Here is a 122,174-nt window from a genome sequence, read left to right as displayed (position 1 = left end):
AATTAAACTTTATCACCTCTAGGTCAAGTAACCTAGAGTTTGGGCGAGACACAATTTGGATTTACTTAAACACTCCCCCTTGTGTCGCCCAAACGTGGTGCTCCTCTCGTTGCCTCATTGAAAACCTTGCCAAGTAACAAAAACCCAGTGGGACAAAAATAACCTCGGTCGAAGGGGAAAAAGAGCACAATACACCCTTCACGTTTTGAGACCATACATGTAGACACCCCCCCTGATGTCTACTTCTCCCCCTAATGACTACGGTCATTGGAGTTCAGATAACTTCAGCAAACGATGCTGCCAACATGTTTCTCAAAAGTGGAATTTAGGCAATGATTTAGTGAGCAAGTCTGCCATACTGTCCTCAGATTGAACCTAGTTCACTTTGATCTTAAAGAGAGTTTGTTGTTACCGATTATACTTGTTGTTGTCGCTTTTGATGTAACCTTACTTCATTCATTCAAAACAAGCAGCATTATCCTAAATGATCGTAGGCTCATCTGTGGTAGACATCAAACCACAATAGTTCGAACATGCGTAATCATGGATCCAATCCATAAACATTCAAGAACCATTTCGTGAAGAGCAATAATCTCTACATGGTTCGAAGATATAGCGACTAGGGTTTATTTCTGTAGACCTCTAAGATATCACGGTCTTCACCCATAGTGAACACTTAACCAGTTTGGGAATGACATTTGTATGGGTCAGAGAGATACCCAATATCAGCAAAACCTTCCAAAACACATGTTGTGGATGGGGATAGAGGACGTAGGTTAGTGTTGGCGGCGATCCTGGTGTGTGATGGGTCTGAATCCATCATCTCTCTGTAGGGATAGAAAAAGATCATATCAATCGTACATCTCAAGTACTGAAAGATATCTTTTACACCAATCCAATGGCTTCGCGTTGGTGCAAAGCTATATCTAGCTAACAAATTCATTGCAAATGAGATGTCCGGTCTTGTGCATTTAGTTAAGTACAATAATGCGCCTATTGTACTTAAGTAAGACACTCTTGCCTCTAGCACATCTTCGTCATCATCCTTCAGACGAAGAGGATCATTTTCAGGATCAAGACTACGAACGATCATGGGTGCTTGCAGTTTTGACCTTGTCAAAATGCCTAAGCATCTATCAACACGATGCTCAAGTTCCAAACCGAGACATAATCGTGTTCTCCCAAAATCCTTCATCTCAAACTCAGATTTCAAGTGTTCAGCAGTTTTCCTTAACTCTTTAAGGGCTTCCAATGAAGATCATGTCCAACATGAACCGCGATAGAATCCGAAACTTGTTATGGAAACGCTTGGGCATGTCCCTTCCCAATCAAGTAATCACTTTAGTGAGCGTTTCAAACATATTGCAAACGCGCTCCGTGGTCTAGAGCCACTTGATTTGGGTAAATTAAGTTCACCATGAACCTTAATGTATATTCCGTATCTAGATCCCCATAGAGATACGTAGTGACCACATTTGTAAGCTGCATGATCAGTTATTCGGAAACTACCAAAATGACAGGGTAGTGGAGTGCAATGACATCCATTACGAGAGAATATGTCTCATCGTAGTCGATTCCAGGGCTTTTTATGAGAAGCCTTGCCCCATAAGGCGAGATTACCATATCTTTTTCTCACTACGCTTTCTAATAAAGACTCATTAGTCAACAGGTTTTATGTTAGGACGTGTTGGCATCATTGGCTTAAAAAACCCTCATCTTCGTTAGAGAATCCAACTTAATGGATCGCATCTTTCCATTTATACCAAATTTCTCTACGTTGGCATTCATTCATCAACGGAGCATGGTTCGATATCATCGAACTCAACAAACTCTTGCGTAACGAAATGCGCGACTACATCATCAATTATGATGGAGTTTATATCCCACGTCTCATGTACACTAGTGTGATTTTCATAGAACTCTATATTCTCAGGAATAGGTTCTGACTTTGAGGCGTCCCCTAACAATAACCATAATCCGGAAGATTCTCATGAGACGGATTTTGACTCTTGATGATCAAAGAATTGGAATGTGCCAAAGTATCCTTCGAACCCACGGGTCTCCCACACATCCTAGCTAGAGCCATAGCCTATAACACCAGAGTGTCACTCTCTTTAGCGTTGGCACCATGCCTACCTCCGTGTAGGGTGGCACTACGTCCTCTCGTAGGGACTTCCAACCTTGCAGGCATGTTTGCAGCATATTTGTGTGATCTCGTCACTTTAACGGGGATCGAGATGAGACATAGTGGGGACAGACCACTGTTGAGTCACAAATTACTTACGCAATTGTTCCCCATAATTATGAAAATTGATTTGTCTTCCATGCTATTTTACCTTTTTTAATCCATTTCCTTTTATTTGTAGGAAACCTTGCATTGAGAATAAAATGACTATTTGAGGCTTGAAATGTGGAGATTTGAAGCTAGGGGAAGAAGACATGAAGATTGGAAGAAAATTGCAAATCGACTTTTCCGGCGATTTATCCGGCAAACTTTTCCGGCGAGCTGCCACTCATGGAGGGTCTTTTCTCCAGCAAAGGAGGACCATGGTGGTGAGAATCTCCCATCACTTGAAATTCAAATATCCCCCTACACCTTGTCATTTTATCACCTTGCCAATTTGGGACCATTTGGGGGACAATGGTGTAAGAGCATCTCTTGCACACTTGGGGACCAAAGATGACACACCTAGCTGATCAAAAAGAGGCCAAAGACCAATTATTCAGAATTCTTAACCCCATTCAATCATCTTCATCCTATCCAAGATCCATTTTTCTCTCTAGAGAAGACACCACCATTTCCACCACTAAAACCACCATCTCCACCTCTAAAACCTCCATTTCCACCACTACAACCTTCATTTCCTCCACCATTCAACACCACAACTCATCTTAGAGATCCCAAATTTCACTATTCTTACCAATATCAAGAGCTTGGAGCAAGGAGAAGGAGGTGACTACCACCACATCATGTTCTTGGAGACCCATCTCCACCACCTCTTCCGGCATCATCAATAGTCACCCTTTACTCTCTATCTCTTTATGTATTTGATGTTTAATAGAATGTTGAAGCTTGTGTATCTAGCTATGTGTGAGTAGTGAACTAGTTGGGGCTAGGGTTGAAAGCCCTAGCCAAACTTGCTTGGATTGATGCTTTTGTGTATAAATTGATGAAAATTCATGTTGTCATTCTCACATGCTAAGTCAATAGTTGAATGCATTACTTAGACCTAATCAATTTGAGTTATGTGTTTGCCATGACATTAAGTTTTTCCTAGAGATTGATTACCTCTAGGCAAAAGGGAGCATGAAAGCACACCATGTGTGCATGTGAGGGTAGTGAGCTAAAATCACCTAGAGATAGGATTGGTTTGCTTGCTTGGTTACCTAAACTCTAAGCTTTATGCATTTAGGGGCAAATGATTGAGACCTATCCGGTAATTGAATTTGTCTCTAGGTAGTTAGCTCTAGACTTATCCGGTTAGAGTTAATAAAATGAAAGGGGTTTAAGCCTTAGTAGTCCTATCCGGATGCTAAGAGGGTAGTTGGACAATTAGCTTTGCATCATTCATATTCAATTGCTTTAATGCTTGCAAGGGAGGCAAAAGGTGAAACCCGATGCCCTAACTCCCATTCATTTGATAACAACTTGTTTTGTTTAGGTTAGTTTATATTACTTGCTTTCATTGTTTCAATTTGAATAGAAACCAATCTAAAAAATCAAAAATCAAATCTCTACACACCATCTTGCACATACTCACCATGAACTTTGGTTCACTTGTGAGCCTTTGTTTGTGATTGTACATTTGCATATTTTTCTAGTTTTTCCTTAAGTTTTCCCTAGCTAGGAAATGATTTACCAATCTTCGTGGGTTCGACATCCTTACTTAATCCCCTATTCTATAACTTGTACCTCTTGCACTTGAGGGTGGCTTTAATGCTAACAACCACGACAATTTCTGTCATTCCTGCTGAACATCCGTGTTCTTATCTCCCCCTAACGACTGGAAGACTGTCTCATCAAAGTGACAACCCACAAATCTAGCGGTAAGGAGATCGCCTTGCAAGGGTATGAAGTGGCGGACGATTGTTGGAGTCTTCAATCCAACGTAGTTGCCCATTCGTCTGTAAAGACCCATCACAGAGCGCTGTGGAGGTGCAATTGGCACACTCAAATATGCGTAAGTACAATTCTTGTACCCGGTCACTAACTGTAACGCAGAGGTAGATTGAGTGGCGGTGGGTCGTACACGAATTAACATAGCTGCATGCGATATTGCATCACCCCAAGTGGATATAAGGAGGTTGGTGCGTATTACCAATAACTTGACTACCATCGTAGTCATTTCCGCGAGACCATATGGGTGTGTACATGAGAATATGATGTCCAACATCAATCCCAATGCAATAACCATCGAAAGTCTTCGATGTAAACTCACTAGCATAGTCAAATCCAATTGACTGAATAGGATGATTCGGGGAGTAAGCTCATTGTCATATGATATGTGCTAGGAGTTTAGCATAAGCACCATTATAAGTGGACAATAGCACAACACGTGATCAGCGTGTTTGCGTGTCAACCAACATCATGAGATATTTAAACTTCCGCAAGTTGGTTGAACTAGTCCACAAAATCCCCACGGATTCTATGTAAGAACATAATGAGTATTTTCATATCCTTTGCATAGGACGGTCTCAGTCCTAATCTCCCTAAGGAACGGGCTTTGTAAAATGAGTGAGAGTCTTTGACGCGCTAAAAGCAAGCGCATAATTTAACCCTGAAAATATCGTTAGTAGTATAAGCAAATAGGGATCGTTCTATTCTGGGGATTGAGGGTACATCTGTCATTGTCAAACAATTAAACAATTAAAATTAAAACAAAGTATAATATTCACAAATATATTCACAACTATAAACATTATTTACGAAAAAAGGGGGGATTTTGTTTTTGGATTTTCGAAAATAAAACTAAGTTAACAAAATAATTAAAAAGCAAAAACATAAAAATACGAATGGAATGAGAGAACAAAGATCAAAATCGAAACATATGATTAAAATTGATTCAAACCCTAATATTGTTCATCTAAGTCATGAGAAAGGAGTTGATCATGTGAAACGTTAAAAGCAAACAATTTCCCATATTTTACTTTTCAATGCTAATTAACCTAAGCGAAAGCACCTAGATCAATCCTATCAAACATGCATTCAAGCACTAGAAAACTAGTTAATCATAACATGTTTAATGCATTACACATAGAGAAAGGCTAACAACTCAAGTGTACAACTTAGTATGGAAAAGTCCACCTAATTACAATCCTTGTTAATTAAATTCGATCTTTGTACAAAACCTTTACTACTTTGATTCAAGTTTACACAAAACGAAAAGTCGATTTCATGTTCTTAAACCTAGCAACAATTATGCAAAAACCCTCTAAGTGTCGACCCAAATAAGATTAATACACAAAAGATATCTATAACGCAAATTTAATTAAGCAAACCCACATAAGCAACTCTCAAAGAACAATGATATGAATCTGAAAATATCAATTAATCATAAAAATTCCAGAAATAATACTTTGTTCATACATATATGTCAACTAGAACAAAACCAACGAAATCAAAGCAAAGGTTACAAAGGAGAATCGGATTACACTGTGAGATGGAGATGAGATGAACGAATTGAGGATGTAGTCTCTTGAATCTCGAAAGCAAGCTTCAAGGATGATGATGGAGGATGATGCTCATGGCAATTCTTCTTCTCCCTTGGCCTTGCTTGAACTCGTGGCTTGCTCTAGAGGGTGGAAAGGAAAATGGAAAGGAAATGGAGAGACAAGGAGATGGAATGGATGAAAGAATGTGTTAGAATGAGAGGAGAAGGTGATTATATAGGGAAGAAAAGGAAGAGTGAAATGATGAGTGGAAGAAAAATAATGAAAGTGGATCTAAGTTCACTTGTAAAATATGGAAAAGATAGAGAAATGATGAAATGAAAGCAAAGCATGAAGGTGCAGCAACATGGAAGTGATGATGATCTATTAAAGAGATTGTAGAAGAAAAATATATCCAAGGAAAAAGAGAAAAGCATCTAGCTTTCTTCATGTGGGTAGGAAACATGAACATGTGAATATTGAGCTGTTTTTAGGTCAGTTTCTGCCCCTTTATTCCTTCAATTATTTCTCCAACAAGACTTCATATTGGGCCTCCGATTTCTTCATATCAAATGTTCCTCTATGAGCGTAGATCATCCTGATCAATTTTCAGAGCTTCAATCCATGTGGTTGGGCCAGAAATTCTACTGGACTCCTCACAGGTCTAGTTTTCCAGTTTTGCTTCTGCAGAAAATTGGACTAATTGTTTGAAGGTTTTCCACTTCTATCTGGATCTTGCACTCTTCATATGAAATGTTCATTTGGGTGTCTAGAATGGATCTGGAAGGTTTCAGCTCATTTGAAGTTCATTTGGTCTGGCGGTCGCTCCTTCTTCTTTGCTTGGCTTGGTTTCTCCTAGCCGGAGTAGGAATATGTGCAAAATTGATCTTTTAGTACATTTCCATTTTTCTGCATCATTTCCGGGTAATTATGGACCTAACGCTCATTTCACCTTCATCTACTCCAATGTACCTAAAAATAGAAATTGAATTAAAAATCGATTCAGTTAAGGAATTAACTAAGTAAAATGTGAGGAATTAACTATTAAAATATCACATTAAAATGCTCCTATCAGTCTTTAGAAGCAACCAATGAGAATTTTGGTTAGGCCTGAGTGTCTGAAAAACTATTTTGAAGCAGGTTGGTGATTACAACATCACCTGGGGCGCCATCACCATGATGGATGCCATCCATGGCATCATGGATAGGGACTACGCCAGCCCTAGGATGGTGGTGGACGGAGGCGGTGCCCTAGGCAGCAGAGTCGGTCACACTTAGCCCAATGATCAGACACTCCACATCGAGAACATACATCTTTTTGCTCAAAATCCATTGATTGAGGCGCTTTGAAAGAGTCATTTAGATGGTTCTTAGTGTTGGTGGCGCCACCAATATGGTCAAAGGCGTTGCCTCCCTCTCTCTTTCCACGTTGACCTCTTCGGTTCCGTGTTCGCCTATTTTGGCAGTTACCTTCCCTAGTAAAGCCATTATATAGACCAGAATGTCCAAATGTATCTCTAAGATTAGGGTTTTGCTCTTGGCGCCCTCTCTTTAGGGTGTGACTATAATTGGATTCCGGAATATGCTATGTTCCCACAGATCTCAAATTATAGTTCTTTAAAAGGATGTTGTCATGCTTTTCAACGACATTCATAGCTCCAATGAGCTCATGAAACCTTGTGATCTGTCTTGCAATAACATCGATTCGATAGGTCTTAGCAACCATCAATGCAGAGATGGGGAAGGTAGAGAGAGTCTTCTCAATCAACATCGCATTTGTGATCTCTTTACCACAAAATTCCATTAAGGATTTAATGCGAAGTGCTTCCGAGTTGTAGTCAAGAACTGACTTGAAATCACAGAAGCGGAGGCTATGCCATCTTACTTCTAGGTCAGGAAGCAGGGAGTCACAGACGTTGCCAAATCTTTTTTCGAGTGAGACCCACAGCCTTCTGGGGTCTTCTTCATTCATACACTCGTACTGGAGTGAATCATCCATATGACGAGTCATTAGGATGATGGCTTTCGCCTTATTTGCCTCTAAGACTGCTCTATTTGCTTCCAAAGCTTGAACTTGCTCAACAGTTAGCACGTCCTGGCTAGGCTCGAGAATTGTCTCTAGGATTCCATCGGCCTTGAGATGCTGGCGGACATCACGAAACCACCTGTGATATCCAGAGCCAGTTGTTCCTAATGGAACAAAGTCCAATTTGTTCAGATTACTCATCCTGAAAGAGAATAATAAAAAGGGTTAGTTTCGGAGCGTAAAAGGCTACCACAAAAACATATAAAATTCCTTAGCGTAATCGCTTCCAGGAAATTAGGAATTTCTAAGCGTAATCGCTTCCAAGAAATTAAATTCCAAGAGGTATTGGATTAGATCGAAACAATGACGTAAGTGGTCGATCATAAATTCTCTACAAACTCTAAGTTTGGAGATCTCGACAAGCTCTAAACTTGGAGTGAGTACGAACCCCCACAGTTCGGCTTAATTTGGTCTCCCTTATGATGAAGAAATGGAGGTTGTAAGCCCCCGATAAAAACAAGAGAAATTGAATTTAAAAACTCTAAAAAAAAACGGGAACTTTTAGAAAAAAAAAAAACCTCGAAATGGTTCGCTGGAAAATTTGGCCAGAAAGTGGCCTGAAGTCGCAGGAAAAAGGTTGACCGATGGTTGACCAGTCTGCTGACGTGGCAGTCTGGTGCTGACTGGATGCCTGCGTGGACGTTGAAGTGGCAGGCTGCTTCTCGGTTCTGGGCCTGCTTCTTTGCTTCTGGGCCGAGGTTGGTCGTGGGTCTGACTGCGGGCTGCTGCACGTGGGTCCGGCTCCTTGCTTCTGGGCTCGGAACAGAATGGGGGCTTGAAATAGGAAGGGTTGCCGGCGGTTTAGGGTGCAGGTGCTTCAGGCAGGCGGTTTGGGTATTTTTAGGCCAGTTCCAGTGATGATTTTTCCGGATCCCGGATTCTGGGGACGAGGTGAAGGTTCTAACAAAAGGTGGCAGTGAAGGGTGGACGGGAAGATGGTGAACCAGGTAGGAGATCTTCATATTCTTCTTGGGAGGCTGGTTTGGTCACTTCCGGCGGCCGGTTTAGGTTGATTCCGGCAGGTTCTGGGCTCCTGGAGGTGAGAGCTTCAAGGTGGGCGGCGAAGGTTTCTGGGATTTGAAGGCTATGAATTTAGGGTTTCAGGATTAGGGCTTCTTGCTGATAACGTATTTTAGAGAATCAGAAATTGAGATAAAATCGCTGTGTATTCTCATTGATAATAGAAGCCTCTTTATATAGAGTATTACAATGTATAAAGTCTAAATCATACAAGGAAATAATCTCTAGATTCTTCTAATTAAACCTTATTACCACTAGGTCAAGTAACCTAGAGTTTGGGCCAGACACAATTTGAATTTACTTAAACAAGTTTATAGTTTTTTTTTCTTTTTTTCACCTAGACTATGAACCTTTTTTTTTTTTTTTTGAGAAGAAGACTATGAACTGTTTTATCTATACTATTATTAAGAGAACCCACTTTGGCTAACAAAGTGGGTGTGAATTTACATAAATATCCTTAGATTATAGATTAATTTTAAATACTTTTTAATATATGAGAGGTGTTATGGTAAATAGCAAAATCTTACAGTTGTAACTTCCTTCTTTTTTTTATCCCAAAAAGTAAAAATAAGAATAAAACTGTTTAACACATCGATGCATGTGTCAATAAAGACTAGTATTTAATATAAAAACTCTCTCTACAAAGGTGGAGAGCTAAGCTAAGTTTTGGCGGCTCATTTTGAACGGCGGGATCAGATTTCCCAATCTCTCCTAGAGGAAGAGGTTGACGGTGGAGGAGTCCTTCATCGTCGCAACTGAGAATTGTTAGGAACGAGGTTCCTCATGTTTGTTTTGTTCTTCTTTATTTACTGGCGGCTTTTGGTCTTTTCGTGGTAATAATGGACCAGATCAAGTAGTGCTCGTGGTCGGCGATCGGCATGGAAGGGCGCTAGAGTCGAATGAAGGGGAGAATGTTGGATAGGTTTAGGTGATTCTTACTCGATCAGGGTCGGATCGAATTGCCAATGTTTAAGAGGTGGGCTGGGACGGTCGCGGTCTCGGTTCTTTTCTGTCGGTGTGGATTGGTGTGTGGATTTTAGCGGCTGGGACAGAGGTCTGGCTGATGGCAGTGGTTGGTCCGAGGATGGGATGCCTAGAGCACATGGGTCTGGGCCTCAAGGTGTGCTAGGGTTTGGGAGGTAGGATTGGCTTAGTTTGTTAGGGCCCGATTTTGGTTCATATGTAGTGGTTGAAGTGGCTGAATAGGGTGACATTTTGATAAATTAATGCACCCATTTCAAAGACATAGAACTTTTTATGTAATAGTTTTTTTCTCTGCCCCGCGTGGGTATGTTATTATGTATGGTTTTGCTGATCAATTAAAGACTTGTCTTCTATTTTTAAAATTTATATTTAATATTATAAATTACTAATTAATAAGAGCTTATGCAATAGGTTAAAATTTGCCAAAGAACATAAGTAAGTTGAAAAATTAGAGTTTTAAGATAATACAATGACTAAAATGATGGTATGTAATACACGAGGCATCAAATTTTTTTTTTTCTTTAAATAAACAAAGGTTGAGTAGAACTGTAGAAGTTGCCCATAAATTTATTAAAATGAGCACTAAACTCCTGGCTTCTTTGGAGTTAGGAGGATTTTCGGGTTGGGTGTTTTTTAAAGAAAAAAAAAAATATATATATATATATATAGGAATTTTCTCTGGTGCGGACGTCCGTACCGAATTTTCGGTACGGATTTCTTGTTTTCGACCACTTTCCGGCCACATTTTTACATCTTAACCGTTCAGTTTTTAGGTCCTAGTGTATAGATCACCTATACAAAATTTCAGCCAATTTGGTGATCGTAAAGGCATCCAAAACTACATTTTACACGAACGGACCGAATCTATCGAACCGGAACCGTTCGTATTTATAATGGTAAATTGCAGTTTTTGATGCCTTAACGATCACCAAATTGGCTGAAATTTTGCAGAGGTGATCTATACACTAGGACCTAAAAACTGAACGGTTAAGATGTAAAAATGTGGCCGGAAAGTGGTCGAAAACAGGAAATCCGTACCGTCCGCTCGGTACGGACGTCCGCACCTGAGACGGACTATATATATATATATATATATATATATATATATATATATATATATATATATAGGACGTGTCTTTTTTGTACATGTTTGCATTGCGAAAAACCTATTGCCTAGTGTTTGCCCCAATATAACTGCAAATGGTACTAGATATACTGTTGAAAATAGATGAGTTCATAGAGGACTCAAGTACACAGAGACACTAAAATTTGGCATGGTACTTGGCACAACAAAGTATGCAACATATAGTTTTTGAAAAAAAAAAGAGGTATATATGGTTTATGCAAAATATAATCTCCAAAATAACACATCAATATGACAAAGATCATAAAGACAGAATGTAGCTTATAAGTTTTGGAAATTTAATATTGCAGTTGTAAAGTATAGATTCTTTTGCAGACAATAATTACATATCCTAATGTCTTAGAAAACATGTCTTTATCATTTAAATTTTAAAACGTAATTGATCACCACTAAAGAATTTTGTGCAAAGCATTGTCGGCGTGTATTGACAATAATTAAAGACAGCATTTTGTCCTAAAGTTGATTTACAGACGTTATGAAAATGAACTTGGTGATCATCAAGCCATGTTGGTCTTTTAACTAACAATGGTGTCTTCTTAGCTCACTTGAAACTTTGTATGAACTAATTTAAAGGGTTAATTTTGTCCTTGTTCTATTGATTTTTACACCTTAAATCATTTTTAGTTATGCAAAACCTTTAATGATTTTTATTCTTGTCGGACTTCAACAATTCATTACATATGTCTAGAAACTCACTAATTTAATCAATTTTATTTAAATAAACGCTGAATACATTTTTGTGTAACCCCTTAATTTGAAAAATGTCTCTCAGCCTCTCACTGTAGCTATGGGGGTTTGACTCTTAGCAAACCCTAGCCGTCATGGCTTGGGTCTCCATCAATGGTGTACAACACCAACACCAAGCAGACAATTTCTCTCCGCCTGTCATTGTCTTCTCGCAGCAATCCAGCGCTGACTTTGTTCAATGAGTTTTAAACCAGAGTTCACCTTTGCAGAGAATATATACTCGGGTAACCCTTCATCGCTTTTCATCGGAATGAATTTAGAGCAGAAGGCAGTTTCACCATCGCCTTCCTTTAGGGTTGGTTATTAAAGGAGGATTCGAGTCAAATCCAATCGCGCTGAGGGAGCCTAGAAGCCCTTGAAAATTAGCATGCAATGCTTGATTTGCAAGTTTGGGTTGTGCTCAATTCTAGCTGAAAGTTGACAACGGCGATGTAGATTGGATTTTCCAGTGCCCAAAGTAGGGCGACAAAAGTCTCTGCACTCCGATCTACAGGTGTGGCAACGACGTTGGATTCGGTGTTTAGATCAATGAACACCGGCGATGCAAATGTTGGGGTGACAGAGAGCTACTTCGCATGCCGATATGCAGGTGTGGTAGCAAGAGGCATCATGCACCAATATGCAGGTGTGGCAATAGAGTTAAGTTGATAAGCAAACATACAAGTCTTGCTATTGTGATTTGCGGATAGAACAATGTTGTTGAGTTTGTCAATGAAATTGGACAGCGTTTGTAACGTCCCAAACCTAAATTCACCGGTTTACTAGTCATTTGGACGGTAAACGACCTTTACTTTCACTTTTACTTTCGGTTTAGTACTTTTAGTGGCCCTAAAAGTTGACTTTTTGTTCGGGTCAAAATTTGAGGAAATATTCTTCATGAAAATTGTAGGGGACGTTAAACCGAGCCTGTGCATATGTGGTGCGTAAAAATTGGACTTAGTATGTGAGAGTTATGGCCAAAAATGTAGAATTTACTATTCATGGTAAGTTATATATATATATGGAAATTACTGTTGGTAGATTTCTATTTTCGGAAATCTACCTAGCCGGGTAACTCTCCCTTCTCTCTCTCCCCGACCCTTCCTCCCTCTCGGCCCGATCTCTTCCCCCTCCGATCTCTTCCTCCTCCGGTCGACCCAGGACGTAATCCGGCCACCCCTAAGCTCGGTTTCTTCCCCTTGTCACGTCTGTGGAGGTATTTTACGGAGATTTGGCCGGAGAAGCTCGTTTTGGAGCGGGGAAAGCCACTGTAGCAGTTAGCCATTATTGCCGATTTCCGGCAATTCCGGCCACCTCCGGTCACCATCTTGCAGTCGAAGCTTGGGTTTTCCACGGAGATCATTTTGCCCCTAGCCTCGAACCACGATTTGAAGTGTAGAGGCCGAATCGAAAATCTAGGGTTCTTGATTTTCTGGGTTAATTTCGCCGGTTGAATTCGACTATTTCCAGGTATAATTTGGGATTGTTGTAGTTGAGAAGTTTAATCAGTGTGTTGAGTAGTTGCTGTATATGAAATTTGATAGCCGGTGGTGGAGGTTGGTACCGGCGCGTGGGTGCCACGCACCGCCACTGTAGGTGGCGCGTGAGATTGTGTTTTGGCCGGAATTTGACTTCTGTTGTTGATTTAATTAGTCGATTATACTTTTAGTTCTATAATTGCAGTTTTGGGATAAAATTGGAGAAGAGTGATTATGGATTTTGATGTTTATTCAAGGGTGGAAATTGATGATTGAATTACGAGGAATCCGTCCATCGGATTTCCTCGGTTCGGCCTTTGAGCCCATATATAAAGGGGATAATATTAGTGAAGAAGATTGGGAGATTTTGGGCAAATAAAGATGATGTTAGGGTTTGGTTTTAATTATCGTAATTTAGTTTTCCATCCAGTAATTAAGGTTTACGAACGTTATATTGTATAGGACGTGAACAGGATTCCCTCGAGGGGGGGGTTCGGATCGACAGCAGTCTTAGCCGTACACTGTGAGTGGACCTTTGCTTTTAAAGTGATGCATGCATTTATTTATTAAAGCATGTTCTATTTTATTAACATATTATTTTCCGAGCATATAAAGTTGATTGCGATTTATCTCATGGATTTTCTTTTAAATAATGATTCTCATGAGTAATTATGATTTATACCGGTTGTGAGTTTTGGTTATTAAGTTGTTATGCCCGGATTCGAATTTATAATTGATGTTGATTTTCGACGAATTGTTTTCGATGTGATTTCCGGATTTATACTATTTATATTATATTTATATTCGTCGATTTGAGACTTTATTTGCAAATTGAGTTGTGTTGGAATAAATCTCCATGTTTATTTACCGATTTTCGATTTTGGCATTGGGAATGCCTCATTCACAACCTATTTATTCCTTTAGCATGTGGGACACGCTGTTAATTTATACGACTTTACGAGAATTTCCGGGTACGGTTGGGAATCGTACCCGTGTTTTCTTTATTCGTGGGATATGGGGAAGCCTTAAGGATTTATGGGATTTTATTAGTTTTTACCCACCATACCTGGGTCGTTATATATATTATATTGCTAGCTAGCCTATTAGTACTCCTCCCTACTTACTATGTGTTTGTGGGCGAGTAAGAACAGAGTATGGGATGCTCCAGAGTGTGGGACACTCCGACCCGAGCCTGGGAGGCTCCATTCTTTCGTATGGTGAAACTTCTTCCCCATATTTTATCTTTATTTGACTAGCGGGGCTAGTCCGATTTTCACTGTAGCCAGCGGGGCTGGTATTATTTTCTTGAGAAATGAGATTTCGATTTTACGATATAGTTTTCGAATGTGGTGACTAGCGAGGCTAGTCAATTTATCGTTTTGGATTCTTGGATTTAAAGCTAAATGTATTTTTCTAATTGCTGCATGCATCGGTTATTAAAGAGATTAAATGTGGGAAAGTATGAAATCCTTTTTCCTTTAAATTGTTTATTTTTGTCCACTCACGCTAACGTTTTTCGTCTACTTTCCCCTGGGCCTTTCGGTTTCTAATGCCCAGTTTGCAGGCGAGTTAGTGGAGGTCGGGCGTACACGACCTTTGAGGCATAGTTGTCACTACTTTCGCAGTGTAGGATCGCTTGATCCTTTACTCTTCTTTTATATCCCTGTGTATAGTAGTATTGCTCTGATTGTTGGTTTGCTTGAAGTGTTTTTTGTGTTTTACAGGTTTTTGGGTAGTCCATTTTAGAGGTGACTCTGCCGAATTTTTGGTAGAGTTATCCCTAAGGTGGGCCCCACAGGGCCACCTCGGATTTCAGGGTGTAATTCGGGGCGGGTCCTGTCAGCGTTGGTGGTGGAGTGCTCACTTTAGATGGGTACGCATATTAATTCGAGTGTCGAGGAACATACTAGGTGGTTCGGTGAGTTTATTGGACCTAGCCCAAGTGTGGACCAGGCTTAAGGATTTTGGTTCTCTAGAGTTTAGTATTTGGGATTTCAGATGATTGATCCAAGGGTGGTTCTAGTTGGACCTCTAACTTTTTTTTATTATTAATAGACTTTGTCAAATCATATGAAAATACAAATCAGGACAAAGAGAGAAAAATAGAAAAGAAAAGAAAAAAAAAACAAATACTCTTCTTACCTCCCCAATATAACATTCAATTAATTATTTTTTTCCGGAATTTCCTTATATTGCCTATTTAGTTTTATAATTTATCAAAAATAAATAAATAAAAATAATAATTATCATTTAATATAAAAGTAAATTCAAAACAATCTGGTATAAAATTTCCTTAAACTAAATCCATTCAATATTATGATATAGTTATTACTCGATCTTCTAACCCAAAACCCTTGAAATCCTTCTTTTAACAAATTCAAAGGGATTCCAGCAACATATCAAGATCGAGAACCAACTCTCTGATTAATTTTAGTGGAGGAGGGACCTGATATAAAATTTCCTTAAACTAAACCCATTCAATATTATGATATAGTTATTACTCGATCTTCCAACCCAAAAACCCTTGAAATCATTCTTTTAACAAATTCAAAGGGATTCCAGCAATATATCAAGATCGAAAACCAACTCTCTGATTAATTTTGGTGGAGGAGAGACCTACTCATAAGAGAGCAATATCATATGATTTTAATTCATTCTTTTTCTTGTGGTTGAAGATACAGATAAAAAGTAGAGTAACAGATTGTTGTATTTCATGTTCAAATGTGTTTTGGTAAAGATAAGGATGTTTACTTAGCTTTTTAAGTATTCTAAAAAATAAATAGAGGTTTACTAAGTATGAGATGTTCAAATAACAAATTTGGAGATTTAACTAGAATCACCCTAACCCTTGATCCAATAAACTATGCTTATGTTTGATATCGGTGGTGGTACTTACAAGTGTTCTGGAATAGCATTGACTAATTCAAGCTATTTTTACTGACATGTTAAATCATATTATAGATGATGAATACTTGACCAAAGAGTTAATATTAAAAAAAAAAATACATAAGCACATATAACGAAATTAAGAGGGTAAAAACATAAATGATTTAAGAATTAATTAGGATATTAAAATCAAAAACTATAATTTAGTTTATAATCAGGGCAGAACCATGTGAACTGAATTAGAACATGTATTGGTGTCAAATCAAGAAATTTGTTATCAATTGGGGACATGAAACTTTAATCAGGGTTATCCCCTTTGGCTTTGTGATTTGACATGGAAGGTTTAACTTCTCAAGGCACTCTAATTGCAACTTTTGACTTGCAAATTTATAGTGGATTTGATGTCTGGATGGACTCAAGGGGCCCAAGGAATCTTAAAACAATACACCTTCATTAGAGCAGTTGAAACAAGTTAATAACCCTAGATTAAAGTTAACTATAACAAGAGCAATTATGTGATAAGATATAATCCACTAAAACAACCTGCACGAAAAGGCAAGAGCCATCATGGCATCACCTCACCCCCTTAATTGTACTGATCCCAATTCTTACTCTTAGTTAATTAGTGATGAAACGTAAAATATATAAAAAATTATCAAAAATGTTTTCTATTATATGTAATTCAATAAGCAATACAGTATACAATAATGATCTGCCATGAGGAGCTATCAGAAAAAGTCATTATATAGAACATATTACACTAATACACCTCTCACATGAGCATACTACACACGATATATCCCTAGCACATCAATCTTTTTTTCAATTAAGCTCGAGACAAGAGAATATAGACATTCAAAGAGAAATAAATTGAAACAATGAAGCATCTAGTTTCATCGTTGATCTTCCCCACTCAAAAAAGAAAAAAACAGCCCGATCATCCTTTCGCAAAAAATGGATGCAGGCCTAAAACTAAAACTAAATTTGAGAATTGAGACAAAGTCTATATGGTCCAGATATAGGCGAGAAGGTGTGTTGCTGTCACTTCCTGAAGGGAGAGGCTGATGATAGATCTCTCTCGCAAGAGTCAGAGATAACATAATTTTCTATAAAACATAGAAGTTAAACCTAGTGTCCTAGTTAATCAAAGCATTTCTAAAGATGCGGGCCAAGATCATTAAATTTCTTTGCTCGAGTTTGCAAAGGTCAACCCTGCACTTATGTTCTTATACCAGCGGTTATAATTCACTTAATATTGTATTGATGTGTTTAACGACTTTTGGCAAACTATAGGCATATCCGTTAGTTATGTTCTCTTCTCGTGTAAGATTACTTGTTTTGTTTTTGAAAGGGATTACTTGTTTTGTTGAATCAAGTCTTTTTGATCCCTAGTCGGTACAAAATTGAAATAGATATGCAACTCATTACATCAATTCCAAACTTTTGTATAGAATTAATGAAGACGGTGAATTATTGCATTAAGTTAAAACATATTCGATCTTTCCAATTCTGATAAGAATGGTGAAACATAAACTCCTAACTAATTAATCTATTTATTTTAATTTAGGCCAAAGTTAAAGTTAACTGCTAGTTCTTTTTATCAACACGCTTTGAGTTTTATGATTGAGTTGCGATATTCAATTTAATTTTATACAGTAAACTGTTCCCTAATAGTATTAGCGTATTATGGTTTGAAGTCTATATACAATAAATCAATAAAAATGCATAATTCGTGATCTAGGTTTTCTGGTCAAGCTCAGTAGGCTGTTCGAGGTTTAAGCGGCATCATACATTCATACATGCATGTTCTTTCTTCTCCATCTTTTTACGTGTGATGAAAAATGTTCCCAAAAGTGAAGGTGTCGTCTTAATTGACTGGTGGTATGAAAGTTGGACGCCATTGATGGAGAAAGGAGTAGCTACCTAGCCAGCGCTCAATTCCTCCACGACAAGAAATATTCTCTTCAGATATATACACCTATAATTTTATGGAGACAAAACTGAAAGGCTGGGCAAAGGACCTAATCATTTGGGGCAAGGATGAAGGAAAAGAAATGGGGTTTCCATGACTTTACTTTCACTATCATTCTGTGATCATGCTATCTTGAAAAGGAAGCTTTCTTATTGGTCGATGGAGACTATCGTGAAAAGGACACTGCCTTTTAATAGGATAAAGAAAACCATAAATACACACACACAGAGTAGTAGTTTCCAAACCAATATCTAGTTCAATATATATGATACATCAGTACACACAAACACACAATGTAAGATTGTAAAATACTGACATTGATTGGCCAATAAGTCTTGTGGTCCTTAGGGCTACGACTTATAAACATTGATCATATCCTTTACCACAAACTTGTGTTTCACACTTGTGCACAAATATGAGCATATGAACAAATATAAATAAGTGTGACTATTGTCTTTATATACATAGTAGTGTGATTAATTATACTAATTACTTCACATGGATTGAATTGAATAGATTATTGTGGTAGCTAGTTAGATAGGCTTGGTCCAGAATCCAATCATTTACTTCAATTACAGTTAATTTTGACTATATACCATAATTCTAATCAAATCCGCCCAAATTAAGCCACTTCAATATCTAGTTCATCCAATTACAGCTCGTTTTAGATTGGTTTTATGATCAGTTGGACTTTTTTTAGCTCAACTTGAAAACTTGCAGACAATAAAAAATGTACCTTCGTCCGCTGTCCTATTTAAATATAATGCTTCCTCTTTTCAATATTGTTAATCCTGAAGTAGCTAGGCGTATTGTTAATTATGAAGTAGACGTAGTAGATGATGAATTCAAGCATCAAAGCCATAAAACATGTTAAAACCGAACCTTGTTTGTAAAAGGAGGCTTTGTTATTATATAACCCTAATCAACATGGGCGGATCCAAGTAGAAGCCTGGGCGGGCTGGAGCCCGTCCGAGATTTTTAGGCTTAACAAAAAAAATTAGATGTATACTTTAATTGATGTGGGTTTAAATGTTTAATCGACGTGGGTAAGTGGGTTTAATTGATTTCAAAACTTATCAAGGTCGATCAATGGGTCTTTTTTCTGCTGTGCAATTGTTGTGGGTTTAATTGATTTCAATACTTATCATTTTATCAATTGTTGTGCTATCTCAATATCTCGGCCAGGAGCTTGGCCTCATTCGAATGTCGAGTAATCAATTCAAGTTTATAGAGTTAACTTTGCAGATTGGGCTTGGGTTTATTTGCTAACTATTTCGTCATATCCATGGCTTTATATTCAGAACAAACTTTTGGGTTGAAAAAAAAAAACTATATATATGATGTATATTTTTTGTTTAACGAAGCCACCCGAACTCTCAAATTATCGAAGTTGAACTCCTCTCTGGCTCTTCCATTCTCTCCGTCCATCACAAATTCTTATTCTTCTTCTTCGCAAAAATGCCTAAATTACGGACTAAATTCAATCTTTGAACACTTGAACTCTCAAGTTCTTATCTCCCCACTCTTGCATTCGCACATCTGTGCATTATTGTACTAAAAAAAAAAATTTGGGCTTCGCCCAAAGAGACACATAAATATGTAGCCCTCCCTATTTTCAAATCCTAGATCCGCCACTGCTAATCAATAAGAAATTTATCTTGATTTCTGTAATTTGGTGAAATTACCCTAAGTACGCCTGTTAAACCTTCGAAAAGAAGAACTTTGTCCTAAAAGATAAGGGTGAGTATTAGGATGGACCAAAAAAAAGGGATTCACACGGATTGTTAATTACAAAACATGGTATTACTAATATTAAATTAATGGTGTATATGTTGACAAAGCTGTTTTGTTTAGTTAAAGAAATATATTCATCACAAGTCAGAATAAGCCGTTACATATCATTTCACTGTCATTTAAGGACATAGACATATAAGAAGTTAGTGGTAGTACCCACAAGTGGTACGTACATATAGTCATACTAATTATACATTCAAATACGTAGAGCTAGCGGATATCCTCCTTCGATACTATTCCAGAGACGCTGGAGAGACAATGGGTGCACATCAGTGCTTAGGTTCATAAATACAAGGAATTTATTGTAAAAGACAAGCTAAAACATATTAAAGGCTTATGGCAAAAACCCTAGCCCAAAAATAGGCAGCCCAAGAGCATCCAAAGAGTGGTCCACCACCAGAGCCCATCAAGCCCGCCTGGTCTCAGCCCATCCACCCCAAACTACATATCGTACACACAAGCCCAGCGGCTCCCCCCGACCCGCTTTGCTCCGCCTGACTTGCTCAGCTCCTCCCGACCCGTGCCGCCTTGATCTACGCTTCTGCGACCACCTGCCATTTCAAGCCAAACCCACCGCAACACACGCCGACCTGAAGCACGCAGGACCACCATCGAAGCAGAACCCTTACCGTCGGCCTTGCACAGCACAACCACGTCACCGGTCAAGATGCAATCGAAAAACCCAAGCCTAGGCTTTCTGCAACTACAGCGAGCGCCACCATCCAAGGAAACCCTCGAACCATATTGGATCAAATACCTGTCCGGCAGCAGAAACCCCAAGACGTTTGCGAGGCCGGAGGCCAGCACCCGTTGGGCGCCGCCGGACGAGGTCGAATTCTCACGGACGAAAACCGGATTTTATGTTTTTAGGGTTTCTCTCGAGGAAGAGAGAGAGTTTTTTTGTTGACAAAGCTATTGAATAGGAAAGCAACGTATATAATATGAAAGCATCAAACTACGTTGACAAAACTTTTGTATAGGGGGCCATGCGTCCTAGCTAATTATCTCTAATATTATAACTTGGCAAAAAAACAATTAATTCTGTATTATCATGACTAGCATTCTTGTCTCTATTAGTTGAAGTGTCTCATAGAATAAATTATTAGAGTAAATGATAGGATCACCGTCGGACTCCAAAAGATCGGTGAATGGAAGAGACCCCCGTATCAATACGAATTGAAATTATCTGCAATGTTCATTCCAATCTAAAATCTGGAAGCACCTTTTGATTCCACCTCCCCCAGTTTGACATGTAAAATGTGAAGAGAAAAACTTGCACTATTTTGAATGAATGAAACATTTTTCACATTAATTTTTACGATTTCTTTCTTAATTAATTATTCAATGACAGCCGTATAAAATAAAGAAGCCTTTTTGGCATTCTATATAACGAGTCAGAGTCTGTGCCTCGGTCAACTACAATATTATTTGAGAGAGAGAGAGGAAGGACACGGAGTAGACCAGGTACTGAGGTGGACGGTGTGGGAGGCATATATCGACGGTGGTGACGTCGGCACACGGGGACTTACCGACTTAGGTAGTACGTGCAATAGCAACAGTCCCACCACCGCTCCATATCAGCCGCCGGGAAAAAGATGTTGAGAGAGAATGAGATCGAAGATCGTGTGAAGGGTCATGGACTCATGGGGATAGATCGTGTCGGAAGTATGAAAGGGTAGGTGACGTAACTATACGAGGACTTGGACCTTTAAGCAAGTAGGGTTCACTGGGTGTGATGGTAACCCCAGCTTTCGAGCTTAGCCTCATCTCCCTCATCTGGACTCATATCATCCATGACCATGCCAGTTACACGCTCGCATCCCACTGCCACCTGTCAAGAATCAGGCCAACTGTCCGTGACCCATGGTAGGGTTTAACCTTATCAAACCAAGTATCCTGCTCACATATAGTTATATAAACACACACACATACTGCAGTACTGTACAGAACATCAACTTGATGTAATTATTTGTGTGACAAGTCATATCCCATAATATATTATTTACAATTATTATGAGTGCGGGAGACGAGAGTTTGTCATCACATAAGCGTTATTACAAAGTAGTTTGATAACTTAATTCTAACTTGTTGAGAAGTCTCTGTGCCATATCGATATTCTTTTGGTATTAAAGATAGAATTGAATTACAGTTACAATTAGAAAGTAGACTACGAGCTAATCTTTTTTATTGTAAATCGAGGAAGTGTATCAAAGAGTTGTATGAAAAATTGAAAATCGATATTGCGTGGCATTAGAAGTTCGATGTGTTCTTTAATTCATCCCATAAACCGCAATCGGATTATTGTATGAATTATACAGTACCACTTTTCATCTTTAATCTTTGCTAAAGTTTACAGGAATGACATGTGTTCCTAACTTTAAGTTTTATTTGTTGATCGAGAAGGAGATCTGTTTGAGTATCAGTCATCTATTCCTTTAATAGTGAGGGTAAGTCCTTTACGAGTACAAATAGCGCCCTCACCAGTACATGGAAATTCGTTACTACTTTTAACATATTAGTGCAATTCATTAACACTTTGGCTCAATCTAAGTTTATAAGTAATTTGAGTACAACCTACAACTCTATACAAGTATTTATAATTCAAACCTCTAGTGCGTTTAATTCAACCTTTGTTACCTGTCGTACTTTTTCTCGGGTCAATCTTCACCGCCTTCACTTAAAATTGATGAGGAAAAAAAAATCGTCTTTTCACCACTACGATCATGACTCCTTTCTCCTATGCTTAATTAGTGCTTACAACTATTACCAACTCTGCCATCATCATGTATGACTTAATGAGTTATGAGTAGTGTTCTTAAGTTTAAATGTTTAATCATCTGAAGTATACCGTTTTTGGCCATTGTTTTGTACTCTGAAAATGGAAGAAAATCTTACCGAGGGCCGGCAAGTAAATCAGGAGGGTCCTATCATAAAATGATTATGATCTCCCACCCAATATAACTTTTAATTAATGTTGGGTTTGGTTGATGTGATGAGCTAATTAAGAAGCTCCACCATGTGCTTGAATATCACTAATCAAAGCTTTTCTTCTCCTCTACATTGGGACTAGATGGACCAGCTGATTTAACTTTGCTTAATTGGCTCTAGGCCTCTAGCCTCTAACTGATAAGGATGGTGTCGATGGGATTGGGACAACTCCAAAGTTTGAATTATTATTATCGAATTAAACATTGTTAAATCATCACTTAATTCCTCACTTGGGCACGAACATGCATGTGCAATAAAGATTACACTAAATAAATCTAATCCAAACTGCTAGCTAACTGATTGCGTGAGATGATTAGCTAAACGCCTAAGCTAAATGACTAAATGTACTTTAAATTTATCTGATTTGTATAGAATGAACAACGAAAGAATATTAACATTAGTGCTTGTAGTTTACCTATATATATATATATGTGTGTGTGTGTGTGATATGGTATGTATATGATGAAAAATAATTTGTTAGTGAATCGAGAGCTTTTAATCAATGCTCTAAAAAATCTTTTAGGCGGCCGTCTAGACATTAGAAGGTGGTCAGCAGTCTCGACTAGTTTAAGCTACGCCTAAACATACTGAGTTTTAAAAAAATGTTCAACATATATTTTCCTTGATCAAATACTTAAAAACTAACTTTTGATTTATTAATACTCATATATACTTAACTTTTTTCCCATGTTTTTAATAAACTATTACTAAATATAGTTTTTTGTCTTAATTAGACACTCATATAAATTAAAATAAAAAATATCCACCTAAGTGCCCGCCAAAACAATTAAACGCTAGGCCACTCTCAACTGTCCACCTAATGACTTTGAGAACATTGCTTCTAATTAACTATGAGGTTAGAGCTTTTTAAAGAGTGTGGTCAATTCTATTAGGGTTTTCTCCTAGGATTGCTCTGTCATCCCTAAATGGCTACTTTTAGAGAAAATATGTACGAATCTGTCATTGTTTCTGTTGATCACTTGTTAAGTCTTCGTCAATCGTCATTCCTTCAATTTTGTTCTCAGTCTCTCAAGTATTCTACGACCTATTGGGCAAGCATATACATCTCTCGATCTTCAACTTACCGCTAAAGCAATTAGACGATAGGCCCCTCTCTACCGTCCATCTAATGACTTTGAGAACATTGCTTCTAATTAACTATGAGGTTAGACCTTTTTAAAGAGTGTGGTCAATTCTATTAGGGTTTTCTCCTAGGATTGCTATGTCATCATTTTGCCTAAATGGCTACTTTTAGAGAAAATATGTACGAATCTGTTTGTTTCTATTGATCACTGTTTGTTTCTATTGATCACTTGTTAAGTTTTCATCAATCGTCATTCCTTCAATTTCGTTCTCAGTCTCTCAAGTACTCTACGACCTATTGGGCAAGTATATACATCTCTCGATCTTCAACTTAAATTGTGTCGCTTTATAGCCGTGTTAGTCACCACATTTCAACCTTGTCGACTCATCCTCTTAGTGGTTTTTGATTGATGCAAGCGAAACCGAAAGGTATAGGGGTGACATTTCTTCATTACACTACAGTACTTTTGTTGAGGATGATTAATTTGGGAATAGGCTCCCTTGCGTTTCAGTATCGTTAGAGTTGTGTTGCTTGTTTGGTAACTCTTTGGTTCATACCACTAATATTAGTTATATTTACTAATTAATATCTATTTTGTGTGATACTTGTTCTCGTTTAACCCTACGGTCCCTGCGTACAATTATGACCGGGTAAGTATACTTCCACCTTGATCTATTTCACAAATAAGAAAACGGTATACCGTAAACCCGTGATAGGGTTTCCATATCATTAGATAGACCATTATAGGTTTAATAGAGTGCGTTACTTAGATGACGTATTATAAGTTGTATTTTTTATTATTTTTAAATAATGGTAATTCCCCTTATAATAGCGCATGCCAAGAAAACCATTACATACCCACCCGCTAACACATAATAATGGCCAGAATAAGGTTTCGTGGAGGAGTCACAGTGGCACATAGGATAGACAAATTATATTTGAACTTATCGCTCACTTAAAAGTGAGCCTATAAGCTATGAAAAAAAAAAAACCCGCTAACACATAATAATGGCCAGAATAAGGTTTCGTGGAGGAGCCACAGTGGCACATAGGATAGACAAATTATATTTGAACTTATCGCTCACTTAAAAGTGAGTCTATAAGCTATGAAAAAAAAAACCATAGGGAATAAACAAGCCAAACTACACTCGTTAGGTTCCTAATACACGGAAATTTATGGTAATTAGACAAAAAGCTAAAAACATAGGTTTGGGCCAAGAGCCTAAATCCTAACCCAAATTTAGAAGCTAATGGACTAAGGTAGAACCTCAGCCCAACAACTAAGCTCAACAAGGCAGTCACCCAGGAGATCTCCAAGCCCAGCAGCCCGATTCGGGCCCAGTCTGCCATCCTTTCCATCACCCTCATCGTACGTCGTCTTCCGGCAGAGATCTTCCTACCTGGGTTCCCCGACCCCACGGCCCAACGCCATCGATCGAACCCATGGCAGCGCCGTCAGTGCAAGATCCAAACTACCACGATCTGCACCACCCATCGTCCAAGCCACGCCGTTGCGACCTGCATCACAACAGACCAAACCATCCCCAATCCCAGCCTTGCAAACCACACCACCATCGATCAAGATCCATTATGCCGCTGATAGGAGCATTTTAATGCGACGTTTTAACTGCATTTCCCTACATTTCTTACGTTATTTCCTTATTAAAATCCTGTTTAGGAAAGTTTCCATTCTTTGATTGGGAAAGTTCCTATTTGTAGAAAGTTTATATTTTTGTAGTTTCTATTTATCATTTTTAGTAAGTTGCCATTTTTCATTTTAGTAAAGTTTCTATTTTTCTTATTAGTTTCTATTTTTAGGACCTCCAAGCAAGTGGAAAATCTTGAGGAGGAAAATCAAAGTTGCAACCAAGTGGAAAATCTTGAGGAGGAAAATCAAAGTTGCAACCAAGTGGAAAATCTTGAGGAGGAAAATCAAAGTTGCAACTAAGTGGAAAATCTTGAGGAGGAAAATCAAAGTTGCAAGCAAGTGGAAAATCTTGATGAGGAAAATCAAAGTTGCAACCAAGTGGAAAATCTTGAGGAGGAAAATCAAAGTTGCAACCAAGTGGAAAATCTTGAGGAGGAAAATCAATTCAAGTTGAACAAGTGATAAACAAGTGGGAAGATATTTTTTACAAATTTGTCTAACATATCTAGCCCTTCATTTATGTTCATCTCCACCCTCCATTCATCATTTTTTGGGCTATAAATACACTTCTCCTCTCACTCTCATAACACCAATTCCTTCATCCATCTCATCTTCTTTGTCCCTCCATTTCCTTTCCATTTTTCCACCAATTCCTTCATCCATCTCATCTTCTTTGTCCCTCCATTTCCTTTCCATTTTTCCACAAATTCCTTCATCCATTCCATCTTCTTTGTCTCTCCATTTCCTTTCCATTTTTCCACAAATTCCTTCATCCATTCCATCTTCTTTGTCTCTCCATTTCCTTTCCATTTTTCTAAACAACATTCCTTCATCCATTTCATCTCCTTGTCTCACCATTTCCTCTCCATTTTCCTTAGTCACACATTCCTTCATCCATTCCATCTTCTTTGTCTCTCCATTTCCTTTCCATTTTCCCAAACATTCCTTCATCCATTCCATCTTCTTTGTCTCTCCATTTCCTTTCCATTTTCCCAAACATTCCTTCATCCATTCCATCTTCTTTGTCTCTCAATTTCCTTTCCATTTTCCCAAACATTCCTTCATCCATCTCATCTTCTTTGTCTCTCCATTTCCTTTCCATTTTCCTTCTCCATTCTCTAGTTGCAAAGTTCTGCATTTTCAAGCAAGGAGAGGAAGAAGAAGAAGGAGCCGTGAAGATCATATCCTCCATCATCCACCTTGAAGGCTTGCTTCCAAGATTCAAGATCCAACCATCTATCTCTCCATCTCCATCTCCACTCACGGTGTAATTCGTTCCTTTTCCTTGTAACCTTTTTGGTTTCCTTGTTTGATTTCGTATGAACTTGTTTCTTGTTAACCTAACGTTTAGGGCAAAGTTTAAGCCCAATTTCTATGTTTAAATAAAGTTTTCGAATTCTATAATTGTGATTCTAAGTTGCTTATGTGAGTTTGTTCGATTAAATTTGCTTTACAGAAAACTTTTATATGTTTATCTTATTTGGGTCGACACTTATAGGATTTGCATGTAATTGGTGCTAGGTTTAGGAACATGAAATCGACTTTTCGTTTTGTGTAACTTGAATCAAAAGTAGTAAAGGTTCTGGACAAGAATCGAATTTAATTGAAGAGGATTGCAATTAGGTGAACTTATTCATACTAAGTTGTACACTTGAGTTGATAGCCTTTCTCTATGTGTAATGCGTTAAACATGACATGATTGACTAGCTTTCTAGGGTTTGATTGCATGTTTGATAGGATTAATCTAGGTGCTTTCGCTTAGGTTAATTATCGTTGAAAAGTAAAATATGGGAAATCATTTGCTTTCGAATGTTTCACATGATCAACTCCTCTCTCATGACTTGGAAGAACAATTATAGGGTTTGAATCGAATTTGATTACATGGAATTGATTTTGATCTTTGTTCCTTGCGTTCCACCCTTGTATATATGTTTTTACATTTTCTTTATTTTAATTTTAATTTTAAGAATCCTAATCCCCCCCCCTTATTTGTGTTTACTTGTATATATTTATTCTTTATTTTATTTTTGTAAATAATACTTTTCTTTATTTGTTTCACAATTACAAGTGTACCCTCAATCCCCGGATAGAACGATCCCTATTTGCTTATACTACTAACGATATTTCAGGGTTAAATTGCGCGCTTCCCAAAAGCGACATCAATTTTTGGCGCCGTTGCCGGGGATTGAAAAATCACTTGCTAAATTGTATCATTTATTGTATATATTTGTTGTATATAAATTGTTTGAAACTTAGTTTAAATTAACTAGGATGTTATTTATATTATTGAACATGAATTTTAATTGTAGGTTGTAAATTGAGAGGAATAGGTGAAGTCTCTTTTGTTAATATTGGCCTAAACCCCTTATTGGTACCTAGTTCAGGTCCCTTAAGGTTGAGGGCGGCCTTTATTAACACTTGTTGAACTGTCTTCACACTTATGAACTTTTTCATCTTAGTAAGATAGCCTATGTGGAATGGTGTCTAGGAATGGGACAACGTTCATGACGGGTTTTTGAATCCAGAAGTGCTTGCAAATGGGCCTAAACCACTATGTGGGAGTAGCTCATGCCAAAATGGATTTTTCCTCTCGTGTTCGCCCTCCCCCACCTGGCCATTTCAGTAAGGTTGCCCAAACGATTTGAAAGGGAGTTTGTGTCTAGGCGACTATACTTGGGCCGCACGTCCACTTGATTTACCGCTTGGAATTTGATTCGATATCAATAATGTTTATAACAAAAGAAATACTTGTGAATACTCTATACGTGTAAATTATTTTGTTGTTTCACACTTTAAACTTGTAAAAATACTTTTCACGTTTTATACTCACTTGAGTACTTAACTTGTGTCTTATGTACAATATACTTGTTAATACTTGTAGTTTGTAATTAATAGTTATACTTGTTTTTATTTTGTATTTATTTGTTAATTATAGTTACTAACTTTATTTAATGTAGGTACCGTCTGGCTGCAAGACGTAAAATACAAGCGCTACTTGGGAGGCAACCCAATTCAGAATATAATCAGATTTGCTTTCTCTTTCCCTATTTCTTTTTATTTTTTAATTTTTCTCTTTAGTTTTTATTTTAGGATTTGTTTTCGTAAATGTCTTCTATCTATGCTTACTTATTTCATTGCATGCTTTTAATTGATTACATTGAGGATAATGCAATATTTAAGTGTGGGGGAAGAGATTTATATTTTTGACTTTCATTTTGAGTCCTATATATTAAAAAAAAAAACTGCATTTATTCAGTCTTTTTAAATTCAGCTATTAAAAAAAAAAATTAAAAAAATTAAAAAAATTAAATATATATATATATATATATATAATTAAAAAAAAAAAAATTTACACTATACTAAGCCATGTCTGCATCTCCTTAGGACTTTGCTTCAAGGACAACAGAACCATACCAAGGACATTGCAGAGCTCAAGAAGCAAATGGGACAAGTAGTGAACTTCATGACCAAGTTTCATGAAACTGGTAGGCTTCCGAGCAACACAGTTCCAAACCCAAAGGGAGGCTTTGAAGGTTCCACCAACTGAGGACAAGAGGAAACCACGTCTAAGCTGAGAAGACGTTAAAACCAAGCGCTACTTGGGAGGCAACCCATGCAAATCAGATTTGCTTTCTTATCTTTTATTTTTTCGTTTTTGCTTGTTTGTTTTAGTAGTTATTTTCGTAAATTTCATCCCTATATGCTTAAGTGTCTCATTGCATGCTAATAATTGATTACATTGAGGACAATGCAATATTTAAGTGTGGGGGAAGGGATTTACACTTTTATCTTGAGTCATATATATTGAAAAAAATACAAAAAAATTCAAAAAATGTCAAAAATTTTAAAAAAAATTTGTTACTTTTGTTTTTGTTTTTGAGTCTTAGGATGCCCTTTCAACTGTCTAGGATGATTCTATATCTCTGAAATCATGATTAAAAGAGGATCACAAAATTGAGATGATTTTTAAACATGGTATTCTTTGGTTAATTGAGATATATGAAAAATGTGTGCCTTGTAGTGGATATGGATTTCGAAACTTTGGTACAGAAAATGAGCATGTTAGGATGAGTTTTGATTCATAAAAGTCCATGTGAGATATTTGAGCCATGTCCCTTTTTCTTGGAGTGATAAATGAAAAACATATTCTTAATTTCTTGGCGATGTTTTGATGATCTCATTATTCTTTCATCTTGATTGATTGCTTGCCATAGATTAAGTTTAATGGACTAGAGAATGCTAGAATTCACTCTTGTGCTTGTTGAAACGTTATATCAATACATGGCCCTGATTCTGGAAAGGATAAAGGCAACCTAGGAATTATCACCATTGCTAAATAAGCATGTGTCCCTATTTGTGCCCGTCGTGGGACTCCCTTACATAAACCCCTTTGAGCTTACATTAAGCATTTTCTTTCATCACCCTTAAATCCTTAACCCAGAACCTTAGTATAGCTACACTCTTACCCTTTGTTCTAAAAACTTAGCGGAGCTATATTTTGGGACTTTACTTGAGGATTTGGTATTGAGAAAGAAGATTGAGAAGAGGTGAAAGTTCAAGTGTGGGGGTAGACTTGTCCATGAAAAAAAAAAATTATGTGAAAGCCGTGAAAAAGAAATGGAAAAGAAAAAAAAAATGTGTACGGCTAGAAAATTAAAAGAAAGAAAAGAAAAAAATGTATATGGATTTTAGTCCTCCATACTTGGTGAGTTTGGAGTTTGTTTTGAATTGAAGACCCACTATTGGAAAATTTGGTCTTTGTCCAATTCACTAGTTCGAGGGAAGTTTAGAGTGAAGATTGGGCCTAACATGAAGACATTTGGCCCTTTCATAAAACCTCTATGGGATGTGACGTTTTGATATATCTTGGTGGATTTCTAGAAGTCTCTACATCTACATGAGCTCTGCTAGGTTTTTAGGACACTTTGTGAAATTCCTTACCTTTCGTTTCTTAAAACCTTGAGCCTTGGCCCCATTACAACCCTTAATAAGACCTTCTTGATCCTTAAGATGGGACAACCTTTGATTTGTGGAGATGAGTTACAAGAGTTGAACCTATGGCTTGGGTCCATCCGTGCAAGTAGTTGATATCCTTCATGAGATCTTTTCAAAAAAATTATATTCACAAAGTGCTTTTCGTTTCTTATATATGTGAGCTATTTGATTGCCTCAAAATATTTTCTCTCACATATAATTGAGTGATTATAAGCTTTTAAGCATGGTCTTGAATTCTGAGAGAAGAAAGAGTGGATATACCTTGTGAGGATATGAATCATACTTGTTCGAAGCATGCTTAACAGAAACCATCACCATTATTACAACCAAGTCCTACTTGTGTATGTGTGGATTATATGTTTTAATTAACTCTTGAATATCTACATATTGATTCTTGGGTGAGTGCTAATCTTGATGTTGTGAAAGTAGGAGATTTCTGAGAAAAAAAGTTGAAGGGCAATAGAGTCATTGTTTTTGTAGAGTCTTTAATTTTCGTTGAGTCTTAGTGTGTGTCTTAGTGTGATTTTGCTAAGGGACTAGCAAAAGCTAAGTGTGGGGGAATTTGATAGGAGCATTTTAATGCGACGTTTTAACTGCATTTCCCTACATTTCTTACGTTATTTCCTTATTAAAATCCTGTTTAGGAAAGTTTCCATTCTTTGATTGGGAAAGTTCCTATTTGTAGAAAGTTTATATTTTTGTAGTTTCTATTTATCATTTTTAGTAAGTTGCCATTTTTCATTTTAGTAAAGTTTCTATTTTTCTTATTAGTTTCTATTTTTAGGACCTCCAAGCAAGTGGAAAATCTTGAGGAGGAAAATCAAAGTTGCAACCAAGTGGAAAATCTTGAGGAGGAAAATCAAAGTTGCAACCAAGTGGAAAATCTTGAGGAGGAAAATCAAAGTTGCAACTAAGTGGAAAATCTTGAGGAGGAAAATCAAAGTTGCAACCAAGTGGAAAATCTTGAGGAGGAAAATCATAGTTGCAAGCAAGTGGAAAATCTTGAGGAGGAAAATCAAAGTTGCAACCAAGTGGAAAATCTTGAGGAGGAAAATCAATTCAAGTTGAACAAGTGATAAACAAGTGGGAAGATATTTTTTACAAATTTGTCTAACATATCTAGCCCTTCATTTATGTTCATCTCCACCCTCCATTCATCATTTTTTGGGCTATAAATACACTTCTCCTCTCACTCTCATAACACCAATTCCTTCATCCATCTCATCTTCTTTGTCCCTCCATTTCCTTTCCATTTTTCCACCAATTCCTTCATCCATCTCATCTTCTTTGTCCCTCCATTTCCTTTCCATTTTTCCACAAATTCATTCATCCATTCCATCTTCTTTGTCTCTCCATTTCCTTTCCATTTTTCCACAAATTCCTTCATCCATTCCATCTTCTTTGTCTCTCCATTTCCTTTCCATTTTTCTAAACAACATTCCTTCATCCATTTCATCTCCTTGTCTCACCATTTCCTCTCCATTTTCCTTAGTCACACATTCCTTCATCCATTCCATCTTCTTTGTCTCTCCATTTCCTTTCCATTTTCCCAAACATTCCTTCATCCATTCCATCTTCTTTGTCTCTCCATTTCCTTTCCATTTTCCCAAACATTCCTTCATCCATTCCATCTTCTTTGTCTCTCAATTTCCTTTCCATTTTCCCAAACATTCCTTCATCCATCTCATCTTCTTTGTCTCTCCATTTCCTTTCCATTTTCCTTCTCCATTCTCTAGTTGCAAAGTTCTGCATTTTCAAGCAAGGAGAGGAAGAAGAAGAAGGAGCCGTGAAGATCATATCCTCCATCATCCACCTTGAAGGCTTGCTTCCAAGATTCAAGATCCAACCATCTAGCTCTCCATCTCCATCTCCACTCACGGTGTAATTCGTTCCTTTTCCTTGTAACCTTTTTGGTTTCCTTGTTTGATTTCGTATGAACTTGTTTCTTGTTAACCTAACGTTTAGGGCAAAGTTTAAGCCCAATTTCTATGTTTAAATAAAGTTTTCGAATTCTATAATTGTGATTCTAAGTTGCTTATGTGAGTTTGTTCGATTAAATTTGCTTTACAGAAAACTTTTATATGTTTATCTTATTTGGGTCGACACTTATAGGATTTGCATGTAATTGGTGCTAGGTTTAGGAACATGAAATCGACTTTTCGTTTTGTGTAACTTGAATCAAAAGTAGTAAAGGTTCTGGACAAGAATCGAATTTAATTGAAGAGGATTGCAATTAGGTGAACTTATTCATACTAAGTTGTACACTTGAGTTGATAGCCTTTCTCTATGTGTAATGCGTTAAACATGACATGATTGACTAGCTTTCTAGGGTTTGATTGCATGTTTGATAGGATTAATCTAGGTGCTTTCGCTTAGGTTAATTATCGTTGAAAAGTAAAATATGGGAAATCATTTGCTTTCGAATGTTTCACATGATCAACTCCTCTCTCATGACTTGGAAGAACAATTATAGGGTTTGAATCGAATTTGATTACATGGAATTGATTTTGATCTTTGTTCCTTGCGTTCCACCCTTGTATATATGTTTTTACATTTTCTTTATTTTAATTTTAATTTTAAGAATCCTAATCCCCCCCCCCCTTATTTGTGTTTACTTGTATATATTTATTCTTTATTTTATTTTTGTAAATAATACTTTTCTTTATTTGTTTCACAATTACAAGTGTACCCTCAATCCCCGGATAGAACGATCCCTATTTGCTTATACTACTAACGATATTTTAGGGTTAAATTGCGCGCTTCCCAAAATCGACATCAGCCGCCGATCCAAGAAACTCATCAGCAGGGATAGAATACCGGCCCAGACAGCATGACCATCATCGTCTCCACCATCCCAGCCAAAACAACTGACAAAACCAGGGGGAATTCCCCCGAGGGTGTCCTATGGGTAGTAGTTCTCCCGTCCGGCAGCAAATCCCATGACAGCCAGAGGCCAGACCCAACGTCCGGGCGGCGTCGGACGAGTAGAAATTTGCAACCTGAAAGTTTTTAGAGTTTAGGTGAGAGAGTGAGGCTCGAAATTCGACGTTGTATTACAAGCTGTATTATCATAATGATGGTGGAGGAAAAGATAAGAAGACGTCTTGCATTACATTAACAAGTTGGGGTCTCAGATTTTCAATTAACCAGTCCATTAATCAATCATCTAAACTGAATTATTGACTAATCATGTATTTGCTATAATAGTCTACTGTATAAATTTACATAGTTAATATCAATTATCGACCATTTTCCCAAGCTAACAATATCAATTAATCAATTATTATTGATATAATATATGATTTTAATTTGTTTTCAAATCCTAACAAAAGTTCATTGATATTTCACGTGTGATCCTTGCATGATCTTCATGGGCTATTAATATATCTTTCTCCCAAGCTCCATGCTTGTTTTTCAATATATTAAGCCGGCCAATCGTATACTTCTAATTAAGGCTATAATCTTAATTAATTAATTAATCAAACATAAACGAGTTGTGATAAAAATCACAACTAGTACTTGAACTATACCTCAATCTTATGGATGGTATCTAAACTTTATTTTTTGTCACCACCAGTTCCTGAACTATTTGGATTCTTTTGTAGTGGTACCTAGAGCCACATTCGGTCACTATTTCGACTAAAAATTGCACATGAGGCGATCATAGTGATGATCTTTGGTGATTTTAAGGGCTGTGATCATAGTTATGATCTTTTTGGTAATATACTTGTCTTAAATTATTTATTTATTTATTTTTTGGATTTGACTTTTTTGACAGGAATAGTAACCTAAGGTGGCTTTAGGTATCATTTAAAATGAAATCAAAAATTTTAGGTACTGGTTGTGATCAAAATTGAAGTTCAGGTATCATCGATAAAATAGAAGATAAGTTCATGTACCATTTATAATATTTTTTTTTTCTTGACAAGTGTGACAAAGTGTGTTTGAATAGAATAATCGCAACGACAAAAGATGGCAGGGCAAAAAAGTGTACAGAAATTGGTCGTATTTGGGTGTGTCGTGCTGGCTGCGTATTTATTTTTCCTTTTTTATTTTCAATAACTTGAAATCCTCATACGTGTATTGTCGGTCGTGGAAAAACCCTCCAATCATTGAGGGCACAAGGTTTAATAGAGTGCGTTACTCAGATGGGAATTGGTGCGTGAAGTTTTCATTAAGTCAAGATTATGAAAGAGAGCTTGATTTGATAAGATATTCATGCTAATAATTAAGTGGGGGCAATTCCTTCTTTACAATTTACCTAATTAATAGTTAATGACTTGGAAGGGAGTGCTTGTGTTTTTCATACTTAATTAATTTCATGAATACATTAATTATGAAATCATGAATATAGATCTTTGGAGGGAGTATTCAGAAATGGTTGTTTTGCATGAAGAACAACACCATCAATCCGTTGAGTTATTTCTTTGAATTTTGTCTTGGCAAAAACTCTTCCTAATGTATGTTTCTGATCTTAATTACTTTAAGATATTTCTTATATTATACGTGGCATTTTATTATACACATATAGGCGACATAAATTTTTTATACTATTGACAGGCCAGAGAATCACCTTTTACCTTACAAATTACTTTCATCTAAATCATTAATATATATCAACTTGGACGTGTATGTTAGAGATGAAGGACAGCAATAATTAGTACAAACAGAAAAGGACAATAGGGAATTATCAATTCTTAGAAAGTACTTGGGAAAACAAACTCTCAATAAGTCGGAGAAAGAATAAATAAATAAAAACAAACTATATATAGGCTAAATATACCTCAAGTAAAATGATCACCAACCCTTAATAGAGCTTAAGTAATTAAGCTTGCTAATAATGCATGGAATTCCAACTGGGTAGGGAAATACCTAGTCGAACAAAAAAAAACTGGGTAGGGAAATATAAAAGAAGAATGAGGAGGAGAAAAAGGGAAAAAGGGAAATTGTCTGTTCTTTCGTTTTTTTCCTTTCTGTTTTTTTCTTTATGTTTTTGCTGTGTACTTTTGTGATGGAATCTTACGTTTTTATTTTTATGTTTATTCTGTAGAAAATTGGATAGGTATACGAAGCGTACGGTCAAGATCGTTCTGTGTTCTGACTCTTATAAGTTGTATATGTAATAATTTTCTTTCTTTCTTACATTCTTCTTCTGGATCAAGTTCTTATGCATGAGTCAAATATACGAATGGATCGATTATGGAACCCACACTCGATGATTTGCTACTGTCGGCTGTCTTTTTTATTAAATAATTATTAATTTGCGTCATATTTTTTCATGGTACTCAGATGCATTGCACTGTATATAGAAGCTGGAAAAGCATGGATGAGACCTTATTTTATGGGGATCGACTATGTGTGAGTTCTAATTTCCAATTGAATGAAATCTTGAGTTAATACGTAACTCTGAAAATGGCATTTGCGAAAGAAAATTTTCAAAAAATAAAGAAAATATGTGTAATAATTTTAAAAATATAATTCTTATGTAAGATATATATAACGAACATCTGCTAATGAGTCGAAGAGATGATGTGCATATGCAAATTCGTCATTTGCAGCTAAGATTCGAATATGGTCCCGGTTCTCCAAATAACTGTCAATGGTAGAGTGATCGGCTGTTAATTGACTGGTTGTAGGTTCAAATTCTATTTTGACAAAGACCTAGCGACATATTTAGTGATTCTGATCCATTACTTTAGAAACAAAATATTTCATCAGTTTCCTTTGTAGTAGTCTAACTTGTAATCAAAATAATTGACTTTGTAATCTCCTTTGTATTTCCACAAAAGTCTACAAAATATTTTGATTCAAATAAATGGTTCTTAACCTTACCAAATACATATAGCAACACGGTGGGTGAGACTAACTAAGTGCACTATTATGAATCTATAATTCTAGTCACAACTTGCACATGCTCAATTTAAGCTAAAGGTCTCCTAGTTGTGCAAGCAACACTAAAATTGAAAGACAAAACTTTTTGGTTTATGAGGTTTTAAAACACAAGCAGCATCTTTTTCCTCAAGCCTCCAAGCCCCCCATTATTAGTTATATATTTATGAATCCTAATTATACCTAAAAATAATAACTGTATTTCCCATACAAAAGTTAACGTACAGAGCTAGCTGTTCTCATTTATACATTATTTCCCTTTTCCTTTATGTTTAATTTCTAGACTTAGAGATATCTTAAAACCCAATCCAGTCCCAATGCAAAAGCAGCGGCACCAGATTTGCGTAAAACCCACTTGATTGCTTCAACTTCCTCATCTCTCTCTGTGACTTGAACTCTAAGTATGATTTATCCCACTTTTTTCTTTAAATCATCAGAAATTACTCTTAATTTTTCCACTCTAGCTCTCCCTTAGTCTCTCCCACCAAAATAGAGAGAGAGACAGAGAGAGAGAGAGAGAGAGAGAGAGAGAGAGAGAGAGAGAGAGAGAGTCATATAGAGACGATAGAGACGACAGACATATATTCCCAGCTAGCTGCTAGCGGCTACTTTATAAAGAAAACCAAACGAAAACACATATCATTGTCCTTACAAGCTTAGCTTAGCTAGCCAAATATGGGACGCCATTCGTGTTGTTTGAAGCAAAAGTTAAGGAAAGGTCTCTGGTCACCGGAAGAAGACGAGAAGCTCTTCAATTACATCACTAGATTTGGCGTCGGTTGCTGGAGCTCTGTCCCCAAGCTTGCAGGTACTTAAATTCACTACCCCTATACTTCAACAACTTAATTTGCATTACTATGCATTTATCTGAATTCGGTGCATGAAACTTTCATCAAATGCTTGATGTTTTTTTTTAAATTTCAAACAGGGTTGCAAAGATGTGGTAAGAGTTGCAGGTTGAGATGGATAAACTACTTGAGGCCTGATTTAAAGAGAGGAATGTTCTCTCAGCAAGAAGAGGACCTCATTATTAGTCTCCATGAAGTTCTTGGGAACAGGTAAATAGTTAAAAACTATGAATTGGGATATGAACAACAGAAATGGCGGGGGAGGAGTCATTAATTGTGTGTTTTGGTTGTGAATTTCTTACCAGGTGGGCTCAAATTGCAGCACAATTGCCAGGAAGAACAGATAATGAGATAAAGAACTTCTGGAATTCGTGTTTGAAGAAGAAGCTAATGAAGCAAGGGATTGACCCGACCACTCACAAGCCACTAACAGATGAAGAACTACTCAAAGACGATAAGACGAATATAGTCAAGTGCTCAGAATTGAATAACGAGTCTTCATCCTTGCCACTAGTGCCAGCTCATGAGCATCACCACGAACTTCCCATGGCTAATTCATCACAAGGTCCAACATTTCTCGTCAACGATTCGAGTTATTTTGATGGTACTAGTACCGGAATAAGTACTACACAAACTTCCAGAGCTGCAGCTGCCTTCGACTCTCTATCCTATTTCGAGTTCCAAACTAGTATCGATCCATCCGGGTACAATTCTGACCTCGTTACTAGTACTCAATATCATCCGCCTACTACAAATTCCATTAGACCCTCTTTCAATTATGAAGCAATTATCGGATACAATTCTATGCCAAGTTTGGCGAATTCGGACCATGGAAGCATGTCCGGCACAGACTTCTCCTTTAGTTCAAGCAATAGCTCAACTGCCGGTTTCCATATGAACCACAACAACAATGTAGTGGAAAATAATGCAGGTACTTTTTCTTGGGATATAAACACAGAGAACAAATTAGAGTCCTTGTTTCATCAATTTGATGGCCCGAAATCAGAGGAACTAGTCATGATGAAGCCCAATTCATCATCATGGGAAGAAGGGCAGCTTCATCATCAACATCAGAATTCAGTAGATTTCAGTAGCTATCCGTTAACGTCGCTATCAGAAGATCTAACAGGTGCAAACTTTGATGTCTTCCAGCATATTTGAAATTTGTAAAAAGAAAAAGAATTCCATTTTTAATTTCTCTCTCTCTCTCTCTCTCTCTCTTTTTTCCTGGTTTCTCTTTGTTTTATTCTTTTTCAAACAAATACACATAGAGAAAGAGAGATGTTGATAGTAACAGGGGGAATCCTACTGATGAAAAAGGTTTGATTTTTTTCTTTTTTCTTTTACTGTATTTGGGAGCATATTGATCCATTCTGTGTAATTTGTTTTCAGAGAAAATTTGAGTAATAATAATATGATGATGATGATGATGGTGAGTGAAATTAGAAATGTTGCTGTGGTCCTAATTAATTGATAATTATCTTTTCCGTTTTCTTGTAGTTTAACTAATGATGATTATAATATGAGGGAGAGTGTTTTCATGTCTGTCATTTTCCTTCTGCTCATTCCAAAAGTGCTTTTCAATTAGAGCGGCCAAAAATTATCCTGAACCCACCAAACAGTGCTAATTAAGTCCAATTCGTATTATTAATCCCCATTATTGATGACCCTAAATGTCTGTATGAAGAAATATTATACACTGAACGTGCAGATATTTACATACACACAGATATATACAAACTGCATATATATGGAAATGGAAATGTGAATGTGTATGATTAGTGATATGAATAGGTGTGGGTCTGCAGTAGGGTTGCTCAGAAATAAGATTGTGATATTTCATGAAACGCTGGCAGAGTTTTAAGAAGATTAGCCGGGCCTAGCTAGCTAGCGATTGAGCTATACTAATAATATTGTTCTGTCAGAGATGCTGATTTTCTTTGCAAATATGTGAGGGCTCCAGAGAGGCCCTTCATGCATTCAGTCGCTTCCTTCCAAAAGGCCAATATTGGCTGGCTTCTCTCTTTTCTCTTCGATATCTCTTCTCTGCATTATTGGAGAGAGAGGGAGAGAGAGAGAGAGAGAGAGAGAGAGAGAGAGAGAGTTATATGATTTATGGTAAGTGAATAAATGGTTCAAGATGCATTTATGTTTTAAACAGCAAGGTGTGTTATTGTGACGTCAGAACTCCTGCATGGATAGGAGCCCATGCAAAAGGGTAGCTTGCTAATTCTAACTTAGAATGAGGAGTGAAATAGTTAGGCTTTTGAATGAGGTCCAGTTTTTCCCAAATTCTGTTATTTGTGTTGAGACCTCCTTAATGAAAAGGAAAGAGGATGCTTTAACTCTGAAATTCCATCAGTCCATTACAACTACTTATCCAATATAGTTCTAGTATGTAGAGTGGACTTGTGTAATACGGTTTCCAGGATATAATTTAAGCCGCACAACTCGAACAATTTAAATTATATATGCTATGTACGTATAGGAAGGAGGTTCGTAAAAAATGTCATTTTCAGTCACCATGAAAACATGATTCAATAATTGTAGCTGTCAGATTTGGTTCGTCGAGGAATGATATTTGTTAAAAGATATTGTTGTTCTAATAATAATCTTTAAATTAAATGACGAAGGGTATAGGTCCGCAATTATTTCTCATGCGATCGAGATGGTCAGGACTAAGACCATTAATCTGGGTTCATATATATACGCACAACGCTTTTCCACTGCGGACGTCAGCAATTTTTCTTAGGTATGGATTTTAGGTTTTGACCCACTTTTCGATCATATTTTCATATCTTAACCGTTCAGTTTTTAGATCCTAATGTATCGATCACCTTTGCAAAATTTCAGCCAAATTGGTGATCGTTAAGGCATCCAAAACTGCAATTTACAACAATGTACACGAACGGTTCCAGTTCTGCAGATTCGGTTCGTTTGTGTAAATTGCAGTTTTTGATGCCTTAACGATCACCAATTTGGCTGAAATTTTGCAGAGGTGATCTATACATTAGGACCTAAAAACTGAACGGTTAAGATGTGAAAATATGATTAAAAAGTGAGTCAAAACTGGAAATCCGTACATTTTTTCTTAGGTGCGGATATCCGCACCTGAGCAAAGTTATATATATATATATACACACACACACACACACACACACACATGAACAATTCTTAGGTTCACCCTATTATCGATTAACTCACTTTTACTTAATAAATTTATAATCCAACGGTCCATATTTTAAATTAGCATTTAAAGATCTTCACTGTAAAAAAATCAATCGAATCGGAAATCGTTTAATTATCTAATTGAATCAAATAAATGGATGGTTCTAACAACACTTATTGCTATTATGATGAACCATCTATCTATTTCATATAAATGAATAATTAAATGGTCTTCAATTTGATTGATTTTTTACAGAACTAATCTTTATATTGCATTATACAACTTGAATGGTTGAGTTAGAAAATTACAAAGTTATTATGCGTTAATCATAAGAGATGGTGAATATGCTGATTCACTTCTTTGGGTTAACCTGAGAATTGTTGTATATTAAGTGGAATATTGTTAAAACAACATTTTTGTTTTTGACTGAAAGCTGAGTGATTTGAGTGAAAGAGAATATCACCATCTCTAATTCAATTCCCTCTCTAACACTCAATTGAATTAATCAAAGAAAGAAAAAGAGAGCAGCAGAAGAGGAGGACCAAATCGGAATCTCCCTGACCAAGGAATAATGTAACAAAAATGAAATTGAGGAAAACCCAAGAGTTCACAACATTACATACGAGTGTTTTATGAAAATTAAACTACATTCTCAGGTCATTTTTCACTATACAAGTAGTAAGATCCTGTTACTTTGTGAACTAAGAACCTCGTACAAATTAATTAACCACACATCGATCTACTTGATCGATCATTGTACCAACACAAAGTCTATCTTTATAGTGCAACAGTTCGATAATGATATGTGTGACGAGCAAGTAAGATGGGTAACATGTGGATGCGATAGGCATTGATGACCAATAAATTATAAACAGGATTGAACAAGTAGTCTCTTTTATTTTGCATGTGTTATCAAAGTCTCGAAATTAAACCACAATGCACGCTATGGTAGCTGCCTCAATTTTTCAAACAGTGCAAGAATGAATTCACTCGCTGTGGTGACGCTTATTAATAACTCCAAATCAATCAAACGTCCATCAGTACTTCTCAACGGTTTAGTTTCTTTAAATTTCTCTTTCGTTTTCGTTTCTGGTTAGAATTAACACCTTGTTGATGAGTGGCTCTGAGCTCGCTGCTTACTTAGTCCTTACTCCTCTTGATGTCTAGCTAAGAGGTTGCTGGCATATGCAGACGACAAAGAGTCTGAGATCACACCGCGAGTGAATTGTTATCAAGGGTTCTGTAGTTCGATACAAGTCATGGATGTAGATGGACGTAATCTTACATTACGTAGAAGCGAAACGTACGTACAGAGTTGATGAGCTCAATCAAATACTAAACCGACATTACTGTAGAGGCGAGTCAAAAGAAATTTGAAATGAAAACACGAACCAAAATAAAGATGGTCTCCCACGCTAGCTGCTTTCTTTTCCTCACGAACTAAAAAGATGGAAAGGGTAAAAATGAAAGATGTGGAAGTACTGATTATGCAGTGTAGCTTTCTTTGGTCAAACAAGGGTGTGGGGAGTTGGGTATGCTTTAGCTAATGAACTACTCTTTTCTGAATTGGGACAAATCAAAAATTCAAACTGCACCGACTTCCATGATGAATCTTTTCTTCAAGTCATTGAGTCAATTCCGCATGCAACATGTTACATGCATTTAGGTTTAGGCTACGGGCCGGGTTTAGAGCTGGATTTAGAATTTTTTCGATCTAGGCGCAAAACCAAGATTAAAAAGCGCATTCCTACACAATACATATAGGTGCAGTGCACATCTTCTTATTTTTCCCCAATGTCCATTGTGGAACCTCTTTTAGCATATATACGAAACTCTTGTCTCGATCAGCTTCCATGCGTAACCTTGTAGTTAACTTATGATGTGAAGTTCTTCCGATTCACGACTTGCCAAAAATCTGACCGGAGGATACAATTGCCTACGTACACTAACTCCTGGTAGCCCCGGGTAGGTTTGATTTCTACAAAAGCAAAAACAAAAGCAGGACTAACAGAATTGATCCCTGACAGTATGCACTCTCCATCTCTTTTCTGCTTCTCCACTTGATTGGTCTGTTTTGGCAAAAATTAATGATGCCAGCCTAATTAGTTATTTAATTTTTGATGACCAATCTATGTATATAGGACATTCACTGTTGAAAGCTCAAATTAATGTTTGCACATGGTGGAGGCCGTGGAGCTCATTACAAGTTGATGCTTAAAATCATTTTGCAAATTAGAACTAATTTGCATATTGGCTTTAGTAATATAATGACTTTAAGCATGTAAGAACTATAACAAACTTAAAAGAACATCAAGTGCCCGGGTTTGCTTATCTTTAAAGTTTCATCATAGCTTCTCATCAAAGGTAACTGGGTAAGTAATTAAGCTACAGTCTTATGAGTTATGACCATTAAGGGAGAGTGGTTTCATGTCTCTGTTGGTTGCCTTTTTCATGGTTTGAATTAAGGAGCAACTGAGGACATGCCTAATGAGTGCCTGCTCTTGCATAAAGATGGGTCAGACCAGCTGTCCCTCTCAAATTGGAATTTGGTTCATGGCTTAGTTTAGACTTTACAGAAGGTTGGTGCAAGAGTACACTGGAACTGCAATTTAATTAGAACCTCCAGAGGACCCCTAGTAACTTCTCTGCTATCCATTGGTCCCGAAAAGTGGTATTCAACGGACTCCGTTACCATTTGTTTAAGACTAGTGATTCTACTTCGAAGTTTAGTGTCACTGATGAACAAGTTACATTTCTTGTTATGAACTTATGCAAGACTGTGAACTCGTATTTTGATCTGATACTGATTGACATGTATAATAGACATGGAGAATTATAAAGGGATAATGACCACTTACCCATAGAATACCAAATACAACCCCAGACACTCCACAAACTTATTTTCAACCTCACTCACACAAAAGTTTTCTCTTTTTCTTCCCAACTATTCCTTTCATTTATATGTTTATCTCAGGAATACCCCTCTCTCTTTCTAATTCTTGCTTTTACTATTATTTTTCCTATTATTTTACTTTTGATGAAACATGGTGGGCCCATCTTGAATTTATTGATCTAAATTATAATTGCAGCTAAGCTTCATCCTCTGAATTTGAAGGTAGACAGTTAAAAATACTATTCATAATTTCGATCGTAAATAGACTTGAGTTCAATGTTATCTGCAAAAATACTAGCAAAGAACTGAGAAAAGAAAGAGAAAAGTTGAGAAAATTGAAAGGCTTCAGAGAAAGTCTTAAAAGAGAAATTCCGATTACTGGGATATCATTTTTAGACTTCAAACAAGAATCTATAAAATAGAAGAAGATATTGAAAATCTCTTATATATACTCAAAGAGGAACAAAAACCTCTTAATTATATGAGCATTGGTTAGATTCGCACATCACTGGTATAAGAGCTTGTAAAATAGCTCAAAAGGGGAATCCCCAATGGTGACAATGTCTGATTTAATAATAGAGAGACTGAATTCTCTATTAAAATCATCTGATGAAAAATATCAGAACCTGCAGAAAGAAATATCTAGATATCAAGATCATCAGAAAAAATACCGGTTATAATCCACCAATTAGAAAAATTGGAAAACAAACTGGATTATATCAAGGAACTTCCAAAAACGGAAGAAGAAAAGCTAACAAGTGTTAGTAGAAAAATCAATGAACAACAAAAAACACTGGATTCTATGAAAACTATACTGAAGGACAAGAAAGTGCCTACAGTAAAAACAAAGAAAGCTAATGGATTCAAACCATTAGAAAGACCGGAAAAGAATCCTGTTCCAAACATGATTTTTTTGGATCCTTCAACTAGTTCTACTAGTATTCGGTATGAAAATCCGAAAGAAATTTGAGATGTCAAAATGATGAGCATCTTCGGGAAAAAGAAAGGAGAACAACTCCTCAATGCTGAAGAATTCGAATTCAACGAAATTGAACAGGAGGTAAAAAACTCCTCAATTCCAAAATTAGATTTCAAGCAAATCTATAAAAGGGGAAAGTTTGATGTGTTGGATAGCCACCACTTCAAATTATTGGAATTTACAACCCCCTCAACAACAGGAGAAACAGATCTCTTGCTGATCACTCCTGAAGAAGTTGCCCGAGCAAGAACAAAAAATTATCAATTTATGCATATTGGAGCAGTCCAAGTAGGCATAAAACTCTTGGCTCGAGAAGGAATAAACTGTTCAGTTCTATGTGTCTTGCAAGACAATAGACTAACAGATTTTCAAGCTAGTCTATTGGGAACCCTTGAAGCATCTTTATGCAATCAAGTGGCATATTTTAATTGTTTCCCAAATTTCTCAACCAGCTTGAAAGATGCAGCTCACTGTCTAAGACTGAGAGTCAAGACAGATGGCATATCCATGAAAAAAGATATGCAAGAATTGGCTATAGTATACAGAATATACTATAAACTGATGAGTACCACAGTAGAGCCAAAGACAAGGATATCAAACATCCCTGGTCTTACTATTGGATTCCTCACCAGTCAGAAGAACCATTCACAACAGATTCATAAGGTTACTTGGAATGAAGTAACTTTTCCTATTGAATGGAAACTCTCAGGTCCGAAGCTACCAGCAGAAAGTGCAAAAGCTAAAATCTATGAAAGTAGAAAGACTAGAGAAATCAGTCTAAATTTTGACAATCACAGAAAAAGTGATGTTTGTCCTGAGATTATCAGGATAAACAAAAATCTTCTCAGAAGAAGCTACAGCACTAGAGGAGCTAGTGTTAGTGATACAAAAACCTCTGAAGAACCATCAGAGCCTATCACTGAAGAAGAATTAGAAGCTAATCTAAACAAACCAGTAAATATGCTTAGAGCACAAAAGCTCTATGATCTCTATGAAGAAGCAGATCTCTGTGAAAATCCGGAGCCATTAGAAAAACTAATCGAAGAAATGAAAAATTTCAATCCAGGAAAGGAAAGAAAACTCCTTCCCTACCAAGATATTGAAATAGAAGAAGGAGAAAGTTCCAAAACTTTCATCATTAGAGAAAAGGGAAAACTAAAACTCCCTGTTCAAAGAGTTCCTCGGGGAAAAATGGAGAAAGAAATTCTCAAAGATTTGTCCCAGAGGACAAGATACCCAGAGTACCAATTTCCAATTATGGTATCTGGTTAGATCTAGACAAAGCTCTAGACAAGAGAAAAACTCTTGACCAATGGGTAGACAGCCTGATAATGGCCTCTGCTCTTACCCTTGGAAAATTTGAAGCTCCTGATCTTCAGATGTACTTTGAAACTACTCTCACTGGAGTAGCAAAAAAGTATTATTTCTCTTTCAAAGAGACAGCCAGAGGAAAAGAGTGGCTGGAAGAGATCAAAACTTCGAAATCTCCGTATGATTTTGCAGTACCCCTGTACGATCAGTTCTGTGGAGATCTCTCAAACTTGAGTGAAAAGGCTAACGAAACGGCCAAATCAAATATCTATGCTCTCAAAATCTGTGACATGAGATATTTTGAAGAATACTTGAATGAATTTCAAGAATATTACTGTACAATTGAAGAACTAGAGAATACTGATCTAGTTAACCTGTTGCACATGAAACTCCCTGAACCATGGAGAACAGCTGTGCGAGAAAGCATAGCAAAAAAACCAATTGAACGATTTTCAGTTGGAGGAATTTGCTACAGAATCAGGCAATTACTGAAAGAACAATGCAAAGCCAATCTTAGAGCTAAGATGGCCAAGAAACAACTCAAAGGACTTGAAAATTTCTGTTATGGAATACTGGATATGCCAACCAACTGGGGATGTCATGAATCCAAGTTCCACAGAAAGAAGAACGAAAAATATTACTCTAAAAAATTTAGAAAGAGTAATAAGAAAAGACATTGGAAATTCAAGAAAAGTTCCAATTACAAGAAACAACAGGATGAAGATCCTAAAAAAAATTCTTCAAGAAAAAGAAGAATACTCATCAGCATAAACAACCAAGCAAGAAAGCTTGTAGATGTTGGTTATGCAAAGCTGAAGGGCACTATGCCAATGAATGCCCAGAAAAGGGTAAAAGATCTACGAAAGCTCTCTTTGAAGAATATGAGCTAATAGTAGAAACAACAAACATGAAAGGCTACGAAATAGCCTATTCTGATGAAGAAGATGACAGGTCAGTATACTCTGCCTGGTCTGAAGAAGAATCATCTGAGTCTGAATCAGATTTTGAAGTAGAATACTTCGAATCAAGACAGATGAATGTTCTGAGAATCAAAAACTGGGAAGAAAATAAGACAGAAGCATTAAGGTCTTCTTATCAGGTGAACCCTGGTACATTCGTTTGTGACTACTGTCTATGTCATGAAAAGGATGGTCTCCCTATGTTTTTTGAGGAGTCAAAAAAGACTTATCACAAAGAATGCTTCATAGCTGAAGCAAGAAGAAAAACCAAGAATGGCCTTGTCAGCCAATTGGTTGAACAAGAATATGAAGAATATTTCTCTGAGCAAAAAGAGAAAGAAGTAGAAACTTTGTTCCAAGGAATCATGGAACCATCTTCCTCAAACTTAAAGGAAGAAAAATTCGATGAAGAAAAAATCGATGAAACTATTGAACTGGTTGAACCACAAGAAATTGTTCCAGAAGAATGTAAACCGTTCATTCCAAAGGAACAAGCTCAGGAAAATGAGCTTCAACAATCGAAAGTCGTCTCTACTAGTAGATACAGCAACTACATAGAGATTGGACTCAAATTCCCTGATCACAAAAAATATCATCTACATGCCTTTTTAGATAATGGATCGGGATTTGCTGTTGCAAAAAGATTTGCAATTCCAGAAGAACTCTGGAAAGAAGATAAGAAAAGGACAACTACTGGTGTTACATTCGATGGAAGCCATCTCACTATGAATAAAGTGGCCAAAAATGTTCACATCACCATTGGTGGAGGAACATTTATCATCCATAATGTTTGGCAATCTGAAGTCCAAAGATCAGATTTCTTGTTGGGAAATGATTTTATTCTCCATCATAGATTTATCCAGGATAAAGAGGCGATAGGCTTCAGAAAATGAGAAAGGGTGTACTGGGCAGACAAGCTTACCCAGGCCAAAAGTGTAGTAGGTCCAAACTTTACTACCCAATATCAGAGATCGCAACAGAATAGTGGTGATCTTACCCCCTACAAACCCAAATTTGAACCCATACTCCAAATTAAACAACAAGAAGAATTACTTGTTGAAGAATCTTCTGAAGAAGAAGAAGAAGAAACTAGTGAAGAAGAAGAAGCTAGTTTCATCCATGAGCATAACCTCGAGCACTTCTAGAATAAGCTTGAGTCTCATAAACTTCCTACTCTTGAGAAAATCAAGAAACTACTCGAGCAGAACATCGATGTAGACCCTCAGAAGTTTTGGGAAAAAGACCCAGTGGTCTGTAAATTAAGATTACATGACATGAATGCTATCTGTCATGTCAAAGCTATTCCTCAGTACAAAGAGGAAGATCAAAAGGAATTCAGAAAAGATATTGAAGATCTCCTGAACAAGAGATTAATTCAACCTTCCACTAGCCCTCATCATGCTCCAGCATTGTATGTGAGAAATCATGCAGAAAATCTCAGAGGAAAAGCTAGAATGGTAATTGACTATAGAGATGTCAACAAGAAGACTGTCAAAGGCGGTTATCAAATTGCTCAAGTAAGAGTGTTGATCAACCAGCTCAGAAGAGCTAAAGTCTTTTCAAAATTCGATGCAAAGTCGGGTTTTTGGCAAGTCAAGATGCATCCTGAGAGTATCCCTCTCACTGCATTTGGAACACCACAAGGCCATTACGAATGGTTAGTAATGCCTTTTGGTCTAAAGCAAGCTCCCTCAATCTTCCAAAGAAAGATGGACAACAACTTCAAACATGTTGCGGAGTTCTGCGTCGTCTACATAGATGACGTCCTGGTCTTCTCCAAAAAGAGAGAAGAACACATGAAACACCTCCATGAGGTTGTAAAGTTGATAGTTCAGCATGGAATTATCCTAGGTGAAAAGAAAATCTTCTTTATCCTCGATGAAGTTGATTTCCTAGGAATAAACATTAAGAAGGGGGTAATAAAACTCCAACCTCACATCCTTGAGAAGATCTGGAAATTCCCAGATAGAATTCCTGATGCCAAGAGTCTAGAGAGATTCTTAAGAGTCTTAAATTATGGGATATATTTCATTCCCAAAATCTCAGGATTAACATCAATGTTATCTCCTAAAACCAGTTCCAAAAGAAAATGGAACTTCACTGCAGATGATGAGAAAATTGTGAAGCAGATAAAAAATCTCTGCAAAAATCTCCCTCCTCTTCAACAACCAGAAGAAAATGATGAGATTATCCTCCAAATAGATGCGAGTGATAATTATTGGTCTGGTGTGGTTCTGGCGAAAGCGCCTGGAACTAACATTGAAAAGATCTGTAAATTTTGTAGTGGCAAGTTCAGCCCTGCAGAACTAAATTATCCCACAGGGGAAAATGAAATTTTGGCTGTCAAGAAAACAATTTTAAATTCTCCAGCTTTTCTTGGAAAACCCTTTACTGTCCTCACTGATTGTGCCAGAGTAAAGAATTTTAAAAATTTTAAACTTGATAAAGCTGCTGATAGAGGAAGATTAGCTAACTGGCAATTGTTTCTTAACCAATATGATGATATTGTTGAATTAATTGCAGGAAACAAGAACTATCTTCCGAACGCCTTAACCAGAGAACTGGCAATGTTCAGCCAAAGAGATGACGACGAAGGTCGCAATCCTAGAAGCAGAAGAACTGGGAAAGAACATGAAACTAATGAGGATCCTAAAGAAAAAAAATCCTCAAAAGGTTCATGCTAAGCCCGAAAGGCTTGGCCTCAACTGATCAATCCCAGGGTAAAGGATTGGCTAGCCCGTCTCAAACGGCAGACGGTAAAGGCTCATCAAGACCGTTGACGGCTGCTGCTTTGCCAAAAAGCAGACCAACTCCAACTGGAGTTATAAATGTTTTAATTATGAATTAAGAACCTTTGATGCTCCTGTGTTCAGAACTGGCAGGAGACTAGCTTATCACCAGAAGGCAATCCTGGATAACCTTTTATTTTCCTTTCAAGAAAGAAGCAGTGGTCTGATGTTCCCAGCTCTCTGTGCACTAGCTGAAGAACTCTATGAAAATGCTAGACCACAGTTTGAAGTACTACAGCAGAGTGCTGTCCGAAAAGAAAAAATCCACTTCCTAGACGATCCAGAAAGTGCTAGAGTCCCTATCATAGCACTCAAAGAATCAGACTGGCATGAATTCCATAGTCTGATCGGAAGTCATAATTCAGAAGATCGTGTTCCTCCAACTCTCTTCATTATTGCAGGACCATACGTTGGAAGATACTTGGTCAATGTTCAGCGTGAACATCCTCAAGAACACAAGCTCTAGCTTGTTGAAAATGGTTTTGTCCATAATCTGTGGACTAAAACAAATGATGATCTTAAAGGTTTGTCTCCTATTATTGTCAATACAGTCAAAAACATTAGAAAAAATGACTGCGTGCTTCCTCTGAAGTTCAGATCCACTCCTCCAGAATGGATCCAGAAGGCAAACGGTGAGGTTGAGTATATTTCTCCATATCATTATGTGAGAATTATTCAAAGGAAATATCTTCAGCCTGCCTGTGTTGGTTACAATGGCTAGTCAAACTCAAGCATCCCATGGATGAAAGCCATGGCTCTGGAATATATCAAAACGATCATCTCTGAAGATATCAACAATACCTTCCTGGCAGCAGGAGAAAAAAACTATCATCACTGCTTACGATCATCCTGACGTAGTCAGCAGTGACATGTTCCTATCTCTCACAAGAAAGGAGATAGACTCGACACTGGCATGCTTACAGTGGATTGAAAGGCTTGAAACAGATAACCACTATAAGATGTATGTTGATACAGATGTCAAAGATAATGCAACAACTGCTCGTATGGCCCAGGCAGACAACGACTTGTTTGTCCTTGGTCACAATTCAGAAACAGACGAGAACATGTGAAGCAGCAGGTGTAGGAAGCACCGAAAGTACTTTTGGAATTTTCTCAAAAGTTTCTTTTGCTTTTCAAAAAGACAAGTGAAAAACATTTCACCTAAAGGAATCTGCTTTTCCCCGTCCGACCTCCACCAGCAGGAGCACTCAGGAAAGCAGGAAATTACGGAGTCGTCCTGTACATTTTGTTATTTTGAATTGTAATTTGAATTCCGCTCTCTATATAAAGAGCTTTAGCTTCTTTAGGAAGGCATTCAAAAATTGCCATATCAGTTCTAGATTCGAAAATTGCTATATCAGTTCGAGATTCGAAAATTGAGATAGAATCAGATTCTCTCAAACAAAGAAAGCCATAGTAGCAGTGTGCTCTTCCTTCCTGTATAGTGAGAAGTAGTGAACTTTCAGTTCAAGTAAGTATTGTAATCATTCTCATGGATAGCTAAACAGCTTCTTAGTTGTTTACCCGAGAATGAGGCTCTGAAATCTTAGCTTGTAATTATGTTTATATGAATAATTTCAGTGTGTTTACCCCACTTCATCAGGTTTTTTTTTTCTTCGCAAGTTAGTTTCTGTTATCTTAATTATGTTCGGCCAGTACCATATACTATCTTTAGGTTCAGATTTCCTGGTTGTTAGGAAAATTTGCCTAAGCTTAGGATAGAAACAAGCAGCAGTGATTCCGACTGTTAAAGTAACCGTTAGGTGAAAAACTTGGGCATGTTGAAGGTTAGTTTTGTTTTTCTCAGAAGTTGAAACAGGGATTTCTAAGAAAAAGTGAATTTTGGACCCAAAAGTCAGCATATGATACACTAGGCACTACTTTAGAAAGGACTACCCTTATGAGTCTTTTTCCCTAAGAGTTGTGTAAATGGGCAAAATACAAGGATGATGGATTGATTGGGCAAAATACCATGAGTTTTTGGGCAAACGGGCACAACCCCAATTATAAATTGGAGACAGAGTGACAAACAATCTATCTTGCTCTGTTTCACTTTCATGAACAATACATTATGGCTTAGAAAGCAACCCAATTGACAAAACAAAACCAACAAGACTTACTGTAGCAGGTGCTGGTAGTAGTAGACAAGATATTGTTGGTGAACTAAAAAGCCCAAAACAAAAGTGTGTGCTCATAGTATACACAGTTGATTCTTAAAGAATTAAAGGAAAAAAATTAGGATTGTGACTGAAAAACTGGTCATAATCAAGGTAATATATAGGGGATTGGAGTTCCTGGTCATAGTTTTAAGCTGTTCATTTAGAGCTGCTCAGCTGCAAAAAAATCACCACTGAATGCTCGTTGAAGATTTACATCTATGTTTCCAGGTTCTTTAGAGTTTAGGACCACATTTCTCATGAAGCAGATTCAGGTTTGAATCTTGAAAGCTCTCAAAGAGTGAGTTCTCTCGAGGGAAGCATCAGCCTATGTAGCTAGGGCTGCATTAGGAGGAGAAACAAAAATTTCAAAATCATTACAAAGAATTTGGTATGTAAAAGAGGTGAACATAACAGATCATGATTTTGACCGACTTAATAAGACACTGGACGATTAATTCTAATGTAATCAGTCACATTACCCCTACTTGCAATGCAGACACGGCAGAGGTTATAATCTTCTCTTCTGCAGAAACGAATGTCAATGATTGATAAGATTTGGACAATGTTTTCGTTACTAGGATATTATGTTACTATGATTTAAGTAGGTTCCTCACAAAATGGACTTGAACCTAGATCCAGTTATTGGATTGCAACCACAGCCATCAGAGCAAGCACCGGTATGAAGCATCATACCACTTATGGCTTCAGAGTAGTTCCTTTTAAAACAAGCAACAGTAGGATTAACCAGGTCATCTGCAATGAAGGAGCGTTCATGGAAAGAAGGGCTACTTGTATAATCATTATCACGAGTTGCATAACCACTGGTACTAGCTCTGTTGGTCTCCATGTTGTCATCACTAGTGCCAAGACTCGATCCAACAGAATCCATCATCACTCGAGTACTCCTTTTGGAGCTTGATTTGCGATAAACTTCGTTATCGTTCATCAGTACATCAATCCTGAAGGATTTCAGATGCTGCCTCATTGCATCTCGCAGATCATCGTCGTCAACAAGAGTAACTACATCACCATCTTCATCGATATACACTAGAGTAATGTCTGAACCAGGTGGGAGATAACAAGTACTGCAGATTTTCTCCCTCAATCCACCCATGTCAAAACTCAGTTGTCCGTTCTCATCAATAGGAGCTTTCAAATACCTCTCTCTGTCCCCAACTTTAACCTTTAGCACGATCAAGACATATTAGGAACAATATTCAAAAGTAACAAAAATAACAGAGAAAAACAGAGAAAATCATTGTATCATTGCAGTTAAACCCCAATGAAAGATCAGATCTTTTACCTTTGAGGTTCCAAAATATCGAACCTTGATAACCATGCTGGACGCCATGGCGCCCCAAACAGACAATGGAGAAGGTGGAGAAATATCATGAGAGATATAAAGATTCCAAGCCTTTGATCTCTTGACTATTCTACCAAATCAATTTTCAATATTGCTATTCACACATGGCGGCAAAAATTAATTTTTTAGCGTAAGGGTCGGTTTGAAGATATTGTGATAAAAGACTTGGACACCAATGGCGTCAACGTTTTACTCCTTTTGTATAGGTTATATGCCCTGCCGTACCAAAAAGCAAGAGTTCATTTTTCTTAACCAGAGCAACTTCCTAGTTGGAAGGGTACCTTTCAGCTTTCACTAGTCAAAACAAGAAATTAGGGATCCTAATCCGCATGATGAAATTGAATACCGTGAGGAAAGGAAAGCACCATTTCGATTCTACTAACTTGTTCTGTTCTCAACTTTATGACTTGGGCAGCTACACCAGGTCCCTTCCCAGAATGATCGACAGTAAAAATTTGAGAGGTTAAATTTCATTACAATGTTTTTCTTTTTTTACCCTAAATCATACCAAAATTTGACTAGTTCAAACAAGAAATTAGTGATTTGGAGAAATAGAAGAACACTTACTGGGATTTATTGAGAACAATCTACAAAATTTGATGCTTTACTAAAAGAACAGCGTTCCTTCAAATTATGTGCAACAGATTGCAGATACATGTCTAAACATACACTCATCTAGTTGAAGACAACAGCTGAAACAGGTCTTCGAAGATCAATCTATATATTACATACAACAATTTCTTACATCAGAGCCAATCTTTTCGGCTTTGCTTTGTCCACAAGGAATCAATTTGTTTCTATCTATGTTACAAATACATGATCAACTCACATGGCTAAAACTCCGGCATTATGGCATGAAAGTTTGCCTGTGGGGATGAGCTCCAGGCTGATAAAGACTGAGATGGTGTATGGCTTTGGAAAACAACTCCTTCAAATCTGGATTTTGTGCCACAGCAGAACGAGCTCCCCCTCGAGAGTACTCAACACCTGTGCTTGTTCGAGAGCTTTGCTATTGCCTACGTGCAATGCGAGGTAACATAATAGTTCTAGGCAGTGCAAGTGAGCAAGTTCGTTGGTCCGATCAGTAGCCTTCAACAATCTCATCAGAGAAGGAACCCCATTGAACTCAATTATCGTCTTGGAATGCTCTACTCGGTTGAAGTTCTCCAAGCACACAAACTTTCCCAATGCAATGGCAGCCTCAGTTGCCACATCCACATTCACATTACCCAGCCGCGCAACCAAAGGACCAACTATCCGGGTTTCCCTGGCGGCAAAAGTTCTTGCGAGTGACCCAATTGCCTTGATTGCCGGTATTTGCAGATCCGGGTTGCCCTCTTCTTGAATAACCCTCATAAGCTGATCGACAACTGCCTTTGCAGCCGGAGAGTTGGGCTTAAAAGCCGATCGTCTAAGCTCTGGATTTGACTCTGCCACTGCAGCTATTTCCATCACAGTCATCAAGCAATTAAGCTGCAATTCCCCAACCTCCTTGTGAACAATCTTGGCCAAACAAATCAACCCTTTAGTCTCTGTAACTTTTCGACTATTCAACAAACAAGCTCTACACAACTTCCACAATGCCTCAGCACAACCAACCTTGAGGTTGAGCTTGACCTCAGGGCTCTCAACCTCTCTCTCCCTATCTTTCCTATAATGCCCGCCTCTACTACTCCCATCAGAATGATAATGATTCGAACTAAAGGACCCCAACCTAGTACTCGAATTCGCCCCCTTTCCTACCAACTCCTTATTAATCACAAGCGAATGAATGCTGGGCTTACCCGGCTGCGGTTTCGGCTCATCCAGAACCGTATCCATAGCCAACAGAGACACCAACGGCCTAGTCACATTTTCTCTGGCAAAGTCCACCTGCGCAATAGGGTCAAGCTCCGCCATTTCCGCCACCAATCTCACCACCGCCGCCTGAACCCTCATCGGCGAATCCCCCAAAACCGAAACTATCATCGGAATCCCATTCAACTCGATCACAGTCCGAACCCTCTCCTGGTCCGTAGCGATATGAAACAGAGCATTCGCCGCAGCAATCTGTGCCTCCGCCGAAGACCCCTCCTTCAGAAGCTTGAGCAGCGGCGTCACTCCTCCCTCGTCAACAATTATCTTCTTGTTCCGGTCGTTGTCCCTCGCCAGCGAGACGAGCGAACTCGCCGCCTCCACTCGGTCCCGGAGCTGACCCATCTGAATGGTCGCGATGTAGGACCACACCCAGCTCAGAATCGGGTCGTTGCTCGCGATGGGCGGCAGGGAGAGGTTCGCGCCGTCCGACTCGAACACCGACAGGAGCCACTTCATGTCGCCGATCGACGACTCGAGGAGGCTCGACACCTTGCGGAAGTCGGCCGCGGTGGTGATGGAGAAGACCTGCCGGAGGACGCCGCTGTGCTTGCACTTGCGGACCAGGGTGAGCGCGCGGTCCAGGTTCTTGGCCACGTCGGCCGCGATGCGTCGGACGGGGCGCTCGTAGAGGGAGGGGGAGGCGGCGGCGATGCGGACGGCGGATCGGAGCATCTGGGAGAGGCGGTCGACTTGGTGGGCCAGGTCGGCGCACTCGAGCTTGGACGACTCGGCCTCGTGGGCCGACTTGAGCACCCGATCCGCGAGGAGGATGGGGAGGCACAGCTCCTCTTGGAGGGTCTTTTCGTCATCCATTTTAGAGAGAGAGAGAGAGAGAGAGAGAGAAGACGACCCGACAGGAGAAGCCCAGAGAAATCCAGAAGAAACTGTAGTGGTGCAGCAGTGTCAGTGTGTGCGCCGGCGAGGAGGGGAGAGAATAAAGGAGACCACGCCCCGCCACGAATATGTGGTTGGGGAGGTTTTCTAGTTTTAGGGTTTTGGGGATGACGTGGAAGGATCAGGAATTAGAAATTAGGCGGAAGATGGTAAAAAGATTAAATGATTGAATGATTGATGATGAAATGAACGGACTTTTGGAATGGAAACAAAAAATGGGGCAAAAACTTTAGGAATCAAAAGAATGAATTCTAATTCTATGTTATTCTTTCACCTTCGTATACGCGGTTATGATCTGTTGTCATCTTAATGAGTTGTTCGTTTATTATTTGATATCGCTAAACGCCTCAAACAGGCGAGAAGACTGTTTGAGATGATGTTATAGACTGCATTACTATCTTCCAACACCCATGTTATTGGTGACATGCATTAATGATGGGTTCACTTAGTTGGGTCACAAAGTTTTGCAAGGATAATTTTATTTAATTTGATTATGAAGCTCGAAAAGTAAATAAATGATGAAAATTATTTTTATTTTCCAAAATTTCAGACCAAAGTGTTTTACCGTGAAGCCAAGAAGAAGTTCCTAACTTAGACATTACAACAGTGAGGCACTATTTACTTATTTAGATTAAGTATGCAAAGAGATGCATTATATTTCGGAGTTATATTCTCCGATAATCATGGATGAAGTTTGATGTTCAAATTTTTCATAGTAAGAACTTTTTTGTGTTGTAACGAAATTACATAATAATCCTCATATCCCCATATAATGCACTATTTCGTTATCTCATCTCTTTCCAGCTGCTTCCCATGCTCTGGCGATCACTCAGAGCAGAGAGGAGGAGCAACACAGACCAATTTGCGAGGGTTTGTAAATTTCTTTTCCTTTTCCTTTTGCTCTGTTTCTCATTAGCTTTATCTATCTCCATGAACTATGAAGTGCTACTTTACTTACAACTGGGAGCTTAGAAGGGTTTATATATGGAAGATCTCATATACTATGCATGATATGTGTGCGTTGGAATCAAGGTGTTTCAAGTAGACTCTTGATTGACTTTCATTCATCTGATTCGGATGAAATTGATTTGGTAAAGTTAGCATAACAGTTGAATAATTAAAGAGGTTTTGTTAAATATATGGATCTGTTTTATATATGCCTTGTTAGCTTTTCTGTACACTAGCATTACGATTAATAGTTATTACGTAATAGTAAGTAACCTCTATCATGATATCTCTCTGTGTAGGATTCCACATGTTTGTTTGAGGTTCTCTCACCTGTGTCCATAATTCAAAAGAATACAACCATAGGAGGAATTAATGGATTTGGAAGGCAAACTTGAAGCAGAAGCGGAAGATAGGATCAGTGAATTACCAGATGCAATTCTTTGTCACATACTTTCGTTCCTTCCCACCACATTATATGCTGTGCGGACTACTATTTTGTCTACCAGATGGAAAAACGTATGGACTTCCGTTCCCAACCTAGTCTTTGAAGACAGAGAATTCCCAGGAAGATTTGAAGCTTTTATGATGTTTGTTGATTGTGTATTTTCACTACGCAACAACTCGTCCAACATCCTGAAATTTCGTTTCCTTGGTGGTAGCAATGTCGAAAAGGAGGATATCTCTCGTATTGATCGCTGGATATGCACTGCTGTCAGGGGTAATGTTGTTGAACTTGATCTTCAGTTTTATTCTGGAACGTTTGAATTCAAAATGCCTCAAAGCGTGTTCATATGCAAAACACTGGTGACTTTGAGGGTAGAATCAGATTGTATTAGCTATGCTCCTCCTTCAACATCAGGTCCTTTCCCGAGTCTTAAGCTCCTTGATTTTACAGCTTTTAATGATTATACTACCTCACTGGTAAAGCTTTGTCCTTTCTGCCCTGTTCTTGAGGATTTGGTGATAGGTATAAATGGTTATGATAAGAATGTCAGAATCTCTGCACCTGAATTGAAGACGTTAAGGATACACTCTCCATGGGACGAGGTTATTGAGTTTTTTTATTGATTCCCTCAAGCTTGAATACCTTGATGTCTGTGAGCAAAGCTTATCACCTTATTCTTTTGAGAATGCAAAATCCTCAAGTCACAGCCAAATTTTTTTTCAACTATGAAGATGTTGACTGTGCATCTAGGTTACTGGGAGGAGTTTCCTGTGTACAATATTTGTCTCTTGAAGCTCCTAATTTTTTGGAATGCCACCTGCCCACTTTCAACCATTTGAAGCAATTGAAGCTACTAGTCTTTTATTCCTCTGACTGGGAGGAATATGTAACAGAGTTGACAGCGTTTCTCAAGAGATCACCTCGTCTTGAACATCTTGTTTTAGAAATTGGTTTAATCGGATCAAAGTGTGAAGGACATAAGGAGCCCTTCAATCCACCTGAGTCTGTGCCTAGTTGTTTGCTTTCGCACCTTAAAACGATTTCCATTTCTGTTCAGGGATATGAAAATCAGTTACAAGTCGTAAAGTATTTGTTGAAGTTCAGTGAAGTTCTAACTACAATGACTATTTCTCTAACTTCCTCACATTGCAAGGCAAAACAGGAGTTGTATGAGGAAATTTTAACGTTTCAAAAGGGGTCGAAGACTTGTGAGCTTGAATTTGTCTAAGATGCAGTCCAGTGACTTGCCAAAGTTGTAAAAGCATCATCTTTGTTCATCTTTGTTGATCGAATATGGATTTATTTTTGCAGTAAAGCATCATCTTTGGAACTTGAAGTTAAATTTGTTTATATTTCCTGTTTCTACATTTTGATGTATCTCTTTCATTGTCTTGATCAGTCAGTTATCTTATATGTATATCAATGAAACAACTGCTAGTGTTAAATTGTGTTGGACTCTTCAGGATTTCAACTGTACAAGTTGCTTTGGCGCAGGATGTGTGTGTGTGTGTATCCAAGGTACTGATGCACTAGGGGGGATATCCATTGCAGGACAGCAGTTGGAAGAATCCATGAGGCTGCATAATATACATGCAGCATCATTAAACTTCAACTCTAGCAAATTAAGAATCCACCTAGCCACGTTGTTTGTGCACTCCCAATAATATACTGGATCAGAAAATACCACAAAAGATTAAATTGATGCGCTCCACTGGCAATGCCAGTGTTCTAAACGAGGAATTTGAGTTGTTTTCAAATACATACCTGCAACATTTACATATCAAATAGTTACATACAACTCTAAGAAGGCAAGCTACCACTACTACAAGAATAAATCGGAGAAACCAACCACCAAAGAATAATATCACTTTCTTCCAGAGTTTGATTCTGCTTCACCCAAGTGGCCATGCTTATGAAAAGTTGAAGTGAACTACATCCATTGAACTCGAAGTTGTACAGTTTTAGTGTCGACTAATAACATGCTGATATTAAAGTTTTAATTGTAATTTGAAGAATGAGTTTCCATCATCCACTCTATGCATTCCCCTGCAGTCCCGGAAGGATGAGCTAGCTGCCATGCAAGTACTTTCCTTTGCCATTTACTGACAACTGGTCCTCCAGATTTAAGCTGCAAATGTTTTATGATAGCGTTTCCATCAAGTAATGGCTTTACATCCCAGACTTTGTCAAGGCCTAGATCATCAACTATGGCCCTTTCAACTCGTCTAAAAAACGCTCTTCGATCTTTTAGTGTGAAGTTCTTGTCCAAAGGATCTTGCGCACAACACATGAGCAAAGCAACTCGCCAAAAATCTTTAACTTCTCGCAAGAGAAATCCTGTCAATACTCGGAGTTTTGATTCTTTTGAAGTAACAGAGACATCATCAACATATTCTCCAATTCCCAAATCATCCTCAGCTTGTTGAACATCACCTCCATTGGATCCAAAGTGAGGAAGCAAAGGTAAGAACTTCTCAAATGCATAGTGTATCTTCATAACACTTTCAGCATCACTGACTTTTTGCTTAAGGGAGTATCTGAAAATGTAATTCACCACAGGAAAGACTTTACCTTTCTTATCCCTGTACATGTTCTTCCCAAGTGGGAGGAACATAGCAGCATAATAAGAGAGCCTTCTCTGTTCATCATCAAAAGTAGTGCGCCCAATTACCGGAACAAGGCTACATACACAATCCAAGTAAGCTACACAAGCCTTGTCGCATCCTTCCGATGGCGGCTCACACTGAGGCTGAAGACTGAAGACATCCCAAAACCACTTCAAGTAACAGATATCCTTCATAGCTCGGGCAGGATGACTGCCACAGATCATGAGATCAATTTCAGCTCCGATTCGCTCTCTGCTGATTTTAGTAGCAAATGCAGCTCTCACTTCATCACTCGCAGCAGCTTCCTTTAGTCCTTCATCTAGTATGAATCCATCACGCTTTGCGCAAATCCGGATAGCTCGTAGACCTCGCAGGGGATCCTCCAACAAGGTCTCCATTGGTGGTAGAGGAGTCACAATTATCCCTGATTTCAAATCGTCAATTCCTCTATTGGTCCAATCCTCAACTGATTTAGTACTAACATTGTAGAACAAGCTATTGATGGTCAGATCCCTCCTCATTGCATCTTGTTCCGGTGTGCCAAATTTTTGGTCACTAGGAATGCGACTGTTGTCACTATACTCTTCACAACGTAAGTTCACAAAATCAATCCACAATCCAAAAATGCGCATCCTCGCCGTTTCCAAATGTTTTGATTGCTTTGGATTGCTTCCAATGACAGCAATTTCTTGAGATTTTTCACCCACAGAGGTCATGTACTTTTGGACATTCTCAGCAAAGTCTTTGCCGGTCATATTTTCCAAAGCAATGTCAATGTCCTTGCACTCTTGTCCCAGAAGCTTATCCCGGACCCATCCACCGGCGACGCGAAGCTCCGTCTTGAGGTTACATTGGTGAATCATTTTGAGCAGCAATGTGAAGATCCTCTCCTCAGTTTCATCTAGTTCAATGTTGTCCCTCACTTGTAGGCTGGGCGTAGACATGCCGTAAAACCTCAAAGTACAAAATATTAAAAAAAAAATTTTAAATTGTTAACGCCAAGAAGAAGCAAGAACACAGCACACAGAGAGTTGTTGATGTTGATGAGGTTCGCTAACTCATATCCCAATAAACAAAAATGATCATCCAAACCCTATTTATATGTTAAAGGCTTAGCATTCCTATTCCTAAATGTTATCGGCTTTGGAGTCCTTTTCCTAATGGATTAAGGCTTACAACATTACAACCTGATTTCCTTACGTATGAAGCAGACCAACGATTGTTTGTCTACTTTTTTTTTTTTTTTTTTGCACAAATTTTGCCGCCAAACAATTTTGTAATTTTTTTTTTTCCGATCAGGAAAGAAAATTACAAAGAAAACCCCTAGAACAACCACTTTGAGATCAAACTAGAAGGCGGCACTCCCAAACTAAATGAGAAAGAGAAGGATAGGAGTGCCGTAGATTAGCAAGGCTATCCGCCAAAAATTGGCCTCTCACCAAATATGACAAAAGGAAACTAATGCAAAACGATGAGTAAGCTCCTTAATATCTTGCAGCACAAATTTAATGCGCCAGGGAGGAAATATGGTTTGGTTGAGGGCATCTATCAAGATCTTCAAGTCACCTTCAACAATGATCCTTTGAGAGGAGATATGAGAGAGATGAGATGAGCCTTCACGCAGGGCCATGGCTTCAGCTTCGAGAATGTCCATGCAGCCAAGATTCTTACTTGATGCAAGCAGAGGTTGACCATCTGAATTACGGACATGCAGCCATATGTAATTTAACATATCTTGTGACTACAGGTTTATAGCTGAAGTGAGATCTAAAATTGGTTTTCTGATTATCTTCATCGAAAGCGGACAATGTTTAAACATTCAAAATTGCTTGTTCATATCATTCTTTAAACGTTTCTGCAACTCTTATCTTCTTATAGTAGAAAAGTACTATTGGTTTTTCAAGCTAAACAAATGACCAGCAGTTCCATTTAACAAAGAATCTGTGTTCTTAGCGCTTGGTTCCCATGGGCCAATTGAAACCGAAGACAAATAGCAGCTTTGCGAAGAAAGTGGTACACAGCATCTCTTCAAAGCTTTGCCATCAACCCAGTCTGAATTGGCTTTGCAACCCCATTGTCTTTGACGTCATTTTCTTTGACTTCCAATTCACAGACACTGGGCGGAACATCCACTGCAGGAGAGCAGTTGAAGAATCCATGAGGCTGCACCCACAAGCGTTAACAAAGCATGATCAGAGACACCAAGCAACAACAATTGCGGTCCAGTTCAAACACATATGAGTACAATATATCCAGTTTCATGTTTAAGCAAAAGCAATTTCACAATTAATCTTAGTAATAATGATAGGCTACCCCTGTATATAACCCATATGCCACTTTGCGACATTAATCTCATTCAAGATAACTATATTATGCAGATGCTAGCAATCAGAACATGGACAATAATGATAAAGGATGCATAAGAAATTGAACCCAGTAAATACCATAAGCACAAAGCCAATGCGCTCCACTGGCATGACAGGCCAGTCTTCTAACCGAGGAACGTGAGTTATCCCAAATACGTACCTGCAATTATCACCGTTCTTGTTAGCATCTGAGCTTGAACAGTTTAATACAAACAAGACGGCAATGTATTATGAAGTACACGGAAAACACAGGAGAAAGAACTAGAGAAACCAACCAAAGGACAATGTCAGTTTCTTCAAGAGATCGATTCTGCTTAACCCATGTAGCCAATCCTTCACCGACCCTTGGGTTTTGGTTGGGAAATTCTCCTCCAGGAAACATCTCATCACGTGCATATGGTGTAACCCAAAGATTATGTTTCAAGAAAGCAGCTCTTCTCAAAAACTTGGCCTCAGAACCAGCTAATGGCAAACAATTTGAACCAGGTACAAGCTTGTAGCCTGTTAACTGTCCAGTTCTGTTAACAGTTCGTGTGTTCCTTACCTGGACCATATTAATACAGTACTCAATTATAACAATCTAAGTAAGTACTAGAATATAGGAGATTAAAACAAGTTAAGTTAAGTACCAGAAATCTAGATTTTTTTTTTTGAAAGAGAAATCTAGAATATAGGAGACCTAAAAATTATGGCAAGAATGCCTTACAATCCAATGGCGGGCGGACAGGGGATTACAGTCTCGCATTGCCTCCGATTCAGTTCTAAGAAGTCTCTCTTCAGCATAAAATGCATTGCTGTGGACATTATTGTCTCCAGGTTGTTCAACTTTAACATCTAGCTCCACAACCTACAATATATAATTAGATGGAAAATATTGACTTCATGACTTATGCAACAGTAGAAAAGGCATTTTGTTTATAACAACAATCAACAAGTCGCAAACTTAAATCACAAATACTTGGGATGAAGGTAAACTTGTAAGTCATCCAATAATCAAGTAAGTAAGCATCACTATTTGTTTTTTTTTTTTTTTCAACAAATACAAGAATCATCAAGAAACAATAAGCACATAAATTATTTCTTCCTCATCATGGGTTTAAGTCACAACATAATGGTTGCTGGTTATAGCTTGAATGAAAATTTTTTGATCGGGAGCTTTGTCACATGCTCCTTATAGAAGTTCCTACTCATTCCCCAGTCCTATAAGTAGAATTCTTTCAATTATTCTTGATTAGTCCTAAAAATTAAGCAGTCAGAAGGAGCAGGGGACCGCTCATGTCTTTCTATTTCACATCTTAAACTTTCAGGTTTTTCAAAGTGTTGTACAGTTTCTATGGGTAATGACAGGTTTTCCAAAAGGAAGAAAAGCAGCTGGTAATGGCATGGTATTATAGGGGTATTATAAGATGTATCAAATTCATACATACTGTCACATCTATCTTCTACTGGTGAAGGTGTGATACTTGATTGTGAGAGTTTCCTTATGCTTTTGCCATTAAATTATTGAGGAAACATTTCAGAATAATGACCAATGTAAAAAGTTGAACAACAAAACTCTCAAGTCTAAAGGCACAATACTTGATTGTGAGACTGTAAGCATCATACCTGATTGTATGTTTCCCCAGGTTTGCAATCAACAGCCATATCCATACGAGCAACAAAAAAGTGCTGATGAACTGGTGCATATAGCCCCGGTGCAATAACAGTGCCATATTTTCGGACTTCTCCAGGTTGTAGTGCTCCTAAGCTGAGTATTCCAGTAAGTTTAACTTCAGCTTCAATCTTTCCATCCTGCAATAGATTGACATTCATGTCAACAAAGCTGAACTTGTCTTTACTGGTAGGGTACTGAAGATAATGGGAAAGCAGACACAGGAACTTGTAAAAGATAAACAAGTTAAAATTCAAAGCAAAGCAAGAAAATTGTTCGCATTAAGTTGGCAGATACTTCTTCAACTACCTCCCTGTATCCTAAGTCATACAACTGTATCAAAGACAAACAATCACACAAAAACCATAAAAGGAAACCTAAATTAATCCAATAGAAATTTTCTTTAGCTTCCAGTTCAAAGTTTAACAATTACAGAAATACGAGTACACAAGCTATTCAAATAAATTTATAGTATAAAAGCTTGCCTGATAAAAGTGCCAGAAGAATCCGTATTCATAATTAGCCACAGTACATATAAAAGAAACTGTCAGCCGTCTTGACCTGCGCACTTCTGCTAAACCTGTTCTCCAGTCCTGGTGCTTCCACAGAAGTCCATGGTCCTCTTCGTGCAAACATACACAATTCTCAATTGTCTCAACACCTCCAGTAAAGTTTGTAAAATGGGCATCAAAGTATTTGATATAGCCCAAACAATCACACCCCTGTTGTGGTAGTTTGATTTCAGCTCAGCAAAGATTGAGCAACTTCAAAGAAAATGCAATAACTTCAAAAAGAAAACATGACATAACCTGAGTCATGAATTGGTCATACCTTCTTTAGGGAATGTGCATTTTTACCAAGGCCATCTTCCCCAGCATCAAAAGCATTTTTTCTGTAATGTGGATCATTGGGATCTCCATATGGCACCACCATTTCCACAAAACTCAACCTATGGGCTACAGGCCTTCGTCCCCGACTACCATCAACATACGCAATTGAATATATAACTAGCCCCTCCCTGGGAGTGAATCCAATACGAAAATTCCACTGCCAAACAGAACATGGAGTTAATATTCAAAATTTAGTAAACAAGAAGATGATTTCAGAAATAAATTCAAAATTTACCTTCTGCCACTCCACAAAATATCCATCAACACGAAAGCTTGGACCTTCAGCCTGAACAATTTGTAAAGGCTTCACATCACTCCGGTCAACACCACCTCTTGTTTCACCAGAAGTATAGTTCCTCAATGGATCGGCTGGAGGTAGGGGAACCAGCTTACGGTCTTCAAACTCTATCACCGCCATGCTTTGCATATCAACAAGTATATGGATTCCCTCAACAGGGCGTGCATAACCATTTTCCATTGGGCAGTCACTCTCAGTTCTACAGAATATCAGTGGTTTAGCAAGTCTTTTGCTAGGAGCATCAGCCTCACTATGATAACCAACACACCTGCAGTATAAAGCACCCCCCATATATTAAATAAGAGTTTATTTGTTAACCTTCTGAAATTTTATCTCTACAGGAGCAACTTAGAACACATACCAGGCATCAACCATCACAAGATCCATATCTTCAACACCCCTCTTCTTCATAGCGTCTCTAAATGGAGGAAAGTCTTTCACAACAGCTTCACATTCAGCGTATTCCACAGCATCCTGTAGTCCCGAGGCAATGAATTTTTTATTTTTAAAGAAAAAGACATCATGGAACTATGCTAGTAATCAAAATTCATCATATATTGTATTCTTTTAGCAAATGGCAACAGGCAGTTAGGGAAAATAAACAACAATTGTATGATTATATCCTATTGTTTTAAAAAATAAACGTAAAATACAATCCTAGATCATATCCATTCCGTGATTCTATCACTCGGGTTTTTCAGCTGGAAGTCTAAATATCAAATTAGTGAGTAGCACCAAGCAGTACTTCCAATTAACATAATTAAAAGGGTACAAAACAAGTTAAAATCCAAAAAAAAAAAAAAGGAAAGCAAAATACCATGGGGGGCTGAACATCAGGGATAACTTGTGATGATATTACTTTTCCTCTGTGATGCCCACCACGAGTAGCTGCATGTACTTCTGACAGCTCAACAATCCATGTGCTTGTCTCATTTGACTTCTTGTTGTAAACAACAAGTCTAGCTCGCCTCGGAGGAAGCTTAGTGGGTATTATAGGTCCACCTTTGGTTCTCGGAAGTAATGAGGGTTGGAAAGGAGGGAAGAAGTATGCATCCGCTAATGCAACAACATGTTTTTCTGGTTCTAGAAGAACCACTTCAACAAAACGCATACTATCTCTAACCTGGAAAGAAAATTATTATTTAGCCAACAATCTAAACCTCAGAAGAACAGAAAATAAGAGACAAGTCAACAGTTGAATTCACAACCTCAGGAGTTGCTCCAGCAGCCCTGACGGTCGCCACTGCCACAGAAATTTCGGCAGCAGATAAAGGTTCCAATGGATGCCTTGATTGAGGCCTAAGCATGATCGGGATGCCTACAAGAGCAACGGAAAAGACTCAAATTCACAAACCAAATGCAACAGAAAACACTCTGCATCAAAAAGTACTTGAAACGACCCAAGGAAAACCAGGCTTCAGATGATTAATGTGGAATGCGACAGTGCTCAGCTCTACATTAGGAATTCTGCGATGATATGTATGTAATTCTACGAAAATACACATGTTATATGAGTAAAATACGTAATAATTCCAGCCGTGCTTCGATTTTCTGACAAAGTAGCTCACCAAAATCCAAAATTTTAGAATGCTTCGTATTCATCTAAGCTCCAATCTAGATTAGGTTGTATTAATCTCTCATTTCCCTTATTCTCATCCAGAGATAACAAAAAACGCATCAAGAATCTCAGAACAAGAAGAAAATCAATCAGAAAAATCAGGATTCAAGAAACTCAAACGTTCCAACCGCACAGATAACACGTCAATGAATCGCCTAAAGAGCGAGTATTCACATGAAAGTCAAAGGCAACAATACCTGCGGCGGAGGCATTCTTGGCGGAAGGTTCAGGAATCAAGGAAGCCATGGCGATCTTCTTGGAGCGCTGATCGTCGCGGCGGTCCTCGGTAGCCGCGACGCTCCAATCCTGAGCCACGGCGGCCGAAACGACGGCGTTCGAAGGAGGCGCCGCGGCCTGGCGAGGAATGACGGAAGAAGAAGAAGAAGCAGAATCGGAGCAACATGAAGGCGTCGCTTTTTTCGAAGCTGGGGCCATTGCAAGGGGTTCGCGAGCGCGCCAATAATTCCACCACTATAGCTCTCTCTGCAATCTACTGACATACAGCACACCTCTCTCTCAATGCTCTCCGCCGCCACCACTATCGCACCGCCGCGCCGGAGAAGAAAATGGTTCGCAAGAGTTTACCTTTTTTCGTAGTTTGCTATTGTTTTTTGAATCACTTGAAGGTCTGCTAGGGCACGGAAGAGAATGTGAGTATGAATTTGATCACGGAATTTGAAAACCAAGGGGAAGAGAGTGAGTGATCAGAGAGAGAAACGGAGCTGAGGAAGGAGGAGAGGGGTGGCTATATATAGTAAGGCTGCCACGTGCTTTCTATTTTTCTTTTTTCTTTTTTCTTTTCTGAAGGATTATTGGGTTTTTGTAATTGTAATTACAATTATAATTTTTTTCTTCTTTTGGAATTTTGGGTTTAACTTTTTTTGTTTTAATAACTAGGGGAGGACCAGATAAAAAAAAATATATATTTATTTATATATATATAGGGGAGGGGGACTTATCAATGGGGAAAATGAGATAAGTGAGTGGTGTGATGATAGGGCGTTGTACTGTTAATGGGACAATTGGCACGTCAATTAGGGGCAACAAGTTATTGTGATATTTAGTATGATAAGTACAAAAAAGAGTTGATTGTTTGAGTATAAGGACCTCTTCTTTGGAAATGTATCCAAAATGACCATACTTTTCACAGATTTGGGCGTCACTTTCCGTGTGGTTTGTGGAGGAGAGAAAAAGTAGACAAGAGACCCAACTCTAGGGTCTTCTAAAAGGAATAGAAATAGCTTTAGCACGATGGATGATGTCGACTGCTACAGAAGCAAATGGACTCCCTTGTTCACTTGTTGTTGTTAAGCTTGTTCTCTCTCTCTCGTTGATCAACTTTACCCTCTTTTTAGGATTGTGGCAAATTACCAAGAACTTCTAAATAAGGGTTAGATGGTGCGCTTGAGTCTTGACCATGTTTACAGATAACGTAATCATGTGGATGATTTGTTAGCAAGTTTAGAATATTGATGCAAGTTTTTTAACACTCTTCCTTCTATTGTTATTCCGCTTCTAGAAACTAATTTATTAGGCTTGTCTGAGTCAAGATTAGTTGTGTGTTAGAGTTATTTTTCCTTATTTCCTTCAGGTTTCCTCTATAATAAAAAATAAATAAAAAAATTAGAGAAGAGACATCTTCAATTAAAATAAAAAATTGAAGACTTTCGATTTAATTGATAGACAATATTTTCAAATATAAATTGAAAGAATGCTACTCATATTTGTTGAACCCAAACAACAACCACCTATTTACGAAATTGTGGAATGCTTTGTCCAATCCTACTCAGATTTGTGCAATTGCAATAAGTAACTATGCTTTTTAAGAGATTACCAAAACAATGTGTTACAATCATATTAAGGTCGGTACAATTCATATCTAGTTTTTTCTTTTTCTTTTATGAGAGGAATCTTTTGACATGTTTTATCATGTTTGATATATTATAAAAATTAAAAAAATTATTTTCTCAAGTGGGCGACATGTATCATGACGTCGCACTGAATTAGATGGGCAAAGAAAATGAAGTTTATAACAAATTTTAGCGGTTCAACCAAATTAGTAGAGTGAATGTGAAACAAAATTGATAGGATGAAGTGTGACCAAAAACATATTAAAGGGGCAAACTGCAAGATGTATTTAGTTAAAGGTATAATATTGCAATAAGCCCCAAATTAGTTACCCTTATTTTTGTTAACCAAAATTTATCAAAAGAATTAGGATTTTCTAACCAACAAGTTGCCTTTTTTATTGAATAAATTTTTTTTTTGCGTCTTTTAAACTATAAACGTAGTATTAATTTTTTTTAAAATTTTTTTTTTTTGGGAATTTATTAAGAAGTAGGTCAGTAGGAAGATAACAAAATAAAATATCACGGGGAGGGCTGCCTGAAGCCCTGAACTCGTGAATTATCCTCCAGTGCACGTGCTTCATGTGTCATCCTGCCAATTTACATCACTCCACTTTGTTAATTTTATTTCTCTTGCTCTTGGCATTCTAGGAGCTCAACTTCATAACTTCTATTAATATTAACAAATCAAATAAAAAAGAATCTAGATATGGGATGATTCAATGAGCTTCAATACTATACGATTAAACAAATCCTCCTCTTTCGCTCAGATCAATCAAGTTATAATAAGAAAATAGAGAGTGTTGTTGTCGTTCATCATTTTAACTCATTTTGATTTTACGTATTCTGAGCAAAGTATTACTCTATCCCACAATAAATATCAAGTCTTTCATCTCGCAAAAGCTGGATTAGTGATAAGAAAAGGAGTTTTTTTTTTTTTTTTTGGGACAGGTACTTGCCCCGTGTTTATCTAATAGTGAGAAAAAGTTCAAAGTGTGGTGACAGCAAATGGTATATATTTTGAACTCACATGAACTACCGTCCATCTCTTGTTTTATATTAGTGCCTAGCTACCCTTTTGTCTGCAAATCATGATATGGCACAAGGTGATTGAATTTAAAAACTATACCTTAAAGTAATTAAGTAGAGGTATAACAACCTCTTCACAAGTCAAAACTCAATCTAATGAGGCTAAAGAGAATTGAAAGGACTTCATTAGTTAGTGCCTGTTGCCTCGTGGTATACATCAAAGTGAAATTTAGTGAGAAAAGCATGTCAAAACTAATGTCAATGATATCTAATGGTCCATTTATTTGATCTAATATATGATGAAATAATATCTTAATTAATGACCCCAGTGACCCTTGTTCTTTCTTATTGTTTATAATCAGATGATCCAACTTAATTAATTATATTCTTGGTGAGTTGGTGGTGACGCTTAATAGACATCCACTTGATGACTACAAGGAACATGCTTGCCTGACTCAGCTTTCCCACCTACCTCCACATCCACAAAACTATATATACTGCCAAATTGTACAATTGATTAATTATTAATTAACAAGCGATTAGTTTAACCTCTGATTAAAATTAATTTTGGGGTAAACTTTATGTATCTTTCAAGTTCCAACCATAACTTGTTACTTATAATCCTAGATTGGCCTGGAAAAGGGGGCAGATTGAGTGATTCACCCCTCAGTCTCACATCTACAAACCTACCTTTTTTCTAATTTCTCCCCACAGTTTTCTTGTTTCAATTCTATTATTTGAAGTTTTAAACACTAAATCAAATCTTTGACTTTGGTGAATCTCTTTTGAAATTTGATGTTTCACTTGTTCAATATTTCAACGCAATCACCACAAGTTCCTCAAACTACCGAGTTTTGACAGCATCACCTCAGTAAAAAGTACCACCCTTCAAGTACCAGTTGGTTATTTTCCAGATTAAACAAGATATAATGATGTTCTTGTTATTGTTGATTATAACAATGTGGAGAAAGCTCAGTTCAGAAACTGCTGAATCATCTAGTCACCATTATGCTTTTTCACCAAGACTGGTCATGATTTGATGGAGATATATATATATATATATATATATATATTTATTTATTTATTTATTTATAGGGTAAAGACTCCAAAGGAGTATTTGGCTTATCAGTCAGTGATCCAAAACTGGGCAGCTACTTTCATGAACTTGTCATTTATAATTGAATCTGCATATATATGCTGTCCACCACCCATTGATAATTCATAATTGATAACAAATATGAAAAGCAGTCCAGCTCATGATAGACCCTACCATTAGAGTAGAGCACTCATCATAGTGCATGTCAATTCCATTCTTTTCACATTTTAATTCTATACGTAAGAGTGGAGAGTTGAACTTGAAACTTTATCAACACTTTATCACAGAGAAATGACTTGCCACTAAACTCAATATTTAGTTCACAAAAAAGAGATATTATTTGTTAGAATTGGAGTTGATTAGATTCTAAGTGCTTATAAACAAATCACTACGCATTATATATTCTTGATCTTAGTTTATCCTATTATGATAAACAGTGGCGGATCTACATATACCCTTGGGCGGGCTGGAGCCCGTCCGAAAATTTTGGGTCAAAAAAAAAAATTAGATATATAATTAGTTTTTTTTTATTTTTTATTAGGTATACGCTTAGGCTCTCCACTACGCTTAGGCTCTCCACTTCGCGTCTTCATATTCGATTCCTTCTCCAGCCTCCAGTCGGCCAGTCCTCCTCGGCTCCTCCTCTAAACTCTAGCAGAGCTCAGCTAGTCGGCTTCTCCACTTCAAGTCTCAGAGATCAAGAGTTCAAGACATCAATAGTTCAGTCTTCCTCCCCAAAGTGCTTCGATTCCTTCTCCAGTTCGTCGCCTCCAGTCCTCCTCCTCTAAACTCTAGCAGAGCTCGGCTTCTCCACTTCAAGTCTCAGAGATCAAGAGTTCAAGACATCAATTTCGTTTAATTGAATGTAAGATTGATGTGAAATTCAATTTCGTAGGTTGTATTGGATTGATGATTTCATGGATTGAAGAATGAAGGTTGTCTCTTAGTCTGGAAATCTGGTATGCAGCTCTGATTTCTCTCCGACTTCTTGGTTCTGCAATTTCTGGGTTCTGCACTTCTGCAGTTCTGGGTTTAATTGTTTAAATGTGATGTGGGTTTAATTGTTTAAATGCAAATATGAGTTTATGTTGTGCAAATGTGCAATTGTTGTGGGTTAATTGATTATTTGATTTCAATACTTAACAGGTCAGTGCCTCAGTGGGTTTACTTAAAATTGTGCAATTGAGTTTCTGCAGCAAATATGGCATTCTGCTGTGCAAAAACGTGATTAAGTGATTTGAGTCTACTGCTTTCTGAGGTATTTTTTTCCTTTCTGTTCATTGTGCAGTAGTAATTAAGGTGGATTTTGGTAGGTGGTTTTATTCATGATTGAATGGTGGAAAGAATAATTGTAATCAGCTACTGTTAGAGAAACATATATACTTGATCAGTTGATCGATTACTAAACAAGAAAGTAGGGACCAATTATATAGGTTGAGAATGAGAAATTTCCAGCTTTTGGTAAAAGAATTAGATGGATAGGGTTAAGCATCTTCTTTCTGCAGAATGTTGGTTCAATCAAGGAAGTCAGAATTTTTCCCTATGCTTTATAGATTGATTTGTCTAGTTTTGACTATTCCTGTTTCTACGGCGACCACTGAAAGGGCATTTTCAGCTATGAACATCATTAAGAATAAACTTAGAAACAAGATGGAGGATGAGTTTCTTGGTGATTGTATGGTCCTTCACATTGAGAAAGAATATGCTGAATCTATTGACAATGAATCGGTGATCAAAGAGTTTGAAGCTTGTGGAACTCGTAGAGTTAGATTTAGTTAGTTTAGGTTCTTGTATTGCATTGCACGTTTATTTTGTTGTTGATTTTGTTTTTTATTTTTGTATAGATATGCATTTGAGGGGTAAGGCTCACTACGTCCCCCCTGACTAGATGTACATTTTTTTTTAATTTATAAAATTCTCTCGCACCGTCGAGATTCTCCATAATATATATATATATATATATATATATAATTTTTTTTTTTTTTTTTAAGAAATCCAGCCCGTCCAAGGTTCCAATCCTGGATCCGCCACTGATGATAAACACTCTATCCGTACTCATAAAATGAGTGTTAATGAGGTGTAGTTCTCTGTCTTCATATAATAATTAGGGATGACGCTTAATCCAACTGATTAATTGGATGAGTACTAGCTACCTAGGGTTTGTTCCCGGGAATCGGGTTGAGTAGGATAAACACTACAACCAACATGACAAATGAAAAGGACGCACCAGATAGCACTAGCTAGGGAGACACCAGTCCTCAGCATTAGGAACTAACATTAGACTCAAAATGCATACCCACTGAAGACAAAGTTGACGTAATGCTGAAGAAACCACCATGCTAACTAGCTGCATGCCCGAAATCTACTGTGACAGTAGAAGTAAATAGAAAGACGACCCCATCGAGGCTTGTTGTTCTCACTCCTTTTCTTCGATCCCATGGTTGTGGTTAAAGCATATGGCACAGCACTCGTCGCTGTCGTTGCCCAAAACTCCAAGTTGAAAATGAAGAAGGCGACCCCATCTGCGACCTGAAAAAATTGCAGAAAGTGATAGTTTTGATCTGACTTTACACAGAACGAGCAAATGTTAGACGTTGAAATTGGAAGCTGGAACCCACCGGCCAAATTTGGACCCCCCATACTCCAAAGACTCAAACGTCCCCCCGTCTTTGTTTATCAGTCGTTCAATCTCACCGCCCATAGAATTCAAACTAAATGGGCTTCACAATGTGAGACCATAAAAAAAAAAATTAAATAAAAAAAACATCTCTAATAGCAAATTATAGGGAAGCAAAAATTAAAATCTCCAAAAAAATTTCTGCTTAAACTCCAATAGATTCTCTATTTTACAGATTCCATAATTCTTTCATAAATTCTTCCCTAAGAGCAACTCCAACAGCTTCCCTATAATTTATGTATAACAGGGAAGCAAAGGTCAAAACTTTAACATATTTTTCTTCTCCAACTCCAACAGATTCCCTATTTTACAGCAATCTGTAAAATCTCCATATTCTTCCTTAAAATTTTAGAGATTGCTGTAAATGTAGGGAATTTAGTTTTATCTTTCCTCACTTTCCCTAAAATAGAGATAGTTGTAACATCTTCCCTATATTTTGATTTTTCTCTACTTTAGGGAAAAATGAGTCTTTTTTGCTCCAACAGATTCCCTATTTATCCCTAAAATAAAGATAGTCTCAAAAACAAAATTTTCTATATTTACATCAATTTGTAAAAATTTGGGGAAGAATTTGGTCTTCCCTTACGTTCAGAGTTGTTATGGTTTTTTAAAGGAGCACCGGGCGAGCGCCCTAAATGAATAAGAAATGGACAGTAGAGGGAATCAATGATTCTTAAGAATTATGGAATCTGTAAAAGAGAAAATCGGTTGAAATTTAAGCATAATTTTTTTAGAGACTTTAATTTAGAACTTCAAGAAACTGAGGAGGTTGTCGGTCATCAACTTATCTCCAATCATAATGGTCTAAATTTTTGGTCGATCTGAAAATTATAGTTACTAAAGACTTGTGATTTGCTCAACTCCAACTCTTTCCCATCCACTTGTGGTCTATGACATGGTCTAATATCGACCAGCCTTTGGCTTTCAGACAAGGTTTTGAGGTAAACATCACATGGGTTGAGTTTTGGAGTAAAACAGCGAAGAAATACGTGATTAAAGATGAATTAAGATTTGTAATGGACTAGCATTGCCCGAAAAGGCCCTGTCGAAGGAAACAACTGAATGATATTGCAATAAATTTATAGTAACAATAATTAGCATCTCTAGCCATGTAGAAAAGAAAATTCAATAATTCTCATCACTAGCCAAATACAAATGACAAAAAAAATAAAAAATAAAAAACAGAACACAGAACATTTCCATTATACTGCTTTTGCTTTTGTTTCGATCTGCTGAATAGATACCCAGCCTCCTTCACAGCTGTGACTACCAAGGTCTCTTATAACCAACAGGAACAGTATTTGAACCAGAAATCCGATTACCAAAGCCTCCTCGTCCTCTAGAGCGGAAGTTCCCCCCTGATTAAAAACAAAAACCACATTATTCACCATATCCACAACATATTTGCAAACATTGGACACTTTGCAAAAGAGAAATTGCATTTGTATTCAAAATTTGAGAAATTGAATCACCTCCGGAGTTAAAACCAGATGATCGTGCCATGGCAGACAATGCCGGACTCACAACCTGACCTGCTTCCTGCAGGATCTTGATCAGTTCCCTAGCGAATTTACCATTTGACTCTGTGAAAAAGGTCAAAGCAGTTCCTGTTGCCCCTGCACGTCCCGTTCGTCCAATCCTGTGGACATAATCCTCAAGGCTTGATGGAAAATCATAATTGATCACACATTTTATGTCCTTCACATCTACAGTCAACAAAGCAAAAAAAAGGTCAAAAGAGTTCAAGGAACCAAAAACATGGACTAAACTGCAAACAACCTTATCCCTGCATCCCTACGATCTGAAGATCAAATTGAAGACAACATTCATCACTAAATGTGCCCACCTTAACCTAGCAGGGATAAGGAGCAGCTTCACCACAACCACTTTCCATATCCAATCAAATGAATAAGCATGTGAGTCAACCGGGCTGCGAGGGTAACCAGCTCCATAACCGTGGATGGGCAGCGACAACTTCAACATGTTACGTAGACACTTCAAAGGAGCAGCCATGCCATTTCAGTCCCTCTAGTACAAAAAAGTGATCCTTTCACTTAACTTTCTTGACTGATAAAAGATACATGCTTGCATAATGATGTAATGGCACAGCACCCAAACAATTTTAGGAAGTTTCGTATTCCAGTGAAACTTTGCTCTTGGTGTCCATGTAACATGAGCTTTCAGAATAAGGTAGTGCCCACAGTGTTATCTATCATAGGGGACATTGTACAAATAAGAGAACCAATATTGCTCCTCAATCCAACTTATGCCCCTGCTGAAGTAGATAGCATGGTGCTTAAAGGATAGCAAAATAGTAGAAGTCCCGATCATCAGATATGATGGCACCTGCCTTCGCACCCAAACCACAAATTACATTTTCAGGAACTGGAAAGCAGCCGGCCGACTCGCAACCTTTGAATCAAGACCCAAATTTGTAAGACACCTAAGACTCCTAGCATACAGTAATCCTACCAAGACCCCGTGCAGCCACATCAGTGGCAGTCATTATAGGAGATCTGCCACTTTTAAACTCAGCCAAGACCCAATCTCTTTCAGCCTGGTTTTTATCACCATGAATGGACAGAGCTGGCCATCCATCCATCCTCAATTGCTTAGTGACATGGTCACAACCCTTTTTTGTCTCCACAAATATCAGAATTCGGCTCCCAACAATCGAGTCTTTTAGCAATTTGAGCAGCCTGTTAATATTAATAAATAATAAGTCAACAAAAGAATTGAAGCATTGAAACAGAAAGCAAAGCACAGGTTCATTTTACCAAATGCCAAACTCAAGACATACCTATTATATTTGTCAAACTCAGACACAACTTCAACAACTTGCTTTATGGATTGGTTTGCTTTCAAACTTGCTGATCCAATAATTACCTAATGAGACAATATAAGAGACTGTTATACCTCAATCTGCATGCACATATCTACTTATTGTAACTGAAATATCATATCTTTATGGGAAGATCTACAAAACAAACCTTATAGGGGTTACGTAAAAACTGCCTTGCTAAGGATTCGACCTCCCTTGGCCATGTGGCACTCCAATACAATGTCTGCCGATCTGGTCGGGTCTGCAAAAATAATTTAACTTGATCAAATGGAGCTCTTAAACTCGTGTCAACATTAATTGCCAAATTAGTATTTTGCATATAAAACTTGATGGCATGGTGATACAGGTATATTCAGGAGACGAGCTAGAATAACTCATGAAACCAAAAACATGTGCTCTTAAGCATACTAGGTAGGTCCAGTGTAGAATGACTATAAATTTTGGGTTTTACAGCCATTCCATACTGAAGTGTTTTGGTTTATTACTATGGTTACTTTCAGTCAATGATAAATTAAGTAGAACAAATTATGGAAAATAACATACTTGAGATACAATTTTCCTTATCTGCGGCTCAAATCCCATGTCCAACATCCTATCAGCCTCATCCAAAACTAGGTAAGTCACTCTTCGCAAATTTGTGTGCTGAGCTTCTAACATATCTATTAGTCTGCCAGGTGTAGCTATCACAATCTCAACCCCTGTGATATGGTAGAAGTTAGGATATTATGATACACGGGCCCCTACTCATAAACTGCCAAAATCAAATAAACAAGTTAGCAAGCACCTCTTCTAAGATCGCGTATTTGGGATCCTTTTGGAGCACCACCATAAATGCAAGTACTCCTAATATAATTTTGTGAACAAAATTTTACAGCTTCTTCTTGAATTTGAACTGCCAATTCTCGAGTAGGTGCTAATACTAACGCAATAGGACCATCACCTTGAGCTGAATGTTTAAAAAAGAAAACATAAATAAATAAATAATGACATTCAGAATAAATTGCTATCAAGAAGAGAGGCAAACTAAACCGGAATGGTAATGTATACTGACCTAATCGAGGCTGTGCACTAATATGTACCAGAGCTGGCAGCAGATATGAAAGGGTTTTCCCGGAACCAGTCTCCGCAATTCCAACTAAATCTCTACCCTTTAGTGCCATTGGCCATCCTTGAGCCTGAATTGGTGTTGGTTCAACAAAACCCAACTTGGCAATCACGTCAAGACAGTAACCTAGCATATCAGATTATCAATCAGCTTTTTAGCAACTAGCATAAACAGAAAAACTCTACAGCATTCATCAAGTAAGGAAATAAAATACCAGGGAAACTTGCATCCCGAAACGTCTGAATTGGCTTCGGGACATCATGCCCATCAACCGTAATCTCCCTCCTGGCTCGATACGCCAAAACTTCATGCTCTGACATTGCCTTCACCGAAGGGCTCTCAATGTAGAAATTCTTCTCAAAAGGAACTAAGCTCCCAAAATCCTGCTTGGGAAGAACAATGCCATCCAAGTCACCTCTTGATGACCCACCACCATGTCTACCACCGCCTCCACGCCCGCCCCCGTAACCTGAACCTCCACCACCCCGACTATAACCGGAGCTTCTACCACCCCCACGGGATCCATCAAAACCCCTACCGCCGCCGCCACGGGCTCTCCCGCCAAAACTACCACCGCCGTCTCGGCCCATACTGAACCGACCCGCCGGGGGCTGGAAAGGAGGGTATCCATTCCTATCTCCCGGAGCTCCTACCGGTCCAGCCCCTCCTCCTCCATAAGGAGACACCGGAGGCGCTGAGCCCCTGTACGGGGCTACCCCACCTCCACGGCCGTAGATCGGTGGCGCTGCCGCCGCAGGCGCTGGACCCATTAGGTCACTGCATACATATATATATAACCAACCAATTACGATGATGAAAGAAAATTCATAAAGCAGAAAACTTGAATCAAATTGAAGAGATCTGAATCGGAATCAAATTGAAATTCCAGTACCTTCGGCGCTCGCGGTAGGAGCCTGCGTCGGCGTATCGGTTGTCGTAGGCGTACATCAATGACCGGAATTTATACGGTTTCTAGGGTTTCCGATCTATTAGGGTTTGAAAGAAAACAGAACCGAAGGAAGATTATAGAGATAGAGACGAAAAAGGGTGAAACCTTAGAGTGAAGTTCGGTTCTTGTAACTTCCGGTCGCTCTGGGTTTGATTTGCCGGAGATTTAGTATTGAAAATTGGAATCACGATCTGAGGGGGGAGCAAGAAAGTAAAGAGAAGAAGTAGATGAGATTGGGCGGCTATCTATATCGTTATATTGTCGGGGAGGGAAAACTAACCGCATTCTTTTCTAGGCGGCGTGTTACGTGGACACGTGGCGTTGTGGAAACCGTATGGTTTGAGGCGGCGGACGTCGACTTGGACTTGGAAAAAATAGTTACCGGGGTTCAAATCTTTTTATTTTTGAAGGGTGGTCATCTCGGGGAGTTTTAATGGCTCAAATCATTGTTCGCAACTCCACGTTTTAAACTCTCTTTGCTTTCGTTTTCAAAATTAAAAGCCCCAAGATTCTTTTCTTTCTTTATTTTCTTGCATCCTCTCACACACTTTTTAGGCCGTAACTTCCTTTTCGCTTATATTTGCTTGGTAATTTGCTTTTTACATAGAGAAAATTCTAGTAATGTAGCAATACATTAAGTAGATAGATTAGGTTTGATGTAGTGTTAAACCGACTTTATGCATATATAGGATAGCTTGACTTGATCTCAAATTAATCTACATCTGTATCGAGTTAGTCTACCGCCATATCGAACTAGTCTACTTGATGTCCCGGTACATTAATGTACAGTAAACAAACCCTTAAACTTATATGGTTGCACTTGCTCCGTTTGATGTAAATCAATGGTGTGAATTAAGCCCTCCATCCGGGCATGGAAGTGGATTAAGATTAGAATTAGTCTTGAGGTTCGGTACTCTCTAATGATTTGGTATACATTTATATTGACAGATCTTGATTTCGCAAACAAGGATCGAAGGGAAGAAGTGGGACTAGCAGTGGTCTGATGGGCAGTTTCTGGTGGGAGCATTGTCCGATGTGAGGGAGAGAAACGGCGTCACCTTAGCACGCGGAAGCATTGGCGCGTCGTACTGTTCTTCAGTTGGCCGTAGAGCATTGTAAGCTCCATTAAGCTAATGAAGTTCCTTATAGATTGATCATTTAACTTTGGTAACTAAATAATTTTTGCACCATTTAGCTTCAATAATCAATAGGTCAATAATATATGATATTCAGTGGTTGACATTTGAGATCGCTTCAAAAACTTGACACTCGCTCTGCTATCATTTTCTTCCATATTCAATCTTCGATCTGTTTTCTCAACTCTAATTCTTGGTATAATAACCAAACATGAGGAGATTATTAACTTAGCACGAGTACTACTGCATCCTCCAGCTGACAGGTTGCTAGCTAGTCTCTCATAAATATTTGATCACTTCTGGCCTTTCATGTCCATAGTCCATCGGCGCATTTGTTTCAGGTAACCGTGGCGGTGTGACCACCATTGTTGGTGCTGTAAAATAACCATATACATGCTCACAACATATGCACACAATCATAAAAGGGATTAAGGCTTACCTTCAGCAATTACTGGCATGGATTCCATCTTATGCAGTTGCAAACACGAACACTGAATATAGCCTTCTGTTACTTACCAACTTGCTTCTCAATGGACAGAACAATATGCAAAACGTCGGTAGTAATCAGGGACCAATTCATCTGTATATATAGGAGACTTAACCCTCAAGAAGCTTCCCATTAAAGCTATCCATATCGGTTTAGGTTTCCTAGTTAGATTCCTAATGTAACACTTCATTGTAGTCTTTCTTGCAGACTAAGAATATGATTACTTACCTTAATGAATAGATACACTGCTTCATAAAGTTACAAGTATTGATTTACTGTTTGTATCCATGTTAAACTAGGATTGATATTAAGCTAATCATCAATTACTTTATGATGATATGTGTTATGTCCATATTTGATCTTACAATCTCCCCCTTGGACTCACACATATCATGCTCGATGATTTGCACCAGAAAACATCAAAACCTACTTAACTTACTGAAGTGCGCGCCAGATAACAAACTCAAATCGAAAATCCATTCCAACATGGTCAGATCACAGTTACTTATGCAGAGCAAGAAACAGTATACATTTTAACAAAAATGCAGAGTTTCAAAACCACAAACATAAGCTCCTGCAATCCACATATGTCAAACCAGAAGTGATACAATATATGTTAATGTGTATCAACAAGTAAACATATATTAGGTCCTACTTTATGTTTCTAAAACCAGAAACTCAAGCAATTTTTCTGAACACTGATGGCTTAAAATTATTGCTTGAACCTCAACATCATGCTATACATGATTTAAGCCATCTGATAGCAAGTATGATATTCAAAACAAGATGATAATTTCCAAAACAAAACAATAAAGCTGCAGCAAAATCATAACTGGAAATACCTCAAAATTTTATTGATAATCAAAACTGTCATTACAAATAAGTTGTGATAAACAAACAATAAAAGATCACAACTAAAATATAAGAACTCAAGAACCTTAAAATTTTAAATTGCTCCAATAGGACTAACTCTCTACTGAACCTAAGCATCTAGATTAGCTAAAACTCCAATGCTTGTTGTATGCTTCTGGAATGCTGCTACTGACAAGGCCTTGGTGAAGGGATCTGCTAGCTGTGAATTTGTGTCAATACTCAAAACAACTATTTCACCATGCTTTACTCTTTCTCTAACACTGTAATACTTTAGATCAATGTGTTTAGAATTATTTGACCTTTTACTGTTTTTGCTAAAGAAAACTGCAGCCTCATTGTCACAATAAATTACAAGTGTTCCAGCCACAATGTGACTCAATACTTTGGTCTGCATGAGAAAATTTCGAATCCAAAGTCCTTCACACACAGTTTCATATACTGCAATAAATTCAGCTTGCATAGTAGAAGTTGAAACAAGTGTTTGTTTCATGGTTTTCCAAGCAATAGCACCTCCTGCAAGCATGAACACATATCCACAAGTCGATTTCTTGGAGTCCGGATAATTCCCTGCAAAATCCGAGTCTGAGAATCCAATGAGTTTCAGATCCTCCACTTGCCTATAAACTAGCATATGGCTTTTAGTTCTCTGCAGGTATCTCAACACTTTCTTCCCAGCTACCTAATGTTCATGGCCTGGATTAGATTGGAATCTTGACAAAATCCCTACTGCAAAAGACAAGTCTGGCCTAGTGCAGACTTGTGCATACATGAGACTTCCTACAAGTCTGGCATAAGGCTTTGACTCCATATTTTCCTTTTCAACATCACTATTGGGACTTTGCTTCTTGGTTAACTTATCTCCTTTGGACATGGGAACTTCTCCAGCTGCACACTTCTCCATACCAAACCTCTTTAAAACTTTGGTAATATAATTGTGTTGAGACAAACCAAGTAGTCTCTGTGCCCTATCTCTTTTAATCTCAATACCTAGTACATAGGATGCTTCTCCTAAGTCTTTCATGTCAAAATTCATTGACAGAAAACTCTTAGTATCTTTAAGCAATTTAATGTTACTGCTAGCCAAAAGAATATCATCCACATAGAGTACCAGAAAAATAAAATTGTTCCCAACTGTCTTCAAATAAACACACTCATCAACAAGATTTTCTGTAAATCCAAAAGTAGAAATCACAGAATCAAATTTCTTGTACCACTGTCTAGAAGCTTGTTTAAGGCCATAAATTGATTTTCTTAACTTACACACTAAGTTTTCACTTCCAGCTCGCACAAAACCTTCTGGCTGCCTCATATAAATCACTTCATCTAGTTCACCATTCAAGAAAGCTGTTTTAACATCCATCTGGTGCAGCTCCATATCAAAATGAGCCACTAAAGCCATGATTATCCTAAACGAGTCTTTTGTAGAAACTGGAGAAAAAGTCTCAGTAAAGTCAATGCCCTCCTTCTGTGTAAAACCCTTGGCAACTAATCTTGCTTTATGTCTCTCTACATTGCCATTTGCATCTCTTTTGGTTTTGAAAACCCATTTACAACCTATAGGCTTCTGGTTTGGGTCAGGTTCAACTAATTCCCAAACTGCATTTTGGCTCATGGAATCAATTTCTGCTTCCATTGCTAGCTGCCATTGATGAGATTCACTACTTTCAATGGCCTGATTAAATGTAGTTGGATCATTGTCCTCTGCACAGTCCATTTCAATTTCTGCTTCTTGTAGATAAACAATGTAGTCACTCTCTTCCCCCCATAAGTTGGTTTTCTTGCTCTCTGTGATCTTCTAGGTTGAGCTACTGGAGGATTTTGAGGTTCAGTTACTTGACCAGTTACGTGGTCAGTGACATGGGCAGTGACTTGGGCAGTGACTCGATCAGGTACAGTTACATGGTCAGTGACTCGGTCAGTGACATGGTCAGAGACTTGACCAGGTACAGTTACTTGGGCAGTTACTCGGTCAGTGACATGGTCAGAGACTTGACCAGGTACAGTCACTTGGGTAGTTACATGGTCAGTGACTCGGTCAGTGACATGGTCAGAGACTCGGTCAGTGACATGGTCAGAGACTCGGTCAGTGACATGGTCAGAGACATGGGCAGTGACTTGGGCAGTGACTTGATCAGTTACATCTTGTTCTAAAGGCAATGCTACACTTAAATTCTCATCCGACACAATTTCCTCAAAATCTGAGGTTAAATCCTCAAGGTTTGTATTGTGAACTTTTTCACTTAGAAACTTTACTTGATGTGTTTCAAAAATTCTAGGTGAATGATGAGCAGAATATAATTTATAGCCTTTAGATTTATCTGGATAACCTATAAAATAGCAACTAACAGTTTTGGGGTCAAGTTTATTCAAGCTTGGATTATAAATCCTAGCTTCTGCACGACATCCCCAAACATGACAGTGATGAAGACTAGGTTTCCTGCCACACCAAAGCTCAAAAGCAGTATTTTCTATGGCTTTGCTAGGTGTTCTGTTGCAAATATAATTTGCAGTTTTTAAAGCCTCACCCCACAGAAATTTAGGCAAGCCAGTTGTACACATCATGCATCTAACCATGTTCAAAAGAGTCCTATTCTTTCTCTCTGCAACACCATTCTGTTGTGGATTATAGGGTGTTGTGTATTGAGCTTTAATTCCATTGTCTTGCAAAAACAAGGCAAATGGACCCTTTTGTTGGCCGGATTCAGTGTACTTTCCATAGAACTCTCCCCCTCTATCTGACCTTACTGTTTTGATTTTCTTTTCTAGTTGATTTTCTACCTCAGACTTAAAGATTTGAAAGGCTTTCAATGCTTGTGCCTTTTCTGAAAGTAGATAAATATAACTGTATCTAGAAAAGTCATCAATGAATGTGATAAAATACACATTCCCACAGATAGTTTGATGCCTAAATGGTCCACATATATCAGTGTGTATGAGTTCTAATAAATTTTGGCTTCTATATGCAGTTTTCTTTCTTGTGTTGGTTATTTTTCCCTTAAAACATTCCACACAATCTGTTAGATCAGAAAAATCAAGTTCATTTAGGATTTTGTTTTTCACCAATATTTTCAGTCTCTCTTTTGAAACATGGCCGAGTCTTCTATGCCATAAAAATGCAGACTTTTCATTTAGTTTGGTTCTTTTAACACCTGTTAAAGTGCTAGTACTGTTTGTGTTATCTTCAACAAGTAAAATTTCTTGTTGAGCCATTGAACAACTTAACTGTAAATAATCATTCGAGATAACACCAGAACCAATTTGAACAGAATTTTTAGAAATAAGAATTCCATTACTATCAATAATAAGTCTACAACCAGATTTTACTAAAAGAGAAACTGAAACCAAATTCCTTCTCATGGAAGGTACATAAAAAACATTATCCAAAACTAACAATTTTCCTAATCCTAGATCGAGCTTTAAGGTTCCAATAGCCTTGACTGCCACTTTCATGCCATTGCCTACACACAGGTTCACTTCATCACTTTTTGGGATTCTGCTCCTTATGAATCCCTGCAAAGAATTAGTAATATGAATAGGTGAGCCTGAATCTATCCACCAAGACTGTGGTTCAATATTTATAAGATTAATTTCTAAAGAAAAAAACTGTATTAGAAAAAATCTTACCCTTTTTGGCTAACCAATTTTTATAGCCAGTGCAGTCCTTTTTCATGTGTCCTACTCTTTTGCAAAAGTAGCACTTGAACCTAAATGGCCTGTTTTCCTTGGCCACTGCAGCTGTTGAACTCTTAGTTATGGCTTTGGTAGGCTTGAGCTTATTCTGGGGCTTTTTCTTCTTAGGCTTCTCTATGAGATTTATGGCTGTAGCAGGTTCTTTTTCTTCCTTGATCCTAGCTTCCTCATCAACACAGATGGATATAAGTTCATCTAAAGTCCAGTTTCCCTTTTGAGAGTTGTAACTGGTCCTAAGATGACTAAAACTGTTAGGCAAAGAATGAAGTGCATAATGCACTACCTGCTCATCCCTAACCCCCATCAAGAGCTCCCTGAGTCTGCCATTTATATTGATCATCTTCATAATATGTTCTCTAACTCCCCCTGAACCCATGTACTTCAAATCATGAAACTCCTTGGTTAGTCTAGCTGCTTCTGCCTTTTCACTTTCTTTAAACTTAGCACCAATGAGTTCCAGAAAATCAGATGCTAGCTCAGGCTCTTCTATACTTCCCCTGACAGTCTTGGACATAGAGGTACGAATGAGATTCTTAGCCATTCTATTGGATCTATGCCACTTCTTGTAAAGGTCTGTTTCTTTCTTGGTGCTCTTTTCATTCAACTCTATAGGCTTATCCTCAGTAAAGCAATAGTCTATATTCTCATGCATTCCCATATAGTTCTCTACAGAATCTAGCCAAGCTCTATAGTTGGTTCCAGTTAACATCAAGACACTGTTCAAGTTCATGTAGGAGTTACCTAAGGAGCAAAACAAAAAATTCATGTGAGTTCTTAATTTGTAAAGAAAATAATATTAAGTTTTCTGCGTTTTATTTAGCTTTAAGCAACCAAAACAAGAACATACAGAAAACCTAAACAATCCATACTTGCATTCATATCAGTCCATAACCAAAAACAATGTTAAGCAACACTTTTGAGCAGAAGCATAACATCCTGGAGTTCTTTATCAATATACCATATTCAATGAAAATAAGTTATCCAAAGAAATTTATCCACATCTTTAGACAGAAGAAAAATTTCTAAGTATCCGTATTTATTTTCATCAAGCATGCATATTGCTGTTTTGTATTCTAAAACTATACTTGACCACTTCTTTGGAAGATAAAACTGAAGCATAGTTTTAAAACACAAAACACAATTTCAGTTTTGTCACACGATCAGGTACTTGATTAGTTACCTGACCAGTTACATGGTCAGTGACCTGGCCAGTTACATGGTCAGTGACCTGGCCAGTTACATGGTCAGTGACCTGGCCAGTTACATGGTCAGTGACCTGGCCAGTTACATGGTCAGTGACCTGACCAGTTACATGGTCAGTTACCTGATCATTGTTTTCTGCCAACATCAATGAAGAATGCTTTGTGCATCATAATCACTTATGCCAACAGAAAACCACAAAACCCATGAGCTTTTAACTTTATATTCTACCCAGATTCATCCTTGTAAGAAAATTAAGCTCTCGTATCTGTCAATTTTAATAATGTGTAAACAAAATCTGGGAGATTTTTGTTCTTCATGCAATTTTACACAATCACAGATACAATACAATATCATCAATCAATTCAACATGCATATTCAAGCATAACCAAAATTGATTTGATTCCAAGAAACCACAGAACAATCAAGAAATTGTAAATTTCATCCGGTCACCATCTACTCTAACCTAACGCACGCCGGGAATGCTACTAGGGTTCTTGAGCACAATCAAAAACACAATTATCATGCTATGAATCGAAATCAATTTCACAGAAAAACCTGTTTTTGCTTTTTCCCCAATTTGCTGCTAAAAATCACAGCGGAAGCGTGAACTTGATATTTAACCAGATGCAGCAATTGACTTAAGTAACTTACCTTGATCAGTTACATGACCAGTTACATGGTCAGTTACCTGATCAGTGACTTGGTCCGTAAAGCAAAAACCCTTTTTTTTTTTTTTTTTTTTTTTTTTTTTTTTTTTTGTGTTTGTTTTGCAAAACCCTAAAACGATTTTGATACTTGTGAGCCTATGCTCTGATACCAATTGTAAAATAACCATATACATGCTCACAACATATGCACACAATCATAAAAGGGATTAAGGCTTACCTTCAGCAATTACTGGCATGGATTCCATCTTATGCAGTTGCAAACACGAACACTGAATATAGCCTTCTGTTACTTACCAACTTGCTTCTCAATGGACAGAACAATATGCAAAACGTCGGTAGTAATCAGGGACCAATTCATCTGTATATATAGGAGACTTAACCCTCAAGAAGCTTCCCATTAAAGCTATCCATATCGGTTTAGGTTTCCTAGTTAGATTCCTAATGTAACACTTCATTGTAGTCTTTCTTGCAGACTAAGAATATGATTACTTACCTTAATGAATAGATACACTGCTTCATAAAGTTACAAGTATTGATTTACTGTTTGTATCCATGTTAAACTAGGATTGATATTAAGCTAATCATCAATTACTTTATGATGATATGTGTTATGTCCATATTTGATCTTACAGGTGCTGCTGCTGCTTAAGACATCCTGGGATTTTTCCCACGCACTGTTAATCAGAAAAGTAAATGTGTTAGAAAGACTCATTTGGAACGCGTTCTACTAATTAAGTGTTACAGTAATGTATGCAACCTGCATATTATAATTAATTTCTTCACAAAAATGCTTGAAGTAGATATGTTGGTCTGCAAAAAGAACTTGCCTGGAAAGCATGCCCACTCGAAGATGCTTCTTTCGCTATGGGGAGGCCTTTGTTCATCAACCATTACCTTATTGCCTTTATGAATGATGCTAACCTGACAATACCCAGGTGCACTTTTCCTAACAAATTCTCCTAGTGATAATTTTTTCCTCCTGATCGGATGAACAACATAATTTAACCTGTTAAATGCCAAATTGACTGCTTTGATGTAACACATTTACCAGACATGAGCTTATCTCTACCAGAGAAGTGATCAGTAATGTAAGTTGGTAATGTGGTACAAATACACAACTTCAAAGTTCAAGTTATGAAGACGAAAAAAGCAGGGAGCCATTACCTTGAATGAGGTGCTCTTTTGGTTCCTATGACAAGGTGAGTGATCCTAAGAACGGACAGAAGATCAGTGATTGCTTTTGTTCTGTCGCTGCTCTCCAGGAGCATTGTGTCCACTGTTACCTGCACTCAAATGGAAAAGAAGATGTTTTCATCATCAATGATTTTGTGGCCTAGATATAAAACACAGCTAGGGAGCAGGAGAATAAAATCAACAGTACCTTAACATTGTTGCATAAGCAGACGTATTTCTGCAAGAGGTTCTTCCTCTTATTATTCTCTTCATTGACGTAAAATCTCACTTGATCTTCACTTAATTGGCTCATTGATAATCGTCCAACTATTGACATTTTATTGAAGAAAAAACAAACACTTCTTAGCATTCATCGAGGAACTGAATCATCTCGATCTATTTGGAAAGAACACTCGAACATCAGTGACAAAACTGCAAACATGTAAGACAAAGCCCCTCCATACATATCTTTCTGGTATCCGGACCATTTAGTCTTGTTACAGAGAAAATTCAAATTGCTAGGCTTCATTTTAAGCATGTCAAGGCAGTGTTCACAAGTTTCACACACGTGACAAAACTTGGTACAATCGAAGGACTTATAATTTGATGTTGGCGTGACGCTGTTTGATCAGATTCCAATAATACAATACATTTCATAGAAAAAGCTGCAGCCTAGAAACTACAAGAGAGACTGACACTGGCATTACCTGGTGTAGGGATGTGGGTGATTGGAGGGAAGACATGGACAAGAAAGACCCGAGAACCAGGCGAAACAGCATTATCAAGCACCCATTTCAGAACATCAGTGTCATCTTTACCAACAGCCACATAAACATCGTTGACACCTACAATATCTCTGCTAGTGCTGCCTGGAGTGATATCACTAGTACTCGTGATATCCTCACCGAGCTCCACAATCTCGGGCGAGAAAGTCTTTCGAGGACTGTAGTCCTTATAAAAATCCTTAGCTTCCACCGGAACATAACCATCCTCGCCTTCCATAGAGGCGTGGAGAATCAGAAGTAGTACACAATGAGAAGAAAAGAGAGATGATAGGATTAGGGAGTGAAAACAACAAGGGAATGGATGTTAATCACCTGGCTGTTTTATAGTGAAAGAGGCGTTGCCTTCAAAGCCACTAAAGAAAAGGTAAGATTCTCTTTTGTCAAGGTTAGCAGGCTGTTTGGATATGTCAATGTAGCTCCTCCTCCATTTTCTCCTAGCTAGGTGCCTTTCCGTATTAAAGAAAACTATCTCTTTTTAGTATTTTTCTCCGCCATAGATTTTCAAGTTTCTCAATCCTTTGTGAATGACCTCACATTTCCGGAAAAGGGTGCATACATTCATCATACAATACAATAAGAGCAGGGGAACGACGACCTTCTATAGAGTTGGGCATGTGGGACTTGTAGAATGTGATGTTTACTAGAACAAAGCACAAAAGCAAAGCAAAAAAAGCAGGTCCTATATTCCATTCCACTCAAAGAGCCAGAGTCGTAGGAAATTGCTGCATATAATTCAATGCCTATGTTTTTCCGAAGCTTTGTCGCCACACAGGACTTTTAACATATCTGATATACATAAAAACAGATTTTTTTCAATAACAATAGCAACATAAAAACAGATTTGGTGAGAATCCTTTTCAGATTTTCTGCAAACAAGCATGATATATTCTACAATACAACTTATGTGTGCAAGAAACATTAACATGAGTAAAATTGAATACTAACAGCAGCCAAAGTGTGTGCAACTGTCAAAGAGATGTTTTGCACCTTTCATGATCACAGAGATGCCAGTAATGGGTTGGCACATTAGTTTAGCTATATTTGGTCCTTGATCAATCAGAAGGTGGAAGGCTACAAATTGTTTGATTACGTACGTTAGAAAAAATTGAATTTTGGAATTTAGATAGATGACATAGAACAGCTGCAGCAACATATGGACCTTTTTTTTTTTTTTTTGAGAAAATTAGAAAAAAAAAATCCAAAAAATAAGCTCCCTATATTTTATTTTAATCTACACTCATTCACATAATTAAACCTTCCTTACAAGTTTTAAGTCTATAATTATGATTTTCACGTTTTTTTAGTTTGACTATTTTACCCTTTTGATTGAATAGGTAAAATATTTCTTAAATATAGTTGTTGACTTTTTAGTAAAATATTCATTTCACCACATTTACTGGAAATGAAATAGAATAATCCAACACCCTTGTCATTAACTTTCACTTGCTAAGAGCATTATGCTAGCCATTTTTGAGTCAAATTTTAGCCTAAGTAGCTAAAAAGTCATTTTGGCTAGCCACTTTAGAAATATGTCTGCATCAGTGCTCTTCATTATAACTAGTTTTGAATTTATATTATTTTTTAAAGGAAAGTTAAATAGTTTAAATGTATTTAAAAATTACATAAAATAACTTAAAATGAATGTTATAAATTATAGAGAGCCTCATCTCGCTCTCTATATTTAGGAGCAATATAGCTAAAATTTATAATGGAGAGTCACTTAGGAGTCTGGTGCAGCTGTTAAAATATATAAAAAGCTAAACATGCTCTCTAAAATAGCTAAGGAGCCAAAATAGAGAGTCTGCTAAAGATGCTCTAATTTTGGTATTTCTAGATGAGTTTTTCTATTGGAACCTCCAAATTTACTCACTTGATCTCTATGCTTTTTACATCTCCTATCAAATTTTCAAATATTAAATTTATTCATTAAACCTCACTAAAGTTCCTCAAATAACCTCGCTCATATAATTAATTTACAAACAAACTAAGATCTTTATAATAAAAAAACTTAATCATTTCAATGATTTAATTACTCTATAAATCTTAATTACATCTCCATTCCTTAATCAGACAACATAAATCTCTTATCCAATAAAAAAAAAAATCAAACACAAGGTATTGAGTTTTAAAAATTAATAAAAATAAAATAACATGAACTATTATGTGATTTTTTTATTTACTTTTTCTTTTTTGGCTGTGCAAAAAAAAAAAGATTAATCATTTTTTCTTAATGTTTCTCTATTTTTTGTACCTCATGATTAATTATTTAAATATTTTTTATTTGCTAGCACTTTTTTTTCTTTTTCTTCTTTTTACAAATATAATGGATAGATTTAGTTTTAGGGCATAATATAATTTGTATTGTTCTCCCTGACCAATATGTGTTTAATATGCATATCATAAATTTTTATCTTAATCATAGTTTTATTTCTTAATAAATATATATATATATATATATAAATATAAATGTTTTAATGAGTATGTAGTGAAATTGAAAAATGAAAATAGATAGCGAAAATAATAAAGAATGCAATCTAATATTATTAAACTGGAAAGTCTAGAGAAAATAAATATAACCATTTTTTTGGGTATAATTATTGTCCGTAATAGTCATTTTATAATAGGTTACATATGTCATTTAATATTTCATAATAGAGTGAGGTCAAGTGAGCAGATTTGGAGGTCCCAATAGAAACTCTCTTTCTAGATGAACCATAGGTATAACTATATAATTTTTCCTATCGCACATGTGTTAAATATCATGTGAGTTTTAACATAAGCAAATGATTTAGGTATCTATCATTTAAGAGTTCACAATTTGTACCTATCAATCAGGGAATAACTTAGGTAGAATGAACCATATGTAAAATTGCATAATTTTGTCTATCATTCAAGTGTCAAACATCGCGTGGGTTTTAAGTTTTAACATAAGCAAATGATTTAGGTACCTATCATTGAGGGAGTTCACAATTTGTACCTAAATCATTCAGAGAATGACTTAGGCACCTATAAATTCCAGATTTTGAATGTGGAGATTACATAACCTCCAACCCAAGTATTGATTTCAATTGCTGGAATCAAGAGTTGATTTATTCTAGGCGATGTCTTTGTGCAACCGTTTCAAGAGTTGAATATGTAGAAAGTTTGGAGATGGTGGCAGCTTTAGTAATTCTTAATAACAATGGGTTTTAATATTTATCGTATTTAATAGGTTTTTTTTAGATAAACCTAATTAATAGGTTTGGGTGTATATCAAAACAATCTTATAGATGGGTTTAATCTAAAAGGTGTGTGTGAATTTGGGTGTAGAATCAAATTTTTTTTATTTTTTTTGGGATCAAATCATCATCCATACTTCATTCCAGCATAAGGAAAGTTACAAGCAGGAATGCAATGTAGTACAATAGCCAAAAGACCTACTTCTAACTCAAAGTCCGATCATCTGACTTGAACATACCTTCTAAACTCTAAAGACAAAAAAAGAGCTAAACTCTCCAAAACACCAATGAGGCAACAGATGACCATAATCCGACAACGGGCCACAGCATGGTTTGAATCAATGCCGGCATACCAACTGAGTTGTGACTCAGACCCAAGAAAGAAAAATGCGCACCAGTCATCTCCGCCTCGTCGGCTAGTGAATACAAGGGATATACTTTGTTCTAAAAATCGACACATGGACTTAGTTCTTGTACTGCTTGCTATCAATAAGTTTACATAGGGTTTTCTTAACTATATCGGATGGAAGCAATCAAGCAATTGATGTTCTATACAATATTGTATGTTATGATGTTGGGTATTTTTGTGACCAACTTGACAGCCCAAGAAATAAATGGGGCAGGAGACAACAGGAAATTTGCAGTTTTGCCTTGAGCTCACATACTTGTCACATCCAGCCGGTCTATACTGTTCAATGCCCAGATATATCCAACTCCAAGGTCCCCCCCCCAGTGAGGGGTTAAATGAGTCGAGCCAAGTCGAGTATGAAGCTTTGATCAACGTCTTTGCTCTTGATCAATATTTCTTCTTATGCACGAATTAGATTTATCAAGCTTGAGCTCGGCTTGATCGATTTCTTTTAACCTCAAGTGGACTCGGCTAGCAAAATACGCGCTTTGCTGTATCATCATTTTCTTGTAGACAAACACCATGATTTTATTTTTTTGCTCTCTTTGCTAAGCATGCACTAATCATAGGTACATAAACATATGAACAAACAGGTTGACCTTATATTTAGAAATGGAATAGTAACACTTCCAAATGAAGATTGAATTGTGAGCAGAGTATCATAGCTAGTATTGTAATAAGGGAATTGACATTAGTTTCCTAAAGCATAACAACTATTATGTATTAAATAATATGAGATGGATAATCATGAGATGTATCATTGTGATATTTATGTAAATAATCTGATAAGACAAATATTAGGGAACTCATGAATATCTTGATTATCAAGACACTGGAGATACACATAAGCAGAAGAAACGGATTGTTACTCTAAATCTGTTATGGGATAGAGACTAGTGTAATCCTGATGTGCTATGAAAGGTTGGTCCCTAAACACTCACACTACAACGTTTTCCAGAAATCAGTCCCATATTGATAACCTTGTGAGTGCTGTAGAAGATCACCTTTCCTCATGTCTCTGATGACATGCCAGATGAACAATCACGGTTGGTACTCTAATCTCTAGTTCATTCCTAGAACATATACATATATGTTTAACTGAATATTGGCTTGACATATTTGGTAATTGTTTTGTGTTCATTGTGATTATAAAGTAGAGGCAACATCTATTATGTAGTGTACTATAATTAGATGATAACCAGAAAGAAATCAATACCTATCTTGGCATGTAATGATGGTATTGTATGGAAAGTGGAACTATTAAAGCGGCACATAAATTGGCTATAATGCACTTCTGACTTCAAAGGAGATAATATATAAAGATTTGCACAGATGAGTGGATTTGTAATGATGCTGAGGGTCAACGCATTGATCGAATAGAATCAGTTGTGTTGGCTTAATGCATATCCTTAACTTATGGTGACATTTTAGTTTCTTAGGATCTAATGATTATCTAACATATTATTAAAATTTCAATTGTATGAGGTCACGAAATCGAAACCCCTACTCCGGTATTTTCTATTTCACATTTAGTAGCACAGAAAGATCACAGGACACCAATATCTATAATGTCATGAAGACAAACATCCATCATTGACCTCTAGACGCTTTACACACAATTCCACAAAGTGGTGATCAAAGCGTCTCAACCAAAGTTTCCACCAGGGTAAACATGTTGGATCCCAACTTCAACCGACAGCAGTAACCGACTTTGAATCTCCCTCAAAAGTGACCATTCCCCAACTAAAAGTAAGTTGTATATTATATATGCCGTGCACGTTTCTATTTTCTAAACATGAGATCAGATGAGATGGTAGTTTGATATAAAATTCAACTGTAAGAAAGAATATACACTAGCCTTTGGGTTTTCAGTATGGAAGAACACTACCTTTTCACATTACCAGAATTAATGACTCTTCACATTACTTGTTGTATTAGATACAATATGGTCTCAGAATAATGTGCTAAATCTCATTTTCCAAAAGTAAGACAAACAGAAAATATTAGATGAGAAGGTTACACTAGGATGGACCAAAACTCCACTATATAATAAAAGGGAATTTTCTAAGCAGAACTAATTAAAGGACTTTTTCCCCAGCAATTCAAAGATGGGAATAACGGAAATCCGAAAAGCTGCCAAACAACTAAAAATAAAATACGACTCTTTAATGGCATATGCATGACATATAAGTGTCCCATGCATCGCCAGTCCACAAAAGCCACTGTGTCGGCTTATTACTGGTTGAAAGGATGTAATAGCTAATTATGTGTGTGTGTATATGTATATCATTGAAGATATATTACCATAATATATGCATGTCTCATTCAAAGGTTGCAGCTGAAATTGCAAACTATAAGTACCTGGAAATATGCTACATAATTGACAGGCACTCCTGGAAGGTAGTGGTGGGCTAACAATGAAATCTTAGTGGATTCAAGCTTTTTCAGAATCTCTAGCTCTTTATATTGAAATCTTTTTAGTACTTGGTGAACTCAAAATTGACATGGCAAGAACAACTCATTTGGCTGTTCTTAAAGTTCTCATGGCTTTGATATTTGCTGCTTGGATTTCTCTTTGGATTCTCAAGCCAACTCAGCTTTGGACAAGAAAATGGAAAGCAGCTGAAGATTTAGCAAGGCCTACTTTGTTTGGATATTATGGTACACAATTGAGATTTCATTAGAGTTTAATTTTGGGAGAGGTAAGCACTTAGAAATGTAATAATGTCATTGAATCTTGCTTTTTCTGCAGGTCTTAATTTTGCTGTGTATACATTCCCTCTTATTGCTCTGGCTACTGTAGGGTCTATCTACTTGAATATGAAGCCCAGAGAGCCAATCAGGAGGTAGTACATCACTTTATGTTTAAAGCAATTAAATAATGATTTACTTTAAGATATGCCAATTGAAATTTTACTAGTGTGCTTAATTTGGATATGACAGAGAAGGGAGGAGAGTAATTGCTGGTTTCTCAAATCCATTGGTGGTGAACAGTCTTCTGGGAATTTTATCAAGTATTGAAATTGTTGCCGTCCTCCTCTTCATGCTATTCTTAGCTTGGACGTTCTATGTCCGAATTGCAAATGATTTCAAGAAATTAAAGCCTGACAAAGCACTAAAACTGAATCTGTGAGTGGTTTATTGTGTAGTGATTATAAAACAAAATTCTAGTTCAAGTGCTAATACCATGCTTCAATTGTGTATCTCAGATGGCAACTCAAATACCTAAGGGTGGCAACTCGGTTCGGTTTGTTAGCAGAAGCCTGCCTGGCTTTTCTTCTTCTCCCTGTACTAAGAGGGTTATCCGTATTTCGGTTACTTGGCATTCAGTTTGAAGCTTCAGTAAGATATCATATCTGGCTTGGGACTACAATGCTATTTTGTGCTACTTTCCATGGTGTAAGCACCTTGTTCATTTGGGGTGTCAGCCACTATATTCAAGATGAGGTAAAATACTAGTCCTTTTTCAATTGGTTTTATTCAATATAAAACTTTGTGCACATTACTGATCTCTTGGTGTAATTCATTCAATAACAGGTGTGGAAATGGCAGAATACCGGGCGAATATACCTTGCTGGGGAAATCAGTCTAGTTACCGGGTTAGTAATTTGGATCACAGCACTGCCTCAAATAAGGAGAAAAAAATTTGAGATATTTTACTACACACACCATCTATACATGGTTTTCCTAGTGTTGTTCTTGTTTCATGCCGGAGACCGGCACTTCTATACCGTCTTCCCTGGAATTTTTCTGTTTGGACTAGACAAGTTACTTAGGATCATACAATCTAGACCACAAACGTGCATTCTATCAGCAAGAGTCTTCCCTTCTAAAGCTATAGAGCTTATGCTACCAAAAGATCCAGGTAAGTTTTCATAGTTATATTCTGTAATAACGTACATATTTGGCTCTAATTTTTCATCTGAAACAATTTGGCTCTGATTTTTCAGGACTCAAGTATACCCCAACAAGTGTCCTATTTCTGAAGGTACCAAGTATATCTAAATATCAGTGGCACTCATTCAGCATTATTTCCAGTTCTAGTGTTGATGCCAACTCAATGTCTATCCTGATTAAATCCGAAGGATCCTGGACAAGTTCTCTCTCGAATTTGATACAAACTGAGCAGAAGTCAGATGCTGATCATATGAAATGCATACCTGTTGCAGTAGAAGGTCCTTACGGACCTGCCACAATGGAATTCCTAAGGTGCACCAATATATTTCACTCTTTTCATGACACACCATGGATAGGCATAATACATAGTTCACAGTTATAAATTTGAAATCTTGTGCAGGTATGACAGCCTACTTCTTGTTGCTGGAGGAATTGGTATAACCCCGTTTCTGAGCGTCTTACAGGAACTTGTTGCAGCCCAAAACAGCGGCCGATACAAATTCCTACCTAGGATGCAACTTATATTTGCTGTCAAGAAGGCCCAAGATATATGTCTGCTGAACTCAATTTCACCTCTAATTTTCAACCAGCCAGCTGAAAAGTGCCATCTGAAAGTGAAGGTATATGTGACTCAAGAAGAGCAGTCTGGTGTCACAGTAAGAGAAGTACTACTAAATGAGTCTTCTCGAGTGCAGACAATAAACTTTGGCATCAAATCTTCAATTTATCCTGTAACTGGACTTGAAAGTCCACTTTGGATGGCTGCCATAGCTGGAATTTCCTTTATCCTGTTTCTCATCTTCCTCATCATTTTCAACCACATTTTCATTCCCTCCCAGAAAAATGCTACCAAAGAAAAGGCTCCATCTTCGGTTGCAGATCTGCTTATCATATGTTCTTTCATCACAGTGTTAATGTGCATCATCTTTGTAGCATTTATTATAAGACGGAGAAGACTAAAGCGACAGAGCCCTCCAGTTTTCCCAAAAAAAGGCAAAGCATTGGAAATAAGTCCAACAGAAGCAAGGGATGCTCTTGAGGAACATGAAATCCATTTTGGAGGAAGGCCTAATTTTGAAGGTGCTTATTATATTCGTTTTTTTCCATTTTATCTCAAATTTGTTGTCCAGGATATGTTCTAAGATGTGGTAAATTTGAGCAGATATCTTTGCAAAATTTCCAAATGAGACTGGTGGATCTGATGTTGGTGTCCTGGTCTGTGGACCTGAAGCTATAAAAGAATCAGTGGCATCAATATGCCAGCACAAGTGTGGAGGTTTAAAAGTGGGTGCTAATAACAAGCAGAATGCCAATTTCAGTTTTCACTCTCTCAATTTTGCACTCTAGTCACAGACTTCCCACCATAAATTATTCAATACCAATAAACAAAGTTCAGAAGATAGTTAGATTTTTGCATCCATAAGTATATATTGAAATAGTAGTTTGTTTCTACTGATTGGTCACTTACGATTGCTTGTTAGGCATGTAAATCGATCATGTCTCTTTGTAGTACAATTTGATCTTCAAATTGTGAAGTGTGCTTCTGTCATCCATATCTTTTTAACCCCAAACAACAATTTGGGGTCTTGTACTCTTGTAGTATAAATCTGAACTTCAAAATGTACGGGATTGAATTGTATTCGGCGCTATTTCAATGATCTATAGCATCTCATCTTATTAAGCCACAGATATTGTAACATTTTATACATCTGAATTATATGGCAAGAGTAATGCATATGTGATCAAATTGCTACACAAGAAATATCATTGATGATTCAACTCAGATTTAAAGGTGTGCAAATGGATTTTGCTTGACATTACCAATTGGAGAAATCAACTCGAGGAACTCTGAATCAAGCTCGAACTTGGCTATGTCTTCCTCCTTGAAGTTAAAATATGACTCTATTCCATCACCCATTTTGGTGTCCATTTTTATGTCTTCCTCCTAAGGAAAAATCACTCATCTAGTCTAATCTGCCAACACTCAACTGTGGTACAAATTACAACTAGAAACATCTTAGAAAAGCTCATAAAGATTACTCCAACTTTAAAAGACCTGTAACAAGAATGTCTAAAAGCATAGGGATTTAAGAAAGCACTAGTTCCTTCCCCTTAGGGTTGGAACCATCACCATTCCCAGATTCTTCAGCAGCCAACAACCTCAGCATTAGGTTGGTCTTCTGGCTCTTGCTTCCATTCTTCTTTCCTGACTCTATATCACTTTTCACATTATTACTTTTCCCTGCCATACCATACGGCAGTTTATTGACACTGCCCACCGGACAGCCTCTCTTCCTCTTTGGTTGTTCAGCATTGTCAGATGGCCCCTCCAACAAACCCATAGTTATTGCATCCAAGTTCTTTTTTCCAACTGCTAAACTTAGACGTAATTTTTTTGGAGAAATCATTACTTCATCTCCCTCACTCTGTTGAAGCTGTCCAGTGATGGGTGCAACATTGTGCAGTGGTTCCTCAATCTCTCTAATATGCACCGACTTCCTTGCACGACACCCTGCCAACACAGATTGAGGATGACAAATATCTGGAATACCTTTAGGAATCTGCACCTGAAATAGTAGGGTTTGGCTAGTTGCTAAAATCCTAGCTGTTGAAGAACTTGGTCTGGCCTCATCACGCAGTATGGCTAGGGCTGAAGGTTGCGCCACTGTTCCAACTATCTCATCCGCATCCTCCTTTAATGAAATTAAATGATGGTAATTTCTGTATTGATTATTCAACATGGATGAGAAACGGACTACATATAGTGGAAGACAAGGAACATGTAGCATAAAGTCCTCCTTAAAACAAGGACCCCTAAAGTTCTCCTTAAAACATGGAACTCCTAAAACTAGGAAGAGAGAGGCAAAAGATAACCTGTAGGCCCTATAATTCAGCATCTTCTAATACTCTCCCTGAAGCTGGATCAAGGGAGTTCCTTGAGCCAAGCTTGGAAAGCAAACGTTCAAACTGAGTGGAAGTGAGAATCTTGGTGAAAATGTTTGCCAGTTGATCACATGATTGTGTGTACACTGTTTTAATAAGTTTAGACTGAACCTGATCTCGAACAAAGTGACAATCAACTTCAATATGTTTGGTGCGTTCATGGAAGACTGGATTGGCTGCAATATGTATGGCAACCTGGTTATCACAATGTAGAGATATAGGCGTAGCCACAATGCCTAAGTCACCCAGCAATGTCTTTAGCCATATGAGTTCACAAGCTGTGGATGCCATTGCACGATACTCAACTTCGGCGCTAGAACGAGCAACCACAGCAATGAAAGTACAGTTTCCAATTGTAGACTTTCGATCAATGGCATTTCCCGCCCAGTCCGAGTTTGAGTAGCCCACAAGGTTGAAGTGACCATTGTTCTTCATAAAAATTCATTGATCAACTGTGCCCTTTAGGTAGCGAAGAATCCTTTTGACAATTTGTAGATGATGAGTGGTAGGGGAGTGCATGAACTGACTAACCAAACTCACAGCATAAGTGAGGTCTGGTCTTGTAATGGTGAGATAGATGAGCTTACCCACAAGGCGTTGATAAACACAAATATCTGAGAGATGTTCTCCTTCAACATCTATTTTAAGCCTACCAAGAGGAGTGCGTGCAGGCTTACTATTCTTCATTTTTGCCTCATTAAGAAGATCAACAACATATTTGCGTTGATTTAAGAACATACCATTTGAGGAGTGATCCATTTCAATTCCAAGAAAGTACTTCAATGGTCCAAGATCTTTGATAGCAAAGGTATTGTGCAAGGCTAACTTGAGAGACTTAATCTCATCCATATTGTCTCCAGTGATGATTAAGTCATCCACATACACTAGAACAACCAACTTGCCAGCCTTGCCATTTCGAATAAATAGGGAGGAGTCTGCATGACTTCGCTTAAAGCTTGAGGCAAGAAGAATCGAACTCAGTTTGGAATACCAAGCCCATGGGGATTGTTTTAAACCATACAAGGTGTTGTGAAGTTTGCACACCATTCCAGCTTCACTTTCACATGGATGTCTAAGAGGTAATCTCATATACACATCTTCTTCTAGATCCCCATGCAAAAAGGCATTCTTGACATCTATTTGGTATAGAGACCATCCACAATTCACAACAACAGATAACAAAACTCGAACTGTGTTCATTTTAGCAACTGGAGCCAAGGTCTCCTTATAATCAACACCAAAGGTTTGAGTGAAGCCACGAGCAACTAACCTTGCCTTATGTCGCTCAATTGAACCATCAAAGTTGAACTTGATTTTGTAAATCCATCTTGCCCCTACAATTTTCTGCTCTTTAGGAAGCTTAACTGTCACGCCCCGAATTTTGAATACAGTAATTCAAATCCGAAACGCGAAAACACACAAGGAAACACATAGAAAATTTTTCGTTTAAAATAAGCAACTAAACAGCTGAGCTTACAAATTAAACTGAATGTAAAATCAACATGTAAACACACTCACCAATTCACTACACAGCGGAAGACTACAAGTATAAGTGCCCTTCTACACCCACGTGACGGAAAGTCCACCTCAGCTTCGATAACGATCACTCGAAATTCTAACCTGCACAAAAACCCCTACACCATAGAAATAGTGCACCGGGAATGAACAAAACAAACCCGGTAAGATTTTCAGCCCGTATGAGTAAACTCAATTAAAGTGACTCACGTCACTCATGCTTATAATTCCTCAATTCGTGAGACAATTAAAGCATTAACATTTAATTCCACAAAACATGCTTTCACTATCTCAGTCTAACAACATCAATAAGCAATTATCTCAACAAAAGCATCAAGTTCAAATAATTCTTTATCATGCTCAATAATTTCAACCCAACTAAAACCCACATGCTCTGTCTCTCAATTCATTTTATCTCACTTCCCACAATCTCCAACTATACAAATAACTCCCAATATTTTAAACATTTTACGTCCCCACAATCTATCTGATCACCATTCCTTTGCCTCAACGGCACAACCACGAAATCATACTCACTTCCCCTCAACATAAAGCAATTGTCAAAACGATGACCTCACAACTCATTTCCTAATCACTACAGATCACAACCCACAACTGTACCCACAATAAGAATTAAGCAAAATCAGTAATCCCTGCATAAAAACTTAGTTCAGGAGATCACATGAAAACAAACAAAATAAATCATATAAATCCCTGCATAGAAACTTAGTTCAAGAATTTACATTAAAACAAACAATACAAAAAGCGGTAATCCCTGCATAGAAACTTAGTTAAGGAGATTACATAAAAACAAACAATTCATTCGAAATCAAGTCCCACATGAATGATAAAAGAAAGAACACCGACACTCTCTTTTAAAACAAATATACCCAAGGGCACAGAATAACTCAAAGTTATTCCCCAAGAAGTATATTGTACTCAAAGGCACACAATAACTCAAGTTATTCCCCAAGAAGTAGATTGTACTCAAGGGCACACAATAACTCAGGTTATTCCCCAAGAAGTTGTACTCAAGGGCACACAATAACTCAAAGTTATTCCCCAAGAAGTACATTGGCAGACAGACTAGAGCTCTAACTGAATCGTAATGTGTCACCTTGGCCAAGGTTCACCTTTACGATAATACTTGCCTCAATCCTCGACACGACAAACACACTCAACTCTAACTTTTAACTCGTCTCAACAACACAACTACTCATTCAACACAATAAGCAACAGTTCAAAACGATATTCTGAATAAATCACAATTCACTCATATCACAACGTCACGCCATCCAATATATAGATTCCACATATATATATATATATATATATATATATATATATACATAGTCATTCACGCAGTAATGACTACTAATACCAACTATAATTTTATAAGTTATTCCTCTCGAAAATCATTTTATATCAAAACATTGTTTTAACATACCCATGAACCGTTGTCGATCAAGTTCATATATTTAAAAACAAATAATTTATTTTGATAAATATGATTTTGCATGCTAACAATTAAATATACTAAATTAAATATAACTAATTTATCAACCGAACACCGTGAGATTTACTCACCTCTAACTCCAGCTGCGTCTTCACACAAATACCAAGACAAGCACAAAATCATCCAAAATCCGCTCACGCAATTCCATCAATCACCTAATCACATCAAGGTCACACTCAATACCATACAAAACACAAAATTCATAACATGCTCATACGATTTCCAAAAATTACAAACTATATATCGAAATGCTCGTATCGACGAGTAGATCGCACTGAGGAGCAGAAACTGCCCCAGAGGTGGCTGGAAGCCGCCGGAAACCACCACCACAGTGGCGGCACCGCCACCAAACCAAAGTCAAAATTTGACAAAACTTCCAACATGAAAGTTCTTCATCTCAACTCCAATTGAAACATTCATAACTAGCACAAAGTCAGAATCAAAGCCATTTGGCCGGAATTTACCTCGCAAGTTCAGAAATTCGAAGAACCCTAGATTCCCAATCTTCAAAATTCGAGCTCCACAGATCAAATCGCAACAAGCCTTCTTGGATGTAGCTTCTACTTCCTCTGGGCTAGAAACGCCCTCAAAGAAATGGAGCTATAGTAGCCGGAGCTGGGAGAACCAAGGCCAGCGATTTGAGGCGATTTGCAGCTCCGTCGTGCAACTTCTCGGCCATGTAGCGTCGTCTACGGTGCTTCCCACGACGAATCACCACCACATACGTGTAGAGGGGACTGCGGAGAGCAGGATTCCTTTTGGAATCGAAGCAAAAGGTGGCCGGACGGTGGAGAAATCGGCCGGCGAAGGGGAGGGGGCGACTCGGGCTCGGGGAGAGAGAAAGAGAGGCCGACTGCACCGAAATAGAAACCCTGCTATTTTTGGAAATTGGAAATTTCCAAAAATAGCTAGGTATATATACCCAAAATGGAAACTTTTCCAAAGGCAATAACTTCTTCATACGAACTCCAATTCTTGTGTTCCGCATATCCACGAACTCGTATCGACGCGTTCTACAACCTACGTGAAGGAAGTTTCCTCAAATTCCGTACGTATAAAAAGTCGACTTTGTAACCCCCCTAAAATGTGCAATTCGAATAATTAATCGCCCGAAAATAACTTCACTCCACCCTTGAACCATGAAATCGTACTAACTAACACTTTATTAATTCAAGGAAATTCCAAGACATTAATAACGAATTTCCGGGGTCTTACATTAACTATACTCCAGGTTCTATTGTCATCAAGGGCCTTGAGTTCATCATGCATATATTTCTTCCAAACTAATGATTGATTTGCTTCTTCAAAGTTCCTTGGTTCGGCTTCTTTGGAAATCTTGATAAGGAATGCTCTGTGTGGAGAGGAGTTATTGGTGGAGTAAGCAACTTGTGCAAGAGGATAACGTGGTGTGTAAGTCTCATATTCATGAAGTCTTGCTGGTAGGTGTCTCGCCCTTGGTAGGTTTCTTCAAGGTTGAGGCGTGTTTGGTACCACCTCTGGTTGATGATCTTGAGTGTTAGAGTCTGCCTGTACCTCTTCAGTGTCCACAATTTGTTGAACTGGTTGTTGTGAACTAAGAGTGTCTACTGCAGCTTCAACAGGAATTGGAGTGGGAAATAAGTCACAAATATGCTCCTCCTGAGGTTCATTGTCAGATAACTAAAAGAAAGAGTCAGACTCATCAAAACGAACATCCCTTGAAACAAACAATTTTCTGGTCTGTGAATTGTAACACTTGTAGCCCTTTTGGGTAGATAAGTACCCGAGGAACACACATTTGATAGCTCTGGGATCAAACTTATCTCGGTGATTTGACTGAACATGTACAAAACACGTACAGCCAAATACTCGAAGGTGTGTTATGTCAACTTTTCGACCTTTTAGAACTTCAAATGGAGATTTGAAATTTAACACACTGCTAGGCAATCTGTTTATGATGTAAGCTGCAATTTGAATTCCTTGAGACCAGAATTTTTTTGGAACATTTGTTTGAAGCATTAAGGCCCTAGCCTTCTCAAGTAAATCTCTATTTTTGTGTTCTGCAATACCATTTTATTGTGGTGTTCCTACACAACTGGTGTGATGAATAATCCCTTGAGCACTGAGATAATCAGTCATGATTTTGGAGGTGTATTCAGTGCCATTGTGTGACCTAAGAATGCAAATTTTAGATGAAAAATGATTTGTGACAAGGTTATGAAAATCTTGGAAACACTTGAAAACTTCACTCTTAAATTTCAAAAGATATACAAACGTGGTTCGAGTGAAATCATCAATAAAGGTGACATAAAACCTATAGCCATCAAATGATTCTAGGGATGCTGGTCCCCATACATCAAAATGTATAATCTCAAAAGGCTGAGTTGCTCTAGATTGAGATATTTGAAAAGGCAATCTAGTAAACTTTGACATATGACATGTCTCACATTCATGGGAGACTTTACAAAAACTAGGGAACAATATTGACAAAACATGAAAGGAAGGATGAGCTAGGCGTTTATGCCACAATTGTTGTTGTGTTACAGATTTGGACTCTGTCAAAAAACACTTTGAAAAACTTGATGAAGTTGATATGTAGTACAAGCCATTTAGAAAGAACCCTTCACCAATCTTCTTCTTGGACACTCGATCCTGAAATTCAACATTAGAAGGAGAGAAAATAGCTAGACAATCCAACGAGTTCATTAACCTTCCTATTGACAGGAGTTGGAATGGAAAAGAGGGTACAAATAGCGCAAATGACTCAACGCTATCTGAAAAAAGCTTTAATTTTCCTTTTCCTAAGATGGGAACATCGTTTCCATTAGCAATTGAGACATGTGAAGGTTTTGACACAGTTTCAAAATCATGTAATATGAAAGAATTTTTTGTCATGTGATCTGAGGCACCTGAATCCACTATCCAAAAATCATGATTCTTACTGACATCTAAAGCAGTAAAAATGGCGCAAATAATACCTGGGATATCCTCTGAAGAAGCCATATTTGATTTTGCTAGAAAACCTGCAAACTTTCCAAGCATAGCAGTTGTGCTTCCATTTTCATTGCTCTCTAAATTGCCTTACTTCTTTTGAAGATATGTAGCAAACTCATTTATGATAGTTATTGGATTGGACGTGAACTTCATCATATCTTCAGAAGTGTTGCTGAAGTTTGCATTTGGATTAGAGATGTAAGAGCTTCTCTGAATGGTGCCTCTTTGATTCTTCTGGTCCTTATTGAACTTAGGTTTCAGTTCTGAATGTAATATCCAACATCTCTCTCTTGTATGGCCTATATCAGTTCCTCCAATGTGTTCACAATGAGTGCACTTCAGATATGGCCTCTTGCCCTTATACGTTCTGTCGCTTGTGACACTTTTGTTTGCAGCAAATGCTCTAGCTTCTGATCCTCCAGCTCTGTTGTCCATATTCATCACCTTTTTGCACATTTCTTCACGTTGAATGGAGTTGCATACTGTTGTGAACGAAGGAAACTCAGGGCTCATCAAAATATGACTTTGTAGATCTTCATATTCAGATCCTAGACTTGCAAGCAGTTGAAACACTTTATCTTCTTCAGCTCTTTTCAACAATATGGTGGTATCAGTGGTGTGAGGTCTATACATATCAAGTTCATTCCACTTGGCTTTTAAGTTGCCAAGATGTTGAACAAATGAGAGATTACCTTGTTGAATCCCTACAAGATCCTTCCTTTTTGAGTTGGAACACTCTTGCTGCATTGTCTAGGTTGACATACATGCCTTTGACAGCATCCTAGAGATGTCGAGATGACTCCGAATAGCTGAAGATTTAAGCAAGCTTTGGCTCCATTGAATTAATAAGCCATGACATAACAAGTTGGTCTTTGGATAACCAACTTTCATATTCAGATGATGAGGCATCTGGGATGTTGTTTTTGTCATTGATGAAGCTGAGCTTTGATCTTCCACCAAGGGCTAGAGTGATGGCTCTTGACCAAGCAAGATAGTTGAACTCATTTAGAAGCACTAAGCATAGACGCTGATTTGGGTTCCCATCTGGGCTTTCTGTCTTTACAGAGAGAGAACCTTCTCCTTCTGTCATTTTAATGAGAAGGATAGAGAAACACGAGAACCTTGAAAGAACAAAATAGATGCAGGTCCTATGAGGATTTCTGCTCTGATACCATATTGAAATTAAATTATGGTAATTTCTGTATTGATTATTCAACATGGATGAGAAACAGACTACATATAGTGGAAGACAAGGAGCATGTAGCATAAAGTGCCCCTTAAAACAAGGACCCCTAAAGTGCTCCTTAAAACATGGAACTCCTAAAACTAGGAAGAGAAAGGCAAAAGATAACCCATAGGCCCTATAAGAGAAAGGCAAAAGACAGCCCGTAGGCCCTATAATTCAACATCTTCTAATATCCTCCAACTCTGGGCCCAAGCATGGCAAACCAACATGAGTGACAAAGCTCCACCGTCCACACCTCCCAAACAACTTGTCATACTTAAATTTTACCATGAATTGAATCTCATCCTCCACCCAAAACCACCTCCTAAATAGCAGCGGTTTTACATATTTTATTTCCACTCTAATGTTCAAAACCCTAGTTCAAAAAGAAGTCATGTCATACTCTTTGCACTCAACCAATGTGATCCTAATAAGCCTCATGATATGCTCAGAACGAAAGGCCGAAGGCACACCCAGCAGTGTCATCCAATATGAGAATGATTTCAATTGCACTTCCCAGATTTGACCGACTCCATCATAATCCGCTAGCGCATTGGGGCTCGATTAAAACCCCAGGGGCCTTCCTTCCAAACCTTAGCCCTATCAATTGGATCTGAGAAATAAAACAGTACCCGGTCATCTTCTCCAGCCTCCTAAATCCTCAATGTTCCATTGATTCTCCATGCAGAGCGAAACATGCCCATGAAAGACCTACGTGTATAGTCTCTTGCAGTGAGAAGCTTTCCAATCATGAAAGCCTCTTGTTGTCATAATCCCTTGGAAGGACGCATGTCAACATGTTTCTTCCCATCAGCGATAGCAAGCAGGGAAGCAAGCCATGCAGCCATTGCATCAATAGAGGCCATTACCATTGGAGAGGATCTTTGCAAGCGTCAAAAACCCTAACCCTAGTTTTTTTAGAGAGAGGGGGAGACGACTGCGACTTGAAAAAAAATCAATATACGTCAATTGTATTTGGAGAAACTATAAATAATGACACACTCATTTAGGACACGACAAGAAAATTTTATTGTCGAAGAAATTTTATCTTTAATTATGAGTTAAATGCATTAAAATAAATAAATAAAATATATACCAATCTGGCTATCTTATAAGTTATAACTTATAACTAAGAGGAGCACTCTAGATCTACTCTAGAATTAACCGGTTAACTTTGTATTAAGAAGTTAACCATCTTTTAGACCAACTTTTCGGTTACATATCAGTATCTCCACTGTTCAGTTTTTAGATCGCTATGAATATATCACTTACACAAATTTTCGCTATGAGTATATATATATAGCCTGGAAGATCTTGTTTGAATATTTGTTTCTTGATATTGTAAAAATCTAGCTGAATTCTTTTTTTGGGCACAGAAAACCTAGTTGAGTTTAAAGAAACTAGCCTCATGCTCGCACTTTGCACACTAGAAAGAAATACAATATATACATATACAGATCCTATCCAGAGTGAGGCCTCACTCTGAAATTAAAGTGCGATGTTGGAGTTTAAGGTCACTTTTCGGTCTCATATCCACATCTCGACCGTTTAGTTTTTAGGTACTAATGTATAGATCATCTTTGCAAATTTTCAGCCGATTTGATGATCTTTAAGGTATCTAACTCACTTAAACCAATGGACGAACTGAATCTGTCTACCCTGAACCGTACTAGCTTTAAGGCAGTTATCAATGTCTTAACGACCATCAATTTGGCTGAAATTTTACAGAGATGATGTATACATTAGTAGCTAAAAACTGAACGGTCGAGATAAGATCTGTATATATATATATCTTATCCAGAGCGGAGTTCCGCTTTGAAATTACGGAGTGAACTTCGAGTTTTGTGTCGCTTTTAGGTCGCACATCTACACCTCGACCGTTCAGTTTTTAGGTACTAGTGTATAGATCATCTATGCAAATTTTCAGCCAAATTGATGATCGTTAAGGTATCTAACTCGCTTAAACCAATCGACGGACTGAATCTGTCAACCTGAACTATACTAGCTTCAAGGCAGAAATCAATGTCTTAACGATCATCAATTTGGCTGAAAATTTGCAAGGACGATCTATACACTAGTATCTAAAAACTGAACGGTCGAGATGTGGATATGCGACCTAAAAGCGACCAAAAACTCGAAGTTCACTCCGTAATTTCAAAGCGGAACTCCGCTGGATAGGATCTGTATACACACACACACACACACACATATTATGTAATTCTTTTCATTTTGTCTTAATTAGAAAAATAGAGAGATGTGAAATGGAAGTGAAATTCACATACCATTTTATAGTACACACTTCATGTCTCATTTTTTAATGCATAGCAGTTTTTGTGTTTAAAAAAAAAAAATTTGTATGTTTATTTGATGGTATTGTTTGATAATTGGTGAAACCTTTGATATTAAACTATTATATAACTGCAACCATAAAACTAGAGGCCATCGTATGACTGCAAGCATAAGACTAAAGACTCGTTTTTTAGAGTAACAAGAACATCGATCGACCTACTAATCTAATGAGTAGTGACTAGTAATTTTTTTTGACTGGGGAGGTTAGAGTTAGAATGATTAGATTTTTGGAATTTAAGTTTGTGGGAGAATGATTAGATTTTTAAGGGAATACGAGGTTAAGCATATATTTGCAAATAGTTGATTACATATATAGTACATTGGTGAAGAATATGTAAAGAAACGGTATTATCGACCAGAGGAATTGTCGTAGGCAAATAGACGATTAAATTAATGTACTCATAGAGCACGAAAATAACAATCTCTGATTATTGATTTACAAAAAATTGTGGGGTGGAACCTGGAAAGAAGAAAAGAAAAAGAGAGGAAAAAATCGGAAATTGTTTTATGGAATCAGAAATTCGTTAGGGGCCTCTTTATATAGAGTTAGAATCATACAAGGAAATATAATATCTAGATTCTTCTAATTAAACCATATTACCACTAGGTCAAGTAACCTAAGTTTGAGCCAAACATAAATAGAGATATCCTTAAACAGAAATTAATATCTTCAAAAAAAAAAAAAATAGACAGTTGGGCTGTGACGGCCCGAGCAAGAGGTTATTAAATACGAAAGTTGGAAGAGCCGAAGGTGATGCAGAGACTGAGAGAGAAGAAACCTAAAGAGCTGCAAGAGATGGAAGCGCAACGACCGCTCCGAGATTCATACTATTTTCGATCTTCAGACTTTTCTCGATGCGGGGTAAGACTAAGACTAGACTGCTTTTCACGCCAATTTCTATCTTTCGTTATTCCGCAGACCAATTCTGTTGCTATTGTTCTAATATTATTGTTTTAGTTTCGAGAATCGTATTCATATGAACTAATGGTTTTTTTTTTTTTTGGTTGCTTCTTCTGGGGCCAATTCGTTCGTTTTAGAAGGAAGGAATCAATAAGTTGGATGTCAATGAGCTTGCTTTTATACTGTCTCGGTTAACGATCAAGGATGCAGCAGCAGCTAGGCTTGTTTCTCCCCAATGGGCCCGTGCCTTTTATATGTATTTCTCTAGAATTAGCATGCTCAATTTCAAATGGAATGAAGCTTTGCTCTACTTCTGTAACAAGCCTCTGAAATCAAGACACAGGGAGAGCCACAACTACGTGGATTGGGTTAATAATGTGCTGGAGAAGCATGACGGTGGAAAAATCAAACAGTTTAGTGTCTGCTTTGACCTGGATTGTCGTTTTACCAGCTCCATTGATAGATGGATCCAATTTGCAATGGAAAGAGAGGTCGAAGAGCTCGAGCTGGAGTTTCTGCTTACCCAAGGTCATAAATTCCAAGATTCCTACATATTTCCTCATCAACTATTGGGAATCTCTCACCTTTCTGGTCCAGGCTGCCATAATACATATCCACCCCGTTGGGAAGCATGTGAGGATTGCATCACTAGTGCTTCTTCTTTTTGCAGGCCTCACCTTGATCTCCCAACTGGAGGAGGATTTAAGTGCCTCAAAGTTCTTCACCTGGAAAACGTAGATGTGGATGGACAAGTTGTCGAGTATTTTCTGTCCAACTGTCGTGCCCTTGAAGGGCTGTCCATCACTGGTGCAATTCATTTGCTCACCTTAACAGTCGCAGCTCCCTCTGCACCTTCTTTAAGGTATCTAGTGGTCAAGAACTGTCTTCGGGTCACAAGCATTACCATCTGCAACTCCCACCTTTGTTCCTTCATTTACAAAGGCATGTCTATGCACTTGCAACTTGACAATGTGCCTTCTCTTGTTGAGGTCTGCCTTCATCAAGCCGACTCCAAAACCTCTGACTTTGCCGCTCTTGCCTTCGATCAGCTTTCCTCCCATCTCTTTCAGCTACACACACTCATGCTTGATGTTCAGTTCAACGCACCGGTTAGTCTATGCTATTCCTCTCAGTTGCATTTGGATTCCTCTTTTTTCTGCTGCCCTTTTTCTTCCAATTGTCCTGGTTAGTTTATGTTTTCACTCTTGTTTTGACTCCTTTTTTTTTTTTTTTGGCATTCAGTTGTATCTCAGTGCGTTTGCTTGTGCGGTTCCCAAGTTGCCAAACCTCCAGCATTTGGACTTGGTTATTCTAGCTGATGATCTATGGAGCCTTCGTCGATTAGCTGCTTTCCTCCGGGCGTCTCCACACTTGAAGAAACTTGTGCTCCAGGTACGTGTTCCTCCAACTTGGTAGACTAATGACATCACATGTTGCGACATGGTTTTTGTGCTCTCACTTTCGGCTACATTGTTCACCTACTACGCACGCACTACATTCACATTCGCATGCTTGATCGATATACATTTTGTTTTGTCACGATCGATCTCTATTGGACAACTATATAACTATAACTCCTGTCTTGTAATGGTAGAAAGACTTGAAACTGTGTCTTAGATGGTTGTCTCCTTTTTTTATCCCCCTCCCTCAATCTGATCTGGTTTGCAGTTTTGTTGGGTTCAAGACTTCTGATGTTTACTTGCATGGTAAAAAAAAAAAAAACAAAAAGAAGAAGAAGACTTGCGACTTTTGAGGTTAAAAGGATTCAAAAACCACACGGGTGTTTTATCCTAGTTTAGCCGTTGTTTTGTATGATATGAGGTAACTTCTCTTTGGTAATGGGGGCAAGACATGAAGGCTTGTGGTTACTTTTATTTGTTTTTCTTTTGCTGTGTGAAATTGTCCCTTGTTGCGTGAACTCTAAGAAATTGGTCTCTTGGTGCAGCTGCAATTCTACCCAATCAAAGGAGAGTTGTATAATGATGTGCAGTGTCCACATGACCATCTCAGGGTAGTGGAAATTGTAGGGTATCGTGTTTCCAAAAAGGCTACTCAACATCTCATGTTCTTGATCGAGAATGCTGCTGCATTGGAGAAAGTTGTCATTGATCCTGCTTGCCGCTGGCTCCATCATCGCACTGGGGCATACAGGAGTTTTATAGAGGTCAAGGAGGAAGGAGAGGCAAGAGACCATGCTATGCTACAGCTTAAAGAAATAATCCCTCCAACTGTTGAATTTGTATGCTTGTAGTTATCTGGGTGCTTGAAATTTTCTGGAGAGTAAAGATATGTTCCTGTTAATTATTACTTCGTAGTCGCGACATGCATCCCAGCAACAGATTCCTCATTTGCTATCATGCAATTGTGCATCTGGGAATGTTTTTGATTTATGCTTACGTCTACCTTGGATTGTTCAGTCATGTGTTCAGTCAAGTTTGGAATTGCTCCCTCTTACACAACGAATTATTAATGAAGGGTGGAACCTTGAATTTAAAGAAACAGAACCATGAATTTGAAGCACTCTGGAGAACTTGTTATTTTTGGTCAATGAATAGTAAAAGTATTGTGAGAAAGGAGCAAGAATGGTGGAAGATTGAAGTCTTGTACTGAGAACCTTAAACCAAAGATATCACCATAATTCATACAAAGATATCACCATAATTAATGAATAGATTTATGCACATGATTGAAATTTTGAAGATGGAATTTGATAAGATTGGCCTTTATACTTGTACCAAGTATATCTAAATATCAGTGGCACTCATTCAGCATTATTTCCAGTTCTAGTGTTGATGCCAACTCAATGTCTATCCCGATTAAATCCGAAGGATCCTGGACAAGTTTTCTCTCGAATTTGATACAAACTGAGCAGAAGTCAGATGCTGATCATATGAAATGCATACCTGTTGCAGTAGAAGGTCCTTACGGACCTGCCACAATGGAATTCCTAAGGTGCACCAATATATTTCACTCTTTTCATGACACACTATGGATAGGCATAATATATAGGCTATAGTTCACAGTTATAAATTTAAAATCTTGTGCAGGTATGACAGCCTACTTCTTGTTGCTGGAGGAATTGGTATAACCCCGTTTCTGAGCATCTTACAGGAACTTGTTGCAGCCCAAAACAGCGGCCGATACAAATTCCTACCTAGGATGCAACTTATATTTGCTGTCAAGAAGGCCCAAGATATATGTCTGCTGAACTCAATTTCACCTCTAATTTTCAACCAGCCAGCTGAAAAGTGCCATCTGAAAGTGAAGGTAGATGTGACTCAAGAAGAGCAGTCTGGTGTCACAGTAAGAGAAGTACTACTAAATGAGTCTTCTCGAGTGCAAACAATAAACTTTGGCATCAAATCTTCAATTTATCCTGTAACTGGACTTGAAAGTCCACTTTGGATGGCTGCCATAGTTGGAATTTCCTTTATCCTGTTTCTCATCTTCCTCATCATTTTCAACCACATTTTCATTCCCTCCCAGAAAAATGCTACCAAAGAAAAGACTCCATCTTCGGTTGCAGATCTGCTTATCATATGTTCTTTCATCACAGTGTTAATGTGCATCATCTTTGTAGCATTTATTATAAAACGGAGAAGACTAAAGCAACAGAGCCCACCAGTTTTCCAAAAAAAAAGGCAAAGCATTGGAAATAAGTCCAACAGAAGCAAGGGATGCTCTTGAGGAACATGAAATCCATTTTGGAGGAAGGCCTAATTTTGAAGGTGCTTATTATATTCGTTTTTTCCATTTTATCTCAAATTTGTTGCCCAGGATATGTTCTAAGATGTGGTAAATTTGAGCAGATATCTTTGCAAAATTTCCAAATGAGACTGGTGGATCTGATGTTGGTGTCCTGGTCTGTGGACCTGAAGCTATAAAAGAATCAGTGGCATCAATATGCCAGCACAAGTGTGGAGGTTTAAAAGTGGGTGCTAATAACAAGCAGAATGCCAATTTCAGTTTTCACTCTCTCAATTTTGCACTCTAGTCACAGACTTCCCACCATAAATTATTCAATACCAATAAACAAAGTTCAGAAGATAGTTGGATTTGCATCCATAAGTATATATTGAACTAGTAGTTTGTTTCTACTGATTGGTCACTTACGATTCCTTGTTAGGCATGTAAATCGATCATGTCTCTTTGTAGTACAAATTTGATCTTCAAATTGTGAAGGCTTCCGTCATCCATATTTTTTTAACCCCAAACAACAATTTGGGGTCTTGTACTCTTGTAGTATAAGTCTGAACTTCAAAATGTATGGGATTGAATTGTATTCGTATTCGGGGCTATTTCAATGATCCATAGCATCTCATCTTATTAAGCCACAGATATTGTAACATTTTATACATCTGAAGGAAATGGCAAGTGTAATGCAAATTTGATCAAATTGCTACACCAGAAATATCATTGATGATTCGATCAACTCAGATTTAAAGGCGTGCAAATGGATTTGGCTTGACATTACCAATTGGAGAAATCAACTCGAGGAACTCTGAATCAAGCTCGAACTTGGCTATGTCTTCCTCTTTGAAGTTAAAATATGACTCTATTCCATCACCCATTTTGGTGTCCATGAAAATTATCTGGTTGCTGATTCTCATGGAAGCCATGTTCACCCATGCGGGCTTCCCCAAACCAAAATCAGCCTCATAAATTGGAAACCTGCGAACACTCGAAAACGTTAGTGTAACCAGCTCTCCTTTTGCAGCCCTTTCCATCCTTCTCCTCAGGAAATCAAAATGTTCCTTATAGCCCTCTTGAAATTTCCTCATATACTTATTGTCAATGTTCTCTATTTCCTCAATCACCTGCCTCACAAGACCGCCAATCTCCTCCCCATCAACCAATATTGGAGTTGCAGTGGCTGCCCGGTAATAGTTCCCAAATCTATTCTGCGGCAGAGGTGGGTTGAACCTCGAACGAAGATCCATAACATACACAACCGTGTACAGCCTTCTCAAACTTCTTGATTCTTCTTCTTTTCTAGCCGCGGCCAAAAACCTGTTCCACAAGAATGCAGACAATGCCTCAACGCGAGACGGCGGTTTCTTGGTCTTCAGTCTGATGCTCTCCGCATACTTTGCTCGTAAAGCTTCGATCTTCGACCCATCAAACACAAACCTCTTGCTCACAATGTCATTCTTTTTCGGAATAGGAACGCCGTTATACCCATCCATATTCTTTGGAGGGAAAATAGAAGCTGCCGAGAATTCCACATCCACAAAGGCATTTCCACAAGCAGCAGTTGATGCCCAGTTCCTAACAAACGTGAAATAAGACAAGGCATCTGCAACTCGATGCGAAATGCACAACCCAATAGCAATTCCTCCACACGGAAACAGATTGAGTTGAACTCCGAGAGCTATATCTGTGACCTCGTCGGGCTTGAAAGGCAACAAGTTGGTCAATTCGGAGAGGGAGGGATTGGTGATGGCATCAGAGAGGGAGTGGGATTTGACTCGAGCTTGGTAGAAGGGGATTCCATGGTCGTTGCAATCCACAAAGAGGTTGAACTTGACTCGGCCGGCTAGTGGGTAGTACTGGGTCAGGGTTTTGGAGAGAGACGTCTTGAGGTGGGTGGAGATTTGAGTGTGGTTGTGGGTGTTGGGGAGGGAGTAGAAGTAGAGGAAAGAGATGTAGGTGTGGGGAGCCAACTGGTCGAGAAAGGAGAGCTGGTGACGGCGGAGATGGGGAGGGGTGGGAGATGAAGGTTTTATGGTATCTTGGGAGATTACTTCGACTTCTATCTTCATCCTCATCTGTCTCTGCTAAACTTTCTTTCTGGAGTTCTGAGCAAACGGAACTGAAGAATTTTTCTTTACAATAATGTCAGACTTGAGGGGTTCTGCTAGCCGCTTAATATGTGCCGATCGCACGCGTCAACAATTAGCAACAGCTTCAACATAGTAATAGAGCTGCATTTTTGGTTCTTACCCAAAAACAAAATTGATTATCTCTTTTTTCTTTTCTTTTTTTGATCCAATAAAATCAAATTCTTTCAAAAATGATAACAGATCATACTTGTATGATTGAGAAAAATTGTATTTACATGGCTCCACCTTTTTTATGTAGGCCGTCAATTTTATTTATTTTTTATAAGAATTGATTTCATTAGATAATCAAGCCATAAAACAGGTGAGTCTAACATGCACTTACATAAGAAATCCAGTAAATAAACTCGGAAAACTTATCTCAGCCAAAGCTAATACTCATTAAATTCCAATGGGTCGCTCGCTGGAAACCAAGCCTAACTCAAGTAAGAACAACCTCGCTTCCTAAGAAAAAATCACTCATCTAGTCTAATATGTCAACACTTAATTGTGGTACAAATAACAACTATAAACATCTTAGAAAAGCTCATAGAAATTACACCAACTTTAAAAGGCCTGTAACAAGAATGTCTAAAAGCATAAGAATTTAAGAAAGCACTAGTTCCTTCCCCCTAGGGTTAGAACCATCACCATTCCCAGATTCTTCAGCAACCAACAACCTCGGCATCAGGTTAGTCTTTCGGCTCTTGCTTCCTTTCTTCTTTCCTGACTCCGTATTACTTTTTACATTATCACTTTTAGTTGCCATACCATACGGCATTTTATTGACACTACCCACCGGACAACCTCTCTTCCTCTATGGTTGTTCAGCATTGCCAGATGGCTCCTCCAACAAACCCATAGTTACTGCATCCAAGTTCTTTTTTCCAACTGCTAAACTCAGACTTAATTTTTTTGGAGAAGTCATTACCTCATATCCCTCCCTCTGTCGACGTTGTCCAGTGATGGGTGCAACATTGTGCAGCGATTCCTCAATCTCTCTGATATGCATCGGCTTCCTTACATAACGCCTGCCAACACAGACTGAGGAAAACAAATATCTGGAATACCTCTAGGAATCTGCGCCTGAAATAGTAGGGTTTTGGGCAGTTGCCAAAATCCTAGCTGCTGAAGAACTCGGTTCGGCCACATCACACAGTATGGCTAAAGCTAAAGGTTGCGCCACCGTTCCAACCATCTCATCTACATCCTCCTCCAACTCAGGGCTCGAGCATGGCAAACCAACATGAGTGACAAAGCCCCACCATCCACACCTCCCAAACAACTTGTGATACTTAAATTTTACCAGGAATTGAATCTCATCCTCAACCCAAAACCACCTCCTGAATAGTAGCGATTTTGCATATTCTATTTCCACGCTGATGCGCAAAACCGTAGTTCAAAAAGCAGTCATGCCATATTCCTTGAACTCACCCAAGGTGCTCCCAATAAGCCTCATGATAAATTCAGAACAAAAGTCCGGAGGCACACCCAGCAGCGTCATCCAATATGAGAATGATTTCAGTTACACTTCCCAGATTTGGTTGACTCTATCATAATCCAGCAACGCTATTGGGGCTTGATTAAAACCCTAAAGGCCTTCCTTCCAAATCCTAGCCCTATCAATTGGATTTGAGAAAGAAAACAGTACCCGGTCATCTTTTCCAGCCTCCTCAACCCTCAATGTTCCATTGATTCTCCATGCAAAGCGAAACATGCCCATGAAAGACCTACGTGTATAGTCTCTTGCAGTGAGAAGCTTTCCAATCATGAAAGCCTCTTGTTGTCATAATCCCTCGGAAGGACGCAAGTCAACAGGTTTCTTCCCATCAGCTATAGCAGTGGGGAAGCAAGCCGTGCAGCCATTGCATCAATAGAGGCCATTAGCGCTAGAAAAGATCTTCGCAAGTGTCAAAAACCCTAACCCTAGTTTTTAGAGAGAGAGGGAGACGGCTGTGACTTGAAAAAAAAAAATCAATCATGTGTATTTGGAGAAACTATAAATAATGACACACTCATTTAGGACACGACAAGAAAATGTCATTGTCGAAGAAATTTTGTCACGCCCCTGATTTTTAACACAAATAAAAAATCGATATATAAACTCATAATTATACATGCGTGATCGTTCAGCCATCAATACAAAAAAAAAAACCTGGAAACTTTTTCCATTTAAACTGAATACATATTGATCCCCTGATCCCACTATGTCAATATACACTCACCCCAAAGAGTCATATATTACAAGCTTACAAATTAAATTGTCAACAACAAAATAAAACGTAAATGCTCCTCAGAGCTCACTACAAGTGGAAGTCTTAAAAACTATAAAGTCACAAAATTGACTTCCTACTGTAAAGCTGCAAATATGCTACCTCAGCTTCAACCACGATTATCCTAACCTACAAGATTAACCCCTACACTGTTTGAATGGTGCATCGGGTTGCCATACAACAAACCCGGTAAGCTTTTGCAAGCCCGTATGAGTAACTCAAAACAGTCAACACAACTCACACCAGAAATAAGGAAAACAACTCACGCTTTGATCCCTTAAAACACGAAATAAAGGAGAATAACCTACCCTTAATTTCCTTTCAAATCGAAATAAAAGAAAGCAATTTACACCTTGGTTTCTTTTAAAACGAAACATAGAAAGCAACACACTCCTTGGTTTCCATCAAATATAACATAGAAAACAACTCACACCTTGAATTCTATTAATCGTACCATAGAAAGCAACTCACACTTTGATTTCTATCCAATATAACATAGAAAACAACTCACACCTTGAATTCTATCAATCGTACCATAGAAAGCAACTCACAACTTGATTTCTATCAAATATAACATAGAAAACAACTCTCACCTTGAATTCTATCAATCATAATCGTACCATAGAAAACAACTCACACCTTGATTTCTATCAAATACAACATAGAAAACAACTCACACCTTCAATTCCATCAATTGTACCAAAGAAAGCAACTCACACCTTGATTTCTATCAAATCGTTAATAAGTAAAATAACTTGCACCTTGTCCCCTTAAAAACCGTTAATAAGGAAGCAGCCGCTCACACCTTGTTCCCTAAAAACACGTAATCTCATGAGTTAGATATAACCAATTCCTATTACCCCATGAATCACAATTGTGGCAGACAGACTAGAGTTCTAACTGAATTCGTAACCACTCGTCCGGTCAAAGACGTGATTACCTGATATTCTGCCCAAGGTCATAGACCTTCGTTCCTCTAACTTCTCAGTCCCTTGGAGCAAAACATTAAATGAGTCACACTGGACCTAAAATGTTTCACAAATCTCAATGCTTGTCAAACAATTGAAATCAACATTTCCATAATCATTGTTTTCCGAAAAGCCATAACACAAAACAATAAATGAGCATAATCATGCATATTGTTTTCATACACAAATCTCAATGCTTTTCAAAACAAATCAAATCAACAATTCCACAATCATTTGTTTTCCGAAAAGCCACAACCCGAAACAATAAAAAGCATCAATTCATGCATATTGTTTCCATATATCAACAAAACCCACAATATATATATATATATATATATATATTTCACGTAAATTTATATATATATATATATATATATATACGTAGTCATCCGCTCAAGAATGCCTATTAATACCAACGATAGTTTGCAGTTAAATCCATAACTCTCAAAACGATAAAGGTAATTCCGTTCGTAAATGAACCTTGTGAGATTACTCACCTTTTAACTCCCGATGCGTCTTCAATATAGAACAAAGTAGCTGATCCACAAAATAACGGTCTAAAATACTTTGACAAATACCTAATCACATATGGTTTCAACTTAGTAACAATTCACCAACGATTTAAGTTTGAAATCCCTGTTTTGAACTAAAATCCCCAAAGTGGCGCCAATCGAGGCAAAACCACATCTGAGACCTCCCAAAGTCTCCGGAATACTTTCACTATCGATATGTCCAAACCACAAGTCGATCAGACGCTTGGATCCTCACGGATAGAATCATCGAACAGTCCGAAACCGTAAAAATCATAACATATTCATACAATCTCCAAAAATTACGTATTATATATTGAAACGCTAGTATCGACGAGTATGTGATATATAAAACCAGAAACTATCCATCATATGGTCGGAAGGCCGCCAGAACACCTCCACAGTCGATGGTGCAACCACCACAACCATCACCGGCCAAAACTCAAAACTAGATTAATCCAACCATCCAAAATGTCAAGAACACCAAATAGATCAACTTTAATACCTGGGGTTCAAGCCAACACAGCCTAGATCGCTGCCACAAGCCGCCGTGAACTGCTTACCTTGAGTTGATCCTATTCCAACATGAATCGATCCAAACAAACACCACATATCGATCAAGGAGGCTTCTACGAACTCAACCAAGAAAAGTTGAAGCCATGTCGTTGTCGGAGCTAGGATTTCCAGTCGAGTCCGAATACCTCAATCTGTGCCCCTTACAGCGTCGCCATGGAGGAGAATCGCCGTTAGAGGCCACCACAGGGAGGAGCGGAACAAGGAGGAGAACAAGCTGGCCAAGTTTCATGGCCGAAGATCGCCGGAGCTCTCCGGAAAAGCCGGATCGGATCATCCGGATCCTGGTCGGGTCAGTCGAAAAACAGGAGGGAGAACGGAGGATTTCAGAGTTTCCGGAAATGGAAAAATGTGAAAATGAAAATAGTAAGTTTCCGAAAATAGAAACTTCTATTTATAGAACTTTCCTAAAAGTTCAAATGCTCATAACTTTCTCATACGAACTCCAATTTTCATGTTCCACATGTCCACATACTCGTATCGACGCGCTCTACAACTTTCAAGAAGGAAGTTTTCAGAGAATCTCAACGTATCAAAAGTCAACCTTGAACCCCCCCTAAAACCATGCTTTTCAAATAAAAATTCGTCCGAAACACTTTCGCTCCGTCCACGAGCCAAGAAACAGTTCAATAACCATAAATTAGATTTCGGAAAATTCTCAAAAAATAATAACTAATTTCTGGGGTACTACAAATTTTGACTTTAATTATGAGTTAAATGCATTAAAATAAATAAAAATGTATATACCAATCTGGCTATCTTATAAGTTATAACTAAGAGGAGCACTCTAGATCTACTCTAGAATTAACCGGTTAGCTTTGTATTAAAAAGTTAACTATTTCATTTCCAAAAAAAAAAAAACGTTAACCATCTTTTAGACCAACTTTTCAGTTGCATATCGGCATCTCCACCGTTCAGTTTTTTATATCGCTAGCTATGAGTATATCATTTATGCAAATTTTTTCTATGAGTATATATAGCCTGGAAGAGTGGAAGATCTTGTTTGAATCTTCGTTTCTTGATATTGTAAAATCTAGCTGAATTCTTTCTTCTTCTTTTCTGGCACATAAAGCGTAGTTGAGTTTAAAGAAACTAGCCTCATTCCCGCACTTTGCGCATAAGAAAAAAATACAATGTATATATGTGTGTGTATATATATATATATTATGTAATTCTTTTCATTTTGTCTTAATTAGAAAAACAGGGAAATGTGAAATGGAAGTGAAATTCACATACCATTTTATAATACACACTTCATGTCTCATTTTTTAATGCATAGCAGTTTCTCTATGTGTGTGTTTTTTAATTTTTAATTTTATTTTTATTTGATGGTATTGTTTGATAATTGGAAACCTTTGACATTAAAATATCATACAACTGCAACCATAAGACTAGAGGCCATTGTATGACTGCAAGCATAAGACTAAGACTCGTTTTTTAGAGTAACAAGCACATCGATCAACCTACTAATCTAATGAGTAGCAACTAGTAATTTTGGAATTTAAATTTGAGGGAGAATGATTAGATTTTTAAGGGAATATGAGTTTAAGCATATATTTGCAAATAACTGACTACATATATAGTACATTGGTGAAGAATATGTAAAGAAACGGTATTATTGACCGGAGGAATTGTACGTAGCCAAATAGACGATTAAATTAATGTACTCATTGAACACGAAAATAACAATCTTAGATTTTTGATTTACAAAAGATAAATTTATGAGGTGGAAAGAAGAAAAGAAAAAAGAAAAACAAAAAGAGAAGAAAAAAATGGAAATATTTAAGGACATCTAGTTTGTGTGTCTGGCCCAAACTACGATTATTTGTCTGAGTTGTAATAGAGTTAGTCTTACCGATATCTACGGAGATATTCAATCATATTGAACAATTCAATTACCTTGTAAGACGCAGATTCTTTGCTTGTAATCCTCTATATAATTAATGGGCCTCTATTATCAATGAAAGTACAATTCAATTCTCTCCAAATTTCAGTTTTCTTAAAGCACGTTATCAACACGAAGCCCTAACCCTGAAACATTAAAATCGTAATCTTCAAACGCTAGCTACCTCCACTGCTTCCTTGAATCTCTTGATCCCAGGAGTCCAGAACCGGCGGCGGAATCAAGGGAAAACACCTAAATTGGCCATCGGAAAAATCGAACCGGCCGGGATAGCCTCTCTTGATTTTAAATTAGCCTCACTTGATTTCTGATTAGCCTCGCTTCAACAACACTGCCCGGAGGAGCAAATATGGTAACAAATGGATCAACCACTAAAGGTGGAGGAGGAATAACATCCACTTCTGGAACAGGCACATGAAATGCAATGCCAATACGAAACCCTTCAGCTCTCATAATCATCGCATCTTCTTCACCTTCAATAGCAGGGTTGGTAATAACTTATTATTCCATCCTTTGTGGCGGAGTCCGCGGATGACATTCATCTCATTCATATTGCTGATATGGACCACTGGAGTAACCATTAGCTGTTGCTCAAAGAAAAGTCTTCGTTGCCTGGCCGCATCAAGTGCTTCATTAAAGACATTATCTCTGCTTGTGTTTCCATGTACCTCTGCAGCAAGTTTTCAGCCATCTCTTTGCAACATTCATTTTTCAGTGAGATAAAGTTTATTCTCTGCAAGTATATTCTCTATGTTGGTAGCTAGGTTTGATTGAAAAGTTTTATGAAACAGAGATTGGGCACAGAGAAAGGGGGCGGGGGCATTTTAATTGAAATTGAGAAAAATAGAAAATTAAGAGCAGAGGAAGGAAGAAAATTGGGGCGTTTTTTGGGTCGTTGCTTTCAAAAATTGCAAACATGTTCCGAAAAAAAGACACATAATTATCCCAATGACTTATTAATGCAATTACTCTCTTACTCAAAACCAAACAAAACAAAACAAAAAAAGAAAAATAAAACCATATTAAGTAAACAAATAGTTATCTCTAAAAAATCATCAAAATGACTGATTAAACCTTCATTCCATTTCATCCGGGGAAAAAAAATTGTCTTCCATTTCAATTGAAAATCAATCACGATGTTTTAGTAAATAGATGTAATAAAGATAAATTATTTTCAACTATTTAACTTTTACACATAAATTATGTTGTGTTAAAG

At 37.7% G+C, this 122,174-nt stretch overlaps 10 protein-coding genes and 1 pseudogene across 14 annotated transcripts; 4 read left to right on the top strand and 7 right to left on the bottom strand.

The window, feature by feature from the left end:
- Positions 1-36,660: 36,660 nt before the first annotated feature.
- On the top strand, positions 36,661-38,647 carry LOC112175776 (transcription factor MYB86). The gene is made up of 3 exons (XM_024313521.2): positions 36,661-37,151; positions 37,272-37,401; positions 37,497-38,647. Exons 1-3 carry the CDS (start codon positions 37,019-37,021, stop codon positions 38,350-38,352), a joined length of 1,119 nt encoding a protein of 372 aa, XP_024169289.1. The 5' UTR covers positions 36,661-37,018; the 3' UTR covers positions 38,353-38,647.
- A 12,682-nt stretch (positions 38,648-51,329) lies between these two features.
- On the bottom strand, positions 51,330-52,879 carry LOC112176746. Of its 2 annotated transcripts, XR_005803237.1 has the most exons (3): positions 52,754-52,879; positions 51,930-52,633; positions 51,330-51,789 (listed from the first exon to the last, which is right to left on the bottom strand). XR_005803237.1 is itself a non-coding variant. In XM_040510736.1 (2 exons), exons 1-2 carry the CDS (start codon positions 52,799-52,801, stop codon positions 52,061-52,063), a joined length of 621 nt encoding a protein of 206 aa, XP_040366670.1. In that variant the 5' UTR covers positions 52,802-52,879; the 3' UTR covers positions 51,724-52,060. The 2 variants fall into 2 exon arrangements, 1 of the variants encoding a protein (XP_040366670.1); XM_040510736.1 differs by having other exon boundaries at positions 51,724-52,633.
- Positions 52,880-53,416: 537 nt separating this feature from the next.
- Positions 53,417-55,631, bottom strand: LOC112176745. Its single transcript, XM_024314803.2, has one exon. It carries the CDS (start codon positions 55,481-55,483, stop codon positions 53,744-53,746), a length of 1,740 nt encoding a protein of 579 aa, XP_024170571.1. The 5' UTR covers positions 55,484-55,631; the 3' UTR covers positions 53,417-53,743.
- A 642-nt stretch (positions 55,632-56,273) lies between these two features.
- LOC112179474 lies at positions 56,274-58,398 on the top strand (annotated as a pseudogene).
- Positions 58,399-58,870: 472 nt separating this feature from the next.
- Positions 58,871-61,166, bottom strand: LOC112178569 (tRNA nucleotidyltransferase cca2). Its single transcript, XM_024316721.2, has one exon. The coding sequence runs from the start codon at positions 60,505-60,507 to the stop codon at positions 58,954-58,956; it is 1,554 nt and encodes a 517-aa protein (XP_024172489.1). The 5' UTR covers positions 60,508-61,166; the 3' UTR covers positions 58,871-58,953.
- Positions 61,167-61,336: 170 nt separating this feature from the next.
- On the bottom strand, positions 61,337-67,116 carry LOC112178568 (copper methylamine oxidase). The gene is made up of 12 exons (XM_024316720.2): positions 66,584-67,116; positions 65,977-66,086; positions 65,586-65,891; positions 65,130-65,242; positions 64,706-65,036; positions 64,412-64,627; positions 64,066-64,302; positions 63,535-63,720; positions 62,636-62,776; positions 62,205-62,473; positions 62,008-62,089; positions 61,337-61,726 (listed from the first exon to the last, which is right to left on the bottom strand). The coding sequence occupies exons 1-12, from the start codon at positions 66,819-66,821 to the stop codon at positions 61,592-61,594; spliced, it is 2,364 nt and encodes a 787-aa protein (XP_024172488.1). The 5' UTR covers positions 66,822-67,116; the 3' UTR covers positions 61,337-61,591.
- Positions 67,117-74,078: 6,962 nt separating this feature from the next.
- On the bottom strand, positions 74,079-78,178 carry LOC112176666 (DEAD-box ATP-dependent RNA helicase 20). The gene is made up of 10 exons (XM_024314714.2): positions 77,875-78,178; positions 77,197-77,759; positions 76,929-77,108; positions 76,662-76,823; positions 76,421-76,575; positions 76,026-76,118; positions 75,836-75,921; positions 75,508-75,734; positions 74,508-74,741; positions 74,079-74,393 (listed from the first exon to the last, which is right to left on the bottom strand). Exons 1-10 carry the CDS (start codon positions 77,928-77,930, stop codon positions 74,302-74,304), a joined length of 1,848 nt encoding a protein of 615 aa, XP_024170482.1. The 5' UTR covers positions 77,931-78,178; the 3' UTR covers positions 74,079-74,301.
- Positions 78,179-86,510: 8,332 nt separating this feature from the next.
- On the bottom strand, positions 86,511-88,274 carry LOC112179259 (U-box domain-containing protein 52). Of its 2 annotated transcripts, none has more exons than XM_024317625.2 (5): positions 87,869-88,274; positions 87,370-87,488; positions 87,153-87,271; positions 86,816-86,994; positions 86,511-86,662 (listed from the first exon to the last, which is right to left on the bottom strand). In XM_024317625.2, exons 1-5 carry the CDS (start codon positions 88,161-88,163, stop codon positions 86,634-86,636), a joined length of 741 nt encoding a protein of 246 aa, XP_024173393.1. In that variant the 5' UTR covers positions 88,164-88,274; the 3' UTR covers positions 86,511-86,633. The 2 variants fall into 2 exon arrangements, with proteins under 2 accessions (XP_024173393.1, XP_024173395.1); XM_024317627.2 differs by having other exon boundaries at positions 86,816-86,967; positions 87,869-88,268.
- A 5,626-nt stretch (positions 88,275-93,900) lies between these two features.
- Positions 93,901-97,113, top strand: LOC112176184 (ferric reduction oxidase 8, mitochondrial). The gene is made up of 8 exons (XM_024314002.2): positions 93,901-94,234; positions 94,326-94,419; positions 94,517-94,702; positions 94,783-95,020; positions 95,111-95,438; positions 95,524-95,782; positions 95,871-96,550; positions 96,633-97,113. Exons 1-8 carry the CDS (start codon positions 94,078-94,080, stop codon positions 96,815-96,817), a joined length of 2,127 nt encoding a protein of 708 aa, XP_024169770.1. The 5' UTR covers positions 93,901-94,077; the 3' UTR covers positions 96,818-97,113.
- Positions 97,114-97,117: 4 nt separating this feature from the next.
- On the bottom strand, positions 97,118-114,761 carry LOC112176186 (stemmadenine O-acetyltransferase). Of its 2 annotated transcripts, none has more exons than XM_024314005.2 (2): positions 113,460-114,761; positions 97,118-97,384 (listed from the first exon to the last, which is right to left on the bottom strand). In XM_024314005.2, exons 1-2 carry the CDS (start codon positions 114,658-114,660, stop codon positions 97,257-97,259), a joined length of 1,329 nt encoding a protein of 442 aa, XP_024169773.1. In that variant the 5' UTR covers positions 114,661-114,761; the 3' UTR covers positions 97,118-97,256. The 2 variants fall into 2 exon arrangements, with proteins under 2 accessions (XP_024169773.1, XP_024169774.1); XM_024314006.2 differs by having other exon boundaries at positions 97,118-97,392; positions 113,468-114,761.
- Positions 108,755-111,312, top strand: LOC112176185. Of its 2 annotated transcripts, none has more exons than XM_024314003.2 (4): positions 108,755-108,853; positions 109,030-110,001; positions 110,135-110,284; positions 110,838-111,312. In XM_024314003.2, exons 1-4 carry the CDS (start codon positions 108,788-108,790, stop codon positions 111,141-111,143), a joined length of 1,494 nt encoding a protein of 497 aa, XP_024169771.1. In that variant the 5' UTR covers positions 108,755-108,787; the 3' UTR covers positions 111,144-111,312. The 2 variants fall into 2 exon arrangements, with proteins under 2 accessions (XP_024169771.1, XP_024169772.1); XM_024314004.2 differs by having other exon boundaries at positions 108,770-108,853; positions 109,033-110,001.
- Positions 114,762-122,174: the final 7,413 nt, after the last annotated feature.

Source organism: Rosa chinensis, chromosome 7 (genome assembly GCF_002994745.2).
Source record: "Rosa chinensis cultivar Old Blush chromosome 7, RchiOBHm-V2, whole genome shotgun sequence".
Taxonomy (NCBI): domain Eukaryota; kingdom Viridiplantae; phylum Streptophyta; class Magnoliopsida; order Rosales; family Rosaceae; genus Rosa; species Rosa chinensis.
This window is presented reverse-complemented; position numbering and strand designations above follow the sequence as displayed.

Excerpts from the sequence above, each read along its gene's own strand:
- LOC112175776 (XM_024313521.2), top strand. The coding sequence starts at position 37,019 with ATGGGACGCCATTCGTGTTGTTTGAAGCAAAAGTTAAGGAAAGGTCTC. Across the intron at positions 37,152-37,271 it reads CTCTGTCCCCAAGCTTGCAG|GGTTGCAAAGATGTGGTAAG; the intron begins GTACTTAAATTC and ends AATTTCAAACAG. Across the intron at positions 37,402-37,496 it reads CATGAAGTTCTTGGGAACAG|GTGGGCTCAAATTGCAGCAC; the intron begins GTAAATAGTTAA and ends ATTTCTTACCAG.
- LOC112176746 (XM_040510736.1), bottom strand. The coding sequence starts at position 52,801 with ATGGCGTCCAGCATGGTTATCAAGGTTCGATATTTTGGAACCTCAAAG. Across the intron at positions 52,634-52,753 it reads GATATTTTGGAACCTCAAAG|GTTAAAGTTGGGGACAGAGA; the intron begins GTAAAAGATCTG and ends ATCGTGCTAAAG.
- LOC112176745 (XM_024314803.2), bottom strand. The coding sequence starts at position 55,483 with ATGGATGACGAAAAGACCCTCCAAGAGGAGCTGTGCCTCCCCATCCTC.
- LOC112178569 (XM_024316721.2), bottom strand. The coding sequence starts at position 60,507 with ATGTCTACGCCCAGCCTACAAGTGAGGGACAACATTGAACTAGATGAA.
- LOC112178568 (XM_024316720.2), bottom strand. The coding sequence starts at position 66,821 with ATGGCCCCAGCTTCGAAAAAAGCGACGCCTTCATGTTGCTCCGATTCT. Across the intron at positions 65,892-65,976 it reads CTGCTGGAGCAACTCCTGAG|GTTAGAGATAGTATGCGTTT; the intron begins GTTGTGAATTCA and ends TTTTCTTTCCAG. Across the intron at positions 64,628-64,705 it reads ATTTTGTGGAGTGGCAGAAG|TGGAATTTTCGTATTGGATT; the intron begins GTAAATTTTGAA and ends TCTGTTTGGCAG.
- LOC112176666 (XM_024314714.2), bottom strand. The coding sequence starts at position 77,930 with ATGTACGCCTACGACAACCGATACGCCGACGCAGGCTCCTACCGCGAG. Across the intron at positions 76,576-76,661 it reads AATACGCGATCTTAGAAGAG|GGGTTGAGATTGTGATAGCT; the intron begins GTGCTTGCTAAC and ends ACCATATCACAG. Across the intron at positions 76,119-76,420 it reads TAAGGAAAATTGTATCTCAA|ACCCGACCAGATCGGCAGAC; the intron begins GTATGTTATTTT and ends TTATTTTTGCAG.
- LOC112179259 (XM_024317625.2), bottom strand. The coding sequence starts at position 88,163 with ATGGAAGGCGAGGATGGTTATGTTCCGGTGGAAGCTAAGGATTTTTAT. Across the intron at positions 86,995-87,152 it reads AAAAGAGCACCTCATTCAAG|GTTAAATTATGTTGTTCATC; the intron begins GTAATGGCTCCC and ends GGCATTTAACAG. Across the intron at positions 86,663-86,815 it reads CGAGTGGGCATGCTTTCCAG|TGCGTGGGAAAAATCCCAGG; the intron begins GCAAGTTCTTTT and ends TCTGATTAACAG.
- LOC112176184 (XM_024314002.2), top strand. The coding sequence starts at position 94,078 with ATGGCAAGAACAACTCATTTGGCTGTTCTTAAAGTTCTCATGGCTTTG. Across the intron at positions 94,235-94,325 it reads TACTTTGTTTGGATATTATG|GTCTTAATTTTGCTGTGTAT; the intron begins GTACACAATTGA and ends CTTTTTCTGCAG. Across the intron at positions 95,783-95,870 it reads GCCACAATGGAATTCCTAAG|GTATGACAGCCTACTTCTTG; the intron begins GTGCACCAATAT and ends AATCTTGTGCAG.
- LOC112176185 (XM_024314003.2), top strand. The coding sequence starts at position 108,788 with ATGGAAGCGCAACGACCGCTCCGAGATTCATACTATTTTCGATCTTCA. Across the intron at positions 108,854-109,029 it reads CAGACTTTTCTCGATGCGGG|AAGGAAGGAATCAATAAGTT; the intron begins GTAAGACTAAGA and ends CGTTCGTTTTAG. Across the intron at positions 110,002-110,134 it reads ATGTTCAGTTCAACGCACCG|TTGTATCTCAGTGCGTTTGC; the intron begins GTTAGTCTATGC and ends TTTGGCATTCAG.
- LOC112176186 (XM_024314005.2), bottom strand. The coding sequence starts at position 114,660 with ATGAGGATGAAGATAGAAGTCGAAGTAATCTCCCAAGATACCATAAAA. Across the intron at positions 97,385-113,459 it reads TTTCATGGACACCAAAATGG|GTGATGGAATAGAGTCATAT; the intron begins GTGATGGAATAG and ends ACACCAAAATGG.